The sequence below is a fragment of the Eutrema salsugineum genome, unplaced genomic scaffold, assembly GCF_000478725.1.
Source record: "Eutrema salsugineum unplaced genomic scaffold, Eutsalg1_0 scaffold_1, whole genome shotgun sequence".
Classification (NCBI taxonomy): Eukaryota; Viridiplantae; Streptophyta; class Magnoliopsida; order Brassicales; family Brassicaceae; genus Eutrema; species Eutrema salsugineum.
This window is the reverse complement of record NW_006256909.1, coordinates 4694215-4828309: the sequence shown is the minus strand read 5'-3', so window position 1 is coordinate 4828309 and position 134095 is coordinate 4694215. Positions and strand designations below refer to the sequence as shown.

Below are 134095 nucleotides of genomic sequence, written 5' to 3'. Positions count from 1 at the left end.
AATTGGTACTCATGCTTATCTATATGGTTTCTTCCTAGTTCCTACTATTTAAACTTTTATCTTATTTCTTAATTATTTGTTACTTCTCTTTTGCTTAATTCGTTCAGTTGATTATTTGCTTGCTTTTCATTTAAGTACTTCGTAACTTTTATCACTTTGTTTAATTGTCAGCTGGAATGCATCGACTAAAAACCCAACTACGAAACTTTGCCTTAATGTAATCTTAATTCTCGCATCTCTACATATGTAGCATAAGTTGGTTTTTGAAATTTGATATACTTTATACTACCATCACTTTTATCCTATATTAGCAACAACAACTCGATTAAATGAATATTTACTTTTCAGAACTTCTAATCAAACTGAAAATAACATATAATTAAGAAAAAGTAATTAAGGATTATTCGACAAATGGAACTTTATGTGTGATATTGGTTGTCAAGTTAGTAAGAGGATCAATGAGATTTGATTCGATCGGATTCATACTCTATAAAAAGGTATTTTACAAAATAATATGTCTATATAAAAAAGTATTTTACAAAATAATATGATAATAGACAATGTAATATAGTGTAGCAGAGGATGCATGTGCACAAAATCTACGGTAGATATTATTTCATGATTTTAAACTGATTTTGGTCTATACATTTGGTCCACTATGCTCGGTAAGCGCTGGTGCGATGGATTGGTGCTCATGACATATAATATAACGTCTAATTTATTAGTTTGGTCATTGTATTACTCTCTTAATTTTTAAATCTGCATGTTTTGTAACAACCGGATTTCAAAAGTTATGGTAGTAAATGAATAAATCAAACGTAAAATTTTATTTGATATATGTGCATTGTGTTTTTGGCATTCGATCCCGAAGAATGTTACAGCTAAATGTGATAGATATAATTTTTTTTTTTTTTGTAACAAGGATTAATAGATATAATTCTTTCGGAAATATATATAAACAAATTTACAAATATTACTTTTGAGCATCCTTAAAGAATATTCACAAGTAATATTCTAACTACTATAACAGAAGATAATTAAATCTGTATATATCTACTCTAAAAATCTTTAGTCATTACCGCTAATGAAGTGAAACTGATGAGATCAACGTCTGATTATCCGAAACATGCAACTCGTATGGAGAGAACTCGGTAGCTCTCTTTGTTCGCCGGTACGTAGATCGAGGCCGAAGGGGGTTTATCTCAATAATTCGATTCTAGGTAAAATATGATTACAACTCAATAATTCGTTTATATTAAGATTACTTACTACTAGTAATCGGACTGAAAGTGGCGTCATTACTAAGAAAGAATATTAATTCGTCAGCATCTGACCTACCAGGTGGCACACACCTGTTTGTTCCTTGTCTTTAAAAAAAAGGTGACCCTTTGCTGATTAGTTATACTATTATTTATTGAGTTATTCAGGCTAGGAGAGATGTTCGGGGGATCACATGATTCACGACATAAGTATACTGTAATTAATAATAATTATTATTATTGGGCTAATAATAAATTAGGATAATAGAGCATCGATAGTCTAATACTACAGCCGAAATCTCGTCCTCTTGTATTTATAATTATAAAGGAGCCACACCTGAACTGAAGACATTTTAAGAAGCTAGTATAAGAAAATGGTTGAATAAAGTATACACATTGTGATAATGTCATTAGAAACTGGAGTATCAAATAACTTAAGTTATTTATGTGAACTGTTAGATAATATTAATAATTTTTGTTGGATGACATTTCAGCTCTAGTTTTTTTCTTCTTTCTTAAATGACTTGCAAGAACATATATACTTAAATTATGAAAAACTTCTATTTAAAAAATGGAGTGAAAAAATCATTTAATCCTGTTAAAGAGAGTATCGACTTGACAGGGTGCTACGTATCTAACCTTTAATTTGGTTTGATAATCATACTAGAAATCAAACACGTTTTAAGAACATTTATATATTGGCTTGTGACTATTTAACTCTCTTATGAGAAAGGCAGCAGAGTTGTATACACACGTAACACATACAAATCTAGTACGATTGATTGATTTTAAATTATTTCTTCACCTTTTTAATAGTTTATTACGTTTTGTATACACTAAAAAAAACTATGAGAAAAAGTGATTAAATGAAATTTACATATTTTCTCTTATAGGATATGTTTAATAAAATGAATTATTTAATTGACTATATTATCATGTTTTTATAGTTTTTGGAAAATAATATCCCTAAATATCATGGAAGAGTTCAAAACATATTTAAAAAACTGAAATTTAGTAATTTACTAAAACCAATACCGTAATATTATATATTTTTATAATTTTTTTATAAAATAAACTATCCAGTTAATTTTTTTTCATTATTCAATCATTTTTCCGACCATAATTTTATACTATATATGTGACGATCTAGTCAACCCATATATGAACCGTGCTATCTATTGATTTTTATGGTTGATATTAAAAAAAAAAACTGTATGAAAAGAGGTTTTGAAAGAGTATCAAGAGAGAAACATTCAAAGAGTTGAGCTGTTGGAGTTTACATTATTATGTAATTTTTCTCAAAACCCCGCAGTTTACAAAATTATCAAAAAATGCATTAGTTTATCCTAAAGAGTATCTGAAAATACTATATTAACCCGTTATAAGCTATTCATTTATGTAATCATGTGGGTCAATATATATGAGAATAATATTGTGATAAGCTTCGATCTATATGTGCCTATTTAAATGTTTAAATGGTGAGTAATTAATTCGAACAGCATTTTAGTCTTTTGTGTTGGAAGTCATCCAAAACCGAGGACCCAAAAAATTAGAAAAAGAAAAATGATGATGATCAATCATGATTAAAATATTGCACAATCATTGTTATTTATAAAATGTTTTTCTTCTTGCCAGAATTAATTGTGGAATCAAAATAAGGGCATAAAATCTATGTAATATATATATATATATACATATGTTTGTACGTACGTATGTGTGAGAGATGTATCTAATAAAATCTGGACACAATCTGATCCAGCAATGCAGTAGTTACTGGTCTTAAAAACAAAACATAAAAAAGATTTTTGTTCCAAAAATAAAATAAAAAATCTTATAAAGGAGAGATCACCATTACAGATCTCTCAGATTCCTCAGCTCAAAGCTAACCAACCAACCCCACACATAAACGTATCGTTAGGATTTTCTCTCTCTAGCAAGACTTTCTCTCTCTCTAGTTCTAGATTATAATTTGTTAACAAGAAATGGGTAGTAGTTTCTTTGGGAGACCAAAAATGGGTGGATCTTCGTCACCAACATCATCTTCTTCTTCTCCGGCAAAGAGAGGGAAAAACAAGAACGGTTCTGATAAGCCTAAGCAGCCGCAGAGAGGTCTTGGCGTCGCGCAGTTAGAGAAGATTAGATTACACAGTGAATTTAACTGCAACAGTTTCAATACTTACACTTCTTATCATCAGGTACAAAATTTTACACACATACGTATACAGATCCGTGAAGAAGTAGTTTGGTAGCACTGGTCTTTTTTGAACACTTTTGAGAATTTTATCAAGGGAATTTTTGACCGGGACACAAAAGATGATTTTGATTGGATTACGCTTTTGATCATGATAGCTAATCGTATGAAATCAGTAAAGCATATTCGCATTTACAGCATAATAAACTCATGATCTTACGTAAGATCTAGATCGAATTTTAATTTGGAATGATATAAATTTAGATACAGATTCGTCATGTGTTTGCTTCATATTATTGATCAATATGGACTATATGAATGCTGATAATGTAGGAGGATGTGAGGATGCAAGGAGGATATCCATCCATGCCATCTTCATCATCACCATCATCCGATCATTATGGCTTTCATCCAAACATGATGGTAAATATTATGTATGCCACATTCAATGTTGTGTATATATGTGTATATATATTATGACTAATAGTATCAATGTTTTCACAAAGTAATGTTGCACATCACATAATTGCTCTTAAATGTATATCTTCTTAGATTTAGAAGAAATTTTAATCAGATATTGATTTGAGTTCGAAATCATTTTAATTTCAAATATCTTATTTTAATATGCAAAACCTTCTGGTTACTAATCGTAATTTATAGTCGTGACAAGAAAACAAATGGAATAAAATCCATTTAATTAAAGTCAATGTAAATAATAATTATAATAATAATGTTTTCACTACTTTCTCATAATTCTCTTTGTGATCTCACAGATAAATACAAGTAGTGATCAATACGAGAGAACAACCATAAGATACGGAGATTCTCAGCCTCACATAGCACCAAGGTCCGTAAACATTGTCATAGATCATATATAAAATTTTATTTATTATATATATTTATGCTGTTCAAATATATAAAAGTTATGTTGTTTATATCGTGTTTAGATGACTGTGATATAAAAATAATGTAAAGCTAATAATTTTTACAACACATGTACAGTTGGAACCCGAGCTACGGTATCTTGGAGAGCCAACATTTTGGGGAACCAAACATAACCAGACACTTCTTATATGAGGTTGGTACTTTATATATAAACCCATACCTATATATATAATTATGTGTCAAGAGATTGAATGATTAGTAGATAAGATTTGACATGATCATTTGTGTTAATTGTCTCAAAATTGTATCTTATAATGTTTAAGGATCTCTCTGAATGATTTTTCCCCATCAATATAGGATCCGAGAAATAAATCGTTGGGATCAGGTATTCAGAACTTCGAAACGAGTGACGCAACTGAGCCAGATTTGGAGTTGAGATTGTCACTTTGATATGAAGTCACATTATTGAAAGGAGACCATGGATTTCTTTTACATTCAAAGAAAATTAGGGGAAACAAATAATATATAGCTAGGTAAGGGTTTGATTTGATTTTGGGTATCGGATTTGATATCAAGAAATGTTTTTCTTTTCCTTTTGTCTTAAAGAGCATGCTTGTAAATCTACATGATTTTATATAAATCAAAGCAGTCATAAAGTCATCACCGTATATTCTTAAGCCATGCAAATGCAGTAGAAGGAATTTTGAATAAAAAGATAGATCATGAGCTGATGAGCGAGGGTAAGACTAATCTGCAGGAGGGTAACGGCTAAGTATATCGTATTTGGTAGATGTTCGAATAAATCAAGAATATATAAAAAACTATATTCGTAAAATTATCAGTGACAGTGAGTATACGTCTATCAGTATATATCCTAATCAAGAAAACAAAATCTAGGTATAAAGTAATTTCGGATCAATTTAAATGTTATTCCTACTTTCTTATGATTATATGTTGTGAGAAGAGCCAACAATGGTACGACATAAAAAAAAAGATGTTGACCGATTGCTTTTCTGATTAAGATTAAAATTAATATGTAAGAAACTAATTAAGAACCTATATTTTAATTGGTTGGCGTCTTCGGTCTAATGTGTATAAAATAAATATAAAGCGACGATGCAATAATTTGGACTGATGGTGACTGGTGGCATTGAATAAATAATAACAAGAAATGAAAAAAGGAAACTAAAAGTTTTGAATATATATCTAATTATGATTTCGGAACAAGACTAACAAAAACGCGATCAACATTATCTTTTACTCATTATGAAACTTTTTCTCGTACAATATTTGTCTATTAACCATTGATCGAGATTTATTCTGAATATAATAACATTACAATACTGTTCCAACACCCACCGAAAGTTATTCTTGACTGATCACTAGATTTGATTATTTATATCATAAAAACCCTGAAAACACGTTTTAATGATGTCTTAAACTTTGAGACCTTTATGAGTTTGATTACTCTTAAGTCTAAACCAATGCTATAATAAAAGTTAAGAGAATACACATACGGAACCAATGCTATAATTAAATACAGAACCAAAGCAATAAGAAAAGACAAACCAATGCTGTAAACAAAAAGTATATCGAAAATCCTATGAAACGAGGCAACAAATCTTGAGCTCCGATCATACATGATTGAAAGAACAAAAAATTATAGATATAGTTCATCGACACTATTAGTGTAGTCTCCCGCACGTTTATTCATCGGTGCTATCACAGCCGCGTGAGCTAACAACGTCCAAGTTCACATTTTTATTTTAATTTTTTTATAATATTGATCAAAATCTACATAGTGGTCATTAAAATTTAAGGGAAAAATGCAAATTCAGAGTACCTTTTTAGTCTATCATTTTCTTTATATAGAAGAGTTGATTATTTTAATCGTTGAGTTGTCTAATTCATGTATACATAGTTCATTCGCTGCACGTCAGAAATATTAATTATACTTATTCGAGTACGTCAAAATTAATTTCAAAATATTTAGAAGTTATATATAAGTAAAGCCTTCCCTCACAAACAGATGGTACGTGATCGAATAGAAACACAATCCAAAACGTTTCAAACACCAACCAAATTTGTAAAATGGCCCATCTCCGAGCGCAAACGCTATTCGTTCTGGTGGTCGGGTTAGCGATTTTAGATCGCACATTTGTGGTGGCAAACTTCGACAAGAATATGATTATTACATGGGGTAAGCATCATATTGGTATGAATGGTGGCAACCTTCGACTTGTCCTAGACAAATCTGCAGGTATTGTAATATTATAACACCTTAACTTCAAAACCAATCAATATATATAAATCTATAATTTATGAGAAAATTGATAAATAAACATGCATTTTATCCCAGGATCTGCTATTCGATCAAAGGTGGCTCATTTGTTCGGAAGTGTAGAAATGCTTATCAAACTTGTGCCAGGAAATTCTGCTGGAACCGTCGCAGCATATTACGTAAATTTTTATCTTTAACATAACAGAATAAGGCATTTTATATTTTTTGATTATGTTTAGTACTTTTTGTGATTTTGATGATGGATAATCTTTCTTTGGCTAGTTATCGTCTACGGGAAGTGCACACGATGAGATAGACTTCGAGTTCCTAGGGAATGCGACTGGTCAGCCTTACACGATCCACACCAACATATTTGCTCAAGGGAAAGGAAACCGTGAGGAACAATTCCGACCATGGTTCAACCCGACCAATGGTTTCCACAACTATACCATTCATTGGAATCCGTCTGAAGTTGTGTAAGTAATATGATTAGGGTCGTCTCTTAAGTTTAAACAAACGCTAAACAAAGCTAAGAAATGTTCCCTATCAATGAAGTACCTCATAAAAAGCATAACTAAGGTTTTAAAGAGACAAAAAAATAGATTGGTTTAATTTAAAAAAACATTATAGTACACACTTCTTGGGAAATTTTGTTTTCTTTTCAAGAACTTTTATGAACGTTAAAAACCAAACACTCTTAAGAATCCCAAACTGCTGCATGTTATGTTTTAGTATAATCTCAATGAGTTTATATTTTTTCTATATAAATATGCATACATGGTTAAAGAACGCTATAGATGTAGACCAAAGATTTATCCTCACGTACAACCTATAAAATCATTGTGAATATTTCACATATTCTCAAGACATAACAATCTAAAATGTTAACTTATTTGTTTGTTGCCACACAATAAACATGTGGTGGTCTTATAGGTGGTTCGTGGATGGAACTCCGATCAGAGTGTTTAGAAACTACGAGAAAGAAGGAATCGCATACCCGAACAAGCAAGGTATGAAAGTGTTCGCGAGTCTATGGAACGCAGACGACTGGGCGACACAAGGAGGTCGAGTGAAGACAAACTGGACACAAGCACCGTTTGTCGCCGAGGGTCGTAGGTACAAGGCACGAGCTTGCTTGTGGCAGGGACCGGTCAGCATCAAGCAATGCGCAGATCCAACCATAAAGTCTAATTGGTGGACTTCACCATCGTTTAGCCAGCTAACTCGTTCGCAACTAGCAAGGATGCAAAAGATACGAGCTGGTTTCATGATCTATGATTACTGCAAAGACACTAACAGGTTTAAAGGTGTTATGCCTTCTGAATGCTCAAAGAGGCAATTCTAATTAAAGTTTTTTTTTTTTGGGTACTCATTCCTTTTTCTGATTTCGATCGTAATTTGTTTCTCTTTGTGGGAAATATTGTGTATTTGATTCATCTATTATTTTTCAATAATTATCGTAAACAAAGAGAAGATTTCTCTTTTACTGTTAAACTTTAATGTAAAAGTTAAAACCCTCATAATACAGGAGACTAAATCTCCAAATCTAACGCATATACTTTTACATTTTGAGAGAAGTATCGTTATCATAGAAAAACTTCTGTAACAACGTATAATTTTACATAGATATTTTAAATTTATCTCTTTCAATTAGAAATTTTCTTATAATTTTTTGTTATGTCAAAACTTTTTTTTATAATTTTCAAAAATTAGAAATTGTAATATTTAAAATAGTTTAGATTTTTGATAATTTGCATTTTAATATCGAACTACATACACTAGTTTTGTTTATATAATACTTAAATTTATTATTTTATCTTTTTCTTGTTGAGCTTAAAATAAAATTACTATATATGTAGATATTACATTGCGTTGACTAAAGAGCAAATCATGACAATAATAGGTGTGTCCACGTCACCCAAAGACAAACCTCGTGTCTCGTCTATTCGCAAAATTCAATTGTCGAAGAAATTCAAAGCCCTAAATCTCCTCTATCTCTGTGCATGAATTGATCCAGATTCGGCTTTGATCGGAGCTTCCATGGAACGAACTATCGGCGGCAAGTACAAGCTCGGACGGAAGATCGGCGGTGGCTCTTTCGGAGAGATTTTCCTGGGTCTGTGTTATTGTTTCTCGATTTTTTTTTTTCTTTGGTTTCAAATTGATGCATATTGACATTCCCTTTTTTTTTTTGGCAGCTACACATGTTGATACATTCGAGATCGTTGCTGTTAAAATCGTAAGTTTCAGTTCATCAGCTATTCTGGGGATTTGATTTAAATATGTTCTGTTTTAATTCTTAATCAAGTTATTTGGCTCGTGTTTGACTCTGAATTGACATTCTCTGAATTGATTAAACTCTAATATTGATCATTCGGGCAAGCTTTAAGCTCCTTAAAATGGTACTCCTTAGCTAACAACTATTCTTGATTCGATCATTTTTGTTTTGCAGGAGAACAGTAAAACGAAGCATCCCCAACTTCTCTATGAAGCCAAGCTTTACAGAATTCTTGAAGGAGGAAGTATGCTTCTCATTCTCTTATCTTTCTTTTTCTCATTCCATTATTGTTGGTTGCATTGGTCATTAGACGGATTATCCACTTCTTCATGCAATTCATATCTAAAATGTTTTGTTCATAAGATGCATTAGTGAGTGAGATCAATCATGTCGAAGCTAATTTTTTGGGTTATGTTTTTGCGGTTTGCAGGTGGAATTCCGCGCATAAGATGGTTTGGAGTGGATGGAACAGAGAATGCTTTAGTGATGGATTTGCTAGGTCCAAGTCTCGAAGATCTATTTGTGTATTGTGGGAGGAAATTCTCACTAAAGACAGTTTTGATGTTGGCTGATCAGATGGTATGAGTCTTGTTCTTTATGCTATTTACATACTAAGCTGTTCTCTTGAGTGATGCATTGAACATTCTACTGTTACAGCTAACGAGAATAGAATATGTACACTCAAAAGGATATCTGCATAGAGACATAAAACCTGATAACTTCCTCATGGGCTTAGGCCGGAAAGCGAATCAGGTATGTTCCTGCAATTTCTCTTCTCCATCAGATTTTGTTTTTTGAAAAAGGATTGACATATGATAAGTTTCAGTTATCAGGTTTATGTAATTGATTTTGGACTCGCCAAAAGATATCGTGATGCCAACACCAACCGCCACATCCCTTACAGGTATATTTGTGAGTTGCATGGTCCATATATCGTTTCTACCTTGTGTTCTGTTATCTATCTTTATGAGTTTTTAAGGTCACACTATACAACTTAGTGACTTTATTTGGCTATATTCAGGGAAAAAAAGTATTTAACAGGAACTGCACGGTATGCAAGTTGCAATACACATCTTGGAATTGGTAAGGAGTTGTGTCATTTTTTCTCCTTTATGTGAAGTAGATCATCGTTGCTCATACATTTTGGTCTCTCTTACACAGAGCAGAGTCGACGGGATGACCTAGAATCTCTTGGATATGTGCTTCTGTATTTCCTAAGAGGAAGGTGTGTTGGCTTTTTGTAGAGGTTTACAACCTTTTTCTTGCTTTATACATTATGTCCTATTTTCCTGAACCTCTTTTTCTAGTCTTCCATGGCAGGGCCTTAAAGCTGTTGACAAGAAGCAAAAATATGACAGAATTTGTGAGAGGAAGATATCAACTCCGATTGAGGTCTCTTTCCCTCTAGTGTGCGTTGGAATTTTGCAATTTTTTTTTTAATCCTCAGACTAAATACCCAGATCCCGTTCTTTGCAGGTTCTTTGCAAAAATCACCCTGTGGAGTTTGGTTCCTATTTTCATTACTGCCACACACTGACATTTGATCAGCGCCCTGATTATGGATTCTTGAAGCGGCTTTTTCGTGATTTATTCTCACGGGAAGGTACTTGAAAAAAGAAAAACATCTCTCTATCATCTTTATGATTTCCTCACCTGATAGGACATCATCAATTACTTACCTCCCTCTGTTTTCTTCTTTGCAGGATGAGTTCGACTATATATTTGACTGGACTATAATAAAGGACCAGCAAGCACAGAAAACTAGAAATCAGTCTCAGGTATAGAGTGTATCATCAGCATTTGTTCTAGTTTCTTATATGTATGCATCATCATAGAGAAAGTTCCTTAACGATAGGCTTTACTTGGCTTTGCTGGTTTTACCTTTTGTATTACTTTTGGTGGTAAATGTAGATACGCATGTTTTCCTAACAAAAACAGGTAAATTGTCTTGTATACTGCAGGCTGTTCCTGGGTCTAGCAATGCTCGTGCAAATCCAATGGACACAGGCAATCGTGGAGGTCAGCTCTAGTTAACGATTTTGATTGTGTCACTTGCTGGTTAATACTAACATAGTATTTCGGGTGATGATGTGTTCTTTTCTCCACTTCCATACTTGAACTCGAACCAAGACTGAAATAAAGTCTGCCTGGCATAGATTGTTTTGCTGACTTAGTTTCTCTGTTGTGTTGATGCTAACTCTCTGTTTTGCAGGAGGACCAAATATTTCTTATGAAGCCGAGGTCTCTGAGCGTGTCAGATCGGCTAATGCCATTGGTCCAAGCCCACAGATAAATAAGAATACTGCTACAGGGAGGACTCTGGGTTTTGATCACCCCCACCAAAATAATGTATGTACTCACTCATGCCTTTACTTCTTCCAAATAACTGTCTTAAGTGTCTTGTCTTAGCATTTCACTGTGTTGGTTACAGAGTTCTTCATGGTTGTCTCACAAAAGATTTAACCTCGTTTGCAGATGATGAACATGCCATCCACTTCATTATCTCCTGCGGCAATCCCCAAAACCTCAAATTCTGGGAATGGGAACAGAACCGGTTGCTGGACTTCATCGTTCATGTCTCCGAGGAAATGATGCCCAAAAAAATATCTTGCGTAATTAATTTTTTTTATTTTTGGTGTGTAATTTGATTGTTTTTATTACTTGATTTATGAAATTAAACATGAATAATTTTTTTTCTATACAAATGCTAGAAAAGCCCTCGTGATTCATCTGTTCAACAGAAAAGATTGTTGGACCCATAATGGTGCAATGGTTTGGTGTACCATTTTTTTTTTTAATATACGATCACTATGGCTCCGGGTCCATGGCAAAGATGTAAATTAAAATAAAATAATAATATATTAATATACTACATCTGATTGCAAATTTTCAACCCTAAATCCTTATCTTTATCATCTATGCGCATGATCCAGATTCGGTTTTGATCGGAGCTGCCATGGAACGCATCATCGGCGGCAAGTACAAGCTCGGACGGAAGATCGGCGGTGGTTCTTTCGGAGAGATTTTCCTGGGTTCGTCTTCTCCTCCTAATAATCCTATTGTCCCTCGTCCTTTCCTCTTTGCTTTTATGATTTTTACGCCTCGTGTTTGTTTTCTTCGCAGCCACACACGTCGATTCTTTCGAGATCGTAGCGGTTAAGATCGTAAGTTTCAGCTCCTTGGTTATTATACAAATCCATTATCTGGGGATTTGATTTGGATCTCTCCTGTTTTTAGTCTTTTAATCATCTTTCTGGGTTCGTCTGAGTCTTCAATTAATGCTATCTGAATTGATTTTCTCCCAATTGATTAAACTCTAAATTGACTAGTTGGAAAAGCTTTTTTTAGCTGAGATATGTTCTTCGTCGAGCTGACAATTGTAATTAACCCGATCTTTTTTATTGTATTGCAGGAGAACAGTAAAACGAAGCATCCCCAACTTCTCTATGAAGCCAAGCTTTACAGAATTCTTGAAGGAGGAAGTATGCTTCTCATTCTCTATCTTTGTTTCTCATTCCATAATCGTTGGTTGCATTGGACATTGGATGGATTATCCACTTCTTTATCGATAAAAGGCTTTAGTGAGACCGATCATTTCGAAGAGTTAGATGATTACATCGTCTAAACTAATTTTTTGGGCTACGTGTTTGTGGTTTGCAGGTGGAATTCCGCGCATAAGATGGTTTGGAGTGGACGGAACAGAAAATGCTTTAGTGATGGATTTGCTAGGGCCAAGTCTCGAAGATCTGTTCGTGTATTGTGGGAGGAAATTCTCACCAAAGACGGTTTTGCTGCTGGCTGATCAGATGGTATGGATTTCCCAGGGTCAAGTCTTGTTCTTTATGCTATTTACATACTAAGCTGTTCTCTTGACGGCTACATTGATCATCTAATAATATTCTACTGTTACAGCTAACGAGGATAGAATATGTACACTCCAAAGGATATCTGCATAGAGATATAAAACCTGATAATTTCCTCATGGGCCTAGGTCGGAAAGCGAATCAGGTAACTTTCTGAAATTTCTTGTCTGCATCAAATGATAAGGGATGGTATCATTGATCAGTTTCAGTTATCAGGTCTATCTAATTGACTTTGGACTTGCCAAAAGATATCGTGATGCCAACACCAACCGCCACATCCCTTACAGGTATTTGTGGCCATGGTTCATAGATTGTTTCTACCTTGTGTTCGCTCTGCAGATGATAAAGTTTTAAGTTTAAGGTCACTTTATACAACTTATGGCCTTTACTTGACTATATTCAGGGAAAACAAAAATTTAACAGGGACTGCACGCTATGCAAGTTGCAACACACATCTTGGAATTGGTAAGGATTGCTGCCATTTATTCTCCTTATGTATAGTAGATCGTTTACGCTCATAAATTTTGGTTTCTCTTTCACAGAGCAAAGTCGACGGGATGACCTAGAATCACTTGGATATGTGCTTCTGTATTTCCTAAGAGGAAGGTGTGTTGTCTTTTTTAGAGGTTTACAACCTTTTTTCTTGCTTTATACATTGTGTCCTATTTTCATGAACCTCTTTTTCTAGTCTTCCATGGCAGGGTCTCAAGGCTGTTGACAAGAAGCAAAAATATGACAAAATTTGTGAGAAGAAGATATCAACTCCGATTGAGGTCTCTTTCCCTCTAGTGTGTGCGACGGATTTTTTTTGTTGTTGTTAATCCTCATTCGACTTAGTATCCATATCCCATCCATTGCAGGTTCTATGCAAAAATCACCCTGTGGAGTTTGCTTCCTATTTTCATTACTGCCACACACTGACGTTTGATCAGCGCCCTGATTATGGATTCTTGAAGCGGCTTTTTCGTGATTTGTTTTCGCGGGAAGGTACTTGAAGAAACACTATATATCTTCTTTATAGGCATTCACCAGCATAAGTTACAGACCTCCATCAACTAATGTTTTCCTCTGTGCAGGATATGAGTTCGACTATATATTTGACTGGACTATAATAAAGTATCAACAAGCACAGAAAACTAGAAATCAGTCTCAGGTATGGTTTATTAATCTAGTATAGAAAACGAGAAATCAGTCTTCAGTTTAGGAAATGGTTCCTTAACGATAAGGTTTGCTCCTGTGCCACATTTCGTTTTACTTTCTAACAAAAATATGTTCTTTGTACTGCAGGCAGTTCCTGGGTCTAGCAATGCTCGTGCAATGCCAGTGGACACAAGCAATCATCGGGGTCAGCTCCAGTTAATCGCTTGATTTGTTTCTTGTAGCAATTGTTTCAAAATCTCTGTTTTATTGATGCTCTGTTTTGCAGGAGGACCAAATATTTCTTATGAAGCCGAGGCCTCTGAGCGCGTCAGATCGGGTAATGCCATTGGTCCAAGCCCACAGATCAATAATAATACTGCTACAGGGAGGACACTGGGTTTTGATCACCCCGGCCACAAGAATGTACGTATTCATAAAGTTACCTTTTCCAAAGAACTATTGTTTTCTGCAACTCGCGGCTTGTGTTAGCTTGTCATGCCTGCAATTGTGTTGCGTCAGAACAATAGCTTTAGCACGTTTTGCATCGTCAATTTTCATGAACCATTGAATTATTCAAGCATGATACTGATTCTCATAATGACCCCTTATTTTTGATGAAAACCGCATTGCAGATGATGAACATGCCATCCACTTCACTATCTCCTGCGGGTACCTCAAAAAGAAATGATGGAAAGTCAGGTTTCCCTCCCGAAACCTCAAATTCTGGGTATGGGATTGGGAATAGACCCGGCGGCTGGACTTCGTCATTCATGTCTCCAGATAAATGATGCAAAGAAAATGTAGTTGAAATGGTGAGCTAGATTGTGCGCTATTAATGTGAGTCATGCCCTTTGGGAGGTGTTAGTGACACCAAGTTCTGATTTCTGCTGTAGTTGCAGAGGGAAAAAATGCAATGGTTCTATGTAAATTCTGCCAGATGTGTGTGTGCCCTCGAAGGCGTTCGTTGAAGCTGTAAAGGATGGAGTTTTTCCATGAAAGCATTTGTGTTACACACACAAGGCATGAAGTACTGTATGTTTGCTTTTACATTCAAGATTTTTCCCCAACTTTTTGTATAATTATTACACCGGATGTATAATCTTGTTATGTGATCCATCTATATATATCATTTCTTAGCTACTCACTCTGTGTAAGTTTCCCAAATAGGCATAACCTTGTGCTGCTGCTTGAATATATGTTAATGGATAGTAACATTCTTTGCAGATATCCAGAGCCAATCTTGACCTTGGAGATGTTCTTCAAAAGGCTTACGAGAGCGCACACTTTTCTATTCTTCTTTTGTTTCCCATAGGTTTCTGAGGAAAGATGTTGAGAGACAACATGGGATTGAAGAACCACAGAGCTAAGGACTGAGCCGTTTAACTGGAAAAGAACAAATACTAGAGAGCTCCTGAAGCCAGTCTAAAGTTCGAATCTTGTATCCGACAACTTCAATGGAAACAATATCTTTAGCGCATAAGAGAGGATCCCAACTGTGTAACGAAAAAAGTACTTTTGTTGTATGTTTCGTTCATGATGATTTGATTTTTATGAAACCAACTTTAAAAAAATTTGTAAAGTATTTACTATATGAACCAATTTCATGATGATTTGATTGCTATGAAACTCTTTCAAAATATATTCTTTGAACAAATATTTATACTTTTTGTATACATATGCTTAATCTAGACCGAACCACAAAAAATATTAAAACATAACTGAATTTACATGAACAATGTACATTAAGTCATTAGCAATGTACATTAAGTCATTAACCTAGTTGAATCAAGCTATACATTCTAAGTTACTTTTTTAGATGTTTATTTTTTAGATTTAAAAATCGAAAAACCTAGATTACACACTTCTACAAAAGAGAGGGGTAAAACTCTATTTTCCTAAATCCGAAGAATGGGTCCATATTCGACCTAATACAATTATAATATATAGAAATACGATTATATTTTATTATTTCGAAAGGTTCAATTGAATAATATATACAAAATTAATTGCATGTCCATTCATAATCGGCGTAAAATGGACCACATGATATGATGCAATGACTTCCTTTTTACATAACAGCAATCTTTGGCCTCATTTACCTATTTCGTATATATGCTCTTTGAATTGTTTCCATCTATATAATGTTCTCAAATCTCTTTTTTAATAATAAAAATAAAAAACGAGAATAGTCTCAATCATAATCAAAAATGTTTTACAAAAGTTATGGATAAATGAATTCCGTCAAAGGAATTTCAGATTAATTAGTCTTGAATTTTATAACGACCATATAAATATTTCGGTAGTCCAAGACTGAAGAGTATACATGTTTTTTTTTCTAATAAAGTTCAAGAGTGTGCTAAGGAACAAGCATGAAATAATAGACTAAATGAAATGTTTTGCAATATGCATCTACACATTGCAAACCCACTTGGCCAACATATATGTTCATGATTCTCAATGTCGAAATGAGATAACCACGTAATTATGTTGAATATACATATACCCCTATTATTTTATAAGATTTTAGATGAAATATCACATCATACAACATTAAAAAGGTTCCCGGATGGTGCTGCACTCAAGGCATCCCAGGTTCTTTGTGTCCCTCGTTACAATAGTTTAAACTTAAAAAGATATTAAAGTGAAAAGAAAAGGTTTTTCATTTATTATAAGGACTTTTAGATAGCATATTATGTGCATATATATGCAGGAAGAAATATACGTCTATTTTAAGTTTAGTGGCATATTTATAAAAGACAAAATCAGAGGAGTCAGATTCCTACATCAAATAATTATATATCATATATTGAATGGTGATATAATATTATAATTGGCAACTGGAAAAAGAAATAAGAGCAATTAAAAGGAAAATGCTTAAAAATGGGATTAGGTTTCATATTATTGGAAAGTGACAAACTAATTGCTTATTTATAACCTAGATGCAGGGTTTCTGTGCATTCAGTTTTAATAAAATAACATTATTAGCAGTTAGTTGACCTACTAATATGTATTTTGAAATCAAATACATGAGTTAGTAATGTTAGTCTAAACAGAAGAACACAATTATCAAGAGACAAAACCAAGGGTTTGATTATTTTAAGTTCGTGTTCTTATAAATAGACTTATAAGCAATGTGTGTGTGTATATTAGAGGTTATATCTATTTCTGACGCAGTCGTTGACAAAAAAAAAGTTTATGATGCAGGCCTATAAAATTTAAATCAGCGTGGTTGTTTCTGTAACCAGGCAAGCTGACATGTTCCATTTAATGGAAACAATTATTGTCATATATATTTTCTTTTAGTATAATACTAAAACAAAACTCTGCAGCAATAATTCAGTCAATTAGTATATTATGAGTCAAAACTTTGTTTATATATAAACCCATCTTATACAACAAATCATCTTCTTTTGACCTAACCAACCTGTGTAATTTTAATATAATCGTAACTCTGTAAAAAAATATTGTAATTCTTGAATAAAAAGAAAGAAACTATACATCGAAATGTTGGTGTGTAGTTTTAATTTGATTTCTTTTTTCTCTGTTAGCAAACCACTGAGCTGTTTTTCTAGCGATCGGCAGCCACAAACGCCGTCTTCTCTCCTCCGTCTCATTTCCTTCGTTTTCTAACGCAGACGCAGTCGCTGCGGTTGAACCGCTGCAATCTCCATGAACCGCAATACTGAGTCTAGGAACCGCAGTGATCTCAGAGACCGATCTTCTTCCTGGCTCGATCATAACGCTTCTAGATTTCGAACCAGAGTCTCTGTTTTCCGACAACAACATAGTATTCATCGAAGTCAACTTGTGCTCCAACATTCTCTTCCCATCCATCTCTTCCTTGATCCGCAAGATAACACTTTGATCCTCTTCATCCCCTCTCTTCACTCGATCCATCGACGAGAATCTCTCGGTAGAAATCGAATTAACCATCTCCGAATTCAAAAACATCAAATCCGACGAACTCACGTTGCTCCAACGATTCTTAAACACAACATCCGACACAACGATCCTGTGATTGAACTTACGCATCAGCTTCTTCTCTTCTTTTTCGATCCCGTGTCGATCAAGTAACGGTTTTTCTTTATCACCTAATCTCAGAATCTTACGGAAACTACCTCCGATGCTGAATCTCGACGACCCACCAATTTCCTCTCTCTCTCTTCTTCTTTCCTCTTCCTCCTCTTCTTCTCTCTCGATGTAAAGTTCCAAGCTTGAATCTTCTCTTATCTCAGATTGATTCAAGAACCGGAAACTGTTTCCATAAACAGAGGATTCGTCTTCGATTGAGACTCTGTCTCTGCAGAGAGGACAAGTTGCGTGTTGCTCAAGCCACTGATCGATACATCCGATGTGGAAAGCGTGACGACATTTAGGCAACAATCTTAGAATCTCGACGTTTTCGAATTTAGATAGACAAACAGAACACTCAAGCCCTTGTTTTGATCCTTTCAAAGCGCAGAATCTAAACAGAGGAAGTGACTCGATTGCTGTTTTGTCTAAACCGGAGAATCGATCCTCAGACGAGTTACTTGACCGGTTGAAGAATATTCCTTGTCGGAGCCGGCGATCTTGCCGTCTTCCTTCGACTGTACCTGATCGGAGATCGATGTGGCAACACTTAGCGTAGACGAGAAGGACGAAAGTGAGCATGAACATGATGGCGAGAACTCCGGTGACGACGGCTAAACTCGGCTCGAAATTCTCGACTATGCCGCCGTTTCTGAACGGAGGAGGAGGCTGAGCAGAGACATAGTTATAACTGTGGAAGATCGTAAGAGAGAAGAAAAAAAATTGATACATCGGAACAAGAAGATGAAGATCTTCAATTCGAGAGGAACTTTGTTCTTGCTTCTTGGTTTTCTGCAAATGTTTTTTTTTTTGTTTGAATTATTTTTATTGGAGAAGAAAATGGAGAAAAATGAAATTATGTTGAAGATATGGATCTTTCTTTTATGTAAATATAAATAAATAAATTTACGTCATCTACGTGACAACATTCTTTTATGCTATGGCTTTCTCATTGTCTTCTACTATTCTCTCCATTAACTAAAAAACAAATCACCTTTTGTTGAGCTGTTATTTTCTGACCTCATTTTTATCATATTTACGACTATATAATAATCGGAACTTGTTTGTCATTATAAATAAATAATTACAATTTGCATCCACACATTTGGTTCTTTAGACTGATCTTTTTGATTTGGTTCTCGAAATAGTTATGGTTCGATGACAAATTAAATGGTAATGAACTCAAAATAAATTGTAAATATTTTTACTGCACTAGCCGGAAGTATAATAAGTCAACGACCAGTTGCACATAATTCCGGTAGGAAAAAGAAAAGTCAAAGTTTGCATTTTTCATGATTGAGTGATGGCTTCGATGCAGTATTATTTTAGTCTTTCAATTATTTCACGAAGTAATCTTAAATTTGTTTCTATGAGTAAATTAATTGCTATTTCGGTCTCATGCATGATCAAGCATTTGCGTTGACAACAAAAGAAAAGATTAAGCATTTGTATAATGATACATTGATAGAGAGTTTGATGTATATAATAGAATCACTTTTTTAAAACTAATTAATATATGGACTTTCTTCTTTTCGGTCTGAATCGTATCTTCTCGACTAAATCAAATAGTAAATGAAGTTTTGTTGTTGTTTTATATAGTAGTCACATTTTATTTGACATTTGTTCTTGTGGTTTCGACTAGGCCTCTAGATATTAGGCCAATTTCTTAAAATATTAATCCAAATCGCAGACTAAATAAAGAAAGTGATCAAAATCATTATTTGCTTTCAACCAAAAAAAAAAGGAGCGGACTACAAAACTACTATTACACAAAAGCGAAGAGATATATAGAGTTGAAATGAGGAACAAAATAAGCAGAGAGATTACAACACAGTGGAAAAGCTCGCATTAAAAACTTTGGCTTGAGTTTGATCCGAGCAAGTAAACATAGAAAAAAAAAATGTATGTTCCCAAAAGAAACTCATTACAAACCCTTCCGTTTTGTTTACAAGATTTAACACCTTTTTTCTCCGAGCGACTTTTTCAGGTGTGAGCTGACGCGGCAGTCATTCCAATGGATGCTTCCGGGCTAACATACTCCTCACTTGCATGCCGGACAAACTCCTCCGGCGACATATGTGAGCCATGGCAAGCACATACGATTTTGATCTGGTTTGCGTTGTACCGGTATGTGACACCTGAGATTGTTCGACCATGCGGACCTGAACCAGTGGTTGAGACCCACGGTAGGTTTGGTCGTGCCCCAGATCCTCCAAACTTCACATCCGCCGCCATTCCAGGTTTTATGGCAGAAAAGTCGAAAGACAAAGCGTTACTGTTGTTGTTGTTGTTGTTGTTGTCTCCTGTTGGTCGTTCAGATGCATCCTCAGATGAGGCTTCTTCTGCAACAGGTTGTTTTCCCTCACCTTTCGTGGTAGCTTTTTAAGAGACATAAACAAGTTAACATCTTTGCAAGTAAGGAAGGATCCTACACCGTTTTTAAGGGAAAGGTTTGCTTACACGTGTTTGATGGGCCTCTTCCGGTGAATGGAGGTTGAGAAAAGGCGACAATGCCGCCTGAACCGTCCTTATCCAGCATAGGGAGCTGAACTGGTGAGTATCCGAACATAAGTGGGAGATTCCCAGCGTTAACAGTAGGCTGCATCAGACTTGTAGCTGCTGCGTGTTGTCCAGAGTCTTTTGCCGGTAAAGAGTAAGGTAAACTAGTGACGACATTTTGTGGATGAACTGTGAAAGGTACGGTGTAACTCATGCTGCGGATTGTAGTGAACTCTTCAGCGCCAGATCCGCCATGGCTGTTCTTTCTTTGACCGGCTAAGTTGTTTACAACGTTTGTATCAGTTGTAGGTCGAGTCACGTCGTCCTTTGCGAGGTTTAAAGAAGAAACTCCTCCTACTTCAGATTCCGCTACGTCTTCGTTTTCAGCTGTTGATCCTTCATCTGTGGCGGTTGAAACATGGGAAGCTTTTGTTTTTTTGTCCTGAAGATCAACATGTGACGAGTCCTTGTCTTTCTTCTTTTCATCGTTCATCCCTGGAAACCCAAACTTCCTTTTGTTTCCTGCTTCTTTCCGTGTCTCATCATCCACCCACAAAGGTTTCGTGGAAGCTTCGGCGTCAGTGGCAGGAGCTTTGGATAGGTCATTGAAGAAATTCTGTGGAGGTTGTTGAACCGAATCGCTTCTCTGAGAACCAGAACTCGGCTCAGCTGGTCTTTGAGAAGTAGGATGAAGGAAGTTCTTGAAGTCATCAATCACTTTAGCGCTTCTATCGCCTCCTTCTACCTTGTGGTTCTCCGAGGAGCTTCCACCATTATTGGGGTTGTTACCCTTAGCTTTTCCTGATGATCCTCCACAAGAAAGACCCAAGCTGAGCTCGAGCCCATTATCATCCTCCATTTTTGAAAAAAAATTAGGGTGTTTCAAAGCTGCTCAAAGGATCTGTACAATATCCTCAACAATCTTGTTCATCATCTGAGAATCATGGCACAAAAGGACCCGTTATCCAAAGCTAACAATGAGAATCACAGATGGCTACATAAACATCTGATCTTTATGTCAAAGCTACCAAAACACTCAGAAACATACCTAAGAAACCATTGAAAGAAGAGTGCAGCAATTCCACAGAACCACCTTCTTGCTTTCTACCAGTACGTTAGAGTTCTGTGACAGCAAAACAAAAGACAAAGCCATTTTTACAACTTAAGTTTTGAAACTCCCATTCATCATCATTTCCCTTTTGAAGATCAAAACTAAAAAGGAAACAAACCAAAAAGGAAAGGCCTTTTCGATTCGTTTATGGAAAAAGACACTCACTCTCAGCTAAAAATATTAAATTGCAGAACTAGAAGAAACCAGAGGAGAGACAGAGATCTAGCAACTCTAAACACACTCTACTAACGATTAATAAGAATACAATATGCAGATCTATCAGCTAACGAGCTTCAGAAATACTATCAGAAACCCCAAATTTCCAAACTCTAGAGATCGAAATCATCGATAATTTCATATCTAGATGCGATCAGATGAAACCCAGAACACTAACTACACAGCAGGAGCGCCAAATCAGCTGAAATTAGAGCGATGATTTCGATCACAAAGAAGCTGAAGAAAAGCTATTGCGCTAAAACAAACAAAACAGCCAAAAATCGAAATCAAAGCTGAGACCTGAAACCGGGAAAGAGACGATCAGAAGAAGAAAAAAAACCCTAGCTTCGCGGCGTGGCTCCTGAGGAGTTGCAGCGACTGGGACTCAGGCTAGGACAAGTACGGACCAATTCTTTTTCCATCATAATAATTTTTTTAATTATAATTTTTGGTTACGAGTTTGTCCATGTGAATCTTGTGTATTTTCCTATTTCTTATTTATTCAAGTTCATTTGAATCTTTACATACACATAGACTGTAAGCATGTACTATCATCGTAATAAGAATTTCATTCAATAATTATATTTAGACCGTAGATAAATGTGAATTTCTGAGGATAATGCATGAGTGTAAACTGGGCCCAAATTCTTTAAAATCCAACTATCATGTGGGCTTAAACTAGTCCATAACTATTCACATCTACCAACAGAATTTTCATAATTGCTTCAAGAAGTTTCAAGGAAACACATGTCTGTGCATTTATAAAGATGCAATAAGATGGGCGCCTGAATATTTTTAAATTTCCATTCAAACGAAGAAAAAAAACTTTTTATTAATCTTGTTTTGGTTCCAAAATGCTTGTGAGAAACTATGACATCATAGCAAATAATATAATTACTACTAAAAGCAAGAAATAAGAAGTTTTAAACAAGGGGTCATATGAGAGCTATACATAAGAGCATCATCCATCACATTGTGCTGCTTACTACTAGTGCTACTGTCAGCGATAAACCCCATTGCATCCTGGTGAAAGTTGATTAAGTTAACAAAAATAAACACATAATTGTAGCAGGACTTGAGGAAATATCTCCATTCAGTTGGATTTGTAAGTCAGACGGTCAATTTCTAGACAAATGTGTCTAGGCATCCCATCCATGGTTCTCCTTACAATCGCTTGGTACTCGATAGGGATACCCATCGGGTCACCATTGCCCTTGAAACTCATGTAGAAGATGGCATTGTTCGCCTTCAGCTTCATACGCGGCAACTCCTCTCCACTTTTTTCAGTTTGTATGATTACCTTCTTCATCTCCAGTGGCGGAAATTGCTTCAGTCGATTCTGAAAAACACAAAGTAAAGTTTGATAAGAAAAACACACAAAAATATGTATATTAAATCATAACCAATGAAGCCATTGGAGTAAAGATCATACCTCAGATCCAATCCTCTTCAAGTTAAAAGCAAACTTAGCAAACTCGGCATATAGATGAAGCCAATCATTTTCTTGCAAGTCTGCTTTTTGCTGCTGTGATAAATACAATTCCACAACGTGACATGAATCAGATACCATAACATATATCAAAAAACCAAAGTAAAACCAGATGAAGCAAATTCAAACACAAAAATACCTCGTAAAATTGACCTTTCTCGCCGGCTGCAGCCAGCTTATCATTTGTAATCCAGCTGGGCATTTTACCTTTGTAAAATGCATCTACTGCGTTGTCTTTCCATGCCCTCTCCAAGAAAACAGGAGTAGCCCAAGCGCAGCCAGTAGGAACTGATAACAAGAACTTCCAACGGGTTAAACAAAACAAAAAAAAAGTGTCTAGACTATAGCAAGTTAGAGGACAGCACAATACAAACTCTACTCACCTTTTAGTCTGGAAAGTTCGGTCTATACCATTAGGAATGCCTCTTCCGAAACCATATTTAGGGAAACACAAGTCTGAAAATTGTAAGGAAAATTGTTGGATGTGTCCATGGACTCCAACGTTATGTAATTCAGTGAAACCGCCCCAAGCATCTCAGTATTATTTTTGTTTATAGCAATCAATTTGAGGTTAGTTCCCTATAAGATGTACGTAAAATGTAAATATCAGATGTATAACAAAAGTTTCCATCAATTCAAAACATAAAAGAAAGATTAAATATTGGATTATATTAGATTACCTTCTGAATATTGTAACAGTGAAGTCCCAATCTACCAAGAAGGCCGATGTCGAATGGATAATCATACTTATCTTTGAATACACAGGGAAGCAACCCACCATATGGAAGAGGACAGTAATCAACATCGAAACCCTGTCACAATTGTAGAAGAAGATTGAGCAATAGAAGATGATTGTATTCAAAGATCAGTCAAAGCCAACCACAAAGTCTAAGAGAGCTAATTTATATATATAATCGAACTGAAAAGTAATTAAGATACCAATATTTGAAGATAAAAGAGAAGAGAGATGGAGAGATTACATCGGACTCTAGATATTACCGATAGTATTTCTCCTCGGCGGCAGGATCAACGTAATCGTCATCATGCTCAGGCTCTGGAACAACGGCAGACGAGCGTTTCCGTGGCGGTTCATTGCCATTCCTTCGAACCACGATCTCAGGCTTAAACATTCTCCCCCAATTTTGCCCTAAAACCTAATCTCTGGAAATTACTGAAAAACCGGCTAAAGAGCGATCATACAAAAAGAATTTGTATTAAGAGGGAAAAAAAGGAATTTTTTTCTTATTCAGGAATGGTAAATTGTATTGAAAAAAAAAAGGAATTTTCAGGGAAGTTTTAATTCAATTTTCCATTTTATAAAAAGCCTTTCAGATGAATAAGGCACACTATACTTTGCAATACAATTTGTCTGTATGTACACACATTGGCCTTATCTTTAATTCTTAAGACGCGAGAGAGCAATCTTTGCAATACAATTCGTCTGTATATATGTACACACATTGGCCTCTTGTCTTAAGACGTAAGAGAGAAAGAAAAGAAAGCAGACTTGCTTGCTATCCCAAACCCTGATCTTAAGTTTAATACTAGTATTTCTTTCTTGCTTCATCCTGGATCATCTTAACTTCAAAGACAATCTCTGTATATCCTTGGCACAACATTGATTGCAGAGCACATACGAGGTTCTTGGCCTTCTGTAGCAGGAGAAGCAGAATGTGGCATATATATCGACTCCTCTTCTTGATTGCACCTGATGCAGAGCCCGTCACTTTGACTACGTACCTCTTGTTCTCAACAACCTCTGTGTGATACAGGCACCTACGGAGGAAGCTTTGATAGTCTCCAGTTTCTTTATTTAAGAGATAACTTGCTTTGATTGTTATGATCAACAATTCTGGACCTCTTGCAAATGCATCCACCAACACCCTTATTTAACTGTATTTTCTCTCCATCATCAGTGAATATGCCAACCAATACGGCTCCAAATCATTCATTGCAATGCGGTCAAACGACATTGACATCTTCCTGCCTGATTGAATTCCTCATTAGAGACACATCCTATTGCTTTTTCTTGGACAGATTAGACTACTTGTTCACAAAAAACGGTGATATATTCTGTCTTGAACCAATAAGCATCCGTAGGCCATCATTGGACATAAGGTCTTCTCCTAGATAAATTGGAATTCTAACAAGAGCAATCATTTTGGCCTTAATACATTTTAGTTTTTTTTGTTAAACATTAATAAGTGTTATGATGTCTACTGTCTAGTAAATTATTGAAAGATGCAATAAAGATAGGCGCCTATATATTTTCTAGTCCCGACTACTTGAAAATAGTTGGATATAAGAGATAAAACTAGAATAGATGCCCAAAAATACTTAATAGTAACGTTATACTATTGGCATCATATGGTCCTAAATAAATGTGAATCGACAACATAAGATTGAGTTTATACAATTGAAATGATGTAATCAAAATTTCGTTTTGACAATTTCCTCTCTTTCTTTGTAGTGGTCTTCCAACAAACTTGATTTTTAAATTTCCATTCAAACGAAAAAAAGCTTTGTATTAATCATATATGCATGTGAAGAAACTATGACATCATAGCAAATAATATAATATATATATTAAAACAGAAGTATTTTTAGTACTTGCTTCTAAACACTCCTAAAGTTTTTAAAAAAATATATATTAGAAATAATTTTAAAATTATTTCAATTTATTCCAAAATTATTTAAAAATACAATTTATTTTATATATACATTTAATTCCAAAAATTAAGATTTTTATTTAGATAACTAAATATTTCCTTAAATATAGGTTGTATTTAATTTAAAATTTAAACTATTTAATTTTTTCTATCAATAACTTTAATTTCGAAAAATAAATTTTGATTTAAATTACTTTAGACTTCTTTAAATATATGTTAGATTTAGTTTGACATTTGAAATTTAAATAATATTTTCAGAATAATACATATCAATAATATGATTGATAAATATGTTATTATATTTATTTTTAATTATATTTAATCAAACTAAAATTACGTATATTAAAAATAATAAATATTAAAATTATATGGTAATTTGATGGGACATATTAGATTTTTTTAAATAATTTTGGTCTTATGCGGGTTGGATTATCAAAATATGCAAGATATCAAGATAAAAATTATTTTAAAATTAACAAATATTTATATAATATAGTGATATGAACGGACATGTTAGAATTATGGTTTTATAACCACGGTTATTTTTGGATTAATAGAATGAGTGAATTAGGAATATGTTTTTATAATAACAATTATTTTTTAATTAATAAAATGACCGGATTAAAATTACGTTTTTGTGATCATACTCATAATAATATTAGAAAAAATTAAAAAAAAAATATATCTAAATACAAAAATAAAATTTTGTCACTTATTACAAAAATTATATATCTAAAAAAAAATATAACTAATTTGACTAAAAGCAAGCATTCAGATAAGTTAATATTTTAAACAAGGTGTCATACTCGGAAGGAAAGCTACACATAAAAGCATCATCTATTGTGCTACTTACTATTAGTGCTACTGTGAAACAGCGATAAACCTCACTGCATTCTAAAATAAAGTTGATTAAGTTAACAGAGATAAACACATAATCGTAGTAGACCTTGAGGAAATATCTTTATTAAGTTGGATTTGTAGGTCCGAGAATCAACTTCTAGACAAATGTGTCCAGGCATCCCATCCATGGTTCTCCTACAATCATTTGGTACTCGACACGGATACCCATCGGGTCACCGTTGCCCTTAAAACTCATGTAGAAGATAGCATTGCTCGCCTTCAGCTTCATATGCGGCAACTCCTTTCTGTTCTTTTTAGTTTGTATGATTACCTTGTTCATTTCCAATTTTTTTTTTAAAAAGATTCTAGACTATAGCAAGTTAGGGGACAACACAATACAAATTCCACTCACCTTTTAGTCTGGAAAGTTCGGTCTGCATTATTAGGGATGCCTTATGTGGAACCATATCTTGGGAAACACAAGTTTGAAAATTGCAAGGAAAGTTGTTGGATGTATCCATGACCTCCAACGTTTTGTAATTTAGAGAAACCACCCCAACCATCTCAGAATTGTTTTTGTTTATAGCAATCACTTTGAGATTAGTTCCCTATAAGATGTAAAATGGTAAAATATAATATCATATGTAAAACAACAGTTCCCTCCATTCAAAACATAAAAGAAAGATTAAATATTGGATTAGATTAAATTATCTTTTGAATATTGTAATAGTGAAGTCCCAATATACCAAGAAGGCCGACGTTGTATGGATAATCATACTTATCTTTGAATAAGTAGGGAAACAATCCACCATATAGAATCGTATATGATCCTACAATTACATAGCCTTACAAAACTAAGTGCACAATTACTGACCAATGTAATTTTGATATACCTTATTTCATTTTCTTTTTGTAAGTACATGTTGGGCTATTGTAATATCTAACCTAATAATCACATTGAGGAGATGACACAAATTATACAAAGTATTCTTTCTTAGTTATAAAGGATTATGCTTGTCATATCATCTTAACATAGTTTTACATATTTAGCTTTGTATTGAAAAAACATGTGCATGGGATGTATGTAGGATACAAGTGCTTTGAGTTCTTTGTTTTTAAGTGATTTGGTGAGTTCTATGCTCTCTTTTATGGAGCAATTTGTGACAAGTCAAACTATACTCCCATCAAAGACGATAAAATAAAAAGATTGCTTTTAGAGAGAAAAAGTATTGCCTTTAGAAAGATATTAGTCATACGAAGGTTGCAGAATGCCGTCTCCACCAGATTATACACCATCACAACAAGAAGATCCTCACGTATACATTGCTTCGGGAAAGAGTCTGCGTACCTTAGACGAAGAAATTACAGTTTCATCATATTGGAGTTGGGAGCTGGGCTTGCCCTTTTTCACTCCAGATTATGAGACTATCAAAGTAAATAATATCTATCAAATTTTATTATAACATTAACTAAATTACTAATAATCAATGTGTTTTAATGTTTTTAATAGCGCATTTACTGAGGACTTATGTATTAAGAATCAGTATCCATGCAGTGTCCCGTTACCGTGTTAGTTAGCAAAACGGAAAAGCCATTGGATAGTGAAGACCATTCAATGTGGCATTTATACCTTTAAGTTTTATGTTAAACATACATTAATTAATGTTATGATGTCTACCATCTCCCCACGGCTTTTTCTTGATAAACATTAATTAATGTTATGATGTCTATTATAATACCATATTATAATATGGCCATAAAAATATTTCTTGATAATGTGTCCAACAACGGCTGTCCAACAACGGCTGTCCAACGACCCTCTTTTTATGATGTCTCCAGTCTCCCCACGGCTTAAAATTGGACCATAATATTCTTTATATGTTTTCCGTCAAATGAAGAATTTAGCTTGTGATTGTGGCTATTTCATTTTTGTCCTTCCAACGAACAATTTTATTTTTTTACGACGGCGCTTTTCAGTAAACTTTTTCTTTGGTCACCGTTAGCAGACGTATTAGATTGTCTTAATTTAATAAGTTTTTTTTTGTAATAAGGGTTCTTAATTTAATTAGTTTCGTACGTGTGTTTTACATGATTACATACATATATAACGTGTTCTAAATATAGTTTACGTTAACAGAATATATATATATATATATATATATATATATATATATGTATACTACATGAATAGTTTACACGCAAGGAGTCGATGCGATTATCCTCTTGTTTCATTTGAATTTTTTAAAAATGGATGTTACATGTTAGCATGATAATAAATCCGTAATTAATCACTTCTATATAAATAAACCTTGCTTGAGATTTTGTTTTCCTAATTACATATACTATTGTCTATAGTATATACAAGACGAAGTAGTAATTTAGAAAAAAAAAGATAAAGAAATTACTCCAACAAAGATATAGGGTGCAGCTGAAAATAGAGGGGAATGTAGATTAAAATAAAAACTAACTAGATTCTAACTCCGTGCATCGCACGGGAATATTTTTTATTGTTTAACGAATTTTGTAATATAATTTATGTTTTTTGAGTTTAGATATAATTATTTTTATAAATATATTTTTTAATAAGTGAAAATATTGATTTTTGTGTTTAGATATATTTTTATACTATTAAAATTAATTATGATTATAAAATATAATTTTAACCCGTCCACTAATATTAATTCAAAATGATTTATTATGAAAACATAATTCTAACTTTTCCGTTCATATTACCGTATAATATAAATATTTGTTAAAAGTTTGAGATGTATTAACAGTATTATTTAGCATTATAGTTTTCTAAAATTTAATCAACGAAGAGAGTGTACAACTGGTTTTTCAAACCACATTATAGTGTATGCAATAATTTTTAAAAATTTTTTATGTTTTTATTTTGTATGAAAAATATATTTTTGATATACGTGTATAATTCAAAATTAATGATTTTAGTTACTAAAATATTTTTAACCCAGTTTTTATATATATTTTTAGTTCTATGAATTTAAAAAAAAATATTTTTAATATTTAAATTATACATTTGAATTTTACCTATTATTTTATTATTAATTTGTAAATAAATCATAATCGTAAATATATTATATAAGCAACATAAATATCATATCATTTAAATCATTATAAATATTTTATATTTCAAATATGACCATTATTTTTCATATGTGAATTATATTTTTTTCAAAAATTTTAGATATTTTTGATAAAAATGTTTAATAGTATAGAAATTATTTAAATTAGAATCTTTAAATCAAATCTAAATTAAAATCTGATTTATTATTTTAATCAAATCAAATCTAAATTACCTATATTTAAGGAACTCTAAAAATATTTAAATTAATACTCCCTCTGTTTCATTATAGTTGATATTCTAGGTTTTTTTTCTTGTTTCATAATATTTGATTTCCTACATCTAATTAATCTATGTTTCTTCTTTAAATTGAATGAATAATATTAATGAAGAAAAAGTAATAATAAAAATAATGAAATCAGTTGTAAAAGTAACTTAATTAACAAAAATAAACAGTAAATAATTGAGCATTTATAGCTTTCTTAATCTGTGTGTAAATATTCAGAAAATCATCTATAATGAAACAGAGGGAGTAACTAATTTTCGAAATTAAATATAAATAATTATTAAAATTACTTTTAAACACTTAAAAAAAATTAAGAGTGTTTGGAAACAAGTACTAAATGTGCTTCTGTTTTAAGATAATAGATTACTGTGAGATTTTTCTTATAGTGCATCAATCAGGTGAAAAGAAGCAGAAAAAAGAAGAAGAAGACAATTTCCGACTAAAAAGGGGAAGGAAAGACTTATTATAGAGGGTATTTGTCCTCCACATAATACCGGAGGAAGAAACAATGTCCTTCTATTATCCAAAAAAAAAAATTAAAAAAATAATAATTATCCCTTAATTTTCCTCTCTCTTTCTCTCTTCTTTCTTATCTCCCCTATTTTTACTCTACTACACATACTAAATTACTAATCACATCACGTCTATAAATCTTTCACCGGCTCTAGGCCCACCCATAATAGTTGAGCATATAAAAATATCCACGTTTGTTATAACGTGCGTATACTATATACTAATATAATGCATTTGCATGTACATAAATAAAAGGAACCCAACGGGAAGATATGAAGGCTCACGAGAAGCATAAAAGAAATGGCAAGAGAGAAAAAGAGATAGAGAAGTTATGGGACACTTTTTGATTGGTCTTCTTGTGGTTATTTTGTTTATTGGAAATGTTATCCAAGAAGCAAATGGTGAAATATCTCGATCAGTTTTGAGCAAAATAGAGAGGATGAATAAGAGAGGTCCTTATTTGGGGATTGTAGCTCCAAACAACTTTGAGCTTAATCCTCTTCTCGCTTCTCAAGCCTATGTTCCATATCCCTCTTTGCCCTTCATCGATTTCGCTGGTAAAAATTGTTTTCATTGTTATTGAAAATGTACATGAATAACGTTTTTAAAATCAAAACTATAGATTCATCGAATCAATTAACAAAGTCAACTATTTCTTGTATAGGTCATTGATTACATCTATAAAATACATAGATAGGTACCTAAATTATTGATATGTTTTATATAAAAATCACGCAGGTAGAAGATTTAGATTTGGAAAAATATCAAACCAACGAGTGGTAATCGTGATGACGGGATTAGGAATGGTACGTTCATTTACCAAATACAACTCTTTCCCCTTTTTGTAAAAAAAAAAAGTTTGATCCGTTGATATAATTAAGTTTTATTAAACAATAATTAATATACATATGAACAGGTAAATGCAGGAGTAGCAACTCAATTACTAGTAAGCCTGTTTAGGCTGAAAGGAGTGTTGCATTATGGAATCGCTGGAAACGCAGATGTTAACCTAGAGATCGGTGACGTCACTATTCCTAAATCTTGGGCTCACACTGGTCTTTGGAATTGGCAGGTCGGGTCTATTAACTTACCAAATCTACTATAATATACATGTATGACCTTGCTTGCGAACGATATTTAACCAATAGCAGCTATTACTTTTTTTATTTTGTTGCTGTTGACATCAGTATACCAGCTGTTAAATATTGTCACCATTTTGGATGACTGATAATAACGATCTAGGCACAAATGTCAATGGCCTTATAGTTATATGTTTGCATAAATATTAGATGTTGAAAGTTAAAGCTATAGTACATGTTCAAAACCTACTATGATACATCAATTGAAACTATGTAGATCTAAATATAAGTATATATTACCGTGACATTCATATATTTTTGGTGGTATCATATGCATATCCTTAAATGCTTTACTCATTTTACAAATTCGAATACAGAGGTATGGAGATGGAATTGACGACGAGTTGGCTTTGGAAGCCGGCGGAGACTATACTCGGAATATTGGTTATCTCCAGTTTTCCAATTACAGTAACCAAACCGAGAACTTGCTCAATAGAATTTGGTACCAACCGGAAGAAATATTTCCGGTCACCGGAACTCCCGAAGTCCGGGAACACGTGTTCTGGATTCCCGTTGACAAGTCCTACTTGGATCTTGCACGCCAACTCGAGGTTTGACAAATACTCACATATTTAGATCTGTTTTGATTTTCATAATTTATTTTATAACCAAGTTGCGTTTTCGTATATATTTGCAAATATCTACAACACGTTAGTCCGTTAGGTGACGCCTATATTAGATATATAATATACATATTTGACTATATATATATTTAAACTTCCACGTTTCATGGTCACGCTCTATAAAAATCACTAATATCCAGCTATACATGTATAATGTAGTTCGAAAAAATAAGGCATCAAATGTACGTTAAATAGATTCGAACTGTACATATATGTGCTATATGTAGAATTTATTAGATTGTTACATTCTTATCAGTAAAAAATGTTCCACTCTTATGATATTGTTGCGTCTTCTATACGTGTTACATTTGACACATGAAACTATTGGATTGTACGTGTTACATTATATGATACGTGAAATGATTACATTCTTATATTCAAACCAAAAAAAAAACAGGGCACGAAACTACCACAGTGCGTGAACACCACGTGCCTTCCTCGAGCACCGAAGGTAACCATCGTTGACCGTGGGGTGAGTGCAAGCGTCTTCGTCGACAACGCAGCTTACCGGACTTTCCTCCGCTCCAAATTCAACGCCACCGCCGTCGAAATGGAAAGCGCCGCCGTAGCTCTCATCTGCCACCAGCAAAGCCTCCCTTTCGTCGTCATTCGTGCCCTCTCCGATCTCGCCGGCGGTGGCTCCGACGTTTCCAACGAGGCTGACTTGTTCGGCAGCCTCGCCGCGCAAAACTCCGTCGATGTTCTCGTCAAGTTCGTTGGTTTGTTGCCTCCACACAGAAGCCATAAGATTCAATCACAATAGTGTGGAATTGTGGATGTGTATTCTAAGTTCTAATAAAGAGTGTAACGTAAAAATAAGATGTATCGATCTGTTTTCTTTTTCTAATAATAAGAGCAGCTTTGTTTTGTTCATCTGTTTAAAACTTGAAGCTATATATTAGCAATTTACGTTTTGTTAATGTCGGGTTCTTTTTTAGGATCGGTTTTGGTTATTTCTATGTGTATATGATCATCGTAACATTACTCCTTCCGAGATTTGAATTTATTTCGGATAATGATAATTTATATTGTTAGGTGGAACACATGAATCTCGCATTCAATCACTAGTATCAAACCTTCATGACATGTAATATTTTTTTATGCTTGGGAAAAGCTTTCAGGAGTCATATATCTGGATTTACCGGATATATCATTATAAAAACATCACACTTCGTTTTTGTTTTGCAAAATACAATATCTTTTTTCTTCTTCTTTCTTAAACGCTTAGAAAACCTTCATAAAAGCTTATGCAATTAATGAAAGACTGTTTAGCCAAAAAAGAGCCATTATCAGCAATAAAAAGATAGTATAAATCGATAACAGAACATGAATATTGATGCCATGATAATGGATGGTACACTAGGATGTGATAGTATCGAATATTTATTCATGCCTATCAGCGTCTTGTTTTTTTGTAAGTTTTGTTTTAGGCAAATAATCTAATTGTTGTACACTTTACTAATTTTAAGCTTGTTAGCAAACATGTCTATATTATCATAATGCTATGATTCGGTGGACCAATCTTGTTACTTTGAACCAAATTTCATTTTCATCAGAATCATTATTTTTTTGGTAACAAGGGTTTGTCAGAATCATTATTATCATGTGTTATAGTGTAAGCGTACGCATTTACCCAAATTAGCGTAAGGGTAAAGCACACATGACATAACCAGAAAAAGAAAAAAAATATTCGCAATTACACAAGAGATCAATAATTTTTTGTTTTATTTTCTTCGTACGATTTTCAATTTTTTTTTTTTTTTTGAAAAACCTCATTATCCCGCTCCTATCGCAGTTTCAAAATTTGAAATTTGATTCGGTCAACTTTTTTATTTGAAACCGCTGTATCACTCTCACTCACTATTCTCTCTTTCATTTCGGCTTCTCCTTTTTCTCTCTAGTCTCTACTACCCAGAAACCTAATTCCATAACCATCTCCGAGATTTCGTTGATTCTCTCATTCATTCCTTCTGATTTCTCCGTCTAGGTCACGAGATCGACACAGTTTCCGTCTCAGAAACTCTCATTTGCCCCAACACCATGGCTACCAAACTCCCGCTGCAGAGCAGCAACAACGTCAATGTGGGGAAGAAGCCGGCGGCATCGCGAGCCGGCGGGAAGACGATCGAAGAGATGTACCAGAAGAAATCGCAGCTCGAGCACATCCTTCTCCGTCCAGATACTTACATCGGATCTATTGAAAAGCATACCCAGACTCTCTGGGTATACGAAAACGAAGAGATGGTGAATCGTCCTGTCACTTACGTCCCTGGCCTTTACAAGATCTTCGACGAGATCCTCGTGAACGCCGCCGACAACAAACAGAGGGATCCGTCGATGGATTCTGTCCAAGTTGTGATTGATGTTGAACAGAATCTGATCAGCGTCTGTAACAGCGGAGATGGAGTTCCCGTCGAGATTCATCAGGAGGAAGGCGTTTATGTGCCTGAGATGATTTTTGGTCATCTTCTGACTAGCAGCAACTACGATGACAATGTGAAGAAGACCACCGGTGGAAGAAACGGGTATGGTGCGAAGCTTACTAACATCTTCTCCACTGAATTCACCATAGAAACTGCCGATGGGAAGAGGCAGAAGAGATACAAGCAGGTACCAACAATGGATTTTGCTTCTGTGTCTTTTGTTTGCATTTACATTGATCTCGTTTGGTATTATGGTGCTTCTCTTGCTGATTAAGGGTATTATCGATTGATCACAGTAATTTTAGGAACTTGACATTATCTGGTGATATGTAGGTGTTTACAAACAATATGGGGAAGAAGTCTGAGCCGGTGATAAGCAAGTGCAATAAGAGTGATAACTGGACGAAGGTCACTTTCAAACCAGATTTGGGGAAATTCAGCATGACTCATTTAGAAGACGATGTGGTTGCTCTAATGAGTAAAAGAGTGTTTGATATTGCTGGATGTTTGGGAAAGACAGTGAAGGTGGAGCTGAATGGTAAACGAGTTCCAATCAAATCGTTCAGTGATTATGTTGATCTTTACCTTACCGCAGCCAATAAATCAAGGACTGACCCTCTCCCAAGGTTTGTTTGTTCTATGAACGTTTTTATTGATCACCTATATAAGTAGACTCTGTATTGGAATTGATTTTGATCTTCTGTTTTTTTTCTTGTGTGAGATTAGGATAACTGAGAAAGTTAGTGACAGATGGGAGGTGTGTGTGAGCCTAAGTGAGGGACAATTTCAGCAGGTATGTGTTTGAGTGATATTATCTTTCTCTCAACTCATCTCATGACGATTGAGTATAACTTTTAACAATGTTTTCTTCTGTTACCAGGTTAGCTTTGTCAACTCCATTGCCACAATCAAGGGTGGCACACATGTTGATTATGTGACCAGTCAGATCACAAACTACATAGTCAATATCGTGAACAAGAAGAACAAACACGCCAATGTTAAGGCTCATAACGTGAAGAACCACCTGTGGGTATTTGTCAATGCTCTGATTGACAATCCTGCTTTTGATTCTCAAACAAAAGAAACATTGACTCTTCGACAGAGCAGTTTCGGGTCTAAATGCGAACTTTCAGAAGATATTCTGAAGAAAGGTATGTTTTGCTTCATCTGTCTAGTTGGGTATCACTGATGTAACTGGTTTCTAGAAGACTGCTTAAATATGTTTTTTCATGTCATTTTTGTTCTAGTGGCTAAATCCGGAGTAGTAGAAAATTTGCTTTCATGGGCAACTTTCAAGCAGAGCAAAGACCTTAAGAAGAGTGATGGAGCTAAAATTGGGAGGGTTCAAGTTGAGAAGTTGGAGGATGCAAACGAAGCTGGAGGGAGGAACTCCCAAAAGTGTACACTGATATTAACTGAAGGAGATTCAGCTAAAGCTCTAGCTGTAAGTGGTTTTGATCTATTGTCAGCTAACTCTCTATTTTTACTTCAACATAGCTAATGCTCGTTATGTTCAGATGGCGGGGCTGGGTGAAGTGGGTCGGGACTATTACGGTGTGTTTCCACTTCGAGGAAAGTTATTGAATGTCAGGGAAGCCAGTACCACTCAGATCACTAACAATAAGGAAATTGAGAACATTAAGAAGATCCTTGGACTAAAGCAAAATATGGTGTACGAAAACGTTAACTCACTGAGATATGGCCATATGATGATCATGACCGATCAAGTATACTTCCTATCTTTACACTTAGTGCATTGTTCTACATATATGTGTGTTGTCTTTATATATGTTCATTTGATGAAATCTTTCTGTCCACCTTTTTCAGGATCACGATGGTTCCCATATAAAGGGGCTGTTAATCAATTTCATCCACTCTTTCTGGCCGACGTTACTTAAAGTTCCATCGTTCCTTGTTGAGTTTATAACACCGATTGTGAAGGTAAGTATAATACCTTCATCCTTGCATAATATTTTATCTTGCTTGACATAGTAGATACATGAATTTTAACAACTGCCCTAAACTTATCTTACTCAGGCTAGCAACAACAGGACTAAAACGGTTCTGTCATTTTACTCAATGCCCGAGTACGAAGAATGGAAAGAAAGTCTTAGGGGTAATGCAACCGGATGGACTATCAAATACTACAAGGTTTGCTTCCTAATGTAACTATTAAGACAGCAATTTTGGAAAGTGCTTATGTTCTCTGCTTAATTATAGTCCTTATGTCTTTCTAGGGGTTGGGTACAAGCACGTCTAAAGAGGGCAAAGAGTATTTTAAGAGACTTGATCTTCACAAAAAGGACTTTGTCTGGGAGGATGAACAAGATGGTGAAGCTATTGAGCTTGCATTCAGTAAAAAGAAAATCGAAGCCCGAAAGAATTGGCTTTCGAATTTTGAGGTATGCTGGACATCTGAATTTTCCGTAAAGATACCTGTTCTTTGCCCATTGTATCTGCCTGTTCTGATGTTAGTTTTCATTCAGGCTGGCACTCATCTTGACCAGAAGGAACAGAAAATTACGTACAGTGATTTTGTGAACAAAGAACTTATCTTGTTCTCAATGGCGGATCTCCAAAGGTCAATTCCCTCCATGGTTGATGGGCTAAAACCTGGTCAGCGAAAGGTTCTTTTTTGTTCGTTTAAGAGGAATTTCATCAAGGAAGCCAAGGTCGCCCAATTCGCTGGTTATGTATCGGAGCACTCAGCTTATCATCACGGCGAGCAGTCTCTTGCCAGCACCATCATCGGTATGGCGCAGGATTATGTTGGCAGCAACAACATCAACCTGCTGCAACCAATTGGTCAATATGGTACACGAACTGCGGTAAGTATAGCTGATAGAGCATTCATTACTCATCTTGTTTATCCATTCTCGTACTCATCTTGGTGGACATGATGGTGGTCGTAGGGTGGAAAAGATGCAGCCAGTGCAAGATACATTTTTACTAAGCTTTCTCCAGCAACAAGGGTCTTGTTTCCCAAGGATGACGATGTCCTCCTTAACTACTTGAATGAAGACGGTCAAAAGATAGAGCCAACATGGTAATCCTTTGCTCATCTAGTACATCTATTCCGACTTTTTCTTTTTTTGGCTAGTTAACTTGATACGTTAATGCTTTTTAGGTACATGCCCATCATTCCAACAGTATTAGTCAATGGCTGTGAAGGTATAGGAACTGGGTGGAGTACTTTCATACCAAACTATAACCCAAGAGAGATTGTTGCCAACGTAAGGCGTCTACTTAATGGTGAAAGTATGGTGCCTATGCATCCCTGGTATAGGGGTTTTAAAGGAACCATTGAGAAAACTGCGTCCAAAGAAGGCGGGTCAACCTACACAATCACTGGTGTGTGTGAGGAGATAGATGAAACGACTGTTCGTATTACGGAGTTACCAATCAGAAGGTGGACCGATGACTATAAGGAATTCTTGAACGCACTGAAGACAAATAATGTCCCTTTTTTTCTGGTAGAATGCCTAAAATCAGAAACTGTGATTGTATTCTCTTATACGTTTCTTTCTTATTTATTCTGCTTCTTTCTTTCAGGAAATCAGAGAGTATCATGACGAATCGTCAGTGCACTTTGAGCTTACAATGAGTGAAGAGAACATGGCGATAGCTCGGCAGGAGGGCTTTCTGAAAATGTTCAAACTCACCACGACAGTCGGTACAACCAATATGCATCTCTTTGATGAAAAGAGCGTGATAAAGAAATATGCGACTCCAGAGCAAAGTAAGAAAAGACCCAAATTGTTCAGTCTGTTTTTCTTCTCCATAATATACACTGATATCTAACACCACCTTGCAGTTCTTGAAGAGTTTTTCGACCTCAGGCTCCAATACTATGAGAAGAGAAAGGTTCGAAATCTCAAACAATGATTCAGTCTTTTAGAGGTTTATGATATTAAGGCAATGGTTTAACATCAACTGTGTGATATGTATACAGAAAATTATGCTGGAGAATATGGAACTGGAGCTACTGAAGATAGAAAACAAAGTGAAGTTCATTCTTGGAGTTGTCAGTGGAGAAATAATAGTGAACAATAGGAAGAAGGCTGATCTCGTCCAGGAATTGAGACAGAGAGGGTTTACACCATTCCCAAAAAAGGCCAAGCCCGTTGAAGCGGCAGTTGCTGGAGCAGTCGATGCAGATACAACTGAAGAAAACTCAGATGCTGCTCCTGCTTCAAGTTCAAGCTCCACGTTTATAACTGGCTCAGAGTATGACTACCTATTGGCACTGGCCATAGCAACGTTGACTCTAGAGAAAGTACAGGAGTTATGTGGAGATAGAGATAAAATGAAGGAAGAAGTTGAGGACCTGAAGAAAGCCACACCAAGATCCCTCTGGCTCAGAGACCTAGCGTCTCTTGATGTAGAACTAGATGTATGGATTCACCAAGCTATCCTTTTATAACGCTTTGCATAGCAGTCGATTAACAATTTGTCATTGATGCAATGTTTTTTCCTTACATTGCAGAAACTTGATCTGAGCGATGCCCAAGCTGAAGAAGAGAGAAAGGCAACACAAATCAGGCTCAGGGCCGGTAATGGAGCACCAGCAAAGGGTAGAAAACAGCAGGTGACAAAGAAACCAGCACCGAAGAAGACCACAAAGAAAGCCATTGAATCAGAAACCACAGAGACTTCCAGTTCAGCAATGGACACAGGTAAATCTAGTTCTCAAGTTTGGCATTTCTTTTTCATGTATAGATCTCTTATATACATTTCTTTACGTTTTTTAAAGAGAACACCGTTGTGGAAGTGGCGAAGCCAAAAGGTAGACAAGGAGCCAAAAAGAAGGCGCCTGCTGCTCCAGCTGCAAAGGTCGATGAAGATGAGGATGAGATGATGGATCTAGCTCAAAGGCTTGCTAAGTACAGTTTCGGCGCCACCTCTGAGAATTCAAGCAGTAAGATTTCTAATAGCAAAAAAAAAATGTCGTATTTTTGAGAAAGAATCCACAGATCATGAAGTTAATCTTGTATTTCCTGCGGGTTTATCAACAGAAACATCGACAGCAATAGCTTTGGATGACGATGATGACGACGTGGTGGTTGAGGTTACTGCAAAACCAGCAAAAGGAGGAAGAAAACCAGCGGCGAGTAAAGCAGCGAAGCCACCGGCAGCTCCGAGAAAACGCGGACCAGCGGCGAGCAAGAAGCAGCCAGCGGCGGAGGTTGTTAATGTGTCGCCGGATAAGAAAGTGAGGAAGATGAGATCGTCACCGTTTAACAAGAAGAGTGGTTCAGTGATGGGGAGGTTAGCTGTTAGTAACAACAATAAGGAAGAGGAGGAGAGTAGTGAGACTGTGGCGGCGTCGTCGGGAAACTCAGCGAGGCCTCAAAGAGCAAATAGGAAGCAAATGAGGTATGTGCTGAGTGATTCGGAGAGTGAGTCTGGTAATGATTCTGAGTTTGACGAGATCGAAGACGACGAAGATGAAGAGTAGATAGAACCAACTCGGTTCCTTTGGTTACTTCTTCCTTTGTATTTTCATGCTATCTCTCAAACTTTGAATTCTCGTGTCTCTCTTTATGTTCCCTTTTAAGACTTAGGTGTTTTAACGAGCCCAGGAGGCTTTTGTTTGGTGGTTCTTTATAACATTTTGGTACATTTGGAAAATAATCTTTAGCCTACACAACCCAAATTTTCTCTTCTAATTTGGTACACTTGCAATCTGATGTGGAAGTTTTTGACTGGGAGGAGCAACATGGACTTGGTTTAAGGTATCAGACCAATATTAATTTGATCTCACTTGTGGTAATTGTACTTTTAAATCCAAGCTGAAGTGAGGAAATTTTCAATTCGATTAATAGAAAAAATGTCACCCAATTTGAATGTATTGCGTATACAAAGGGTATTATTACGGCTCGAACATAAAATCCTTGAAGGGCTCAAGACATACTCGTGTATATCCAAATGAGAAGTAACGTGAAACTCCCAAGACAAAACACTACTAGCTGGATACCAAAAAGAAGACAAAAGTAGAAACGATGTCGTATTCCACAACGGTCGATACGTGTTTTAACCTAACCGTTGAAAAAATCAGACTTTTTAGATAGAAAGGATATATGGTTTCAAATGGTTTATGGTGTGTGTTTTCGTTTTGCCAAGTTTTTGAAATTTATTGAGAGGGACAATAAAGTTGCCCTTTTTGAGACTTTTTTTTTTTTTTTGAGACTTTGACTTTGACGAAACCTGAGAATCCGACACATTTACTCTCATCGCTGCTCTCTCTCTGTCTCGACTCTCTACAAAACACATTTCCCTCTTGAGAAATTAATTAGTATATCGAAATTCACACTCTTTTGTTCTGTACTTTCCGTGGTTGATTCTCACTGCAAGCGTCACTTGTAAGCTCATTTCTAGTCTTCTTCAGCACTCTTCTTCTTCCTTGTCTTTAACTGCTTCTGTATTTGTTCATATTTTCCTCAAGTCTTCTGGGTTTTCGATTCTTGTTCTTACAAAGAAGATGAGCGCTTCCAAGTTCATCAAATGTGTTACTGTCGGAGACGGAGCTGTCGGAAAGACATGTATGCTTATCTCCTACACTAGCAACAAGTTTCCCACTGTGAGTTTTCCTCAAATTCAGACTCTGTGGCTTTCATTTTCAGAGATTTCATCTGGGTTCTTGGTATTTCCAACTGGGTTTAGCTTGAAGAAGAACCAATGATTTCTCTTTTGGTTTATTCCGGTTAACAATTCTCAAAAATTTGATTTGATTTTTCTTTTAATTAGTTTCTCCACTTGGGTTTATGAGATTCTAGAGTTTGGGAAGAGATCTGGTTTCCTTGCTTCTTTATTCTCCATTTTTCAGTTTCTAAGGTTTCCTCTAATGCATGATGCGTGATTCTTGCTGTTTGTTCATGTTTGTCAGGATTATATACCGACTGTGTTCGATAATTTCAGTGCCAATGTCGCTGTGGATGGACAAATCGTGAATCTAGGGCTATGGGACACTGCAGGTAAAAACAAAATTTCTAATTTAGTTCTGAAACCAGTGAACCAATGATTTGAAACTGATGATTCAGAAGTCTTCTATGTGTCGGATCTTTCATACATTTGTTTGTTTTATTGGTGTCTTTAAGGTCAAGAAGATTACAGTAGGCTGAGGCCATTGAGTTACAGAGGAGCTGATATTTTTGTATTAGCCTTTTCGCTTATCAGCAAGGCGAGTTACGAGAATGTACTAAAGAAGGTAAATGTTTTGATTCCTCCTTGGTTTGGAATAGACTTGGATTGTGAATTATGTGAATGTTGATTTGTGTACATACAGTGGATGCCTGAACTTCGTCGGTTTGCACCAAATGTTCCCATAGTCCTTGTTGGTACAAAGCTAGGCAAGTCTTTTTTCCTTTCGGAGATTTTTGTTTTTTGTACTTTGTTTTGAATATCTATTGGCTGATACATTACGTCTTGGTCTTCTTAAGATCTCCGGGATGATAAGGGATACCTCGCGGATCACACAAATGTCATTACCTCTGCTCAGGTATATATTGCGTAATTGGTTTTGCTTTTGAAATGAATCTTTAGACATGAATGAAGCTTTCTCAAGCTTATGACTTTTGGTGGAGACAGGGAGAGGAATTGAGGAAGCAAATCGGTGCAGCCGCTTATATCGAGTGCAGTTCCAAGACTCAACAGGTAAGTTAAGTTCCCCTTCACAGAAAGAGGAATGTTTTGATGAAAAAGTCAGAATCTTTTTTATGATTCTTTTGCTTTTGATTTTTTTGTTAGAATGTGAAAGCAGTGTTTGACACAGCGATCAAAGTGGTTCTTCAGCCTCCAAGGAGGAAGGAGGTAACGAGGAGTAAGAAGAAACACAGAAGATCCGGTTGCTCTATTGCGTAAGCGCTTTAAAGATTGTATCTTTTCTTGTTTTACTCTATGAAGATGTTGCTGTAAAATTTTTACAAACAAGACTCTTATCAATCTCACCTCTCATATACCTGCGCAGGAGTATTGTCTGTGGAGGCTGCAACGCGGCTTAGGACACAGCATACAAATCTCGACAACTACATTGTGACTCTCTTTCTTCTCTGGTCGTTTTTTGTGGTTTCCTAGTTTGAAATTGGAATTGTGAAAGATAAGGGAACTGTTGGTTCTCTTATTTGTATGTGAAACTCCTTGTCTGTTTCAGCTTGTGTAGATTTGCAGACTCTGTCTTTTTGTCTTGTTAACAAGTTAGTGGATTCAAATTTGAAACTTTTGTTCTTTGAGGGACTTGTATATTGTATCACTAAAACCAGACTAAACCGAAATCGAACCAAAAACTATTATGAATCCAAATTGAAAGAAATCAAACTGAAAACCAGTTTACTAGTAAACAAACGAGGCAAAGTAACATTAATTAAAAAAACAGACTTCATGCAGTTCAACAGTATATATAATTTATATTCAATGAACTATGCAAATAGTATAGACAAAAATTTGTTCCAACTTCTAACCGGTAGTAAATTAGTTTGGTCAATTTTCTGCTAAAAGGAAAAAAATGGTGGAGGGTAATCTAGTCATTTACTATCTGAGAACGGGATCTTTTTTTTTTTTAACTGGGGAAATCGTTAGTGTAGTATAAATGTATCATCATCATCAAACCGGGAAAGGGAAGAACAATCTGTCCAAAACGACGCCGTAATAAAAGAGATGGATAAACAGCCGGCGAGTAGCTGGAGTATCCATACCCGGCCGGAGATAATCGCCAAGTATGAGATCTTCGAGCGAGTCGGATCCGGAGCCTACGCCGACGTCTACAGAGCTCGACGTATCTCGGACGGTCTCATCGTCGCGCTCAAAGAGATCTTCGATTACCAGTCGGCGTTCCGGGAGATTGATGCGCTCACCATCCTCAGTGGATCTCCTAATATCGTTGTTATGCACGAGTATTTCTGGCGAGAGGACGAGAACGCCGTGATTGTGCTCGAGTTCCTCAGGACGGATCTCGCGGCGGTGATCAGAGATGCCAAGAGGAGGAAGAAGGGATCATCAGGCGGGGAGGAAGGAGACGACGGGTTTACGGAGGGGGAGATCAAGAGATGGATGATTCAGATTCTTTCCGGCGTTGATGCGTGCCACAGGAATTTGATTGTCCACAGGGATTTGAAGCCTGGGAATATGTTGGTATCTGATGATGGAGTGCTTAAGCTTGCAGATTTTGGTCAGGTGATTATCATGATACTGATGTTTGTTGTTTCCATTGTTTGATGCACGAAATTGAAAAACCTCTAGATGATGAACCTATAAACCTTGATTAATTTCTGGATAGAAAAAAGAATGCTTCGTTTAGGAGATGAAGAGTTCTTTGATTTTGCCTATTTTCAGCTCCTCTTTATGTTTTTACCATATTTTGTGTGAAATTTTCTCTTGGGTTTGTAAAAAAGGTGTTTTGGCTTCATGGCTCGTTTACAGGCTAGGATACTCATGGAGCCTGATTTTGTCGCTTCAGATGAAAACCAACATGCTTACAAAGTGGAAGACAAAGATGGAGAAACCAGCAGAGAACCGCCTGAGGTGATTCCTGATTATGAGAACTCGTCTCAGCAAGGGTCTGATGGTCAGGAACGAGAAGTGATGAGTAAAGATGAATACTTTAGACAGGTGGAAGAGCTCAAGGCTAAAAAGGTTGTAAGAGATGATACCGATAAAGACTCGAATGTGCATGATGGAGACACATCTTGCCTTGCAACGTGCACTGTTAGTGAAATGGATGATGATCTCGGTAGGAACTCTTTTTCTTATGATGCTGATGAGGCATTGGATGGTGAACAGGGTTTGATGACATCTTGTGTGGGAACCCGATGGTTTAGGCCACCAGAACTGCTCTATGGATCTACAATGTATGGGTTAAAGGTTGATCTATGGTCGCTTGGTTGTGTGTTTGCAGAAATCTTGTCTCTTGAGCCTTTATTTCCAGGGATTTCAGATATTGATCAGATCAGCAGAGTAACCAACGTGCTCGGAAATTTAAACGAAGAGGTCTGGCCAGGTTGTGTCGATCTACCAGACTACAAGTCAATCTCATTTGCTAAAGTAGAATCTCCTCTTGGTATAGAAGGCTGCCTTCCCAACCATTCAGGGGATGTGATATCTCTGCTCAAGAAGCTTATATGTTATGATCCAGCTAGCAGAGCTACTGCTATGGAGATGTTGAATGACAAATATTTCAGTGAAGAGCCTCTTCCGGTTCCAGTTTCTGAGCTCTATGTGCCTCCGACAAGGAGTGGACCGGATGAGGATTCTCCGGGAAAGTGGAATGATTACAGAGAAATGGACTCAGATTCAGATTTTGACGGCTTTGGACCCGTGAATGTAAAGTCTACCAGTAGTGGATTTACAATAGAATTTCCCTGATCTTGAATGGCATTTAAGCACGGCCGTCTTATCTCATCACTCTGTTTTTTTTTTTTTTTGACGGCTTTGATCTCAGTTTTCATTTTTGTATTTTCCTCTCATGTCGGAGTTTGTTGAATACCATGATGAGGCATTGAGGCCATGAATAAAGCCAATCCTTGTTGTCATCGATATTTTGCTAATTCTATTTACCAAATTACATAATCAAATTCTTAGTCCCAGAAGTAGTCATTGGACTAAAACTGTAGTCAGCATTTCAATGAAATCCACTGTATAACCATAAATGTCTTTTTTGACATGGATTATTGAATTATTGAATATCTTCCATCGATTTCGTAAATTTCAGAAGTGTAATCATATTTTGTGCGTCTGATTCTTCCATAAACGTGAACGTTATATTGCCAAGAAAAGAAGAAGGAAAATCAGAACGGCCATTAGATTTTCGACTCCATGAATTAGCCTATAGTACTATCATGTTAAGTATTAAACTTGAGGGGCTATTTTGAAAATCTAACTAAAGTAGAGAGGCCAAAATATAAATTAACGACAGTTTCCAGCATCTATCGGGAAGTCTCCCTAGGTTTTTTTTTTTCCCTTTCCGAAACGGACATCGAGATTCCAGGAGTAGGGGTGCTTGACAATCGGAGAGAAATGGGGTCGAACGAAAGAGATCAGCATCACCCGCCTCACATCAGCAGTCTCGTCGTGCGGCCATCCGGAAGCAACGACGGAGAAAGCGATCGCCGCGCCGCCGCCGCCGGAGACTATGACCCCGGAGATTTCTCCCGTGACCGGCCCTCATTTGCTCGCTCGGATCGACACAAGGGTGAAAATGGTTCGTATCTCTTCCAACATTATTAAAGCCCAGTTCTCTTTTCTGCTCAGTTTCTTCTTCGTTGCAGCAACTGCTACTTGGAAAGATTCATTACGTGCGACTGTTCTACTCGATGTTTTCTTTCCGTTAACTTGTGAAACATGCTCATCTATCAATTTCTGAGTTAATCGATACTGTTATGTTTGGTTATTTCGCTAGCATTTGGTTCCTATGATGTCTGTAAGTTCTTCTGAAGTAGAAGAATCTCATTTGCTATAAATGCTTTAATGGATTGTATAGCTAAGAGTTCAATGACACTTAAAAGTTGTTGTACTATGAATATTGCACTGGTATAGATTCATATCAACAGTCCTTGTTCAGTGTAAAAATGTAAGAATCTTGAGCTGAGTCTTTCGGTAATGCAACCATCTGAGAATGCTATTAGGGAACCTACAGACTCATGGTCTTTGCTCCAGTGTTTTATCAGTGATGTGTAAACAAAATCTCTTTGATGATATTTTGGACTTTCTTGTCTGCTAATATATACGTTCGTGATTCTACTGTGAGGAGTACTTGCAACTTGCTGACTTGATAATAGTTTGAACCTTTAACTATACTGTAGTTGACCCAGCCTCTCTCCTGCTGGCTAATTTTTGTTTTTTTTAATTGGGGTGTAGGACATAGAACTCGTGCAAGTTCTAGCTCACCAGCCCGTCGTGCATATGAGGATCACCGACATTCTGATCATAATCATTCAGGCGCTCCGCCTCGTGGCCGTGACTTGAGCAGCAGAAGGGAAGCATCTGGGAGACACAGAGACTATTCACCACCTTATGCTAGAGGTGGAGCTGGTGCTCGTCCCCATGGAAGAGGTTTTGATGGGCCTGGACCTGCAGATAGCATGAGCAGAAACAATAATCCAAAGGTGCAACCAAGAGATGGAGATTGGTACTGTCTAGATCCATTGTAAGTAACCTTGGCTATATCTCAAAATCTACATAAGTTTCCCAATTCATATACTATATCTTTCTTTTGTTTTTGTTATGGATACAGATGCAGAAACTTGAACTTTGCGAGACGAGAATACTGCAACAAATGCAAGAGGCATCGCTATGTACCAGCCAACAGTCCTCCACCGCTTCGTCATCTTCCTCCTCCCATGAATTTCTCCCCGAGAAGAGACTTCAATGGCTACAGGTCTCCTCCACCACGTGGCTGGCCCAGAGACTACCCGCCACCTAGACAAGACCATCCCACATGGAGAGACAGAGAACGAGAACGAGACCGTTTGCATTACTCTGACAATGAGTACCCTCCTAGCAGAAGTTTAGCACCTGACTGGGTCCGTACTGAGCCGCTCCCGAGACCTCACTATGAGAGACGGCCACCTCCTCTCAGTCCACCGCTTCATCCACCTCGTGGTGGCAGATTAGGACGACTTTCAAGAGAGAGAAGCAGATCGCCGCCATTGAGACACGGTCCACCACCACCGCCATTAAGAGGCGGTCCACCACCACCGCCATTGAGAGGCGGTCCACCAGCACTCAGGGATTACCACCGTGACAGTTACTTTGATAGAAGAGGGCGAGACGATCGGCGTGGTGGCAGAGACAGAATGGGAAATTCTTACTGATACAAAAACTGTGTATGTCTTGAGAATGTTGGTTTAGACTTTAGACAAGTTGAAATTTTTGCCGGAAAAATCAAAATGTGACCTTGCAAATTTTGGTGCTCAACAAAATGAAAAAAAAAAAGCCAATCTTGATTTCTCTTTCGTAGTTGTAGAAATGGGCGCAATCACAAATACGCCTTCTTTCTTAAAGTGGCCTCTCTCTCTGCTTCCAATGTGATGCATCGGAGTCAGTCACGAGTGGGTCTGTGTACGTGTCGGTTCGCAATTGGGATATATCTAAATTACGCAAAATTTTTAAAGGGCTTTTTGGATACTTTGATCGGAGGAAATCGGACGGTCGAAAGACAACAAAACCTAAAGCTTTTATGAATTTAAATCGTTGGATCGTCGTATTTAACGTGATCCGTACGATGCGATTGCCACGCAAATCTAACCGTTCAATATAATCCAGAAAATTGAAATTTCAAAACATGTTAGAGAGAGGGAGGAGGAGAGATGCTGCGGAAGAAGAAGAACAAAACCGAAAGTATTTGCTTTTATTTTTTTTTGTTTTCCGCTGTTTTAAATTTCTACCAAATTTTTTCTTGAGGGCTTCTTCTTCTTCTCCTCCTTCATCGTCTTCTTCTAGAGCTAAAACCCAATAGAACCCTAATTCCCCATCTATCTCTCTCTAAGCTTATCCCTTTTTCTCTCTCTCTATACACGCGGATCAAATTCAAAGTCCCGTTTGAGCTCTAACAGCCGCCGAATCGGTTCTGATTTCTTTCCGCGCTCCGGCGGGATTCGGATCTGGATTTTTCGTGTGTGTTTCGTGAGCTGATTTGTGGAATTTCTCGTTTTTTCTCGCGGTGGTTTAAACTGTGTGATTTTCTCGGGGGAAAATAGAAAAGGAAATTTTCTGGGTTCCATCGAGATTCGAATTTTCGTTAGATGGATGAGGGCGGTGGAGGAGGCGAATTCCCGCCAAAAAAGGACGGTGTTGAAGAGTCTAGTTTTCCGGCGAAGACGCCAGCGAGGCAACTCGACTTCACTGGTGGCTCCGATGAACATTCAGTGTCTAAACCGGCTCCTACCGTCTTCGCTACGGCGGCAAATACCATCGCCACTCCCTCTGTTCCTTCACCAGCTGCGATAACGACGCCGACGACGACTCGTCCTCCTCCTCCGGCGGTGGGAATCGGTCAAGTACGACCGACGTTACCGGTGGCGACGCCAAATCCGCCGCCACAATCACAAATCCTTAACGCTTCAATCAGGCTTCCGTAAGTTTTATCTATTGAACCCTTTTTGCTTCGTCCTTGAATTAGTCTCGTTTCGATATTTTCTGAAGAACAAAATTCAAACTTTTTGTGTGTAGATATGCAGAAGTGTGATTTAGAATTATGAAAATGGTTTAACTTTTAACTTTTAAAATTAATTTAATGGCTTCTGTTCAAGGATTAAGCTTTGATATCACCGGAAAGGTTCAGAATTTTCAAAAATTTGCTTCTTTTTTCGCAGAAAGCCCGAGTCTCCAAAATCTAGACCAAGGCCAATAGTGGAAGCTAGAGATGGAACCCCTCAAAAGAAGAAACAGTGTAACTGCAAACACTCACGCTGCTTGAAGCTGTAAGTCTTCCCATTCATGTATCTGGATTGTGATTTTATCGAAAACTTTTAATGGTATAGTTTATCTATCAAGTGATCCCCTCTTAGTTCCGGGAGACATTTTGGTATGGTTATGGGATTATTGGAGCTGTTGCATGTTAATATCTTTTCCTTTCTCTGCTGCATTCCTAAGACTTGTGCATTACAGTTTCTGATTCGGCTTTACTTTTTTTAACCTCCATAAACTTACACTGTGCAATATCTTGTCAGGTATTGTGAATGCTTTGCATCCGGAACATATTGTGATGGTTGTAACTGTGTCAATTGTTTCAACAATGTTGAAAATGAACCTGCAAGACGAGAAGCTGTTGAAGCAACTCTGGAGCGGAATCCAAATGCGTTCAGGCCGAAAATTGCTAGCAGTCCGCATGGTGTACGGGATAAAAGGGTACGAGGTTTAAGGCATATCGATGTTACTGATAAAAGCCATTACATTTTCAGTTGTGGGAAGACTTTGGTGAACTTTTGGAAGTTCTTTAAGCTTCTAAGTTATTATGGGATGCTTAAACTGTTGATTTGTCTTTGCAGGAGGAGATTGGCGAAGTTGTGTTGTTAGGGAAACATAACAAAGGATGTCACTGCAAGAAATCTGGATGCCTTAAGAAGTATTGTGAGTGCTTTCAAGCAAACATTCTTTGTTCCGAGAATTGTAAATGCTTGGATTGCAAAAACTTTGACGGAAGTGAAGAGAGACAAGCTCTGTTTCATGGGGAACATGCCAACAACATGGCTTATCTCCAACAACAAGCAAATGCAGCCATTACCGGAGCTGTAGGTTCCTCTGGCTTTGCTCCTGCTCCAGCACCTAAGAGACGGAAAGGTCAAGATATTGTGTTCAACCAAGCAACCAAAGATTCATCTACGCATCGACTTGGACAGTTTCAACAGGTACCCAGTTACCATTTTAGGATATGCTTTCTTTTTGGTATCCTTTTTTCTTGCCTTTCTTAGTGAAATGAAATCTTATTATTTGTGTATAGGCAAATAGTGGAAGAACTAGTGGCCCAACCTCAGGCACATCTCCGTCACCTGTTTCTCGTGCTGGTGGCAATGTTCCATCGAAGTTTGTATATAGGTGAAAATTATGGTGTTCACAAGTTATTTAGCTGATCCAAGAGCTGCAACAAAACTGACTTATATGTTGAATTCGTTTGAAGGTCCCTCTTAGCAGATATAATCCAACCGCAGGATGTGAAAGCGCTTTGCTCTGTTTTGGTCGCTGTAGCTGGAGAAGCAGCAAAGACATTTACAGGTGCAACTTTTAGTTTAAACTCTTTATTACTGAGGTTGTAGCTCTATATGTATTATTCATTGATATTCATCAAAACTTGTCTCAGATCAAAGGAATGAAACAGAAAGTCGGGTGAAAGATCAAACAGAAACTTCTTTAGCTACTTCTGCACAAGATCAACCCCAAGGCAATAAAGATGCAGCTGATGTGGAGATGGTTGCAGCTGATGAAAATCAAGCTGATAAGTCAGTCACAGAGGATCCCAGTTCAAATGGCGCCGATCCCTCCAAAGCAAAGCCGCTATCTCCTGCAACTCTGGCTTTGATGTGTGATGAACAGGACACTATCTTCATGGTTGCAGCAGCTTCACCTAATGGTTCAGTGGACCCCGGTGGCTGCGGAACAAACTCACAGGGCCAATCAGAGGTTTACGCAGAGCAGGAGAGAGTGGTATTAACCAAATTCAGAGATTGCCTTAGCCGGCTTATCTCCTACGCAGAATTAAAAGGTACATTTGCTTCCTCGTGTTTCACACCCAACTCATCGAGAAACATTCTTCTCTAAAGTTTGTTAAGTTTGCAGAATCAAAGTGTTCATCTTTAGCAAGAAGGCATGTACAGTCACCTGCAGCAACCACGACCACAACCGTGACTGTGAAAACCGAGAATGGGATTCAGCAAATACCACCGGTTATGAATGGAGCTTCACGAACCACTACTCAACCTACAATCAACAAACCGCAGCCTTTGCAGCTGACGACGGCAACAAATACCTCAAACCCTCATCATCTTCATAAACCTCCACCTTTATCAGAGAAGAAAGACATCTGAATCAGAGGACCGTGTCTATGTTATGATTTAGAAACATTGGCCTAGGGCCTAATTTTAATAAAATACTCTTAAATTTTATTTTTTACAAAATATTTTACACTATAATTTGAAGCTCACATTTATATCTTTGAAGTTTAAAAGAGAGGTTTTTAGAAAAATAAACTTTTGTAGGATTTGAGAGTAACATATAGTAAATCAATTTCAGAAAAGATGTAAGTGTCTAGTACAATTAATAAGACTTTGGGTTGATATAATTAATTAAAATTATCATATTTCTACTCTCTTTGACCCCCCCCCAAAAAAAAGAATAAAGAAAAAGAAGGTATTTATGCAATTTTCTTATATTATTCGATAAGAGACGAAAATACATGAGAATTGTGAACGATGTCACTACAAACATTTATTTAGAACATAAAAGCTGTTTTATTTTTAACTGTTTTCAAGGAAACACCTTAATAGCACTTTATCTTGAAACAACAAGAGAAACTTGAATTATTCTGATTTAGTGACTAAACACCTGACGCCTCTCCTTCTGCGTAAACTTGTTCAAACGCATTTTTAGCTGATTACTATTAAACTCCCTTTTTGCATTCACAATCGAGACCTCGACGATTTCGGTTCGCTCTGCAGCCAAAAACCGGAGGTTTCATTATCAATTACAGTCCATAAGACCGGGAAAATGAATAAATCGATGATAGCTGGAATAGTACTGCATTCATAAGCTTGGAAATATTTCTTTCATAGAACTAAGTAGGCTATAACTACACTACATGATCATATTTTGTTTTCTTTGCAACCATAGCGTCTAAATTTTTTGTTCTAGCCAACTACAAAAGCAATCAACATGGTTCATGCTAAACTTGAACTCAATGGTATAGTCTCGAGATATTGATCATTCATCAAATGCTCTCTGCTAACTGGTCATTTGCAACAGATGAATGCATTTGATCATTCACCTTAAATTCTATTCTCATATTGTTTATCGATTATTCATAAAGGGAACTTGGTAGGTACTATGTTCTCCACATCTTAAAATTGTAAAGAAAGATGAGAGACTTTACCAAAAGCATTCCATTCATTGCCCTTTCCTCCAGATACCTCGACGGTTTGAAAAAGCCGCCATAAGTCTCCGACAATCTCTTGAGCCTTTCATATATGTACTTCGGTCCAACCGTGTCTGCCCAGAAAAGAAGTCCCCCGCTGCAACAAGGTAAAAAAAAATGCTTACCATAAGAAATGATATCACAAAGGAAAAAGTTTGTTGAAATAGTGACTTGTTAGTAAGTGACTAGAAGAGACTCAACAGAATAAGAAAGATGGATATTCATCATGAAGTGAAAATCAATAAGATCAGAGCAAAAGCAAGAGATTTTCTTTATGGGGATTATGCTATAGAATCCTAACCGGTAAGAAGGAAAACTCATTCCAAGGACAGACGCAACATCCAAGTCTGAGGCTCGGATCACAACTCCTTCATCTAGGACACGGCATGCCTCGTTAACCACAGGGAACAAGATCATCTCTACAATCTCCTTATCAGTTACTGATATAGGCTGCAGAAGAAGGACAAGACTGCATTAAACTTAGAAAAATAATACCAAAACAAGTACTGCTTATATTTAGTAAGACCTCTTTTTTTTTTTGGTCTTACCTTCCCACCGGGCATGATATTAGTAAGTTTCCTCGATTCCTCAACAACTGAAATCACTGATGGATCGGGTTTTGGTTTGCTCCCCTTTTCGTATATATAGTATCCTCTTCCGTTGATTTTGCCTGAAGCCGCAAATGTTAAAAGTCGGCAGATGAGGAAGTTGCAAAGGCAAGAGCAATGACATACCATTTCGTCCACTCTTAAGCAGAAGCTCGGTCAATGGAGAGCTAAACATGCGATCACCATAGGCCTTGGCATATATATCTTTAACTGCTATTCCAATCCCGTGTCCAGCCAAATCACCAAGCCTGAGAAGTGAGTCATCCCAAAAAAATTAACGTTTCTTTAAATGCTGAGAATAGCCATACAGTAACAAAACAAGGAGGAAGAGATTTACTGGAAAGGACCCAACGGCAAGCCAAAGGAGGTAATAACGTTGTCGATTCTGAACAAGTCAACACCTAGATTGACCAACATATGTGCACCTTGTGTATACGGAAAGAATGTCCTATTCACTGCAAAGCCTATGCAGTTTCCAACCACCACAGGAACTTTCTTTATGGCCTTACCAAGCGCCATTAGATCCAGAATCACCTGAGCAGAAGTACTCTCTGTACGAACAATCTCGAGAAGGGTCATCAGATGAGCCGGGCTAAAAAAAAAAAGACAAACCTTTGTAAAATTACATTGAAAAAACGAAAAGCATATAAATCTTCGAGACATTGGAAACACAGAATGACCTGAAGAAATGTGCGCCAACAATGCGATCATTTGAGTTAGTCTTTTCCCCAATTACGTTGAGGTCGATAGTAGATGTATTGCTCGCCAAAATGCAATGTGGTGGACAAACCTTTTCGATTTCTTTGAATATGTTTTGTTTCAACTGAATGTTTTCAATCACTGCCTGAAAAATGATACACGAGTTGACCCCCTCTTAGAACTAACTAGATATAATTGAAATAGCAAAGCAGACAGTAACTGCTAAAGAAGGCAGACCTCTATGACCATGTCCACATCTTTGAATTCTGTGTAATCGAGTACTCCCTTGAGCATAGAGAGGGCCTTGCCTGCTTTATCTTGCGTCAGTTTTCCCCTAGATACCAAGCCTTTGAGATTTGCTGTCACAAGAAAAAACGGAACTTTATTGCTATGGAATAGTAATAAACCATATTATCTATCATTTCATCATATGCTATGGATGCTTCTTTTGGCTCAAAACAACTCATTTAAGTGTCTATACACCTCTCTAATTCCTTAGAGCTGCATACTTTCATTTTAAACATTAAATCTAAGAAGACCACAGAAATGAACCTTTTTACAAAGCAACCAATCATTTTCAGTGAAGAAATAAATCTGGGCCGGCTCAACGTATTAAAATCTAGAATGTTGCTAAGACAGCATTTAGAATTTTCGGTTTGACCACGATAGGCACTTCTATTAAATAGCAACTGGATATGCTCTGGATGAGATAATAACCTTCAACTGATTTTATTCCTTTCTGAAGGTATTCTGAATTTATTTCTTTGAGCACAACTCTTATATTGCTTAGAAGTAGAGCAGTAGCGATGCCAGAACCCATCAGACCTCCACCAATAACTGCAACTTTTTTCATCGGTCTTGGTTTCAATCCAACGTCAGTTACATTAGGCACCTGAAATTTTGTTTAAAACGATGCTAAGGATGAACGTTGAATGTAGAAACTATAAGTACTAGGAGCAACAGATGCACTGCAATTAAATGTTAGTAAATTCCTGCATGTGGATACAGCTTTAGGAGAATTAAAAAGGTTTGGCCAATCTCACCTTTGATGTTGCACGCTGTGCGAAGAACACATGAACAAGTGACTTTGCGGTGTCTGATAGTACTAATTGCTTAAAAACTTCTGCTTCCTGCATAGTGAATCAAGGAATTTAGGTACGTAACCAACAAGGGAATTAGTGGATACATACTTGCGAAATAAAGCAGGGTTGCTTTCCTAAATTAACAACAAATAGGATGTCCGATGTGCACAAACTAGTAGTATATAAATTATGTCAGAGCTATTGAAGAGAGTAAGGAAACAAGAAAAATACAGGAAACGTCGAATCCTAATGAAAAATTTACCTTAAGAACCCCACTATATCCTCCATGGATGATTCCTTCTTCAATCACCTCAATGCAAGCATGGTGCTGAGGCATATTTGGGGCTATCTTCTTGGCTAGTTGTCTTGCATTCTTCAATATAGCACGAGCTTCAGATAAAGAACCAATTTTGTCGGTCCTGTGTAGTGAACGCAAAAAGGGTTTACGTCCAGCTGCAATGTCTAGAGCCCACTTTCTGGAGGTGCTCAACAAATCTCCAGGTGGCACCAAAGCATCAATGAGACCCAGTTTCTGCCCCTCCTCTGACGATATCGGCTTCGAAAGCTACAAAAGCACCAGAATATAGTTGAACAAAATTATCAGCCAAGTCAATAAGATTTTAGCAAACTTGGCAATGAAAATGTAGGTAAATGCGGACAAAAGCAATCCCCACCAGTATCATATCAGTTGCTTTTGCAAGGGCTACTAATCTTGGAAGACGTTGGGTTCCTTCATAGACACAATTAGCTTGATTATTTACCAACCACTATTGAAAGCTATCCATTGATCTAAAGAATAACTATCTAGAAGAAGACCAAGCTGAACAAACAAATCCATACCTCCAAAACCTGGAATAACTCCAAGTGTCAGTTCAGGTAAGCCTAGTTGAGCTTTTGGAGCAGCAACTCGAGCATGACACGCCTAAAGATTATTGGGAGACAGAAAAATAAACACTAATCAACACAACAATAAAAAAAAAAGATACTTTTAAAACTGCAAGGGGAAATAAACTTTAAAAATCCCACCATTGCCAATTCTAAACCACCACCAAGAGCTAATCCTTCAACTGCAGCAACAATCGGTTTCCTACAGTCTTTGATATCAGGAAAATAGCATCAACATCATGTCGTGCAATGGTTTCAGGCTACCTTATTGAGAAATATATCAGCCTTCAAAGATAAAGAAAAAAACTTTGAGATTAAGCTCAAGACCTTCCATAAGGTTGCACACAAGATCAACGGATACTTCAGGCATAAGCGATATATCCCCTGCCAAGAAATGAGGTTGTCAAAACACAGGAACCAACATGCTTCACTGTAAAACTTACATCAGAAGAAACTTTACCAGTCTTATGAACCTGCTGGAAGACATTGATGTCAAAACCACCCGAGAATCTTCCACCGTTCCCTGAAATCATCAATTATGCAAGCACCTTAAGCAGACAACAAACAAGAATAAGAAAAGGATTGAAATTTCAAACCCTCTAGCTTAAAAGAAAGAACAAACAAAACAAATTTACAGAAAACGACACAAACTCGCATGATTCTCTTGACAATATCGAAAGTCTCAGTGAGCGACACTAAAACCGATAATCAAACACAGTCGTAGAGATTAACGCTACAAATCAAATCGTTCAAAACAGGAGAAATCTAAACAAAAGTAACTCAATTTTGTTTACCGGTTAGCACGATCGCCTTAATATCACTCCTCTGATTCGCGTCTTGAAACTTCTCCTTCAACCCAGAAATAACTGTAGAATCCCACCAACCAAAGATAAAAAAAAGTCAGCTCAAAACAGAAAATTATTTTCAGATAAATCGTCAGTGATCCAAGTATTGAACTTTACTTGGACTAGCCAAAGAGTTAACAGGAGGGTTTGAAATGGTGATCACAGCAACACCATCTTCCCCTACTTCCATCGTCACTCCAATCTTCTTCGCCATAGCTTAACAACCCAAGTTTTGATTTTTCCTCCCAAGAGAGTATTTGATGAGATTGGAAAATGAAAAACTATCGACTATCGAGTTCGGTGCCCGAAATCGGATAAAGAAAGATCTGGGTTTTGATAAAGTTGGGCCCTTTGATGAATCAGGCGTTACGTGATTGAGAGATTTCTCTTTCCTAACTTGTTGTTTCGACTTTTTTGTCATATAAGCAACCAAATCTGGCTAGTAACAAGGCCTAATCAAATATTTAATCGGGGCCAGGTTCACCTAATTAGAAATATTGTACCCTATTAAAATAAACAGAATATTTTGCCGCCAATTTATTAAATAGAATTAGCTAATCTAAAAAGATTTACAAAAACAAAAACAAAAAAATTAACATTACAAGCTGAAAAAACTGAAAATTACAGGTTGATGGAATTGAAGAACTGCAGCTTACCGAGGAGGCAAGGACCTTCTTGCTCTTCTTATTTTCTTTATGTGATGGCTACATTTTCTGTAACACAATGGAAGTGGCTGAATATGTTCTAGCATGTATATACAAAAAAGGTTAGAAACACTATAAATTATATTTTTATCATTAACAGAAAATTTTGGGACTCTTTGAAAAATAATTGGGTAGGCCATCAAAAAATATTTTACAGGCTATACTTTATATTGATATTTTACCATCCAATATATCTTCTGCATTTTTACGGAAGTTCAATTCTCTTCATAAGAAGGGATGAAGAACTCCCAAACTTTTATTTAAATTGATTAAGGTCCAATAGTGTTTTAAAATTATAACAGCAGAAATAAATTTATTATCTTCTCTTAACAATTGTAAGCACAAACGCAGTTAGATGTTCCGGGAGTCTTGGGATCGTCAAGACATTTTCCAACTCCGTTTAACTGCGCAGAGCAGTGTAGTCGACAATCGCTAATCTCACAAAAATTGGCTGGATCAATAGTCTTCTTACATCGCTTTTGTCCCACAAAATTTTCTTCCATTGAAAAGGCTACAAGATATATCAAACAATAAATGTTATGATCGTAGTCAAATCGCGGTCGGATTCAAGTCATAGACGACTGTGTAATGTAGTGTCCATTTACGTCATTTTCAAAAGTTTTTTTTCAAGACTCGATAGTCTCTACAACATCATATATAGAGCTATTTACAAGCGCGTGTGTGAATGTGTTATTTCCTCCTTCTGACACATTTCACACAGATTAAGAAATTAATAAAATATACAAATATATTTCTAACTAATATATTTTTATAACATTTAATTACAAATATTATTATCTTTAAATGAGGGGTAAAACAAGAAATAAAAATAAAAAGTTACATTGAAAATGCAGAATGACACTCTTTTTAAAATAAAAAATGAAATCTAAAACGACACTTATTATGAAACGGAGGGAGTAGTAAACAGTACGTAGATTATTATCTTAAAACCTCTAATCTAACAAAAAGTGAGAAAATCTACATATATTTACCACTCCATTGGGTTAGTATCTCAGTTCTCGTTATCGAGGAGATTATATGATTCTAGGAACAGATAATTTTATCATTCCACTATTATTTACAATAAGTGGTTCCAAATTTAATGCGTTTCAAATCAAAACAAAATAAATAAAAAAATATGTTACCATAAAAATTCGTTGTAAAGAAAGATAAGAGAACACATGAAACAATCAACAAAGTAGCAGACTTCATCACTATTTTGTGTAAATAAAATTGAAGTTTCTGTTTATCTTTGAATGTCTTAGGCTGAGTTATTATATATACATAAAGACCAAAAAAAGTTTATGTGTTTACGTATAGAAAATTAACAGAACAAACAATGCATACGTAAAGTACATATACATGAACGCATAAGAAGTGTGTATTCAGTATTCGCAAAACACATAAAATTGGTGTGTTTATGTGTTACGTGTAGAATGAACGGGTCACTCGAGGAAGATCAAGGCTTACATCGGTTTTGAATGAAAATAAAGCAAGCCTTGGTCCTTGACGACAGAGATGAGCAGTGGCTTGACACAGATGATGCCCCAGACCCGGAAGAAAGATCTTTAAAAAAAAAAATAGCTTATGCAAAAAACAGACCCGGCCCAACGAGAATATTGGAGGTCTTTAGAGCATGTATACTGGTGAACCCCTCTTTGATGGAAGATAACATTGAAGATGCTGAATCAGTCATTCATCGATGGATTTCACCTCAACTTCTCGACTCCTCTTCATCATCTTCTTCTTTCTGCTGCATCTCCTCGTTTTTCTCCACCCCTCACCGTTTCAAATTCGCCGGCACACCCACCGCAAAGTTGAGAAGTTGAGGTATCGAGGATTTGAGAACCAGAAGCCGGATTGCAAAGAGACGTCGACATCAATGAGTAAGCAGCGCGAGAGGAAAGGAGAGATAGCGCCGACCTATCAGAATCGGCAAGAGAGGAGATCGAACTTCCGTCACCGTCCTCCGACTGATAAACCCCAGAGAGGAGAGAGGAATGCTTAGAGACTGATCCCGATCAGAGGAGATCCCTGAAACGACAGCGGCAGTTGCCGTGGGTGTGCCGGCGGATTTGAAACGGTGAGGGGTGGTTTCGAAGATTTGAATTTATCGCAGATGCAGAAACTGAATTGGGAGTATTGGAGAAGAAGATGAGAAAACAGCGATGTTAAAAAAAAATTTTGCCAAAAAAAAAAGTTGTCCCCAAACACAATTACTTTTTTTGATCAATGGCAAAGTTCCACGTGTCCAATGAACCCGTCTCTTGATGAACCCGTCTCTTTAATATTGGGCTTTTTTTCTTTTCTTTTAATTGTTTTTGTCTCAAAATCTGGGCCATGAACTCCTCTTAATACTCTAAGGACATAGTCACTTTTTAGGTAATTTCTTTTCTTTTTTTGACCAAATTTTCATTACTTAGGCCATTAAATGCGCATGAGCTAGACCATTGCAATATATCCTGTCTATCTATTTGGGTCGGACTTGACAATTTTTTTTTGTCGGTCGGACTTGACAATTAACCTTCACAAAATTATTTTCTTACGGATGTCACAGAAAAAAGCTATAAATACTATTGATCTTATGGATGATCTACTTAGGTAGGAAGAAGATGTCAAGAAAGAAAAAATCACAACAAAGAAGGGTAAAAAACTCCGAGCATTATACAATTTAGTTAAACACGATTTTGATCTTATACAACTGTTAATGTATTATTACAGGAACTCCAGAAAATCTAAAATTTGAACCAACCCAAGTATATATAAGTCTTTGGGGGTTTTTCCGAAGGCCATTGTAATGATTTATCCAATTGATAGATCCACTAAAAAATTTAAGGTTTAGGAATTTGATTTTTTTTGTATTCACTAATTAAGTAGCTAGTACTATAAACTACACTATGTTTTGTTTTTGTAATAAACGTTGTGTCCCAAATATTTTTGTTTTTGGTATAACGATGAGGGGATATCCGAATTTGATTTTGGCTCAAGTTCAACCGACTTGAATCGTCTGACTAACCCTAAGGATAGACAGATTCGTCGAGAAAGCCTTGTTTACCTAATTTTCTATGAGTGAAAATGTAAAGAGAAGAGAAAGGCCAGGCTATATAGTATATGAAACCCTTGTGATATGAGGACAAAATAGCATTAAAAGAGGTGAAATAACTGAACTATAAGTTAGGCCCAACGAACAACTATTTTACTGGATTCAGCTGTCATTCTTAATATTGCAGATCGATGCATGTTTATATAAGTTGGATAGAATAATATTGATACTGATCGAATCTCGTGATCATTTATATTTTTCAGTGACCATTAATATTCCACTTGTTTGGCTGTGTAGTTCAGAATCAGGCTGTGTAGTTCAGAATCAGTTATGAATTACTACTTAGATATCTCAACTCTTTCAACGGGACTTTTTGTCCATATGGATTGTAAATCCAAGTCCGTGTGCTTAAAAAAACGGGTCGATCGTTTGAAACCCTTCTAAAATATACAAAATCAAAGGGGTTTCGTTTCGTTTTTTCTTTGATTTTGTACCCAATGGTTTAGATTGTGAAGAAAAACAAATGCTCTAAAATTCTTAGGTATTATTATTTTATTTTTTTTGGGGTCGAATCTTAGATATTATCTTTACTGTGGTTTAATTTGTGATTTTTGGTTAAAAGAAATCTAGTTTTCTAGGAGTACTGAATATTTCGCACAGAAAAAATGTATATAATATTCATAATTCTTATAACCTTCTACTTTTGATAAGGGTTTCAGTTTCAGGATCTTTTTGATATAAATAAAACAAATTTTTTTGTTTGTTGAGATTAACATTTATGGTCTGTTTTGAAATATTGCTTCGTTTCATAAGGTTATAAATTCCCTTTGAAGGCTTGAAGCTTGTAGATTTGTAATATTAATATTACATCATCCTTTCTCGAGAGATATTAATTTACGGATTTCATTTTTTAATCACCATATATATGTGTATATATATATATATGTATCACTCCTTTTGTCTTCCAACCTGTCAATTCAATGCACATTTACATGCTCTATTAACTTTGGGCTTTGGGTGCAGCCACATGCTCTGCATGCTCCCATTTATTGCACTTGTATTCTATATATCTATATATCTTATAAGTACTATCAACATTTACATTTCTGTTTTTGACATCTATATTTTGAGTCCGAAATTTATTATTGTGGATTGTAAAAACGTTCGTTTATAGGAGACTGGTTATAAAGACTTTAATGTCAAGTCGTATCTTCGTACAAGTATAATAGTGACGCAACATACGTTCGTATATGGCAATTATATATCAATATGAAGAAACGAAATGCGAGTTATCTCTGGTGGTAAAACTAAGAGCGCCATTTTTTTCTACACAAAAAACAAACGAGCAACTTGAATTATAATTTTTTTTTTTGAGAAAATTGATTTAATATCTCTTAACTCTAGATTTTGACTCTAGAAAACTAATACGAAATATACAAGTACACAACTTATCTCCACGACTATATCTGTCACTTTATAATTTTACTGTATACATATAACATATAGAGTAGTTGAAACTTCAATTGAAAGTCACATTAGACGTGGAGGGATCTGCATCCAACAAATAAGAGATGAGATGGTCCAACATTCATTTACAACTTCTCTCCATCTGTCCCCTAATTTTTAACCCTTCATTGTCCTATATAAACCTCCTAATGTGTTATGCACTCTTCACTACTCTCCCCACTTAACAAACACACACGATAGAATAAAGTTATAAAAGATGGCAATTAGGTGTTTAGCCTTGTTCCTCGTTGCTCTCACGGTGGCTCAATCTGTCACTGCGACAAGACCGGCCCCGGCCAAGAATGTTGGAGCTGGTCTTGACGACCAAAAGAACTTTGTTGCGTTTGGTGGCGTCGGTGGAGCTGCTGGAGTTGGTGGTATTGGAACAGGTCTTGGTGGTGTAGCCGGTGGAGTTGGTGGTGTCGCCGGAGTTTTGCCTGTAGGTGGAGTAGGCGGAGTAGGAGGAGGAATCGGTGGTCTAGGCGGTGGTTCAGGTCTTGGTGGTGGTTCAGGTCTTGGTGGTGGAATAGGTGGTCTAGGCGGTGGCTCAGGTCTTGGTGGTGGTGTAGGTGGACTTGGCGGTGCAGGCGGTGTAGGTGGAGTTGGCGGTTTGGGTGGAATTGGCGGTGGAAGCGATTGTGGTGGCGTTCTTCCTCACCCTTAATGATAAAACGTTTTTTTTTTCATAATTATTAATATTTGTATCAGGTTTATCATGTTTTAAGTTTTTTTTTTTTCCGATGTTTATGTTTAAGTCCTTGTTTGTTTTCTACTCCATATATGCTTTTGTTTTTGTTTTCATGCTGTTTGTTATTAATTACTTGTGAGAAACCTTGTGCTATCAATAAATAGAGTATATTTTTCGTCTTGCAAAACAGTGTACTTACTTGTGTTCCAAGATATTAGTTTAGTTGCAATTTGCATACAGGTACATATCAAACGTAATCTCGTTTGCAAGGGTTGACAAAAAAAAAGTACAATTCGATCTATTGTAATAAGAAGAAAAATATTAGTTTTTAGGTTAAACAAATATCATTATGAACGAGATTTCGATTACAAAACTAAGCATATACGTCTCAGTGTTACATTTAAGCAGTTTATTACCTGTAGCCAACAATCTACATGCCTTTAACCAAAAAACAATAAAATAGTCGACAGATAATTAGAGAAACCCGAATATCATCGGTGTCGAGTATCGTATTATGTATGTGATGAATGGCGTATAATGCATTTCTTTAACTGTTTTGTAACAGGGTTATACGGTGGGAGCTCAAACAATTCATGGCCCATGAATCATGTGTTTAATTATTATAAATATTACAATTATTACCATTGGATTTATTTCCAACAAGGGATACAACTTATAACCACCAAGCACCAATTGGTAAATATGTATACCAAAAGAGAACCCTCTTTTAAAGCTGAAGTTAGTTCAAATCGAACGAAATAAATTTTCTAACATGTAGCTGAAGTTAATAGCTTAACAATTTAAAAGTTAAATAAAAGAAAACGATTATAAGTAACTTTCGACCAAAACAAACCTCCATGTGTTTTTTTCTTAAATTTTCATGTTTCTCTCCACGAAAGGATACCACAATTACAATTACCTACGTTTTTCATAAACTTTGACCACACTTCTTTGTAAAACAGGAGAGTATTCTACCTTTTGTTTCTTCTCTTCGGGCCTAATGCACCAATAGGTTAATGTTTTTTTGGGTTAAAATGCACCAAGGTTTTTATTACTTTATATCTTTGACAAAAAAATACATTAAAACCATATTTTCATCATGTAAATTCTAGAATAAAATTTAATTAAATGTTCGATCTCAACCGACGAAAAGTCATTTAATTATCAAAATACACACACTACCGAATTAAATGGATGGCTGTACAACAGCATCTACAAAACGATATCATTAGATTGGAATTATTTATTTCTTGGAAAAAAATCATCTTTCAGTCCGTGTTATTTGTAATGCATGAATCATCTTTTATCATCATTTTACGAAAGAAAACCGGGAAAAGATTTTAGGGTGTTTGACCGCTTTAAAAAAGAATAAAAGCTAGTTGAAAGCCTTAAAATAGTAGTTAAGAATCTCTAAAATCTTTATTTTGCCGTCTTAATATATCGTTAAAAAAATTAACAACATTGATTGACCGCTTAACACAGCCTTGGCGGAACGTTAGTTACCGCGTCACCACCAGTCACTTTCGTTCTGAACGTAAATAAACTTAAATTTGATATCAGAGCGTTTGGTTAAAGCATTTACATTGGCAATAACTATCTACACCGGTCATTTTTTTGAACGTGGTCTCTCGTCCTTTAAAAGGACACAACACAACCTATGAGGCAACAAACATAATTAACTCAAAATTTATCTTCTTACCTTCTCTTCTTTTAACCAAAATTACCGTTCTTGACCCCTTGAGTAAGGTTATGGCGAAGTCGTTTTTCACTCTCTTCTTGGTTCTTGCCCTAGCCTCAGCTATTGCCTGTGGTGCAAGAAACGTCCCAGGGGGACTCTCTGACCAGAAGAACTACCTCGGATACGGTGGGGGATACTCCGGCATCGGAGACAATGGTTTACCTTTTGGTGGCGTCGGTGGAGGTGTGTCTGGTCCTGGTGGTAATCTCGGTTTCGGTGGACTTGGCGGTGCTGCTGGTGGAGGATTAGGCGGTGCCTTGGGCGGTGGCTTAGGAAATGGGTTAGGCGGTGGAGTTGGTGCCGGAGCTGGTGGAGGAAGTACCGGAGGAGCTCATTTCCCTTGAGTTGTTACTTTGTGTTTAAGGTTTCGTACGGTCCTTGAGCTAGGTCTAGCTTAAGATAATGTCAGGGTAATAATAACATTCATGTCTTTTTTTCGGTTTTGGAGTTTGGAAATTTCATTAGCTGTTAAACGTGTGTCTTAAGTTACTATGGTGTTCTTAGATTTGGCCTCGTGTCCTTGTCGTGTCATGGCTTGGTCCATTTTCAAATTCTATTTTGACCATTTTCGAGTGTGTCACTTAATGAATTAATGTCAACATTTATGATTACTTTTCATTAAATACTTTATAGTATAATCTCTATCAATAAATATGTATGGAACGTACCTCGAGTTAGTTGAAGTTCGACTAAATAAATGAGAGAAACCAAAAAATAGACATTGTATTTAAGGAGATGAGGGTTTTAGTTTTATATGACATTGAATAGATCGATGTAACAAGTATTTATATAGGCAAGTAAAAAAAATTTATCCGAAATTTTTTTGTATAACAAGTAACCATAGAGTAAAGGTAAAGAAATAAGAATACGACATACTTATCAAACAACACCTACGTAAATAGATCTACGAAGTTTTACTTGAAATTATTGCAATAAATTTTCGTAAATATGAACAAGTGTTGGGGTAGTTTAGGTGATAACATATTAAAGTCGAAATAAGTGAGTTCCAAGGTAGAAGGGAACCTGACAGAAAAACAAACAGTCAAACTTATTATTGAATTGACATTGCAATTGAAAATACTGTTTGCGAGGTTGGTTTTGTGCATTTACTCCTCCTTCTCTCTCTTTTTTTACTTGCCTATATGTGTGGGGTAGGATATTAGACCATGATTATTGCAAAACTAAATAAAAAGGCTTAAAAGGAGAGGGATCGATTCCTATTTGTGCATCGATTCTACTTACTAGGTGGCACCATAGCATTCATTATCTTTATTTTAATTAAAAAATTATCAATTATTAATTTTTTTTTTAAAACCCAAAAGATAGTTAGCAATAATCATATAATAATCATGGTTTTTTACAAAGGTTATTTAACCCAAAATAAATCTTAAAATAATGCTAAGAAATCCAATACGGTAGTTAGCAATAATCACGCTCTTACATACTTTGCGCCAGGTGAAATTTAACTCATGATATATCAGGAGTATTTTTTATTTTTTTGTTCAAAACTCATCGAGAATTCATTTTATAATACTCTCAGAAATGTGATTTATAAATTGGAATAACATTTTATATCAGTCTTCGAACTTTGTACCGTTTTTCAATCCGAGACTATTCCAGCCGATTCTATCAAATACTTATTTTTGAAAATATTCCTTTTTAAGAAGTAACCGTTTTTTCACGAGTCATAAAGTCAGTTGAATTGGGAGTATGAAACCGGTCTGGTCATGTTAATCGAAGTAGTTTGTATTAAACAGATAATGCAGTGTTAGTCACAAAACCAAAGATGAGGATGAGGCAAGTGAACACGGGAAAAGAGTACATGTTCCATTTTTTGGGTCAAATACGTGTTTCATTTTACTTGGGTCAAAGCGAAGACAACATGGTCCTATCCATTTTTTTGGAACAATAGCAAATATTTCCTTCGATTTGTCTCTTGATCTCAATTGCTTATGGACCGTACGAGATAATGATCTACATGGGATGTTCACCATGATATAATGAATGTTTGGATTCGAGAGATCCTTTAGACTTAGTACGAGTTTAACCCAAATTAAAGAAAATCTAACCATGTAGAAGATTCATTATAATATGAAAGAAGGTTTGGTATTCTTTAATTTGGCCAGGTTAGGCAAACCCTCAAATGTTGTTATTAATTATAATAACGTAACGTAAAAGACATGGATAATACTTTATGATATAAATAGATAACCAAAAGTTTCCAAAATAAAAGTGTAATATATTATATAATGAGAGAGTTTTCTCTCCATCTAGACTATCCATCAGCAAACTCATAAAGCTTAACATTTAAGTATATTTAAAGTATGCATTTAATAAATATATTAATGTTTGTTAATATATTTAGTATAAATTAAATTAAATTAAAAAAATTATAGTATAAATAAAAAATCAGTGATAATTAGATATTAATAACTAAAAACATTGTAATACTAACTGGATTAAATATATATCTATTCTTAAAAATGATAAATTATTAAATTGAAAAAATGTTTTAAAATGATGATAATTAAAAAAAAGCAAAATCTATTATATAATGAGAGAGTTTTCTCTCCATCTAGACTATCCACATCAGCAAACTCATAAAGCTTAACATTTAAGTATATTTAAAGTATGTATTTAATAAATATATTAATGTTTGTTATTAATATATTTAGTATAAATTAAATTAAATTAAAAAAATTATAGTATAAATAAAAAATAAGTGATAATTAGATATTAATAACTAAAAACATTGTAATACTAACTGGATTAAATATATATCTATTCTTAAAAATGATAAATTATTAAATTGAAAAAAATGTTTTAAAATGATGATAATTAAAAAAAAGCAAAAATAATAAGAAAAATAATAAGAAAAATAGAAGGAAGAAGAAAAATCAAAATACAAAAATAGAAGATATTAAAAAGATGAAAAAGAATAGAAATTAAAGACCATGAAGAGGAATATGGATAATAAAAAAAAAAAGAACACAAAGCTGATGAAAATTTTTTTTGAAAAATATGAAAACAAAGAAAGAGAACAGAAGATAAAGATATCAAAATATGAAAATATGAAAATGGAGAAGAAGAAAAAAATTAACAAAAATGGATAAATATGATGTTTAAATTTCAAAAAAAGGTAAGAATAAATGATTAAAAATTATTACTGCGCAACGTGTAGAGCATTAACAAAAAAAAATAATTTTAATACTGTAATAAAAATCACACAATAGTGACAGACAAAATATAAAAGTACATGAAATAAAAAAAATTAACAGAAATTAATAACATAATTAAGAAAATTTGTTATTATATACAAACATTAATAATGATTGTACAATGCAAATATAGAAAAAAACTATTAAACTATAAAAAATTTATCCAACAGATTATTTTAAAAAAAAAACATATAAAAATATAAAACACATAAAAATATAAAATAAAATCCGCGCGAAGCGCGGACTCAACCCTATGAGAGTTTTCTCTCTATCTAGGGTGTCCACATCAGCACCAAAAATGAAAACTAAATTTAATATCTCAATTAATTCACACACATTAATAATTATTATTTTTCACTAAAAAATACTATTACTATTACTAAAATTAATAATTTAATTATGTATATACTATTTATAATTCTTATATTTTAATTAAGAAAAATAATAGTAAAAAATGAAAAAAAAATAAGGAAAAAAAGGATGATAAAAGAAAGTCCAAAGACGATGAAACAAATAAAAAAAAAAGGAGAAAGAAGGAAAAGTAAAATATAATTAAGACGACACAGAGGAATCCGAAGTAAAAAAAAAGAATACATATTCCAAACAAATAAAAATAAGAGACGCAAAATAAGAAAAAATGAATTTTTTTTAAAAAAAATTAGAAGTCGAAGATGATGAAAAAAAAAAGATAAAAGATAGAAAGAAGAAAACACAAAAATGATGAAAAGCAATTTTGAAAAATACATAAATAAAAACGTTGAAGATTAGAAAAGAGACGATAATATGAAGATAGAAAAAATTAAAATTCATGATTCAATTAATTCCCACATTTTAAAATAGTATTATTTTTTAAAATATAAAAATTAGTACTAAAATTAATGACTTAATTAATTCAGACATTTTTATAATAATTATTTTGTATCAAGAAAAAAAAAGTAAAAATTGGAAAAAAAATAATAAGTAGAAATAGTTAAAGAAAAAGACGATGATGAAAACAAATATCAAAGAAGATAAAAAAAATTTAAAAAAATAATAGCAAGAAGAAATAATCAAAATATAAAAAAAATTACGCAGATGAAGACAAAATAGACGAGGAATAATACATATACGAGATAAGTAAAAATAAAAGATAAACTAAAATCAGAAAAAGAAGATGAAGAAATACTGAAAGGAAAAAAAAAAAAATAGAAGTCGAAGAAGATGAAAAAAAAAAGGTAAAAAAAATGAGGAAGAAGAACACAAAGCTGATAAAGAGGACTTTTAAAAAAAAAAGAACAAAAATGTTAAAAATGAGAAAGAAGAACAAAAATGAAACTAACAAACTATAATAATATAAAAATGAATAAGGAGTCTAATAAAAAATGAAAAGACAAATATGATGAATTAACTGTTTAAAAAATAAAATTTTGCGCAACACGTATATCATAAATAAATCTAGAAGTTAATATATATATATATATATATATACATAGAAATATTAATAGAAGATAATAAAAACAATAATTAAGAGAAATTTGTTGTTATATAGAAACACTGAGAATGATAACTAACCGAACATATTGTGTTTTTTTATAAAATAATATATAAAACATATAAAAACACAAACATAAAATAAAATCCGCGCGGATTCAATCCTAGTATATACAGTTTAGAAACAAAAAAAAGTGTAATATATTGTTAGCCAGAAGTAATTTCATCCGTTCATGGTTGAGGTTTGTAAGTAATTTTCTTTTTAATCAGAAGTAATCTGTATTTATATGGGTTCGGTAAATTAGTCTAAATTTTGGTTTAAGATATGTTTGGTTTATTAAACAAAAATAAAAAATAGTTTCATGAAACACTATTTTTATTAGAGATAAATACCAGACAATGCTGATCATATCTTAACAAAAGTTACCTTAACATTTTTTTGACAGAAATATTCGAGTGTATAGATTTAAAATTCTAGATTAGCTTTTTTTATTCAATTGTAAATTTGAAATTACTTTGGATTGTAAACTTAATAAAAGAAATATTAGTCGACTATGTTTGTGTATCCAGCATAAATAATAAATTGATAACTAAAAAATTATATTATAACGTTCAAATTTTGTTCTTAATATATTAACTTGATCAGTATATGAGTCAAACCTTTCATCTTCAATTCTAATCAATGCACGATCACGTAAATAATTTAGAGCATGACTCATCATTAATGCAATGCAGTAACTTTAGAATTTAATTAATCGTGTACCGTTTCGCTATTCCATTATAAAAAGAAAGCAACAAGAACAAAAACTATTCACAAATGTTTACTATTATTATTTGAGACAAAAGTATGAACAACATCACACCATTTCTCTTGGCTATTTACATTTTTTCAGTCTTAACATGTCAAGATCGTATCTTAGCCGGCCGCTACAACGAGAGACGTCATAGTCCCGAAGATTTCCGAGTGGCAAGTCCAGGTGATCAATGGTTTAACCACTGGTGAAACTCTTTTCATCCATTGTAATTCTAAAGACAACGATTTAGGAGAACATAATCTGAATTTTGGAGAAATATTTTCTTGGAATTTTGGAGAAAATATGCTTCACTCAACTTTTTTTTGGTGTTATATGAGCAAAGATGATGGTCATATGAATGTACAAGTGTTTTGGGATGATGTAATCTTGTTCCATAGATGCGGTTGGAAAAACTGCGTTTGGACCACTAAAACAGATGGTGTTTATCTTTGGAATTCTGCGATCGGCGAAGATGTGTTGTCAGAAAAATGGGAAGTAGGATGTTGAAGACGTTTTTTTAGTAATTTTTTTATTAGATGAATATTATTGATTTACGCAAAAAAAAACAATTTAATAATAAAGTTTTGTTTCTTTGTAACAATAATAATAAGTTTTTGTTGTCAAATTTTTTGGCTACTATCCATCATTGATATAGTTTTGTTTTGTTGTTAAAGAAAAAATAATTGTTAATATACAACCCAATGTGTAGAGAGACTACACAAAATTACAAATTATCGCAAACTCATTAAGATTACTAAATTTTATATCTATTATTCAAAAATATAGCGATTTATTTTTTTGGGAATAATCATTGGTTCAACATTTCGGAATGAGATTAGTAAGCCATTCTTGATTAGTTGTTCTAAATTCGAAACTCGTATATTAGCCATTTTCATGAGTTTTATTACTATATTAAACTAATCATTTTCTTAGAAAATTTGAAAATTCTTTGATTTTCTATTATTATTATTTCTATTATTATCTCTGTTTTTCACTCCACTCAAAACTTATAAAACAATCAACTGAACCCAAAGCCTTTTGTTTTACCTGATTTTATTTAAAAAATGACAAAAAATATCTTTTAAAAGTAATACAAAACCAATTTGTAGATTTGTTGCTTTACTACAAAATATGTGATTTCCATTGATTATATAAACTCAATAATCGGTACTTTGAATTTATTTGTTTTTTATAAATAGAAGTTTGTGCTGACGAACAAGATAGCAGTCATAAACTCGATCGATTCAGTTTATATTAATGAGATACATAATATATAGTCATATAAATTATGGTTTTGAGAAAAACTATAAACTGAATGCATTTACATCAAAGAATTTGTTTTAGTTTTGTTGACATTTGCATAAATAATTTTATCTTGGAAAAAATATCTTTATTTCAAACATATTTTGGTAATATTTTATTTAATAAATATTAATATTATGGTACTCATGTGCAATATCTTAAAAAACTTATATAAGATTATCCAAAACAAACACACAACAAATAGGTGGCATCCGGAGACGGTTTGACGCATTTTCCACCTATAAATGGTACTTCAATGCAATGTTGATTGCAGTCTGGAAACTTCTCGCATGGACCCTGCACAATGAGTCTACTTCTGTCGTGATCCGCTTTTGTAGATTCTGAAATTTATTTTGTTTTCGAAAAATTAGTATTAGATTCAAAAACATAAATATTATTTGATATATATGGATCTTTTTCCATTGTTACGATGCCATATCTAATATGTTTTCAAAACCTTAAACTTTAAATTGCTGGATTCTACTGTTTTAATTGTATTATAATAAATTATAAAACAACCAGATTTATTACAAGAAATCCACAAACTAGAAAAAGAACACTGGCTTCATCACCTAACAAAATCTAGACTATCTATCTAAGAATTTGTCTGTTGTAGAAAAAAAAGCTCACCGTAAACAAAAAAAAAAGACACAATCAACTAGTAAAACAACATAAAAACAAGCTGAAAAATTATAGCTCCTGCACTACGGAGGTGTTGACCAAAAAAAATTCTTCCAACTTTTTAAGTGGCCCATGTATAAATGGACATTATAATAATAATTAAAAAGAAAATATAATCAACACAAAAGCATAATATATAATCCTTTTGGCATACCTAGGGTAAGTAGAACAACCAGACATAAGAACACAAGGAAGAAGCATTTGCTCGATGAAGCCATTTTGTATTTAGTTTTATAATATATGCCGATGAAATTGAATAGTTCTCAAAAGCCTTCCCAATACATATATATATATATATATTATATGATGGATTCCTGTAAATATTTTTCTATATAAAACTGGATTCACTAAAATTTATATTCTCTAGAATTAAAGATATGTTACTTTATAAAATTGGATTCACTAATATTTATAGTCTCTACAATTAAAGATATGTTACTTTATAAAGTTGGATTCACTAATATTTATAATCTCTACAATTAAAAATATTTATTCAATAAAATTGGATTCAATCTAAAGTAGATATGTTACTCTAACAGATTCTCGTTTTTACTATATGCATATTTGTTGAATTACAGGATGGATGTAATGCTGATTTGTTTCTAAAACCAAATATCGTTAATTTGAGTGGAAAAAAATCAAGGATGAAGTTTACAATCGTACATTTGAATAGTATTTGGAACATAACCATATTATATGCTTTGATTTCGAATTTGGGGTTGTCCAAACATCGACTCAGGACTTTATAACTATAAAAAAAAAATTCAAAATTTTATTCCAAATTACAATTATCAAATGAGTGTTGTCTTCCCTTCTAAAGTACAATTAATCATTGCAAATGTTAGGGTTAATAACAGGAGTTGTGGTTAAAATTTTATTAATCGTTAGAATCAAGATTTTAAGGTATAGGATTATGTGATCATGCATATCATTGAAGTCTATTTATATAGTTTTCAAAATTAGGTATAGCATTCTACTTTTTATAGCATAGATTTATGGTCATTTATAAACTAATGCTCCTTCATTTTTTTATATATTCCATATAATAAGCATGCTGTAGATATATCAAAGTAGCTCTCTGAAAAGTTAGTTTTTTTTTTCACGAGTATTAGATCTTCTGGTCTGGTGGTTATAATAACCAAACTGTTTTAATGTTCTTCACAAAAAATTAAACGATGAGGACGACTAGACGAGGCTAGTGAACATATGAGAGAAGAGTACACGTTTTTGACGACTCAATAAACGAAGGAAATATTGTCCCATTTCATTTGGGGTAAAACGAACAACACAACACGGCTCGCTCCATTTTGGAACATCAATAAAGAGTTTCTTATATATCTTGTCTTGATCTCAATTGTTTGTGGACTGTACAAGAAATTGTTTTGTCTGGTTTGTCTCTTTTACTCTTTATAACCCGTGTCATAGGGGTTTTAGACTGATCTAAAAATGAGATTCACCGTGATCTAATTCATTGTTGGAATCGAAAAATCCTTTACAGTTGTTCGACAACAACCAGAATTATGAAAAAATAATCATGTTTTGTTCGGCTAGATCCTTTGAATTTTATACAAGTAAAAATCTAATTAGAATATATTTTATTTTGCTACAAGAAAATTTGTTATCTATGGTAAACACCCATTTGCATCTAACCAGATTGTAGGAAAGGTATTGTGGTACGAGGTTCCAAATCTGATACCACAGCAAGACATTGAATTCTTCACTCATAGTATATCTCCATCAGAAAACTTTAAGTGCATGGTTTGTTGTGTTATTGACAATTGATTATTATAGTTATAATTATAAAGTGATCATATATATATATAATATATCACGTCAAATATATTTGTTTTAACACGTCAAAAATAATATATATGTGTTACCATAACGATATATGCCGGTATATAATAATACGTGTATGTAAGTTCTGCATTTGATATTAAACTATAAATCGGACTGCATTTGCATCAAATATATTTTTTTTGTTGAAGGATCTGCATTATATTTTTGGAACCTTTTTTATTTGAAATATTAGAACACTACTGCAATATCTTGAACAAATTATATATAATATTTTGGATAACAAACACATACAAAATCAAGGGCAGGTGGAGCCAGTTGGATGCATTTTCCACTAGCATAATGTGATTCAATGCAAGTCTGATTGCACTTTGGAAATTGTGTGCATGTACCTATCAGAATGGGTTTCCCTTCAGCTTTTGTAGCTTCTGAAATTTATATTGTTCTAAAAGAGATTAGTGTCGTATTCAAAGCATAAAGAGTCCTTAGACATGAATCTCTTCTCTTCCATTACTGTATTGTAGCAATAAAAACGTATATAGTATGTTTAAGGGAGATACTACAATATCAAATAGAAAATACAAACTCGTAATTTAATTTTGCATACCTGAGATGAAGAAAACAGCGAGACATAAGAACACAAGAAAAAGACATTTTCTCGATACAGCCATTTAGACCCTTTTATTTTTATTTGTTCTGTGTGTTGTGTGTGCGTGTTTTCCTTTTCTTTTTAGCTAACAAAATTATATAGTTCAAAACCTTTGATATATATATATATATATATATATAGAATGTTTGAATTCACAATTTTATTTATATGATATATATACACGGTAAGGTATGTTTTTGACTGAGACTATTAGCATTGAATACTTGTTACATTACATACCTTTGGTTTTAGGATTTTAATTTGACTTTTGTTGTCCTTTCTAGGAAACTAATTTATATATGAAGAGACCAAACCCGAATGTAGCACATAGATTATGGTAATACCTCATATGAATGTAAACGTGCCTTGGGGTGGGTGATGTAATCTTGTACCATAGGTGCTGTTAGAAAAACTGTGTTTGGACCCCTAAAACTGATTGCGTTATGCGACAAGTGAAAATGTGTTGTCCGAAAAATAGAAAGTTAGATACTGAATACTTATATTTGGTAATTGTTTTCTTATTTATGAATCTCATCGATTTAGGCAGAAAAAAAAAACAAAGTTATTCATGCAAAATTTTTTTTCGAGAATTGATATCCTATAGAAAAGATTGAAACGATTGTCGCATCAAAACGGTGAAAAGTGCAACAAGATACGATGGAAGGTTGTTAGACTATGTTCAATGGAGGTGCTTATGAAGAGTGCTTAAGCAATTTTTTTTTTTTTTAAAACCTAAACAATACATAAATATAAATGTCGACGCTTAAACAAGCGTGAAAAACACCAATACTCATCTCTTAACTTCAAATTAATAATTAAATAATATTTAAACACCTTTTTAGAGTTGCTACCATTAAAATACTCTTAGAGTTATTCCTGCGCTCGTCGCAACAACCAACATGTCAAAATGAGATTAGTATATTAGTAAACCATATTTTATTAGTTGTTATTTAAATACCAAAGTCATAGATAAACTTGAGTATTAATTCTATATAATTGGTTCATTAATGTTTATGCTTTCTAAGACGTTCAAAAACTTTTAGAACGACCAATTAAAACCAAATATCTGTTTTCCTAGCTACTGCAAAACAAATGGAAATTCGTAAAAATTAGTATATGCAAAGCGTTTTGTTACTTTTGTATATGGACTTAGTTTATAAATTGAATTGCCTTATAAATTGAATTACTCATAAATTAAGTATTATTAAATTGCCATATAACATAGTCAAAGTATTTAATATATGGAATATAGCCGTTCGAATTTTGTGTATATATATACCCATATGGGTACGGTAACACGTATTTATTTCCGTACTGGTTACAAAAAATTATTACATCTCAGATAAAAATGGGAAAATATTTACTGAGTGTTTTTCTAATTATCATCCTTTCCTTTGATTCTATAAACTCTCGTTTGTTGCCTCCTCTCTTCAGAAAATTCAACGTGGAAATTGTAAACCAGCTTAGGTTTCACAAAAAAATGGAGGTTCACTGCAAGAGCAAAACTCATGATTTTCCAATTACGTATCTTAATATCGGCGAAAGTTTTCAATTTAAATTTACTATCAATCCAAAGACTCAATATTGGTGCAATTTATGGCAGGTTAGAAATACATTTTAAGTTTCCAGATATATTTTCTATTCATAAATAGTACCAAGTATATGTATTACGGATGACTGATGATCGTTTCTTTGTTTTCTTATTGAATAACTTAATCGTATGAAGCTAAATTTTATATGATTGTTAGATTTGATTCAGAAATTTGTTTGAGGTTGATTTTGAGGTTTTAGCAAAGAACACAGACAAATGTATGATATGTAAAATTATGAGACATTTTTATTTGACTTTTTTTTAATGGGATTTTACAACTTGACTGGATTTTTTCGACTAAATTTAGTTTCGGTTTAATTTATTGCATTTCTTGTTATATAATCTGCTCGGTTTATAGAATCTTTTGGTTCATTCATATATTTTGATTCAGTTTAATTCAAATGTTCACTCTAATATTTATTCGATCAAATTTGTATCTTACCTTCAGGGACCAAATTACAAACACCATGTAGTATTTGATGCGTTTCTTCCGGATAAAGATTTTATAGATGGCACATGTACTGGAATGGATCCTAATGTATGTAGGTGGATCGCAAAAGAAGAGGGAGTTTATGTTCTCAACAAAAAATTTAAAGGAGAATATTTTATGTATACATGGGATGCTCCAACAAAATATGGAGAAATCTCTCCAGTGAACGGACCCTCAAGTGAATCTGAATTTGATTTATAAAAAAATTAATAAAGCCTATAACTAATTAAAATCAGATATATACATATATGATCTTGGTAATGTGTAGAAGAGAAAAATAATAAAGATTATAATTTGCTGGTTCCAATTTACTTAAATTTCATATCCACATTTTGGTTTCAGCCCATCGATTAGGACCGTGTTTTCTAAGAACGTAGCCGAATCAGGCCCAATAGTTATATTTATCAGTTATGAACTTGCCTTCTATTTGGGTCCAAATTGGCCCACATTCTGATATACCAAAAAATGTAAAAGCTAATTAAAAAGATTTCTTCCTCCCAAAGCCAAAAATCTCAAGTACATAGAGAAACAAACAAAGCTCTCTCGGAAGAAATCGAGAGAAGAAATCATGGGTCAAGGACCGTCCGGAGGTTTGAATCGGCAAGGAGATCGGAAGCCTGATGGTGGCGACAAGAAAGAGAAGAAGTTCGAGCCGGCGGCACCACCGGCTCGTGTAGGGAGGAAGCAGCGTAAGCAGAAAGGGCCTGAGGCGGCGGCGCGACTCCCGACGGTGACTCCGTCTACTAAGTGCAAACTCCGGCTGCTGAAATTGGAGCGGATCAAGGATTACTTGCTGATGGAGGAAGAGTTTGTGGCGAACCAGGAGCGGCTGAAACCTCAGGAGGAGAAGGCCGAAGAAGACAGATCTAAGGTTGATGATCTTCGTGGTACACCGATGAGTGTTGGAAATCTGGAAGAGTTGATTGATGAGAATCACGCAATCGTTTCTTCTTCTGTTGGGCCTGAGTACTATGTTGGGATACTGTCATTCGTTGATAAAGATCAACTTGAACCTGGTTGCTCGATTCTGATGCACAATAAGGTATGTGAATTTAGGTTATTTTTTACTAGGTTAAGGTCCTATTTGCTTGGTTGATGGTTCGGAAACTTGAATGTTGCTGTTTTTGCGGTTTAGAATTCCTCTTCTTGTTCTTGGGTACTAATTTCGTCTTTGTTTCTGAGTTGGGAATTTTTTTAGGAACTTGTGAAATGTTTTTGATTCGGACGTAAGAATAGTTCAAAGAGTGACTTGACGAACTATGTTGCCTCTTAATTAAACCAATTCTTCCGTGTGAAAGTAGTCCCAGTACTGAGATGTTCCTATTGGTTTTGTGCTAGGTTCTCTCTGTTGTTGGTATTCTCCAAGATGAAGTGGATCCGATGGTGTCTGTGATGAAAGTCGAGAAGGCTCCTTTGGAGTCGTATGCTGACATTGGAGGTTTAGAAGCTCAGATTCAGGAGATTAAGGAAGCAGTTGAGCTCCCTCTAACTCATCCTGAGCTGTATGAAGACATTGGTATCAAGCCGCCCAAGGGTGTGATTTTGTATGGTGAGCCAGGAACTGGGAAGACACTGCTTGCTAAGGTTTGTCTTTCTACCTTTAATCTAATGATTATTGGTGCCTATACGAAGTATAGCTTAGTTCACTATTTGCAGTCTCATTTACGTTCACTGGGTTGTTCAGTTGAATCTAGAGTAAGTGAGTAACAGAGGCCTTCCTTGTATCTAGCTGAAAAAACCTTGTGGAGGCGTTACTGTAAGCAGAAAGATTTTAAAGGCCAGACCATTGTTAAACTGGTTACCTGGATTTCAGAAATTAGATCAGCGAGAAGATTTTTCTCATGGACAAGAATCTTTTGAACTACTAATGTCTTCTTTTCCTTTTGTCTCCGCTACAAGCATGAGATTGTCGCATTTTGGTGGTTGATTTTATGTTTCATGCTTGTTATTACTTTACTTTTGAACACTGTCGGAGTGAGCTCTTCTATCTTTGTTTTCTTTCAGGCGGTGGCTAACTCTACATCAGCTACTTTCTTGAGGGTTGTTGGTAGTGAGCTGATTCAGAAGTATTTGGGAGATGGTCCTAAGCTTGTAAGGGAGCTTTTCAGAGTTGCTGATGACCTTTCACCATCAATCGTCTTCATAGACGAGATTGATGCTGTTGGTACTAAACGGTAGGTCAAAACTAAGAACACAAACCTGATCCATACCCCATTGATAAATGGCATCTGATTAGTCAGTTTTTTTTTGAACAAACAGGTACGACGCTCACTCAGGAGGTGAACGTGAGATCCAAAGAACTATGTTGGAACTTCTGAACCAGCTTGATGGATTTGATTCAAGAGGAGACGTTAAGGTCATCCTCGCGACAAACAGAATCGAGAGTCTTGACCCGGCACTTCTTCGACCTGGACGGATTGATAGGAAAATCGAGTTCCCTCTTCCAGATATAAAAACAAGAAGACGCATCTTCCAGGTAAACTAATTCTGCTGAGATAACTAATCAATGGCTTGTTCAACAGTTTCTTGTTCATCGAGTTTATGGGGGTTTTTTTTTGTTTTTTTATATAAAATAGATACACACATCGAAGATGACTCTCTCGGAAGATGTAAACCTGGAAGAGTTTGTGATGACAAAAGACGAGTTCTCAGGAGCTGATATAAAGGCTATATGCACTGAGGCTGGTTTGCTTGCTCTCAGGGAGCGTCGTATGAAGGTAAAGACTCTGAGCCATTCAGTTCGATCACACACACACACACCTCTTGGGAAATCACTAGCCACTGAATCTAATGTTTGGGTTTTTGTTTGATTATGTCCGTTTAGGTGACGCATCCAGATTTCAAGAAAGCCAAGGAAAAGGTTATGTTCAAGAAGAAAGAAGGCGTCCCTGAAGGCCTTTACATGTAAAATCATCATAATTTTCGCCATTACTGGCTTCCTCCACACTCGTAATACATTTGCTTTCTGGTTTCTTTTATAACAGTCAGTCAGTTATTAGACTCTTTTTTATCTTTGTGATAGAATCATCTTTTAAGTGATTGTTTTTGTGAAATCCTTGCGTTTGTAAAATCTCGATATGAACTCATCTTATCTGGAGAAGAATCGGATGAAACAAAAGGCATCTTCTTTTCAAGGATTTTTAACATTCGGATTTTGTTTTGAAAAGAAAGATTAAAAACATGAATTTCCAATAATTTTGTAAACTAAAAAAAGAAAAACTACAAAATCGTTATGCAATAAACAAATCGAAACTTACTTTAAATATTTCTATAGCAACCGAACTGGGCGCGCAAGTGACTCAGCTAAAGCAATGTTGAACGTGAGAAGAACAATTCTTAAAAAAAGGAAAACATTAAACAAAAAGGAAATACAGCAACATTGAACGTTAGAAATATTCTTAACATCTCCTACGTTTGGAACAATTCTTGTCACAATCTCAATCTCTCTTGGACTCACATCTCTGCGACAATGGAAACAGTACATGTCACTACACATGCAACGGCCCAAGATCCCTCGTCGCTAGGTTTCTTAAGCACGGTTTTTATTAGTATAAGTCGAGAAGTTGATCGGTGTACTTGCAGATGGTGATAATATCTCGAGTCTTGGATCTTACTAGAATTCTTCTTTTCGTCATCCACTAGTTTTGATCACACTCAAAGATTTCAGGCAATGAAAAACTCCACGATGATGTCTTGTCTTAATGCGTAACTGATCGGATTGTTGCTCAAAGCCAACGGATAGACAGACTTGCAACAAATACCCTTGCTCGTTACAGTATTCGTCAAGTCAAGTTGACTCATAAAGGGAACATCGTCTTGCCTACGGATTAGGACTCAGAAATATGTCCAATATGTTTGGTTAAGGTGGAATCGATATCAGAGAGTACTGGACCCAGAACCGAGCTTAGCAATATGGAGTTCCGAAGCGGTATAAAAATAAATAAACCACAATTCACAAAAAATTAAAAACATCATCGCTCAAATTTCATACAAAACTACTAATAACTATATCATTCAAAATAAATAAAAATGATAGTAAACGATAAAAAGTTTCATTTTAAAACACAAATTTTCTCTCATTTTTTTTGACAAATTCACTAACCAAACTTTCAAAACCAAATTTTTAAAACTAAAATTTTCAACCATATTTTTTAATGTCTTAGATAGTCAAATCACTCAATAACTCTTATTAGATGCTTGAATGAAGATAAGACTTTATCAATTTCAACCAAAACTCATTTAATCGTTTTCAAATTCACAAAATAACAGTACATATCTAAAATTTTAAATCATACTTCCTAAAACTTAATAAATTAGCCAATTATTTGAAATTTGTTTATAATTTACTCTAAATAATAAAAAATCTAATATTAGATGAAATAAATTGATAACTAATATAAATATTTAACAAAATTAGCAAATGCCAATTATAGTTGTTATGGCAAAAAGTGCAAATTTTTTAAAACTTCAGCGATGAAGAAAAATATAGTTGAAAAAAGGGAATTTAATAATTTTAAAGCATAATTTATTTAATTGATTGAATTGCAGCAGTAGAAGAAGCACTAGTACAAACATATTCATCGGTTTGCAAGAAAAAAAGCTTTTCCTGATGAATGATCTCCTTTATAGCAAAAAAAAAAAAAAAAAAAAAATAGTCGTCGTCTGGCCCCTCGACAGTCACTGGTACGCGTTTTGAATATTTCTGGGTCTAATTTTCGTAACTTTATGGGCCTTAGCATTAAGCCCATTTTAAACATAATCGACTCAGCTGATTGACGCCGAAGAGAGAGAGAGAAAAAGACAATAATCTGGTATGTATGTAATCTTTGAAGTCTCTTATCTCTCTATCCACGAAACAATAGAGGAAAAAAATAAAAACACAAAGAGCAGAGGAGACAGACAAAATGAGATAAGGATTTGAAGCCTCTCACCTCTTTCTTTCTTCGTTTCTCTCTGGGCTTATTTTTCATGCAAGAAAATTTTCACTGAACTTAGCGGTTTTCTCGCCTTAGTTTCTCTGGCAGAATTTTCGCAGAGCAAGGCGAACTAAAGGTAGCTCCTTTAATCAGTTTTACTCAAATGGGTTTCTTTCAATGTAATTCTGCAATCATTCTACGACTCTTCGCTTGTTATCGTGATAAAAATAGTCCCAAATTTACTGACTTTCTTTTCCTTCAGTTGTGGAGATTTGTTTAGTTAGACTGCAATGATATTTCGATTCGAATTGAGAAAAGAGTAGTATTTTCCTCAGTTGGTTTCTTTATTCATTATTTGTTCTTACAGTGTGTCATGCTCTATGTGTAGTAAAGTGACAGTTTTTAGGCACAGTGAAGATGGCTACGATTACTTCTTCTTCTATCAGCAAAGCCTGGCTCATTCCTGGAGCCGCTTTTACCGTAAAGAAGAACGATTGTTCCATCAAATGCTGCTTCTCGCGTAAAGCTTGCAAACAGATACCATCATCAACGCAGAGACTCGTCTTGCCTCTTTCGACTTCACTTGGATTGTTTCCTACTCATGGAAGGCAGTTTGTGTTGCATCCTCATCGTAGTAGAGCCACGGGGACTGATGTTGTGGCAGTAGAGGAACAAGATTCTCCTCCTGTTGCTGACGAGAATTCAAAAGGAGCAACCGATGCAAATGACAAGTCAGATGCTGCTCCTGCTACTACTACAACGTCTCAGTCAAGGGGAGCACCAAGACCAGGGAGGAAGAGCGAAATGCCGGCAGTTAAAAACGAGGAGCTTGTTGCTGGTGCTACTTTCACTGGGAAAGTACGAGCGATCCAGCCCTTTGGTGCTTTCGTCGATTTTGGTGCCTTCACAGATGGATTAGTCCATGTGTCTCAATTGAGTGACAACTTTGTTAAGGATGTTGCGAGTGTTGTCTCTGTTGGGCAAGAAGTGAAAGTAAGGCTAGTGGAAGCTGACATTGAGGGAAAACGTATTTCTCTTAGTATGCGTGAGAATGACGATCCTCCCAAACGCAATTCCGGTGGTGGTGATAAGCCGAGAGCCGGAGGGAAAAGGAATGCTTTAAAAGGAGGGCAGAAGAAAGAAGATGGGTTTAGCTCAAAGTTTGCGAAAGGGCAGATGTTGGATGGAACGGTGAAGAATCTAACGAGGTCAGGAGCGTTTATAACGATAGGAGAAGGTGAAGAAGGGTTTCTACCTACGAATGAGGAAGCAGATGATGGGATTGGAAGCATGATGATGGGTGGTGGCTCTTCGTTAACAGCTGGACAAGAGGTTAAGGTCCGTGTGTTGCGGATAGCAAGGGGACGTGTTACTTTAACGATGAAAGAGGAAGATGACGGTAAGTTTGATGAAACACTCACTCAAGGGGTTGTGCATACAGCCACGAATCCATTTATGCTTGCTTTCCGTAAGAACGAAGAGATTGCTGCGTTTCTTGACAAGAGGGAGGAAGAGGCAGAGAAGCAAACTGCTGAGAAACCAGTAGAAGCTGAAGCCTCTATCACCTCTGATAAAGTCGAGGAATCGTTATCTGAAACATCTGAAGAAACAGATAAAGAGGTTCTCTCATCAGAGACTCCCAAGGTAGAAGAAGAAGTAGTGACAGAGGCCAAAGCTGAAGTTGATTCACAGGAAAAAGAAGAGCCAACGGAAACACTAGCTGCAGCAGCTGAAGCTGAAGAGGTGGAAAAGATTCCAGAAGAAAATGCCAATGTGATGAGTTCTGAGACAGTAACCGATGTTCCTCCAATTCCAGATACCAAAAGTAGGCTGCGTTGCCTTCTTGTACATTGACTTGGTTCATTGTTTTAATGTGTAATAGCATTGACGCTTTTCTTCTACTGGTGACCAGGTGAAGAGGAAATCTCTGAGAACTCTATTCCTCCAAATTCAGTCACAGATGAAGTTTCATCTTCAGAAGCTTTACCCAGTGAAGAGGTTCAGAAGGAGGAAGTGGTGGCTGAAGTACCTGTTGCTGAAGCCGAGACTCCTACCTCTGTAGTCACAGGAGCTTCTTCTGAGGAAAGTGGCAACAGTGCTACTGCAGATGAAAGCATCAAAGGTCTCTATTTCACTTATCTTTTGCTTGTTTTACATTCAGCTTCATGGCCAGATGATTTAATTGGAAAGTTCAATCTATTGTACAAAAAATACAGGGGGCATTTCACCAGCTCTTGTGAAGCAGCTGAGAGAAGAAACAGGGGCGGGAATGATGGACTGCAAGAACGCTCTCTTGGAGAGCGAGGGTGATATGGTCAAAGCTCAGGAGTATCTCCGCAAGAAGGGGCTAGCGAGCGCAGATAAGAAAGCTAGCAGAGCCACAGCCGAGGGAAGAATCGGTTCATATATCCACGACAGCAGAATTGGTGTCCTCTTGGAGGTTAATTGTGAGACGGATTTTGTCTCACGTGGCGACATTTTCAAGGAACTTGTTGATGATCTGGCGATGCAGGTAACTCCAAGATTCTAGCTAAACCATTTTCTTCATTTTGGTGTAACTGAGAACATAAATTGACATGACATTGTAGGTGGCTGCGTGCCCTCAAGTAGAATATCTTGTCACAGAAGATGTTTCCGAAGAAATTGTGAAGAAGGAAAAAGAGATAGAGATGCAAAAGGAAGACCTTTTATCCAAGCCGGAGCAGATAAGGGAGAAGATAGTGGAAGGTCGGATAAAGAAGAGGCTAGATGCACTTGCATTGCTCGAGCAACCATACATTAAAGACGATAAGGTGATAGTGAAGGATCTTGTTAAGCAGAGGATTGCAACCATTGGAGAAAACATCAAAGTAAAGAGATTCATCAGGTACACTCTCGGAGAAGGCCTTGAGAAGAAAAGCCAGGACTTTGCTGCTGAGGTTGCTGCTCAAACTGCAGCTAAACCAAAAACTGAACAAGAGAAAGAACAGCCAAAAGCTGAAGAGCCCAAGGAAGCTGTTGCAAGGTGAGAATTTTTTTAATCTTTGCTCTTCTTGACAAAAGCTCTTAAAAGTTTTGGCTATAGAAAGGTTAAAACTTTTTGCAATACGGTACTGCAGTCCAGCAACTGCAGTGGTTTCAGCTGGTCTTGTTAAGCAGCTGCGCGAAGAAACAGGAGCCGGTATGATGGATTGCAAGAAGGCATTGGCGGAGACAGGAGGAGATCTTGAGAAAGCACAAGAATACCTCAGAAAGAAGGGTCTTTCAACGGCTGATAAAAAATCAAGCAGGCTTGCAGCAGAAGGGAGAATCGGCTCGTACATCCACGATGCTCGGATTGGAGTTCTGATAGAAGTGAACTGTGAGACTGATTTTGTTGGAAGAAGCGAAAAATTCAAGGAGTTGGTTGATGATCTTGCAATGCAAGCAGTGGCTAATCCACAGGTAAGAAAATTTCTCAGCTGAAACAACGGCTTAAACCGGTTGGTAGTATCTGACCTGAAATGTGTTCACGCAGGTGCAATATGTATCAATTGAGGATATTCCAGAGGAGATTAAGAAGAAAGAAAAAGAGATAGAGATGCAAAGAGAGGATCTTTTGTCGAAACCTGAAAACATTAAAGAGAAGATTGTTGAAGGAAGGATCTCAAAGAGGCTTGGAGAAATGGCATTGCTTGAGCAGCCTTACATTAAAGATGATAGTGTTCTGGTTAAGGATCTTGTGAAGCAAACGGTGGCTACTCTTGGTGAAAACATCAAAGTCAGGAGGTTTGTGAAGTTTACTCTTGGAGAAGACAACTGAGAGAGAGAAAATTCAATTTTTTTAAATAAGGGAGCTCTCTTTTGTCGTGAGTTTTAAAGCAAAGTCTTCCTTTTTTTTGTTTTGTAGACAAAATCTTCAGTATTTCACCTTTGATTAGTTTTTAATCAAAAAGCTGTAATTTTTTTGTTCATGAAATGATGAGATTGTGCATTTTTTGCGTCCTCTACAATTTACATTTTACAATATCGGATTATGAAACAATGGCAGCACTAGACGGTACGAAACGAATAAAATAATAATAATAATTAAACGAAATCAAGTAATTATCGGATTATGTTTTTATTTAGCTAAAAAAGTCGAAACAAAAAACGAATTAAGGGATCTCTAATGCATTAGACTACAGCTTAACTCGGAGCTAAGCATTTACTATTATTTGTGATAATTTAATTTCTATCTGGGCTAAAAGCTAGGCCCACCAATGTTTTTAGCCCAATAAATTAAAAGGATGGATAATAAAGTTTGTGATTTGTGAAGGAAAACGAAAAATCTGTGTCTTAGCGTCTCTGTTGATTGTCTGCGCAGGTTCGGGAATTTCTTTCTCAATGCATGTTCTTTGATTTAAGTCATTCTGATTTCTTTTTTTTAGTTTCTGTGCCTTTTCGAGATCCGATTCAATGTTCTTTACTAGTGAATTCTAGGTTTTATGATTTTGAGAGGTCTTCTTTAACAATTTGGAAATTTTCTTCGAATGTGTGGTCGAAATTCTATATTTCAAATTTCTTCTCGTTTGGATTCTGTTTTATTTGGCGGATTTTTTCTGGTTTCATTCATAAATTTGTGTTCACCATCCATTAAATTGGGTTTGAATGTCAGTGTATTGAGATTTGAGATCAACTTGTTTTAAAAATTGCTCTCTTTGCATTATCATGAAATTTGGAAACTTGAAATCCCAAACACTCTCGTCTTACACAGATCAAAGTTTTTTCCTTTCAAATAAAGCAATACGGATTTTGAAAAAGTAAAACATGTTTTGTGTCTGGGATCACTCCACTAGCTTTCTTCTTATCTCCAAGGAACTTGGTCATTTCAAGAAGCAAAAGTTTTCTACCACTTGATTAGAATTTAGTTTACTGAATGATTTGACATAGTGAACTGCATAGTGCTTACTAATTCAATTGATATTAAGTTTACTGAACGAAATTTGGTCTCTTTACAACACTAGAAAGGTCGGTTACTTAAGGAGTTGCAGAAACAAAATCTTGTTTTTCTTATTACTTTTACATGATATTCATAGTGATGACAGATCTTATGATACTTGATTGCTGAAGTCATTGTATGTACTGTGTTGTTTACAGATGAACTTTGGGTTGCCGAGTATTTCCTGGTTTAATAACAACAGCTCGAAGAAGGATGTAGCCATGGTAGAAACCGTGACATCGACAACTTCTCTCCTGGAGCAGCCAGATCGAGGGAAAGGCTTATTCGATATAAAGATATGGACTTGGTCACTTAGTTCTGTTGTTCCTTGGGCTGCAACTTCCGGTAATGGGAAGCAGAAACCCACTACTATAAATAGAGGGTTAAAAAGGCATGCCGCGTCTCGCAGGTCCTCAAGATCAGATAGTGTGACTACTGTTTATCGGTTTAGACCCTATGTCTCCAAGGTTCCGTGGCACACAGGACCGAGGGCGTTTCTTTCTCAGCTTTTCCCGCGGTACGGACATTATTGTGGACCCAACTGGTCTAGTGGGAAAGATGGTGGTTCACTGGTCTGGGATCAGAGACCTATTGATTGGTTAGACCATTGCTGCTATTGCCATGATATCGGTTATGATACTCATGACCAGGCAGAAATGCTAAAAGCTGACATGGCGTTTCTTGAGTGTTTGGAATCGAACAAGCGTGTTGTTACAAGAGGAGATGCTCAAGTTGCTCACTTTTACAAGACAATGTGCATAACAGGTAACTACAATGTCTTTACGTTTCTCTCTGTGACATGCCGCTTAGGATCTATGTCCTAGGTTGATTGAAACCAGAGCTGTCTGTCTTTGTTGGTACTCGTTGTGATATCTGGTAATGGCCGTCTTCAGTTAATGATATATCCTGAAACCTTCTGTATCGATTGCTCTCAGGTCTCAAGAACATTCTGATACCCTACAGAAGCTACCTTGTGAAGATACAATATGGGCAAAATCTACTCGACTTTGGCTGGATAATGAGCAACCTTAGCAAGAGAAGCTGGAGTTTTCAAAAGAATTGAGACATAACGAAGCAAATCGGAGATGCTTTGCGATCCCTGTAAGCCGTTGGTGTCTTCACTTTCGTTTTGTACATAGAAGTCGTAAAGAGGAGGAAACTGAGGATTAGGTACTGTAATATAGATAAATACGTTTTAATATGAAAATGTGGAAACGCTAGTAAGTCGTGTGCATCTTTTATCTTTAAAACCCTTTGTACATGTTTAGTAATGATTCGTATGATTTTGTTTGAGTCCAATAGTTCTAACAAAGGTTCTATATCACTTAAACGTAAACTCTGTGAACTACAATCATTTGGTCTAATGAGGTTTGCTTCCAGAATTTTTGAAGATGTTGCACTTTTGTACAATCATTTGGTTCCGCTCTGGTGTACCAAAACCAAAACTGGAGCGTGTTACATAGATATAAAAATAAAACCGTTTACACACTACCAACCTTTTTATACATACGAATTATGAAGTCTTCCTTGGCAAACACACATACACAAACCCATATGATCCTTTTGATTGATTAGAGACACGAGTAAGAGGAAGAGGCCTTATTAGAGCTTAGAGCTTAGTAGAGGCTGTTTAAAGAAAGATCGAACATTACTCTTAGCACACCAACACACCAAAATACTTGAAAACAAAATGGCTATTACATTTCTTAAAAACATCTCTTTTTCCAAATCATATACTATCACACGTAAGGGCATTTTACTAGTTCCGGCTTCTGCACTTCTCCATCACCCTTGGAGCTGCAAACAAACAAGATTTTTGTGTAAGCGATAGTTCTTCATTTCGTGCAGTATTAAATTGCTAGTGTTTAGGAGCTCTTCAAGGGGCGTCTTTTTCGAGCTCTTCCCCATTGATTATGTCTCTTTTCTCTGCAAAGTGTTTATAGACATCTTGCAAGAAGCTTAAGAATCATGAAAGTATTAGAAGGCAGTCTTGGTTCAAAAAGAAGACCACCTTCTAATACATCTTAAAACGGAGCAGACGAGTGTGGAACAGGTTGACTCTGCGAAAACAAGGGTGTAGAAAATAAAAACTAACCTAGGCCAATAGCCTCAGAGCTCTTCATGATTCTCAGCTTCTTGCAGGAGCATATAAACATTCTGCAGAGGAAAAGGCAGGAAAAACTTCAACGATCAGGATTCTTCAGCTAAGCTAGAATTTTGTCCTTAAAGATAGACATACAAATGACCAAGACTAAGATACTATTAGATGTAAGGATACAACAATTAAGCTGCTGATTGATCTCAGAGGTTTCTTAACATTAGCAATCAAAGACTTACTCCCAAGGGACATCACCAACCAGCATCCAGTCACTATCTTTATCTTCATAGGTGACAACATACTCAGAACCACGCAAGAGATCGGTCAAGCGACTCTCGTTTAACCCATCTCGGCCACACCCTTTATGAGAGCCAAACTGACCTGAAAATACCCAAAAAAATAAAACAGTTTACTAACTTAGTCATATGTCTTTTCTCAACGAAGGAAGCTAGAAAACGTTACCAATAGTGAAGCAACTGAACATCTTTTCAAGAGCAGAAGAGAGTTCGACGTAGCTCTTGTAAGTCTTGAGATCGATTTTCCTCAAGTAAGGGGCACCTTCCATGCTCACTTTGACATACAAGCAAGGCTCTGGTCCAGACTTAGCTTCTGCTTCAGTCTCTGAGTTATTATTATTATCACCACCTTGTTTCTGAGATTGAGAAGAAGCCATTGTGTTCTTCCTGAATGATCTAATTGGTGGCCAACCCACCACTTGTGCCCTGCTCACTCAAAACACATAAAAAAAAATCATAAAAGATCTAAAACAGAGATGTATCTGTGACAGAGATTTTCCGGCCAAAAAGGAGACAGCTTTTATCTTACTTTGAAGCTGGAGCTACTGCAGAGCTCTTCTTCTCCTTCACTGAAACGGCCGGTTTAGCGTCTTTCACGGCTGAGCTACCGGGACCCGTAACCGACCCGACATCAGTAATTGATCCAGGAGAGAAGACCCATTTGTTAGACCCATTAATGGCGTCGGAAAATACCCTTTTGGCCCCTGACACAGGACATGAGCTCTTGAGAGACAAGAATCTTGGGTCGACTCGCTCCGGTGACCCGGAACCGGGTAAACCGAGTCTCAACTCGGTGGCCTTGAAGAAATTCAGACCGTCTTCGTCATCGTTGTTGTTGTTGTTGTCTCTGGTTTTGGTTTTGTCAGACATTGATGTTGCTTCCATGGTTGGAAACTCTGACAAAACTATGTAATCATGCTCTGCTGCTACAGATTCAGGCATTTTTCTGATAATAATGTGGAGAAACTTTTGAAGCAGTTTAGTGAGTAGAAAAACAGTAAAACACTTTCTGCGAGAGTGGGGAAAACAAAAACAAAAAACATGAGCTGAGATCAATTGTGATTTTTTTGGGGAGATGATGGATGTTTCAGAGAAATGATAAAAAGGTGAGAGCTTTTATTTTTGTTTTAACTTTTTAGAAATTTGGCTCCAAGTCGTATTTACAAAATTATACAAAAAAGGTAATTTATATATATATATATTTATAATCAATATAATTAGAAGTAAGTTCTTTCCTCTTTGGGGTTTAACAGACAAATCATCACAGATTAGATTTTCTTAAATGTACTACTGTCTTTAGATTAATAAATTGTTTATACACGACAAAAAAAAAATTGTTTATACATGTATGAATCTATATATACGTAACACGTACACATCTACTTCCCGACAGGTCACTGAAAGCGTCCAGGAATCTTTCCAATTCTACCCTTGTCCCTCTCATTCTACTTTTTTATATTTTATTTTTACTTTTGTAAAAAACGACTTGCTTTTTCTTGTAGGCCCATGTTATATGCTACCCTGCATATTAGTAGCTAAAATACGCTTTTATTCAATTCACCTTGATGTATGCATCCAAATGTTGAAATGAGTCATTAGGTTTTCTTTTTTGGGTTAACCGAAAAGTTCCCTAGGCTGGAAATACTTGTGAGAAGTCTACAAGTGTAGGACCTATTTCGAACTTGGATCCGAGAGTGTGTATAATGAGTCATTGATTATTTCATGAACTCATTCATTTCAAGTCTTTTTTTTGGATGAACGAGAGTTATCTTCTTTTGGATTTATTAAAATCAGTGCCTTATATGCATTCGTTTAGCCAGTGAGTTATATAAACAACTAATGAGTTGTGAAGTTTTTTGTCACTGCAATATCATTTCATACAAACATTATAACACTACATATGATTTCTCTAACAACGGCGATCCATCCAATCTTCACAACCTATTGTATAAACACTAACACTTTTAGCTAACTACGCGTTTCACAATCGAATAGAGATTATTAAGTCGCCAATAATTGCAATGGAAGATGATTAGACTTGAGGATGAGGGTAAGTAGAGAATCTCGAAAAGTTTTTGGGCCCATGGGCTTCTCATTATTGGGTCCACCAGAAGCATGAAAAGGGGAAAGAAACAGTAGGGGTAGGTCTTTGCCACTTAGCCGCAGTAGCAATATTGAGCAGTGTTCCCAAAAAGAATTGTGGTCTCCACACACCACTTTTTATTTTACTGAGAGTTGGATTAAAGTCTTAAATAGGTGAAATTCAAAAAATAAACGATCAAGGTTAGTTTTAGTGTGTTTGATACTGTTGCTTATCAGCTTATACATCAAATTTCTATCGGATTTAATGTATTTTTGTTTCATGTACTACATATTTACATCTTTACATTCATGAAAAGTTCATAGTAAAATTTGTATATTTCTATCTTCATATTTTATAGATATATAGTTGTATGCTCCGGATTCTAAGCCAGTTTTTATTAGAAGGAAAGTTCAGAGATTCGTGGGGATAAAACGAGAACGTGATATATGATATATTACCATTTTCACCAACTAGTACTAATTCCCTCTTTATTAAATCATTTGTAACGACGATATATATTATACTTATGTAAGAAAAAGACGTGTAATCTGCAGTGTTACACCATGCATAGTAATTTGGTTAAAGCTTCTAAGGTGAATTCATCTTTGGATCTTATCCTATACCTTTTTAGATTTGTGTTTTAGTGTAAGTTCGAGGGTCTTAATCATAAGGTGCCTTTCTTTTCCTTTTCCTTTGTATCTCTCTTTTTCTGGGCAAGTTTTTTTGTCGTTTTAAAAATATCGCATCTTAAATTGCACCTTAACTCGCCATCCAGTCCTACCATTAGTTAATTACAAAGTTACGTACATAGATAAGTAAGGATAAGAATATTTCTTGAAATTTTTATCACTATAGAAATCATATCAAATCGATAAGCACTAAAGATTTGTTGGAGTTGAGCCCAGCGTATTAACTTAACTCTGATATGTATGGATCATTGTTGCTTCGGTGTGGCGATTATTTTTCAGGAGTAAAAATACATTTAGATTGATTATTTCTTCAGTATATATACTAACAAAAAATCAAGATGACATTACTAATGAAAGTTATGCTATTAATTTCCCATTTTCAATATGTAAATCTGCTACTTTGAAAAGTATGTTTATTCAAGCGGTATGTTTGTAACATAAGTCCAGTAAAAACACCATCATTTCACCCGAGTGACTGAATGACACAAGTACAAAATATAGTGTTTTATTTGAAAAACGTGTAAATATGAAAATTTAATAAATACTTTAAGTAGTAGAACAAAAAATATTTTTAACAATTCATAACTATCCCTCACAAATTTTACTCTATCAACTCTGATATTTCCTTTATTCAATGCATGTTTCACTATCATTGTTATCACTTATCAATCATCAAAGGTTTTTTTTTTTTGGTTAATGCTTATCATCAAAAAATTTGGTATACATAAAAATAATATTTGATTGAGTAGTAGTAATATAGGCATGAACGATTTTATTTGTTTTTCTAGCTTCTTAATGTAGTTCCGCTATATACATATTTATATTCTTCCTTTGATAAATGTATTCAATTGTTTTACGTCCGCAAGAAATATATATCTTGTTAAAACAGTTACTCAGGGGATAAGGTTATAATATATCATTAAAAACGTTATTCAGGGCTAGTGTCTTCTTTTTCGTTATATTCGTAGTGTAAATTTGTATGATTATATATTCCTTCAAAAAGGTTATTCAGTTATAGTCTTCTAATTGTTATATTCGATTTTAATATTCTATTTTATATATGACATGGAAATTATGACTAATTGAAAACTATGAATTAGTTGGGGATCGAGTGGAACTACACTAAACTTAAAAATGTTAAATCAGTGGACGATCGTACAATAACAGCGGTAGTGAAAGATCGATTTATGTCGTAATCGAAAAAAAAAAGAACAAAGGGACAGTGTGAATCTTTAGACAAAGCAGCCACTTAGCCCCTTGATTTAACGTCGATATAGAATCTCATGCTCCATTATATTTCATAACCTATATTGCGAATTTATCCGACGACTATAAAATGATTAGAATGCTACATTTTACGGCTTTCTATTTGTCGTCAAAATTGGCTCTCCTCAATTAACTATATGTGATAATATATGTAATAATATATTCAAATATACATATTATATTAGATCTTCGATATCGCTAAGTATTGTCTCTAAACTTACCATGCGTTCATGACTTCATGTTAAACTTTTTTTTTTGTTTTGAAAAACAGACTTCATGTTAAACTTGAATGATATGATCGTATATGATTCCAAGTATAAAATTATTATTATCAGTGACTAAAGCTATTACCATGCGTTGTATTTGTTATTATCAAATACTGCAATCATAAGATTCATTAAACTAGCATGTATATATGGTCTACATTTTAGAAAGTGCTTGATATTGGGAGATTGACTTTGTCAACCAGAGTCGACGTTTCTAAGTCATAAGCCTCAATGATAAATGCTCCATATGCATATTACGTTCCACTATCAAGATCATGGGGGAAAAAGCTCTTACCATATGAATACATGATGCTTATTCTATTTAACGACTTCGTATATATTAATTTATCCTTTGTATAAAATAAATTTGATTTGAAATCTATAATCTATTAATATTTAATCTATAAGTTCGAGTGAGTTTGGTTTAATACAATTGCGAAGAACCAAAACCGGTTTTTTTTAGAGCATTTTCAATGAATAACTCTATATTTTACTTCATTTTAAAATAGAGTTATGTTTTACTTTGTTCTATATTTAGATTAATTCCTTTTTTACTGAATATTGATTGACCTCTGATGATCTCTAGATTCCAATTATTGGAAAAAAAAACAAGTCAATGAGGCTTGGTGCTGACAATCTTTTGTTAAACCATTTTTTAAAATCAGTCGGTTATTAGTGAATTTTTCAATTGAGTTTTTTACCCAAATAATCACGGAACTGATGTAATCAAAAACAAACAAACAAAAATTTCACGGATATATTGTCTCGTGAATCGTTATAAACCGAATTTGAAACTTATATGTTAGGATTTGATATAAGGATTCACTTATGTTTATTACTCCTTATAATTTTAAAACTTTTAACATTAGACTTTGTACAAGGCCCAAGCTTCTGGTATGTAAAATAAGTAACCCAAATAAGCTATTATGGCCTAGTAATAAAATCAATCGCAAAAATATATTTATCTTTAATATCTAAAGTATATATACAATTATATATGTGTCAATTAGTTATTCAATAAATGATATTTTTACTTGTAATATTTTATTTTCTATGAAAACAATATATATATTTTTTAAACAAATAATTAATTGAAACTATTTTTGCGTAATCTCCTTTAAAAACAATATTTTACGTTATTTAATTTATTTATCGGTGGATTCTAACAATAATTTTTCATGAATTTTATCAAAATTTATAAGGAACTTAATGAAAATAAAATCATTGTAATGAAACAAAGAGGTATATAAAGGTTTTCTGTATTCTAGCACATAGTCACACACACATATATATATATATACACACTAAATTATATGCAAATAAAGTTCACATTCTGCAACTAAAACAAGAACTGCCTACAGCAATCTTGCTAATATAGAAATCTATCTAACTAATAATAAGAAAATTGTGGACACACTTTTTTTTCCTACGGGCCTATGGCAAAATGTGGACACTGTGTAAGGGTCCTTGATGTGTAATCGCGTAATAAAAAACTAATCAATGAGTTGAATAACTATTAATTAGCAATATTTATTAACACAAGTTGTCATTGCTCCTCCTAATGATTTAAATCCCTTTTTTTAGGCCTCCATGATTTAACTCCATATGTAATCACTAATTATGCTGACTTTATTCCAATACATATATATATATATATAATATATACATAAATAATATATATACTATTGTTTTAAAATGTGTCCTGTTAAATTCTCTAAAATCGATATTGCAAATAAGCTCAAAAGAAATGCATATCTTATTGGTTCGTCCTCACAGCAAGAACAAACTATCTTTTACAATTACTATAAGATTTTCATTTTTTCTTACCTGAGATATATAGATAAATAATACAAGGACCTGTCGTTTTGTGTGTGTGTATAAACACAAGGACCTTTCGTTTGTGTACGCCTATCTACATAATGGAAGATAGAATCATGCGTAGAAATTAGCTTACTAAATATGGAAGAAAAACCAAACAATAGCTATGAGAGATAGCGAGAAAACAAAGAAAACAATAAGGTTATTGAAGATGCAAGTTTCTTCAGAAGAACTAGCTGAGATATCAGAAGAGTTATCAGGAGAAGGGAGTTGACTAAGGTGCGAAATGCTTACATGTCAGGACTTTCCAAAAATCAGTTAAACGAAGATCTTGGAAATACTTGCAGATTACAAAAGCAAGAGAATACTTGGAAATCTCATTATAAAAGGAGATTGATGGCTCAAAATTTTGGTTAACACTTTTAAGCCATATTTTTCCTTTTATCAAAAGATCTCGACACTCTCAAACAAAAACAGACACTAAGTGAGTTGGATAGGCTAGGAATAGGGTTGGGATCAATCTAGCTACTTAGTAGAATTGAGTAAATCCAAATAGATTGTGATCGGATATGATTAGCTTTTTAGCTTATAATAATATCCTGTGTTTGGCTTGGCTATTTTCAAGTCGTTAAATTCTGTGTTGCTTTGATTTTTCCACTCTTAACAGATTTAAGGTTATTGGATCGAATACGCTGAAGACTCTTTTGTGACACAGAGGGTCTTCAAAATGTTTGAGATGAAGAACTCGTTGAAGAGTTATATTCAAAACAAATATATATGAAAAGATCATGGGATTATGCAAGTTTTGCAATCCTTTGTCAAGTGAAAAAGGAAGTGGATGATATCAAATCTACCGTTTGACCCCACTAACCAAGGAAGTGAATTTTTTTTTTTTAATTAAGATCAATATTTTGACCCTAAAACTCTATCTTTCACCAGCTCATAATCATTTTTTTTTCCTAGGCTCATGATTTTTAACAATTTCCATATGCTACATCTGTCATTGGTTTCATTGTCTTTAGTTAAAGCAAAGTTGTAGACATAGGATTTCAAACAAAATATATTAGCCAAACAAGTCACGTGCTCGACTCTGTTTTATATTACGAAGTACATTTAGGAATTAGGATCTTTGTACGGACTACAGAGGAGACAAGCTTTTTAAGTCTGAAATGCGTCGTCTCTCATATAAGTTAATAAACATTGCGGTAAGGAGAAAAGCAAACAAGTGGCGGTTAAGCTTTGCTTAATCTCTAAGTTCTTGCGATGTAATCTTGGTGTTCATTGAGAGAGTATGTGAAATAAGAAAAATAGAGACATTGTGTAAAGGTTTGAGGCTCGATTTGATCAACCTTTTTTTTACCAATTAAATTTGATCAACTTTCTTAGTAAAATTTACGAGATATTTTCGCGGCGAGACTTGGGTTCTAAGTTCACAGTTTGACTTCACAAATTTTTGATGATTTATTTATACACACGAGTGAAAGAGAGAATGGGTTGAAATATAACAAAAGTTTGAACCTTTCTTGACTTCTTGTGTAAATATTAAGTCGATACAAATCTTAAAAGCTTATCATAGAAATCTAAGATTTGCAATAATTCTCGAAAGCGGATTATGTTAGTAATGGGAAAACCTAATTTCTAGCGATAATATCATAATACAAATTATTTGTTTGTTGAATTGTTTCTTCTTCTTTTTGAAATATTCTTTGGATGATTACTTTGGTTGACATAAGAGGCCTTATTTATCAAAAATATAATACCATTTGGCTTTCACCACCATAGGTCAACCGCATATCTTCTCCATAAATATAAATATTACTAATTCACAAAATTGTTATTGACAAGAAAATCAAGAAATTGTCCTCCTTCCCTATTTTATTTATTTATATATCAAAAGTTTAGTTTATATTGTTAACTTGTGGGAAATGACGCATACATAACGAAATAAATATAAACTATATACATGCGACTTATCTAAAATTATCTGGGCTAGAGTATCTTTAACTATATTAATCGTGAACGTTTAAAATGTTAACAAAATGTCGGTTTTCCTCTGAATTTGGAGATTAGTTTGGATACTAACTTATAATTTTCTGATTATGTAAGGAAAACTCAAATTAAAATTAATTCAAAAAAACGAATATATAGAATTTAAGTCATTTACATTTAATCACTAAACGGACTGTGTTATACATGGGTTGACTACTTGACTTCGTTTGACAATTGACACTCACTACTTACGATAGACTGACGTCATGCTATAATATTAAATTATAATATTCTTTCAAATAAAATCTCCATTTGTAAGAAAGAAAAAAAACGACCTTAAACAACATCAGTGAAAAGACGGCCTTAGATGAACAAGAAACTGCAATGTTTTGAGCAAATATACTTAAAATCAAAACTGCGCCCCTTTTTGTCGTAAGTTACGTCCCTTTAAATTTGTTAATTCCATTAAAAAAAATTACTAATTAAAAATAAATATTTCCCAAATCATTTGTTAGTATTCAAAAAATAGAAGTCTATAATGTCATAGGGTATGAAAGTGGAGAGTTTACGGCGTAACAATAAGGGGAAAAGACGAAGGCTATGACTAGGAGCATCACTAGCCCGTGTAGCTGAATGGTGTGATCAACACGAGTTTTCTTTAACTTATTCGAATTTTATACAACAAAAATGTTCAAATTTTCTTTTTCTTCTGGAATGTGTTATCTTAAAAAAAAATCGAACGTTTTTCTATGGGAAAAAACTTTTAAAATACCTGAAATAAATAACATTTACTAGAAAAATACCTGAACTATTTAGGCTCCCTATAAAATACCTATCATATTTTGAAGTTCTATTTTAATACACAAACATTCAAAATTTGAAAGTTTAACACCATAATTTTGACACCGTTTAATTGTTTAACGGAAACTATAAAACGACGTTTAAATTTTAATCCCACGTGTTTTTACTAATCCAAACAGACATTATTGCCCCTAATAAATCGATTTAAATATATATCAGTTTTTCTCCCAATCGAAGAACTCTAATTTCTATCTTCTCTATTTCATTTTTCTTTTCTTTCGATTTTCTCAGATAATTTGGGTTGATGACTATTTTATTTTAATAGTAATTGTATATGTGAACATGTTGGCTTTCTGCTAAAATTACTCTTCCAAAATGGAAATTTACGTTAAAAATAATTGTATCACTGGAAAATATCATGCAATCCAAAACCAATTGATTCGACAATTGGTGCTTGGAAATTGAAAATCAATTTTAAGATTTCTTTCGATTTGGGGCTAAATAGATTTGGGAAAAACAAGAGATGAGTAAGAGAGGGAAAGTGAAGAGATGATGGGTAAGAGAGGAAGAGAAGATCTGATGAATAAGAGAGTGGAAGAAAGAGAGATTCTCATGTCTGTGAAGACATCGAGAAAAAAGAGAAGAAGAAGTGAAGAGAGAAGAGTGAAATTAGAATTTGTCGATTTAGGCAAAATTAATTTAGGGGTAATAATGTCTTTTTAAATATATCGTGTAAAAAAATTAAACGGCTTTCTACGGTTTTCGGCTTACAATTAAACGGAGTCAAAATTGTGGTGTTAAACTTTCAAATTTTGAAAGTCTGTGTATTAAAATAGAATTTTGAAATATGTTAGGTATTTTTTGGAGAGCCTAAATAATTCAGATATTTTTTTAGCAAATGTTAATAACTTGAGGTATTTTTAAAATTTTTTCCCTTTTTCTATCTATTTAGCAAGCCAGTAGAAATATTTAACTCCATTTGCATCGGACGTAATGACGGATATATATACATTTGACTTTTGCTTTGTCACTTGAGAAGAGAGGTGGTAACTGGTAAGTAGGGGTAAAATCGACAATTCAAGCAGTCAGGCAAGAGACTGAAACAGAAGGGATAATCAAATGTGGGCGCGCGCGCGTTACAAGTGGTTCGACATGTGGGCCCAATGGTGTCGTAAAAAACATGATACGGTCACTTTCACGTGCAAAAAGCCCAACGTGTGAACAGAGTTTTTGTTTTAAGTTAATCGTAAGCCCATAGAATATGGGGCCCCACACCGTCTCCGAATATTTTTCACCTATTTATTTTTATATATATTGTTATTACGAGTAAATTATAAACGGAAACTTGAAAGTTAATGGAGTTAAATGATATGATTTTTGGGGTGTTCCTATTTTTTTTTTGTCAACAGGGGTGTTCCTATTTTTCAATCAGCTTCTAGTCTTCTACATACTAAAAGTATCCCACTGGACAAGCTAACGATAAATATAGTGATCTGATTTTGATAAAAAAATTAAAAGAAGAATTAACAGACACAACAACAAAAATACAAACATCAAGTCTAAAAGATTTCATACATAGACAAATATAAAGAATAACAAGGATAAAAATAAATAAAAAATACAAATGAATTATTAATTTATTTGTTCAACTGAACGCATTTAAATGAATCTTATAACATATAGCTCTTCAAAACCCTCAAATTTGCTTTTATAAGATAAAGATAAAATCATAATATCTTACAACGTAATGATATAATTATATATTATAATATATAGAAACACTAATAATAATGTGAAGTTGAAGCTTATACGTTACACCAACTTGAAAGCTAGAATTATTAAGCTTTTATTTCATTATACAAAAGCAGATTGCATTTGAAAGCAATACAAAGTAAATTTTAGTCAGCTCCACCAAAAGTCGGTTGCATTCAATCTGGACCAGTTAGTCTCTTAATAGACCTTATCGAAGTTTAATTTGATTATTTGACTAATTTTTTATCATGATGATGACTACATAAATCTAAGCATCTTTATCCAAATGCAACAACTAATTTTAGCTGAATGAGTAATTAACCTCATTCTTATTTGGATATACAGTAAAACCTCTATAAATTAATAATGTTGGAACCATGATATTTTATTAATTTATCGTGATATTAATTTATCTATAAATTAATAATTATTAATTTATAGAGAAAATTAGTTTTCTGCATATAATTTTCTAAAAATTATTTTGGAATAATGTTAGATTTTAAAGTTTTAACAAATATCATAATATAAATTATGATTAAGAATCATAACTATCACAATAAAATAGTTTTCTCCATATTGGATTATCCATATAAAAATATACATATTCGTAAGTTTAAAATTTATAAAAAAAAACTATGGCTACTATCAGTATTATTGATGATAAAATTGAAGATAACATTACAATATATTTAAAAACATTTATATGTAAGAAAATCAATTATCATATCAAAAAATCATCATAAATTTTGAATGTATATAGTAAAACTGCAATAAGAGCTACTGATATAATAATTAGAGAGATGAGAACCAATGAGATTTCAAATTTAATTAAAAACGAACACATTAGTCATATTTTAGAATATTAAATTTATATATATTTTCATAAATTTATATCATTATTAATTTATATTTTTGTTGGGACCATATATTTACATAAAGGTTTCAAAAAAAATTATTATCTTATTATCTTATCGAATTTGATGGATTTTTACATTGGTCTGACTTGGACCAACAAAATTTATTAATTTATAGTGATTATTAATTTATCGAGTATTAGTTTATAGAGGTTTTACTGTACGTTTTAATTACAAAATCATAAGTAATTATCATATATTCTCTTCTCCTTGGTTGAAAGAATAAAACATTTTGAAGTTTCGAACATACATGGTGATTCTTCAAAAATGGCCATTTCAATTGTGCCACAAACAAAGAATAACATCTGATCTATTATTTTTGTATCTAGCCATGATCGATTTTTCGTTCACTAGTGGCATATAAATTCTATATCTTGGTGAGATGGCCAAATCAGCAATTAATTATTTTTCGTTCACTAGTGGCATATAAATTCTATATCTTTGTGAGATGGCCAAATCAGCAATTAATTGGTTTTGTAAAATGTAAACTACAGTGAGTTTTCTAAACATGTCTACAAATGTTAAGTACGCTAATATTATCCAAAAAAAAAAAGTTGAATTTCACCATGTATATGGTTTGATATTCCTTCGTGGAACTCATTCATGCTTATTACTCAATATACCTAATTCTACTTGCAAAAGGTATTGGAAAAAAAAACTCAGTCATGGTCTAATACAGTCACTACTTTTATAATCTTAAATCCGATGTAAATTTCAAAAGATAGATCTAAGTTTTCATATTGCCTTGTTTCTAATCATCTAAAAACTTTATAATCTTTTCTTGATATACATTCGATTTTGTAAGATTTTTTTTTTTAATAAGAATTGAGACTTGTAAATTATCTCTAGAACATTTTACATATCTACAGCAAAAGGTTCATCGTTTACCTTCCTATCACCAAGATCTCCAAGGCTTAGAAATTAGAAGAATGAACCATATTTGGCTGAAGCATCCGACTAATTTCAGAGATGAGTAAAATCTTTGATAAATAATTTTTTTACAAGTCCACGATGAGTAAAACATGTGAAGTCCACATAACCAAATGACATACACGAAGTGTTTCTAAATGGTAGTAAAACACCCAAAAAATTACATTGTATGTACGATTAGTCTCAAAATAAGCTTATGGTAGATACAAATATAGATCCATTTTTTAAAGTCAATCTAGAACTGACATGATCCGACTTAATCGATCATCGTATGTCGATAAGTCTATGCCACTATGGCATTAAAAAGTCTATAAGGCAGAACACAAGACATTCCTTTTCTTTTCCAGTAATCATTGTCTAATGAAAATGGAAGTTGCTCTTTTCCAAATATAAATAGAAAAAAGAAGAAATTTTCAACTTACAAATCAAGTTTTTTTTTTTCTTTCTTTAAATCAAGTTTGTTTAAAGAAGCAGGAAAGTTAGTGGACAAGTTGATTCGATGTAAGATTCAATAAGAGAAATTATTCCTAACAATTGGTTATTACGTACATGAAATTTTTAAGGTTGACTCTATACCGCGCTTTGTCTTCTCCCCTTTGTAGCTTCTAATCAAATTCATTTCCACGTGAGGCCAGTCGGCGAATCTTAATTTCTCAATTCTAAGATCCAAATATTTTTAATTGATTTGCTAGAAAATGTCCTATAATGGTTTCTTATAAATAATTAACTGTGCTAGTCAAGAAACAAAATTGCATGTGAACTTTACAAACGGTCGGACACCCTAATATTAATATGTAATGTAAATCGATACATGTCTCAAGAAACATTTTCTTTGCATGTTTCCTTTCTCATGAAGAACTTGATATGCAGATATGCAGATCTTTCAACCGTACAAGATGTATAGGGAGAGAGAGAGAGAAAAATAGACTTTTGCACGTGCAGGCCATGTGGGCCATCGACCCAAATCAGATTTGCATACCGTTTTGTCTTGTAGTATAAAACAGTTGGGCTTTTATCATGGCCTCTTCCAAATACCATTTCGATCCACGTCAAAAAGAGTGCATGGAGTTTTTTTGGGATGAAGTTTTTTTTTATTAGATAAAATTTGCTCAATGTCTAGAAAAACTGCTAATAGCTATGGATTTGGTTGGGATTTTTTTTTTTTTTTAAGTTATCGAGCATATATGTAAGAGTTTTAGACGACAATACAAATGACTCTATTTTCATATTATTAACTATAAAAAAATCAAAGATACCAAAACAAAAAACTAGAAAAAATCATTTATTGTTGTTTCAACCTTTTTTCTCTTAGTATTGTGATTGTCTATTACAGACTATCATTCACAATGGCCGAACGATTCATAAAATTTCATAAACACGACAAATGGTTTCAAATATGATCATACAACGGCATTTTTGTTTGCACTACAAATAGATGCATCACGCTTCATAACAAACATTTTCACTCTTAACATATGAAATCACCACAAATGGTTTGCAGACACTAAACCATATAGACTTCCATATCATATATAAATGCTACAACATACAAAATATGGGTGGTTAGCATAAACATTCCAATTAAGCTTATATATGGTGGGTTCATCTAGCTTGTAGGTTTAATTAGACTTTAGGTTTATATTAATGAGCTAGCTACAAAATCATTTGTAATAACCATAATCAGAAAGTATTGTTGTATTAGACGCATAAATGGATAATAATATTATATATACTCTAATTACAAATACAAGGATATTGTTCTCTCATCATCCACAAAAGTGGTTGTCTTGCTTTATAGGCGAGAAAAGTAATTAGACTTCAATGAGTGGAGAAAAAACTGCAAAAGAAGACATTTTATATTTAATTAAGTATACCTTATAATATATATTTATATATAAGAAGACAAAACAGTAATGAAAAAAAAACACAAAAGGCATGATTTAGGGGTTTTGGGATCTGTAGTTTAATCACACTTATTCTTTAATTTATATGTTAATTGTTGAGAGTGATTGATGATTTTTTAAATAATCATATCGTCACTGAGATATGGTTTACCAATACTATTCTTTACATATAAATATATATTATATATATAAAGTTATTACTAACATATACATATTGCATCCGGACATATGCTTTATTGTATCATGGATTTTCAAATATAAAGCTTACATTTATCAACCAAGTAAAACTTGGTAACAACACACCATCCATAAATTCTGTTCCTATTTATTTTCTCGAATTATACATAAATTATATAACTGATGTTATGATATGGATCACAAATCTAACTCTCAGGAAAACTATCAAAGCAATTAATAAGAAGATATACATTATATTTAGCAAAATAAAAAAAAGAGGATACACATTATCATCTCTACTGGATCACTTTCAATATGAAGTTTACGTCAACTTTCCATCCCCGATTGAATTTGGAGTTTACCCTCTAGCCTTCATATCCCCCAACTTGACCATTTATATCAATAAACGCAGAGTCGTGCCCAAATTATTTAAGGTCCTAAACAATTTTCCAAAAAAAATAAAAAAAAAAAAAGAGGGCAAAATTTACAAATATTATTCAATAAAGATTTAACATCTTTTACTAATGTTGTTTTAATATTTTAATTTTATTTTTGTATTTTAATTTTGTTTTTAAATATTTTGTATATGATAAAATTGTAAAAACTATGTTGGAATATGAAAAATATCTATTTTAAACTTTAAAAGTATATATACCATTGAAATTCTAATATATTATATCTTTTAATAAAAAGAAATAAATTTTTAAAATGTTAAAAACAAAAATTTAGATTTAGGCCAATGTTTCAAATTTTACCACATAGGCACGACCTTGAATAAACGTCTGTTTTTGTTGTTTGTTTTAGTTATCGTAGTGCATAGAATCAAAAATTTAAGTTTCACAACTCATCAACTAACCAATATGGCGATATATTCAAATTTCATTAAGATTGCCACGTGCACCATTTAATTTATTATTATTTTAATATCATTGTATTAGAAAGATTTTCGTCAGATTTAGAATATTGTAAATCATTTTATATTTTGGATATTGATATATTTTGAAGATAACATCTGATATACAACGACTATATATATATATAATATGTAAATCTTTTTAAAAGACACATTTGATACTGTACACTGTTTGGGATAAATAGAAATAACGTGTGCGTTGAAGAATCCAATGATCGAACTAAGCATGAACATAATAAAGGGAGCACATCAAGCTTTGCCTTGTGTGAATTTGAAGAAGTAGAAACGGTCCATTTTCATGTAGAAATTTACACATCTGAAAACAAATTGACGAACGGCAACTTATATTTAATGGGGATAATTAGTAACTTTCACAGATCGTGCCAATACGACAATTGTGTCGGCTTCGCTCCTTTTAAAAATGGTAATCTTTTCCTTTTATTTTATTTTTTATTAAGATTTCTTCGTCTTTTTTCAAAGAACATTTATTCGTCCTTTATACAAAAAAAAAGTCGAAACTACATTTTGCTGAGATTTATAAATACAAAGTTGATATATATTCCCTCTGTTCAGAATTATTTGATGTTTTATGAGGTTTTTTTTGTTCAGAATTATTTGATGTTCTCACTTTTCAATGTAAAATTTAATGAATTTTTATTGTTTTTGACTTTTTATATTCTGCAAATTGTTTTCTTATTGGCTAAATAATATTTAAATGAATTATAGATAAATTTTTTAGTGTAGAAAAAATAAATATTAAATGCATCTTTAATCTATGTGCAAAAACCTTAAACATCAACTAATTCTGAACAGAGGGAGTAGTATTTTTAGAAATATAATGGTGCATGGAGAAAGGTTTTTTTAGTTATTTGATTACTTAGAGGCGTTTGATTTTCCAATAATATATTTTAAAAAATTCCATGATTGACTGGTATAAATTAACCCTAGTAATTTATTTGAAAGTAATTTTACGAAACACAAAAATATCTATGTGATGGATCCAGTGATTGAGAATGATCGTATTTAACATTTCTCTAGATTGATATACTAATACATTTCTATTTACGTACATTTTTGTAATATTTATAGATATTATCTTCTATTCCAAAACTATAGTATTGCTTACTTTTCATAAGAGAAAAGAAGCTAGTTTTGAACTTCTTGCAGATTGTGATTGTTCAATTATATGCATAACTAAATAGACATACGGATACATATATCCCACAAAACGTCTGGAAAATCTCTTACGTAAGTAAATGATTTTATCCATAATATACACACATATTATATATATATATATATATTGTTTTGTTTTTTAGCTACTTTTTCAATATTCACTTTGTGGTACATAAGTATTACACAACCATAGCTAAAAGTGAGTCTAAGAGTTATTACTACCAATACATTTGGTTTGATACCCAATCGGTCCATGTAATTTATCCGAATTAGATTCTGTTATCCACCAGTTTTAGTCTTCTTATATAAATGAATAAAAGTACTATATCAATAATTTGAGTTACGAATTTTGAAAAAAAAAAATAGTGATAATGGAGGAAGACAAGAAAGACTGAAAGAGGGATTTGGTGCTTGGTGTTTGTTTGTAAGCATTTAAATGATAAAAGAAGAAGAAGTAAAAAACATTAAATTAGGAAGAGAATAAATATGGGAAGAAACGACACATCCTCTCCGACAAAGATTTTGGCAGCGTGTTAGAATCAAAACTCAACCTATTGAATCGGAAGGACCAATTTGACTGTGGACCAATTAATATGGTTCGAATCAGATTGTTCCATATAAAACTTCAAATTCATTATACTCCGTGGATTTTTGTAGACTAATATTTTTAAATTAGATTATCGATTTAAGATTTCAATAGGTTATAAAACATAAGAGAATTTAATTACATTACGTCAAAAAAAAAGAGATTTCCCATTGTAAATTTTGTAAATACATACAAAAAAAAAATTAATACTAAAAAATATGAAAACGAAACTAAACTGAAACAAACGAAGAAGATTTTAGTTAAATTTTAATCATGTGAAATTAATTTCAAAAAGTTAAACCCCTGCATAGAACAATACAAATATGTTTAGTTTAACTATACCTTAATTTCTATACTTAATACATACAAGATAACAATTTATTTTACACGACTATACAACCTTTCGTAAATATGGATATATAAGTTTTTTTGTTGATATATCATCATTAAATTCACATAATATATTGACATACTATCGCCCATATATAATAAGCATTTTTGACTGTTGTAGTATATCTAATGAACATGAGCACGACAAATGACTTAAAATGCAAAATGGTGTAATTTCTGAAAAGTTTGCATTCGTATTCGATATTATTTTTTCTTAGGCATTAAATTGGAAATTTTGTATGACGGATCATCAACCATCAAATGAAAGATTTTTCTATGGTTTACTCTTACATAGTCTTACATAAGAATTGAAATCTTCCTTTACATTCGATAGAAGTAAAGAGTATTATTATTTACAATTCAATAAAATTTATAAGAAACCTGAACTTAAACAAAATAAAAAATAAATTCAGATGTCCAATAAAAAGTGGGTTTGTTTTAGATATTTTATTTTGAGATTTCTCGGTTTCAATGTTCTTTTGGTATTCTATTTTATGGGTCAAAAAAACTTGGAATGGTAAAAAAAAAAACTTGGAATGGTGATTTTTTTTATCTCGATAGTTAGTTTTTTTTTTTCGTTTTCTTGCTGCAACATCAAGATTTGGGTCAATTCCATGGCTTATATAAAGCACGATATGCACAATTATGTCATCATGAGAGTTTATCCAAATCTTACTATTTTAGTTTATAAAACTTACAAGTATAACTTTAGTCCGTTAACCAAAAAAAAAGCCTATGGTTTATTTTAGGATAAACGAACTCATTACCTCCAAGTGAATTTTAAGATTAAAATTAGCTAACGGCGGCTTTATCCAAGTTATATTCTTATGTATAGTCACTTTTTAAATCTCTTAAGTAATTTTCATATTGGCCGTAGTATATGTATCAAATTGGAAAGATAGGTTTTGTCTGCGAGATTGTTCATGTAGTAGAATAAGCAATAGATCAACGGTATGAGTTCTTTACACGCATCAATTAATCTAGGTGTAAACTACACATATAATATATTCTTTACACGCATCAATTAATCTAGGTGTAAACTACGCATATAGTAACATATTAGATACATATCAAAAGACGTATAATTAAGTATATTGTATTTTAATCTGACTCGTATATAGTATGTTTTACAAGTAGATGTAAGAATTTCTTGGAAATTGAAATCACTGGGAAACAGAATATTAGGGATCTCCAAACCCTAGGACATTGACTCCTTCGAGATATTGGTCTTTTTCCTTCTTGGCAAGCCAAAAAAAAAAAACACCCATCATTTTTTTGCGACTTTATTGCTTTGTATTTCATAACTCCTTCACGCTTGAAATACGATTTCTATTTGTGTACGTCATATGACACAATGTTCTCGTCATCTTATATGTGAGTGGCAAACTTTTTTTTATTACATCTATTTGTTCAACTTTTATTACATTCAATATTCCTAAAAAATAAACATTTTGTCCTCGATTTAATTAAACTAGTGGTGCATATATATATATATATAGCCAGCCACATTTAAATATGCCAGCTTTTAATTGCCCCACTGTAACAGGTTTGAATAAAGAACGAACAATTGTTTATGTAAACATAAAATATCATTACAAGTAAAACTAAAAATATACCATCACATCAATATGTGCACAAAGTTAATCACGCTCTTTATTAAAAAAAAAATTTTATAGAAATTTTGTAAACACATAAATATTTATTTATCGTCTATAAATAAATAACTACATGACTCCGAAAATACAATATAATAAAAAATAATAGACACAAAAAATACATAAAATGATTTATTAGAGAATGAACATTAAAAAAACATGAAAAACTCTTAAATTTGATTATTTGTTATATATACATTCGCCAATAATTGTTTATTTTTATTACTTTGAAGATACAGTTTAGTTGATTTGAGAATTTTTCTTATCTATTCATTAAATCAAATACAATTTATAAAAATCATCACAGTAACTTTATAGTGAATATCCTTGGAACATCAATTTATATTTATATATTTGTTGGAAAACATTATTTTATTTTTGTATTTTGTTTCACAATTTTCATAAGTTTTATCATCAATTTGTTTTTCATAAAAAAAAATTCTTATTTTATACTTATTGACTTCTTCCATACGGTAAATGTTTTTTAGGAATACTATTCAATATAAAAGATATAACATATAGAAATTTATAGAGAGTTTAGTCCACAATGAAATAATATCAAGACGTACATGTGCTGACGATAACTTACCTTACCTTTCAACGAAAAATGAGGAAGAAAAATAGTAACACTTTAAAGAAAAATGTTGAGAGTACTTTGATCAACTGATGTAATTAAAACGCATACGAACTTTACGAATCGTTTTTACGTATCCGATTAGTTAAATACAGAGTTTGTTAAATGTATTTCCATTGTTACGAATACGTATCAGTTTTAAATTAGTATAGTAGGAGATAATGAGGGGAGAAAAAATTGTTAGCTTGGATAGTACATACAAATTCAAACCCTAGTATTGGTCCGGAATATAAACACTGCGTGTTAATTAATTAATTGCCGTTAGATCAATCATCAAAGAAGAAATATTACTAATTAAAAATGAAATCAATAAGTTTCAAGAATGGTTAAAGATGGGGAATAGGATAAGTAAATTTACATTCGACGAAAAAGGCGGATGCATAGACCATAGATGTAAGACACTTGTGATATACCCAAAACATTGTTTAATAATATATATATTGAAAATGTTATACACCGTATATAAAATATTCGAATAATCCTTTTTCCTTGATTTAAAAAGAATTATCTTTCTTCAAAAGAAAAAGAAAAAAATCTTGCTTGTTTTCTCAACTCATGTATTAATTTTAATAATAAAAGTAGCTACTACCTTTCTCTGCCCCACTTTAAGATAAAGCTAAAGCATGGAAAAAAGCATGGGAAAAAAGTAAATAGTATATGATATAGAATAAAATAAATCTAAAGAAAAGAAGATCAAAGGAAGAAGAAAAAAAGAGCGAGAAAAAAAGACAAAATTAAAAAATAAACACTTTAAGAAAATAATATCACATGATAACAAATGAGATCAAAATATAAGTTTTTCTTTATGAATGAGATCAAAAATATAAGTTAGTTTTGAGTTTTTCTTTCTCTCTCTCTTCCTCTTTCTCCTCTTAAAGAAAACTAAAACTACTTAAGCTAAAGAATCTAACACTTCTCAAAGTTTCTCCAAAGCCCTTGATTAGCAAACACATAAAGAGATCAAGAGAGAGAGAGAGAGAAAGTGTGTGTGTGTGTAGAGAGAAGGTGATGAATAGAGGTGTGCTGGAGAGTTCGCCGGTTCAACAGCTGATGACGGCCGGAAACCCTAATTGGTGGAACGTAAGCGGCGGCATGAGGCCTCCACCACCGTTAATAGGTCATCAGCAGGGGCCGTTGCCGCCACAAATGACTCCTAACAACAATTATCTCCGACCACGAATGATGCCGACTCTCTTGCCACACTTCTTGCCATCTCCGGCAACTTCTTCTTCGTCTTCTTCTTCACCGTCTGTGCCTAATAACCCTAATCTCTCTTCTTGGCTTGAAAGCAATGATCTCCCTCCTGAGTCGTGGAGCCTTAGCCAACTTCTTTTGTAACTCTCCCTCTCCCCCTCTATATATATATATATATATATAAATATATTCCGAAACGAATTTTTTTTTTTTTCTAATGATCTTGAGTTCTCGTATTAACTCATGGCTTTGTTGGGTCATGTGTTGTAACCTAATTTTGATATCTTCGTTTTACTGACATATACTTATAATTTATCAGTTTTATAAAGCCCAAGCGTTGTGTGTGTGTTTCTATAATTTTCAGTATCAAATAAGTAAATCTAATATGGATATTTTATTTGTGAACTAAGGGGTGGATTGATGATGGGCGAGGAAGAGAGATTGGAGATGATGAATCATCATAATCATCATGATGAACAACACCACCACCATAGTTTCCAAGGGAAAATGAGGTTGGAGAATTGGGAAGAACAAGTGCTAAGTCCCCAACAAATTTCCATGGGGGTTGTTGAGATCAAACAAGAGAATAACGTTAACAACAACAATGGCTATCTAATATCTTCTCCAAACTCACCTCCTAATAAATCTTGTGTCACAACTACAACAACAACAAGCCTTAATAGCAACGACGAGAATAACAACAATATGCTGGACTTCTCGAGCAATCACAATGGTCTTAATTTGTCTGAGGGTAGACACACTCCTCCGGATCGAACCTCTGAGGTAATTCGCTTTCCGCATCTCTGATAATTTTATAGAATACATAATTTTTTTAGAAAAAAAAAGAATGCGAAATTAATAGACTAAAAATTGATAGAGAGAGAGAGAGAGAGAAAATTCGGAAATGAGATCTAATAATTTACATATAAATTGGTAAACACATCATCTCCTATGACAAAGGTTAAATCTAAAACGTCATTTAGAAAAGAACAGGACAAACGATGTCTTATTTCAAGGTTTGGATCTAGATTCAACACTCAACCAAAATAGGTTTTGCTACGATTTTTATTGATTAATGACTAATTGATCTTTGCTTTGTTTTCTTTTCTATATACGTGATGAAGTGTAACAGCTTAGAGATTGGTGGGTCTACTAATAAGAAGCCAAGGCTTCAACCTTCTCCTTCGTCACAATCAACCCTCAAGGTACCTAATTGATTATATATCAATGAAACTTTAATTAACTTATATAACGTTTTCTATATAAAAAAAACTCTCCCTGACATCATAATAACAAAACAAAAACACAAACACAAAGGAGAACAGAAGAAGCAAACAAAACAGAATGGGCACAGAATAAGCTGTGTGGTTTTTGTGTTTTGTAACTATTTTGTTCTTTTTTGTTTTGTCTTCTTCTTCCTTCTTCATTATTCCATTTTCTCTCTTTCTTTCATAAAAATACGTCTCAACAATATTCCTTAGATATTATATTTGGATTTTAGCTTTCGAAGTTCGTTTAAACTGGAACTTTTTGATACGTAGATATGGAGAGAACTGTATTAGAATTCGAACTCAATGATATAATGCTGTTAATTATATGTGAAAATACAAATTTATAAACCACTTCTACTTACACTAAGTAAGCACGTTTTCTCTATGCATGGTTATTAGTTAAAAGAATATATATATATATATATAACCAGACATGCATATATATATATATAGCTTTTACTTTATGCTATTAAATGTTAATTAACTTTTGGTGATAATTGAAGGTGAGAAAGGAGAAACTAGGAGGCCGGATCGCAGCACTTCATCAGCTAGTCTCTCCATTTGGCAAGGTAAGATCGATTTAATTAACAAATCATATTCATAAATGTCATCTAATATTCGCCTATATGATAGATAAAACCTTTTAACATTAAAATTGGAGGTATTTTTAGATTTATTTTTGTTACTCTAAATCATTCCTCTTCCTTTTTTACCCATCTTTTGCAGACTGACACAGCCTCTGTCCTGTCGGAAGCTATTGGATACATTAGATTCCTTCAGAGTCAAATTGAGGTGTGACTCGTCTTTTCCAAACTCTCAATATTCTCAGTTTCCTTTCAGTTATAGAAAAACAATGCTAAACTTATCTTCTAGAGTTGAAAAAAAACAATACTTAACTTCTAGAAAACAAACTATATATTCGTCAGAGGAATCCAAGTGATTACTGTGAAAGAAATTATTAATACTTTCATCTAATTCCCCTTCCATTGCAAAACTATTTGTTTTAATTCTCTATTAAATAAACTTCTGAATAAAAATCTTTAACCTCTATAAAAAATTGGTATTAGTTCTCCGACTATACATTTCCTGATTAGTGGAAATCCATCTCAGTTGACATTTTTTAGCATTTATAATCATGATCGACGAAAATTATTTCACTGATTTCAAATGATGATGAAAAGAGAGAGAGAGGGAGAATAAAGACAGTACAAAGTTTTGTTCTCTCCATGATAAGTAATATTTGATTGATGTGATAAAGTATTTATGTTTTAAACTGTTGCAGGCCCTGAGTCATCCATACTTCGGTACGAATGCTTCCGGGAATATGAGACACCAACAACATGTAAGCACCAATTTTCTTTATACATATTGGATTTATGCACATATAGATACACTGATATAGATGCACATCATCATAGTTATTAATTGTAATTAATTCCAAATGTAAATTCCGCGTTGCTGAATTGTCAAATGGAAAGTTAAAAAAAAAACAGTTAAATGGATCTCTCTTAACTATGGTTTTCATGAATAGTTTCAAGGAGACGGGAGTTGCATATTTCCTGAGGACCCTGGTCAAGTACGTCCATTTTTTAAGCTTATGTTTTTTATTTACAATTATAGTTTATACACTATACTTTTTATTGGATCAATTGAATCCAAATCTAAAAATATGAACAGCTTTAGTTTCAAAAATTTATCCCTTTTTGCCCTTTTCTACTGTTTTCTTTAAAGATAAAGTTGAATTAATATTAAAAGATGGAGTCGCCAGCTTTTTTTTTCTTACCTCACATTATTATAAGTTTATAACCAATAAAGTTCGTTAAAATCAACAAAGCCATGGAATTTATATATTCTCCTTATTTGGTTTTCTTCTTCACTAAAGTGCATTTCAAACTCCTTTGGCGGTCTTTTATGTACGCTTATCTCTGAAGAAAATTCATTTTTTCCTGCCAAAATATCATGAATCTCATATTTAAAGTACAGTTTATGTGTCTTTCTGTCTTATTGTAAGTGTTGATTAGTAATTTTCACACATAAAAATTATATTTAATTGGAGGATTTATGATTTTGATAAAATTATAGTATCATTCGTCTGAGGATTCATTTCTTCTATTTAATGGAGTATAATTTTTTTCAAAGATATAACTTAAAAACAAGTATAAACTATTACGTATTAAAGATTTCAAAAAGATGGTATTACATTATTAGTTTCCTCGTTATATACGTGGTAGATTGTGTTGGTTTGTTGGTTATCAATTTATCAAGCTTAAGTTATTTCTTATTTTATCATATGGTTTTATAGCTCGTAAATGATCAGTGCATGAAGAGAAGAGGAGCCTCGTCTTCGTCTACGGACAATCAAAATGCAAATGAAGAACCTAAGAAAGATCTGAGAAGTCGAGGTTTATGTCTTGTTCCAGTTTCCTGCACACTCCAAGTCGGCAGCGACAACGGCGCCGACTATTGGGCTCCGGCACTCGGCTCCGCCGGTTTTCATTGAGCCAATGAAATTACGCCATGTGTTATTCCAACATTAGGGAGAATGATATAACATCACGAGCAGTCAGTCTACTGAGAAAACAGCAAATTGAGTTTCCAAGGCTGATTGCTCATGATGCTATACAAAGTACTCAATTAAAAACTTTGCTAGAGAAATTACGTATGGCGTTTGATGAATATGCGTTTAGCCTTTCATCATTTGATGTATTATCAGATGATATGACCAAGTGATCAAACACTATGTCCTTGCTTTAGGAAACTGTTTGTTATTTTTTGTTTTTACCAGTTAATTGTAATTTGTGGTTAAGTACTTATTTTAATTACTTCCACGTGGTTTGTATCGTTTTTAATTTACTATTATTATTTTTATTTAGTCTATTGTGTAGAAGATATATATATATATATAAATCACATATATAAATATATAATTTTCCATAAATAGGAAAAATAATGATTCTACGTACGAGGTTTTCTTCAATCGCCGTTTTCTAATGCGATTCGTAGTTACGTGATATGAATGATAATAGTTAAAAACCTAAATAGAATAAAAGCATTCCATTAAGAATCTATACGAAAAATAAAGAGCGTAAAGTTAAATTTCAAAAAAGAAAATTGATATCATAAATTTCGAATCTTATTTATTATTTGTGATAATTATTGAACTTCACTCCATTAGCTGAACTAGAGGAAGAAGTAACAGAGCAGAAATTAAGAAACTAAATTACTATTTTTATTCTTCACTTAGAAGACGATTCACTTCTTCTCTTTGTTGTGAAGATCATCAAAAAACTTCTTAGGATTGCTCTCAAAAGCATCCCTCGAAATGTGAACATCTCCCCCAGACCCAGGTGCAACCATAGTTTTACCAGCATCGGAAACGCTACCAGAACCAACGCTTCCACCGGCCACATCTGCAGGATTCTTGGTTGCAACATCCTTGGTGATCTTGGCATCCATCTTTAGATTTTGGATTGAGAACGATTGAAAATAAGAAGAAGATTTAATTAATGTGTGAGTCTAGTGATTAGTGAATATGGCTGTTGGATGAGGGATATGTGTATTTATATACACATAGTGTAACAACACAAAATCGTGGTCAAACAAACTGGCATGGAATGCAATTACCGATGTTATCTCTGTTTCCATGAAAAATTGGTAACACTTTTCTCGTAAACGTGCCGTGGTTATTAATTAAACAAATTAGACTACAATTAACTAGAACGTGTTTTGACTTTGAATATTTTCGTCTTTGGACAAAAAGACTCTTAATAATTAAGACTGTATTAAGTTAACATTTGCGTCAAAAATATTTAAGTTAACATTGTTCAAAACCACAATTAATTAAAAAGTAAAAATCAAGCCCAATAAAACAGTGCCAGCCCATTGCTCAACCCTAACAAATCAGTTTTCAGCCCAACAAACCTTTAAAAAGGCAATTTTGCGCAAAACTAGCAAAAATAAATTTTACCATATATGAGAAATTGATCAACTATATTTACACCGACGACAAAAAAAAAATATTTACACCAATTTTTTAATAAAAATGACAAGAAAAAATTATTTCCATTTTAAAGAAGGTTCACGTTAGACTATAATAATATATTAATTTTGAATTCAATAAAGCACTTTCCATTATATGGTAGACCAATGTTTTTTTTTGTTTTTGTTACGGCAAAATTGGTCTCTTTGTGAATATAACTATAAATTCATAATGGTATTATAAGCTAATTTGATGTTATTTTTATATGTGTTTTTGCTTTGTTAAATTTTATTTTTGATATGCTAGATAAATTGTGCTTAACCATCAAAACTTTAGGATGCCGATGTCAACGTATCTTAGAATTTTCGTTGCAATGTATTTGTGTCACCAATGGTTTGTATAGCGGATATATATATATATATATACATCCCAAAAAAAACCATATACTATGTATAATCATTGTTGTAATTCAGGTCCAAGTTAAGAGTTACACTATTTTGTAATGCTATATACTGCTCTTAGGCGGAGAATTCAACGAAGTGCAGTGGCATCACGCGAAACGTGGTGAATTTAAACTCACTAAATATTATTGTCTCATGGATTTAGATATCTAGGTGTAGACAATTCCTATACATATGTGAAGTCCATCGATGAAGAGTGGGCTTGAGGTCGAATAGTTCATGTACTTATGTTACTAAGCAAAAACAATATATCCTTGTGGGATAACTATCCTACCACTTTCTTTGCAATGTATTTTTGTTTCCATTTGTGTATTCAACTGTTAATAGATAGTATCGTTTTATTTTATGAATATAAAAGATCTTAAGTACTTCGGAATTTGATGGATGATACAGTCCTCATTAGTATATTTTCTCTTTTTCAGTGGATCAGATTATTGAGGAGCATAATATAGTGGATTTAGGGATTTATCCATAACACCCGATCCAATCACAAATTATTATATTGATCAAAATAGAAAACATACTATGTAGAAAATGACAAAAAAAAGAGCTCCATTGCTTCCTTTTCTTTATTCCAGGCCAGAAACTACAGAATCTTCCCACCCAATAAAAGCAGACCAATAATAAAAGAAGACAAATTAAAGGAACTCAAAGTTTAATTAAATACTACAATATCGACAAAAGAAAATACTATATATAAGATGGTATATTATACATAAATAAGTTATGGAATTCCCATATTAATTTATTAGTAAATGGAGACAGGTGGCAATGATTAGTTTAGATGCCTTCACGTCTAAGCTCTAAGGGTCATGGCCCATTTAGAAAGCCGCTTTAAATAAACCCCAAAAATGAAACATAATTAAAATAGTACAACATAATTGAGCTGAAAAGGATTTAATTGAAATAATGAAATTGAAAAAAAATACTAGTTTTTAAAAACAAGGGTTATATGAAGATTAAAGTAACAAACAAACAAACAAAAAATTAATCTCGACGGAAGTTTTTTTTTGTTTTTTTATAGAACTTCTATTCATTATTGGGTGTATTGGCCGCATATTTGGGTGTAACAACCATGTAATTAGATGATATGTAACTATTGGAATGGTTTTGTGAATGAAATGGAAAAGGTGTGTCATTTTCGCCAATTATAAGTTCTAGTTGATACCGCATGTCGTTTCCACGTATTGTTCCTTCTTCACGGCGTACACGTGCTGTCCCTTTCGATTCAGTTTTGTGGCTACCGGCTACTAAAATAGTAGTACTACCTAAAGAAAAATTCATAAGTCTAAATATAATTTCATCAAAAGATAACAGAAAAACGCATAGAAGATAATTCGATATGACATCGTATGACTTGTTTTTTTGGTTAATGAGATACTTTTTTTTTGTTTATACTTTTTACTTTTTGGCTAATTCGAAATGAATTCGAATAAAAAGATCGGAGCACAATTTATCGATATCGCTATAAACAAGATATAACACATCATAATTGGAATGATATACAATCAGGACACTCTTGACAATTATAACTATCAACATTACTTTTTTTTGGTTAATGAGATACTTTTTTTTTCACTATCAAAATTCAGCTTTCCTCTGTCATTTCTTTCATTCATTCAAGGTCATCGACTTGGTTAATACTCAACAATCAAGTTTAATTTTTAAATAAATAATGAAGGCTTTCATTTAACTATATAAATTAAGAAGGTTATGATCTTTTTTTAAAAAAAAATTGTTACTCGTTTTAATTAGATAATCCACGAAAGGTTTATATACCTCATACAACAGCTAAAATATAGATATAGATTGATAAATATAAAATATTGGATTAAAATTGTGGATCTAATTATACAAAAGATGCACTATCTTATAAGTTTTAATTCAGTCCGAGCCTCTATAGACTTAAACAATTACATGGATCACAAACTCCAAACTCTTTGGATGTTCGACGAACGTTAGTAAATGACCATACTATGGACTAAAAACCATTTTGCTGAGAGCTTGTGGTTATTACTAGTATAGATTCCATTTGAAGGTATACATATTAATTATAATTGTTAAATTGTGAAAGGTTCCATTTGTGAAGCAACACGTATGAAGAAGTTTCTATCGACAACAAAGTAAATGTTAATCGCCACGTACGAAGAGGTCCTTTCCTTTAATTTGTTGGATCGCCTTAGCGCCTACGGCAACGGCCTAAATTTGCCATCAACTTTTAAGACATGACTCAACTAATATATCCTATTAAATAGAGAAAGCTTTGGAGGACATATACGCTTGACTTAGGGAAAATCTAAACATAATTAATGTTGAACCATCTAATCATAGTTAATGTTGCATTTGATTGGATAGTGCCAGGGTCCCATAGTGCCAGTATCATACTGGGCATGATGTTTCAAACGCAGTATCGTTAAAATGTGTGATATTTTATTGAAAAAGATATCACTTTAGATTTCTCCTTTTATAAATTTTAGAAATGGTAAACGTAATTACAAAGAACATCTACTGATATTTTTTCGCTTCATCTAAAACTCTTCAAAAAACTCGCTACGTATGACAAGCTCACGAATGATAGTTGGTTTACTTAATTCATACTCTCTGATCATTATCATTATTTTACATAACTCACTTTTGAAACATCATAACCACCATAGCTACAGTTCGGTTGCCTAGTCTAGAGTTCTAGATCATTTTACCCTCTAACGGTTAGATATGTATGTGTTATGATTTGTGGATAACTAAGCTCTAATAAAAAACAAATATTAAATATATGAACTAAAGCAATTAATTCATACAAAGAAGACTTCTTTATTGGCGACTACTCCAACCTCTTAATGAGAAAGAAAAATCTTTTCATTAAAGTTGTGGTTTTAGGCTATTCCTCTTTCTTATTACGTCTTTTTCTCGGTTATATTATTATTTTATATTATTTTCCTTATCCTTTAAATACTCTCTACTTCTTCCCTCCAATAACAATCCAACCTTACAAGATAGTACAAGCAAAAGAACGAGAAACAAAAAAAATTCTCTCAAAGAAAATATTAAAATGGAAGCTTCTGCACCAAAGAGAGGCTTATACACAGAAATGGAACAAAACGCTCATGTCGCAGCCAAGAGGCTTTGGAAAATCGTGCGGATAGTCTTCTGCGTTCTGAAAACCGGTATCAAAAGTAAGCTCATGCTTGACTTAAACCTAATGCTCAAGAGAGGCAACAAAGCCATCACTAACCTCCGTCGCCGCCGATCTAACTTCACCGGCGGCAGCGCTGACGTCAGCTCCTCTCCACGCGTCCGTGGCTACGAGTTCACCTGCAGCAATACCCCAACAAACGACCCTTTTACCTATATGTGCAAACGCAAACGCCGCGTCCACAGCGGTTATGACAAGGAAGACGCGGTGGCGGAGGCCGTTAAGAAGGTTTTTGAGTTGCTAGGAGAGAATGATACGAAGGCCGTGGAGATGGAGGCTGGAGAGCCTCCATTGATGGCGTTTCCGGCGGTGAGGCAGCTTAGAGTGACGGATTCGCCGTTTCCGTTAGAAGACGGCGGAGATCATGATCATGTGGTGGATAAAGCGGCGGAGGAGTTTATAAAGAAGTTTTATAAGAACCTTAAGTTGCAAAAGAAGATGGCAAACTCGTTAGAGTCGCCGTACCACGAGGTCCACGACGGATGGGTTAGGTGATACGAAGTACAAACGTTTAGAGACCAACGCAATTGTTTACTTTGTGGGGGTTGAATCACATATGAAAAAAATATAACGGAAATACTATAAACAGATGTATAAATATGGGGGTGTAAAGGTGATTTACAAGTTTTCTCAGATATATTTCCCTTCGAGTTGTTGTATACATGAATTTGACTTATGTTTATCTCTTTGAAAGTTTGGTAAAGACATGGCTATGTAAATAATTTCCTATCTTAGTGAAAATACGTAATATAGGCGAGTCTATCATATCTATAATTAGCGTCATATATATATAACTCGAAATTTCTTGACCAACAAAAATAATTCGAGATATTTCGTTGCAATTAGTAAAAAATGAAACGTCAACAATCTACCAACCAGTTTTTAGTGTTTTATGATCATTATGCGGAAATTCTATTAAGGTAGAGACGTAGAGTATTACCATGATTCGATAATTTTGTAATTCCACTTTATATTTATCATACAAACCATTATATATATGCTCATTGTCCCAATACACATCGCTAACTATATTTTTCCGAATACCAATTTTCATGGACTTAACAGCTACGGGTTTCGCCTTCCTTAGTCCTAACCATAGTAATCAATGTCAATAGTTTTTTCCTCAGAGGCTCGTATGTTTAGAAGATACATATAAATTTTAGGCTGAAGTAATTCATGTCAGCTCATCAACTGAATCACCAACGGTCACTTGAGGCTGAAGTGGCTCTTAAAATGGCTCAATTGCTTTGGAAGATACATATAAATTTTATAACAAACATCGAAAAATTCATAAACAAAACGTTATGTCCACATTACATCCTTTTTGGGCCAGTCCATAATATTACCAGTTCCTTTGATCAAGAACATACTGTTTGTTACCTATTGCTGCAATACTTGGGCCTTATTTCAAATATTCGAATGTTAGCCCATGCACTCAATTAAATTTTTAAAGAAAATAAGTCCATTTCAACTAGGACATTTTAGTTGGAGTAAATTTGTCAAATTTGCTATAAAAAAGGCCGTCAGGATTTTTGATAGGTTTTCATTTTCACTATATGGCATATTCATCTTGAAAATGCAATTAAAATATTTTCTTCGTCGTCTTAAGAATCCCAAAATTTCACATTTTAATAATTCTGCTCTAAACGGGTTGAAATATGACCGTGTGGAAGCTAGCAATTTTAGCATCATTAGATTCTCCATTATCTCATTATTAAAATTATGGAGTTATAATATAAATGCCTTACAAGTCAACTCTCAATTATAACTATGAAAATTGTGTATTATAATTGTAGTTTTTATTAATAGTATTTGTCAGATCTTAATGAATATGTTGATTATTTTCAATTCACCAGTGGTCCCAATTCAATTGACCAATGTTGATTTGATTTGGTTAACCTTTGATTAATTAAGATCGTTTAATAAATTTAGATACTTTAGATATCATAAAAAAATATCATATTTAAATATACAATTTAAAAGCATGTATCATTACATGAGAGAAAAATTATTCATTACCCCACACATCTGGCTTTTGACCGAAATATAGGTGGGCAGGAAAAATAATAGGAGCGCATGTCTTGATTAATTACCACATGTTCTTTTATTTCTTGTTAAAGACTACCACATGTTCGATATTTTACGACATCATAAAAAATGCATTTTCTGTAACAAATGATACAGATTTTTTTATTAAAAAATTAAAACATGATGTCTTTGTTTTTTACGTTGGCAAATCAATCCGAAGAACCAAAAGTATATTTTTTTAAATCTCATCAATTTCAGGTTATTTTAATTAAACATTAATTAATTTAGTGTTTCGTTATATATTTATATATATATATTTATGTAGATATATATACATATATAAGTATAATGTGCTATCATAAATTCATAAATCATAATGCTACTATGTATACATTTCAATTAACTATATGTACAAGCGTCGAGCATTAATTTTCGAACAAAGATTAGATGAGACTAATAGGAGCATCATCGACCCCTCCAAATCTTATCCAAATCTTATTTTCATCATTAACAATGATCAAATCTTTGTATGAAGATGTTTGATTAATTTATTTAATTAATTACATAATTTTTTGTCCGTCTAGAATTACTGTCTTTATGTTATTAAAAACAATATATTTATATATATATGTATATACATATGGTTTGCCAATCCACATTGCATTAACTGCTATTGCGGACGAATTTTACGAGCTTGAAAATTTTTAATAACTGTAATCGAATTATGAAATTTTGCACACACGACCAAAAAAAAGGACTTTTTCGGATAAGTTAACACTACAATAAAACATCTTGTATTCCTACAAAAATTTTGATGAAATATTTGGTATGAAATTTTTATAACCAATTTTCTATGCAATTTTGACGAAAAGTAAAAGTGATGGGAAATTGGTAGAAAATTTTCTACCAAATTTCAAAGAATATTTCCTACCAATAACCTATCACGCGGTCAAAATTTGAAAGGAAAGTGGTAGGGCCAATGGCTGGTAAATATTTCGTAGGAAATTTCCTACCAATTTTTGACAAAAAATTATGTGTAAGAATATCGTAGGAATTTGATAGGAAAATTTTAACTTTTGATTTGTTCCACATCGATGATCTGAGATAATTTACATGAGAAAGCTACTCTATAAATAAGAGCTTCATCTTCCTTTTAATTACTTTGTTTTTTTCTATATATAATATCTTTATATATAGTATATATAATATCTTTATATATAGTATCTCTATATATAGTAATAATTGAATTAATAATTAATTCATCTTTTAGTTTAAATTTAATTTAATTTTTAATTTTAAAACATAATTTTTTTTTTTACAAAATCTGGCAAATGGTAGGAAAATTGTAGGAATATTTGAAATTAGAAAGAATGAAACTGAAGGAAGATGGAAGTAATTTGGTAGGTACTTTCCTACGAATATCCTACCGCGAAAATTTTGGTACCTTTTAAAATTTCCGACGGCATAGAACCTACAAAAATATTTGGTAGGAAATTGATAGGAAAAGCCGGTTTCCTACGATTTTCTGATGAAATATATGGTATGAATATATGATGTTTTCTTGTAGTGTAAAGAGTATTAAGTATACTGGATCGGAGGGAAGAGGTTTTCTTTACGTTGCTTGTAAACTTGTCAACTAGACATAATATTAGTTACCAAACTACATAATTTAGACTATACATTATGATACGTGATTGATTATAGATGCACAAAATGGGATACAACACATCATAAATAAATTTTACAAAATAAATATAGTATATTTATCTGGTGCCAATGTGTGTTTACACAAACTCATGTTGTATTATACAAAAACTAATCTTCACACTATGAACGTGGCCTATAGTGTACATATATGTGATTAACGTGGTTTTAACATGAAAAACGGGTACAAAGAACCTGTTATTTAGTTGCACAAAAAAAGAACCTGTTATTTATGTGATAATGTGATTCATCAAGATTAAAATCTAATACATTTCAGTCTGTATACTACTCAGATGGAAAACAATAACGAAGATCTGACTAGCATTCCAAAGTAGTTTCGAATTCGCGTCAAACAACACTGAAGCATGCAGATTTAAAAGACAATTGCGTTATACATTTTTTTCAACATGCCTTCTCGTTCACCTCACTGTTATAGCTCACAGGTTACCAATTGCGTAAATTATATATATATATATTATTCCCGAACTATGAAATATATCATAAATCAAAAGCAAAAAAATATCAAGCTGCTTTAGATGTTTGCTCATCTGAAGACCGAAGAGGCACCACATACGATTCCCACTAAGGCACTGTCAGAAGGAAGAGAAAAAGAGAGGAAAAATTTTAGTTTTAATCTGTTTATAATTTGATTGCAAAAAAAAAAAAAAAAGCGACGATATCCATTGCCAGGTAGGTAGGACCGGACATTTTGTTATTGAATCGTCGCTCCACACTGATAAATGATGCGTTTATTCATATAATTTGATTAACGAGTCAAACTTTATGGCTTTAAACTCATTGCTGAGTCATCTTTGAAAATAAAAAGAAAATACCAAAAAGACACCCCTCTAGACCTTGTCCACATTTCGTTGAATGTCTGTTTTAAAACATTGAGTGTATATTTGATGCAAGTTTAATGGTTAGGATTCCGTAGTCAGATGGTAATTATTTTTTATTTTAATTCTACACTTAATCTTTTAACATTGGATTCAGTATTGTTGTTTTCCTTGATCATGGGCTTTCTTAAATTGAAAGAAAGAAAAAAGGTCACAAGAAGAAAGCAAGATCCCTCAAAGCCAAAAAAAAAAGAAAAAGAAAGAGGGACCAACAACTGATACAGCAGTGGGAGAAGAGAAGGAAGAGATTTAGCTGTAGCACTAGATACAAACCAGACCACAAACTAAGGAGAATAAGACCAACAATCAAGGAGAGAACTACCCGACTTGGATCCCAATTGGCACATTTCCGTGCATTTCATTTTCAGAGTTGAAAAAATGAGCTTCACCACTTTCAGAGGAGTTAGGCCATTATGACGTCTACGGTTTATTTCCCGCCATACCTCATAGATAGTTCCTTGCCAACCTTGTAAGAGAGCAATTTTGATAATCTTGTTAGGAGAAGCATTTGGGAGCCAAAGTAGTAATTGCTGCCACTTAAAAGGAGGGTTTTGTATGTGAAGTTTGATTATAACACTCCTCCAAGTATCATCCGAGAAGGGACACTGAAAATACGAATGAATTGTGATCATAGGATTCGTCTGCGGCACCACACAGCATACAGTATTTTTTTTTTTTTTTAATTCCGCTAACCTTTGAAAGGCATCCTTTGAAACATACAAGTTAAACCACGGAGTAGAATAAAGAAAATTACAAGCATTGTGATGTTTATTTTACTTCCTTTGTCTTAAAATAATTGATATTTTAACATTAACAAATCTGTTTCATTTTAATTGATGTTTTACATTGTAAATGCAAATTTTATTATTATTATGTTTTATGATTATTTATTTTATCATTGGTCAAACTGTGTTTAGTTAAATTTATAAAAAGGTAAAATAATAGATGTTGTTTTTCGTTCTGTATACCAAACCATAAACACTATTTTGAAACATATAGAGTATGATTCAATTGAATTGTACAGCTTAGATTTTAGGACAGAACATTTATCTTAAAATCTTTCTTTTTCTGAAAAAATACATGTCATTGTCTCAACAAAATATTTGTTAATATTAACAGTAGATATTTAAAAAAAATGCAACTTACAAATAATACATATATGAATAAAATCCTTAATGATACATTGCAAAATGAATTCTGGGTCGTAAAGAAATAAATGAATTGCGGTTTTACAAAAAGATCATTGCAAATTCAAATATTATTGAAAAAAGCAAAGGAGTTATTCTGTAAAGAATCTCTGATAGCCAATCTCTCCCAGCCGATACTTTCTAGAGCCGTCAAAATTAAGACACGTGTGGATAGTAGCGTCACGTGTCATATAGTCAACGGTAAGTAGCTTAAATAAACAGCAAAGCTAATAATCTAATTAAGGCATGTGCGGTCCTCATGCGAAGTTAATTAATTACTATTTAAGAATAATGTTTGCGAAAAAGCTTGATTAGTGGTGACCGGAAAGAACAGACGAGCGCGGGACGCACGTGTGAGATGCCGAGTGTGTGGGTTCCATTCTTTCATTTTGTGCAGATATTTTTCTTTTACCATTTATATCTCTTTTCCTCTCCAAATGCTTCTATTTATGGAATCATATGATGTGTACTTTTTCCTTATCAAAATGTCTATATATGGTGGCCACTGGACAGAAAAAAGGTATACATATATGTTTCCCATGTATTAGATATACATGTGTCAGTGTCCGCATGTGTACATATATGATTTAACTTGAAGATTTGATCAAATCTAGATCGAAAATAAACAAATATTAAGTAGATTATTTGTTACAATATCATGGTTGAAACTCGAAAAAGTCATGGTTGAAACTCGAATCATATTTCTTTAGAAAACTCGTTAAGTTTCTCGTTTCAGTCAAAACCTCTGTACGATAATTGACTATTAAAAAAAATAGAATATGCTTGACTCTTTTTTTAAAATGTGCTAGAGCCTAGATTTATTAAATCCAGTTATAGTTTTGAATTAGTATTTTGATATCCAAATAAATGCTCCCCACGCGCGTAAATTCTGCGTGTATGGCTTAACACAAACTCTAGCAATTAGGTTTTGTTAGAACATCAGTTAATAATTAAAAACTAGTGGAAAATACTAAATTTATTAGAGCATCTCCATCCTTCGTATTTATGGAATTTTTAAACTTTTTTTAATAATAAATTTTGTGTGTCTAGTGGAACTCCTTTTTAACCCAAATTTTTGTCTTCTTCTCCAAACCAATAAAAAACTAACATATGTCTTACAAACTCATAAGGATCGACCTTTATATTAGAACTTTATCATCCAGCTTTTAAGTGTTTTAATGATTTTGATTTCTTTTTAATGGTACTTTAAACTTAAAAACCTCATAGGATATGAAAGATGGAGATGGTCTTATAACCTATTTTCGTCCTTGATACTATAGGAATTAGCGTACAAAAAATTATATTTTGAATGGTTGGATTGGATTCATGTGGATGATGAGGTGTCTGTACAATGAGGTAGCTGGCTACTTACGTGTACCAACAATTCTTGATTTTTTTTTTCTTTTTCACTTTTTACTTTTATGTTAAACCCATGCATCACGTGCTTCATGACTCGATATTGTTCCTCTTTCTTTCCAATTTGGTCTATCACTCTTTTTTTTACGTTATACTGCAATCATGGATATACTTTTATTTTGTTAATGTAATATACAATTGTTTTTACCACAAAAAAAAGTAATATACAATTGTTGAGGAAAAATACAGACTAAAATGAGATTCAAAAGTTAAGTTGTGCACATCCGATTAAAATCGATTTCAAATGGTATTTACTAAAAAAATATAACGTACCTAAACATTACAAATTACAAAACTGTAATTTTTTTGTATTGATAATTAGGAGTTAATCTAAGGTTTTGTCATCCAACTATTTTTTCTAAGATGTGTAATTATCAAGTAGTCCACTCATTGACCAAATATAAGTGGTTAGATAATTTTACGTTCGAAAACAAAATCTTATAAATTTGTGTATAATTATATATTTTTTAGTTAAGGATGCAACAATACATATCTAGAGTACTCTTTTTTTAGGTAGGACGTCCTCTATTTAAATTTTAATAGAAGTAAAACTTAAACAAATTCAAAAAGAAACTCTACCAAACTTACTTGCTTTGATTACATTTTCCCAAAAAGGTCGTTTAATTTTCTACTTCGATTGGGTAACGATTATACATCCAATAGGTTTGAGCTTTCGTAAAGGTAAACTTAATACTAGTACATATTAGTTTCTCTCTTGAATTGTTCATTTGAATAACCGATCACCGAATGTATAGTTAAATAATAGATTGTCATTTTTTGAATGAGGTTGCTTTATGTATAAATGCATCGTATATACAAGTATTCTTGATTCAAATAGACATGTCTATACGTATATCTTTGTAATTATAAATATATAGAAAAGCAGCTTTTGCGACCAACCAAACACATGTTGTTAACTGCTGGTACTTTTCAAAAGTACAGTTCTTTAACTGATCTGTCAAGTTCAACTGAAAATTATACAACTAAATAATAATTAATTCATTTTTAGCCAAACAACTTCAAATAGTTTACAATCCCTTATGATTATTCCTTTGTTAACCTTCACATTATATACTCGTTATATTTTAATACAAAATTATTTCTTCCTTTTTCAAATCTGTCTTTCTTTTCCGGATTTGGAAAACTTTTGTTCGAATGGTTGAGACCAAAACTGGTGTTAAGTCGAGTCAGTACTGTCCAAATTCTTTTTAGTCATTTATTCATCACCGACCGAACTAATATTCATTAATTTGTTAGTAATTTTTATTCTATTTATATTAACTAAAATTAACCAGTTCATATAATTCTTACCCTCTCATGTAGGTAACGGTTGGATTTATCAAGATATATTATTTGCCATTTTGTATATAAATTCAACATATTTTTCCGAGACATTCAATTAGTTTACAGTTAAAAATGTTATGGCTCTGATAAAATGAAATTATATGTAACTTTTACGGGAATAAAAAATATAATAAACAACCAATTATGTTAAAAAAATAGTATATGGCAAGGAAATTATGGTCCAGTTATAGCATCCTTTTAAAATATAACGCATGGAGGTCTCGTCTCTTGTTATTTGAAGTCAAGATTGATATTTACAACAACAACAACAACAAAAAAAACCATTTACTTGACAGAAAGGAGTATAAATTAAGCATCTAGTGGTTTTAATCCATTGGTTTCTCATCGATCCAAGTACAGTTCAATATCATTTTGTGCATCTTTGGTCGCTTTATTGTTCACATGGTAGATTTTGGGTTGTAGCATGGGTTATATATATATAAAGGATCCAAAAGCACAACGAAATTACATATGAACTTAATTTAGTTTATCATCAGAATTGAAGCCCATCTGTTATATACACACAAATGGTGCATATATACATAAACAAACCGGATTTATGTACATATATACTAATTTTTTTATATATTCCCATGAAACCATATATAAAATCTTATGAACAGTGATGTTCCATCTGCTCCATGTTTTGTAAAGTGTGAAATAAGATAGGTATATATGATCTTGAGATGTGTTATATTTTATGTTATCTCCTAAAGACTAGAAGTGTCTAAAAATGGAATAATGGGCACATGCATAAGTTGTGTCATAAGTTGTGGAGATCGAAAAGGATCCACTACATACTTTACTTTATCATTTAATTCGATCTATATAAACGTATACAAAAATCATACATTATTGTTATACGAAGGTGCTCGCTGCAAAATTTTAACCTGTAAAGCGATACAAATATCGTGTTTCCGTGTGTATATCCACATATATACATACGCGGTGGTGAGGCAAAAAGATGGACTTTCAACGAGTGAAGTTGTCACCACAGCATAATTGTTTGTTGATGCCCTTGAGGGTCAAATTATTTTTGTAATTTTGCTGAATAGAGATTATACTGTTCTTTGGTTTTGTTTTTTCTTCTTTTTTCTTCCCCCTATTATCTCTTTCATTTTTAAATTATTTTAAAATAATGATTTATTTTATATATATATATATAAAATAAATAAATATATATATATATATATGCTGACTTTTTAGCCTTCCATAATTTGTTACAACCAGATAATACATGTTTTAAAACTCAACTACGAATTATATATATATATATAATATATTCCAAATAAATAATACAATTTCTAGTTTGAATTTATATCAACATGTAAAATTAATGTAGTTAAGATCTTAACTATAGAGTGCATGATTTGTATATATATATATATATTATTTTATTCCGTTTTTTTTAATTATTCTGGTAACTATATGAGAAAACTCCATATATCTTTTGCACAAATATGAAAAAAAAAATTTATCAAACATACGAACTGTAAATCTATTATATAGACATGCAACAAAAACAAAAACTTAGATGAACATATATATATTATAGATTCAGAGATTTAATCGCACGGTATTGTTTTCAATAAATTACTATTTTTATCATTTTAGTTAAGCCAATAGTTGATACTTGATACCACAAAATTTACGCGTTAACCATCAATAAAAAGTAGGATAAGCATCAGCTTAAAAGACTCGATTATAAAAATTCCATGGACATATAAAAATAAAAACATTTGATTTGTTTCCCACTTGTGTCTTAAAAACTCTTCGATTAGGCCCGTTTCAAAAAAAAAAAAAACTCTTCGATCCGTAGTAGTTGAATACTGTATAGAGAGTTTTCAACTTGTGTCTACAACTAGTACCTTTCCCTTTCTACTATCAATGAAAAAGCCAACCACTGAAGACAATATTTTTATGGAATTGTATCGTCTAGCACTATTGATTAATGGTCATCAAGTAAAGCTCTTTATAATTCATCATTGCCTAAAAAGTATTTACGGTGAGTTTTGCTTTTACGAATGTGAAGACCCGCGTATACACGCGGATTTATTATATTATTTATATTTTTTAATTTGTGTTTAGTAAAATAAAATTTTTTCTATCAGTCTATGAGAGTTAACTTTTTATCTCTAAGAAAATTATCCTAACAAATACAATCTAATTTGTGATAGAAGACATTTGAAGAATTTGTTTAATGTTCTCTAAACTAACTTAAACCCAAAAAAAAAGTGGTTTGTAATTTTGTGATGAAACCATATGTATTTATTAATAAATCTGTCATACTTTCATATTCTTGTAAGCTCTTTGCCTTCTTTTCTAAGGTTGTCATCCATCTCCCACAAGCCTCGAAGTCATTCACCATGTGTTACCACCATTTTCTGATGGGATCGTTGATTTGACAAAATTAATAAGAAAACCGAACAAACCAATGATAACTGAAATATAGATTGATTCTTGCCCAATATATATCCAAAATTATCCCCCAACAAAGAGTAAAACCTTTATCTTCTCGATTAAACAGATAATGATCATGACTTTATCCTTCTACTACTCAGGAGCCTATAATATGATGATAATAAAGTTTTTTCAAAAGAGATACAATCTCAACCAAGTTTTTATGAAATCAAAACTCTTCGCCTGAATAAATTGGTATGTATAGATAACATGTGAGCTAACTTAAATAATTTCCAATTTGTCAAAATACAAGCAAGCTCTGTTTACAATATTATGTGATTATATTGACTTGCTATTTCAGAAGTGTTTTTTTTTGTTTTTCAGAATTGTCTATTTTATTTAAAAATATATTCATGTCACGATAACCACACAAAATCTTGTGACCAATGGAAGGTAGTATCTAGATGCAACTTTGATAATATGAAGCATCTCTATAGATATATCAACCAAAAAATATGGGTAGATGATAAGGAAGTACCTTAAGGTGATATGTGCATTCTGGTGATGTACCATGTGCATTGACCAACTTCCATTTTCACAATATTATGAGCAAGCGGCTAATATCATAGCATAGACTTCTAAAATATATCTATAATAACTAATTGACTATAAGGCACAAGTAAGATAATGTCAACCATAAAGAACATTAGATAGCTTTTAAATTATATCAGGAAGCTTAGAGAGAAAATATCAAACAACAAAATTGTTAGTGCGCATCTTACCGAGAAAATATATGTTTTTACGAGGATTCTTAGCGATGAAACGTTTTTTAAGAGAAAAGGAAGACGAAGAATTTAGAAATCGATTATAATACATAAATTAGAGATGACCGGTGGCTGATTTTAATTTGATTTTTTAAGCTGATGTGTCTTAAGAAGAGAAGCTTATGTGTCAAGCTTGTGAGACTTAACTGATTCTTTATATAATAGATAATCTATATATATATTATATATATATCATTTATATGACCAAAGTAAATGTCGGAATCTCACGTACATCATATTTTTGTCAACTTTCACATATCAACTATCAACAGACAAACAAACAAAAAGTAAAAAAAAAAACAGACAAATTAAACATGGAGATTTAGATATATGGTCATTTGGTCTGTTGTCAATCGTAGGATAAACCATTGTATTGTTTTGCACAATGCATCCTGAAAGATTGTAAAGTTTTGACCATATATATCTGTTTTTTTTAACATCACAATATATATATCTGTTTAGCTTCAAAAACTCAGTTCCAAATTAAACATCACACAAACATCCACTCGTTCTTTAAAAAAAAAAATTCCACGAAAATGCTTGGCATACAAAATATATGTCAAATGACTCAAATCTTTGCAGATTAATAATAAAAATTTAACGACCTAAAATCACATTAAATTTTATAGACTGCATCGTTATTACGTTGTTGATTGTAACGTCAAAACCACAAAGCTAAAAATGTTATAATTATCCTTGATTACGTAGATCACGTGATCTCCATCTTTTTAATCTATCAACAGGATATATTGTTTACCTGTATTTTGATATATGTTAAACTAATAGAACTCCTGCCATTGTCATGTCTCTTTCAAACCAAATGATATACGATCTAACAATTTATCTATTTCAACTCAATAATGGCATATTCCAAAAATAGTGCCGTTGAAAATTTATCGAACCACATATTATGTATACGTTTTCAATTCCCTCTTGTTCGAAAGATATGCATTAGATACTAGATACCAAAACTTTACATATTTGTACAACAATTGTCATTTTATTTTATCGAGTAACAAAGTATTTTACACAGTATTATGTTAGTTCACAGTATCACACGCGAAAACGCTTTTTTAACAGTTTGGCTACGGTGTATTTTGTTGTCTAAATTTGACCAGAAAATTGGCTATAAACCCCAAATAAAAAAGTTCCATAGACCTTTTAACTTAACTAGTCATAGTGGAGAAACGCAGCTTAAAAGTCAGATGAAAATATCCAAATAGTTGTAGAAAAACCTGATGTAACTATAACATAGCATATAATTATGAATGACATCATTTGAAGAAAAGAAAAAAAATAGGAAAGCGTAATGATGTAAATACATTAATTGAAAGATACTTAAACCCAAATGCATCGACATTCATGAACAATGCTCCGTGGAGGACCCACAAGAGAAGAAATGTGGTGGTTCGTATTATAGGGATAATAACCGTAGGATCTCGTACAACAATACAAGATCGTACGGCTATTAGGAGAAGGAAGAACATGTGAGATATCCAAAGTGGGACCCAGAGATAATCGAAACGGCGCCGTACAGAGGGACTAAAACGGAGAGAGGACGTTCTCCGTAATAGAAACACACAGTCTCTGAGTGTGTGTGGTCCCGACATAGAGATCTGACACAATTAGTCACTTGTCAGTTCACAGTCGTCAGTTGTCAGAAGTGACCCTAATTTCAGCAAAAGCTCCGTTTATCGCTAAACCACCAATTTTAAGTTTTTTTTTTTGTTTTTTTTCTTATAGCGATTTGTTTACGTAACCATTGTTAGTTTACGGTAACAAAGCTCTAAGTGTAGTAAACTTTTTCGAATCTGTTTTACAGGCTGCGCTTATGCTTGTTTTATAGAAGTAGAAATCAAATTAGAAATCGTCAATATATCAACCATTTAAATTTCAAATGAGAGAATCGTAGAAAAAAAAATCATATTTCTAGATGTTTCTCTGTATTGTTTCAGGAATTTCAGACAAGAGATGCAAGCGGACAATGTGCATTACAATGGTTAAATTATAATTAATGTGTTTCTCAAAAACAAATTTGAATATTAATAAACATATCAACTTATTGTATTGGTTTTCATAATCTTTGTAGAACTCTATCTTTACATTATACATTTTAGAACCAAATCAATTTTGGAGGTACACGTTAACGCTAAAATTGTCTACTTATGTATGTTAACTATAAAACTGCTTCTGAAAATTGATATGGACAATCCCCCCCCCCCCCCCACAACTATCAATAGAGTCAATTCTAACAAATTACACACACATACTCCACATATATTCATCAATTAAGTTTATATTAATTGTAATTTTTGTGACTAAGTGTATAGTCTACCTAGTCGTCTTACTGCCTTGTGGAAGTTGTTAGTTGTTACGTTCTGCATTATAGTTCAAACCTTACTGAGATGGGAAATATTTATCACAGTTTTTTCCAATCGACGAAAATTAGAGACTAAAAAATTAAGATATTCCATAAAAATCAAAAATAATAATCATAACTTTTTCTTTTATCACAAAATTTAGATTTAAAATGTGAGTTCGGAGACTATTCTCTTTAAAAATAATCTCCACTCCAAATGGACTCGAACTAGAGTTATCTCCTATTAAGAGACCACCAGACTAAAAATTCACTTGAAATAATCATTTTTTTTGTGAACAAACAAATTATAAGACGACAAATAAAAAAGAAAAAAAATATACAGTAGACGGAAATCCGAAAACACTGCTGTTCAAGATATGAATGTTTGAATTAAGAGGAGTCGGTCCATAGACTGAAGCACTATAGTCTAAGGAGCCAGCTTATCTTATCTCATGACTCATATAAGAAAATGGATATACAAAATTTGGAAAGAAAATCTAGAAAGAAAAGTCGAAAGGATAAATGTAAAAGAAATTTGCATGAGAGAGAGGGCACATGTCCCCTTTTAGCCTTCCGTTCTTGAAAGGGAGGCCAAAATAGTTTCACGTCTGTATTTTCTCAGCCACTGGCTGTGCTCTTATTTGGGACCTCCCTTCAAATAAGTAAATTTTTATATTTTGTATCAATCTCTTTTATTTCCTTCTCATTTTATTTGTTGGTCGAATATATATAGATATATATAGATATAAAATTAATAAAGAATTTCCAGATTCCAGCTGTGAATTTTAACCCTTTCTCGATCGAAAGTATATTTTGGCGTTTGTTCTGTGACCATCCTCTCGCGACGTCACCGTTTTCATGTCCATGCAAAATAGTTTGAAGATAATATATCCCTATCCCCACTTTTCATTGATTATATCTACCTTCTTCTACCCTATACATATACATATACGCATCACCATTTTATGATTTGAATGAATAAAATACAAACGAATATTCAGTTATAATGGGTCATAACGGGTCAATTCTACGAATAAAGCTTTTTATGTGATAAAATACGAATTTACTTTCTTCATCATGCACGATTAAAAGCTTACAAATAGTTGTCAATTACTTTGATTTGACATATTTTGATAACTAGACTGACGTATATTACGCAGATGTATCGAATGTGTTTTATTTAATGGAAAAACACGTACAGACCATGCCTATATATAATTTTTTGTAGGTGCATTATACAAATTTTTTTTAGCATACATGTGTTGTAGTAGTCGGTAGGACTTACCATTAGCTTATATTCATTCCATATATGTGGTATAATTTCGAAAATCATCCAAAAACAAAATTAGGTTTATGTTAGAAAAAACGTTAACACGCACAATATC

At 33.6% G+C, this 134095-nt stretch overlaps 26 protein-coding genes and 1 pseudogene across 32 annotated transcripts; 19 read left to right on the top strand and 8 right to left on the bottom strand.

The window, feature by feature from the left end:
- Positions 1-3131: 3131 nt before the first annotated feature.
- LOC18028780 (protein SPEAR3) lies at positions 3132-4785 on the top strand. Of its 3 annotated transcripts, none has more exons than XM_006412842.2 (5): positions 3132-3454; positions 3784-3873; positions 4224-4297; positions 4453-4528; positions 4693-4785. In XM_006412842.2, exons 1-5 carry the CDS (start codon positions 3242-3244, stop codon positions 4783-4785), a joined length of 546 nt encoding a protein of 181 aa, XP_006412905.1. In that variant the 5' UTR covers positions 3132-3241. The 3 variants fall into 3 exon arrangements, with proteins under 3 accessions (XP_006412905.1, XP_024005420.1, XP_024005421.1); XM_024149652.1 differs by having other exon boundaries at positions 3784-3884; positions 4235-4259; positions 4445-4528; XM_024149653.1 differs by lacking the exon at positions 3784-3873 and having other exon boundaries at positions 4224-4259; positions 4445-4528.
- Positions 4786-6366: 1581 nt separating this feature from the next.
- Positions 6367-7961, top strand: LOC18028779 (probable xyloglucan endotransglucosylase/hydrolase protein 26). Its single transcript, XM_006412840.2, has 4 exons — positions 6367-6595; positions 6695-6795; positions 6899-7092; positions 7550-7961. The coding sequence occupies exons 1-4, from the start codon at positions 6427-6429 to the stop codon at positions 7959-7961; spliced, it is 876 nt and encodes a 291-aa protein (XP_006412903.1). The 5' UTR covers positions 6367-6426.
- Positions 7962-8588: 627 nt separating this feature from the next.
- On the top strand, positions 8589-11756 carry LOC18028778 (casein kinase 1-like protein 3). Of its 2 annotated transcripts, none has more exons than XR_002896929.1 (14): positions 8589-8732; positions 8815-8855; positions 9069-9138; positions 9325-9473; positions 9552-9647; positions 9728-9798; positions 9916-9977; positions 10056-10119; positions 10202-10286; positions 10371-10497; positions 10598-10672; positions 10856-10913; positions 11107-11243; positions 11370-11480. XR_002896929.1 is itself a non-coding variant. In XM_024149884.1 (14 exons), exons 1-14 carry the CDS (start codon positions 8657-8659, stop codon positions 11484-11486), a joined length of 1230 nt encoding a protein of 409 aa, XP_024005652.1. In that variant the 5' UTR covers positions 8589-8656; the 3' UTR covers positions 11487-11756. The 2 variants fall into 2 exon arrangements, 1 of the variants encoding a protein (XP_024005652.1); XM_024149884.1 differs by having other exon boundaries at positions 10371-10500; positions 10599-10672; positions 11370-11756.
- Positions 11757-11772: 16 nt separating this feature from the next.
- On the top strand, positions 11773-15041 carry LOC18028777 (casein kinase 1-like protein 3). Its single transcript, XM_006412838.2, has 14 exons — positions 11773-11926; positions 12018-12058; positions 12307-12376; positions 12555-12703; positions 12807-12902; positions 12974-13044; positions 13161-13222; positions 13300-13363; positions 13446-13530; positions 13618-13744; positions 13834-13910; positions 14045-14102; positions 14184-14320; positions 14530-15041. Exons 1-14 carry the CDS (start codon positions 11851-11853, stop codon positions 14683-14685), a joined length of 1269 nt encoding a protein of 422 aa, XP_006412901.1. The 5' UTR covers positions 11773-11850; the 3' UTR covers positions 14686-15041.
- A 2348-nt stretch (positions 15042-17389) lies between these two features.
- Positions 17390-18700, bottom strand: LOC18028776 (E3 ubiquitin-protein ligase ATL42). The gene has a single exon (XM_006412836.2). It carries the CDS (start codon positions 18698-18700, stop codon positions 17390-17392), a length of 1311 nt encoding a protein of 436 aa, XP_006412899.1.
- A 1039-nt stretch (positions 18701-19739) lies between these two features.
- Positions 19740-22254, bottom strand: LOC18028775 (AFP homolog 2). The gene is made up of 4 exons (XM_006412835.2): positions 22095-22254; positions 21516-21590; positions 20429-21401; positions 19740-20346 (listed from the first exon to the last, which is right to left on the bottom strand). Exons 3-4 carry the CDS (start codon positions 21324-21326, stop codon positions 19952-19954), a joined length of 1293 nt encoding a protein of 430 aa, XP_006412898.1. The 5' UTR covers positions 21327-21401; positions 21516-21590; positions 22095-22254; the 3' UTR covers positions 19740-19951.
- Positions 22255-22646: 392 nt separating this feature from the next.
- On the bottom strand, positions 22647-24802 carry LOC18028774 (UPF0725 protein At4g28920). Its single transcript, XM_024149828.1, is given in 6 exon segments — positions 22647-23133; positions 23227-23319; positions 23423-23571; positions 23667-23862; positions 23964-24095; positions 24264-24802. Coding segments are annotated over 6 exon segments (966 nt in total). The 5' UTR covers positions 24414-24802; the 3' UTR covers positions 22647-22887.
- A 2011-nt stretch (positions 24803-26813) lies between these two features.
- LOC112081879 lies at positions 26814-28088 on the bottom strand (annotated as a pseudogene).
- A 2859-nt stretch (positions 28089-30947) lies between these two features.
- On the top strand, positions 30948-33306 carry LOC18028773 (bark storage protein A). Its single transcript, XM_006412833.2, has 5 exons — positions 30948-31230; positions 31412-31479; positions 31590-31745; positions 32130-32363; positions 32833-33306. Exons 1-5 carry the CDS (start codon positions 31005-31007, stop codon positions 33196-33198), a joined length of 1050 nt encoding a protein of 349 aa, XP_006412896.1. The 5' UTR covers positions 30948-31004; the 3' UTR covers positions 33199-33306.
- A 1169-nt stretch (positions 33307-34475) lies between these two features.
- LOC18028772 (DNA topoisomerase 2) lies at positions 34476-40510 on the top strand. Its single transcript, XM_024148715.1, has 18 exons — positions 34476-35045; positions 35192-35484; positions 35585-35651; positions 35739-36009; positions 36106-36302; positions 36376-36585; positions 36686-36799; positions 36896-37009; positions 37096-37260; positions 37345-37686; positions 37771-37904; positions 37986-38331; positions 38411-38597; positions 38673-38722; positions 38811-39251; positions 39345-39534; positions 39612-39776; positions 39874-40510. The coding sequence occupies exons 1-18, from the start codon at positions 34476-34478 to the stop codon at positions 40314-40316; spliced, it is 4299 nt and encodes a 1432-aa protein (XP_024004483.1). The 3' UTR covers positions 40317-40510.
- Positions 40511-41077: 567 nt separating this feature from the next.
- LOC18028771 (rac-like GTP-binding protein ARAC7) lies at positions 41078-43057 on the top strand. Of its 3 annotated transcripts, none has more exons than XM_024148717.1 (9): positions 41078-41220; positions 41304-41438; positions 41745-41832; positions 41956-42065; positions 42144-42207; positions 42298-42356; positions 42446-42511; positions 42605-42714; positions 42825-43057. In XM_024148717.1, the coding sequence occupies exons 2-9, from the start codon at positions 41340-41342 to the stop codon at positions 42856-42858; spliced, it is 630 nt and encodes a 209-aa protein (XP_024004485.1). In that variant the 5' UTR covers positions 41078-41220; positions 41304-41339; the 3' UTR covers positions 42859-43057. The 3 variants fall into 3 exon arrangements, with proteins under 3 accessions (XP_024004485.1, XP_024004486.1, XP_006412894.1); XM_024148718.1 differs by having other exon boundaries at positions 41098-41220; positions 41337-41438; XM_006412831.2 differs by lacking the exon at positions 41078-41220 and having other exon boundaries at positions 41238-41438.
- Positions 43058-43468: 411 nt separating this feature from the next.
- LOC18028770 (cyclin-dependent kinase F-1) lies at positions 43469-45423 on the top strand. Its single transcript, XM_006412830.2, has 2 exons — positions 43469-44026; positions 44273-45423. The coding sequence occupies exons 1-2, from the start codon at positions 43511-43513 to the stop codon at positions 45212-45214; spliced, it is 1458 nt and encodes a 485-aa protein (XP_006412893.1). The 5' UTR covers positions 43469-43510; the 3' UTR covers positions 45215-45423.
- A 372-nt stretch (positions 45424-45795) lies between these two features.
- Positions 45796-47773, top strand: LOC18028769 (serine/arginine repetitive matrix protein 1). The gene is made up of 3 exons (XM_006412829.2): positions 45796-46049; positions 46706-46994; positions 47082-47773. The coding sequence occupies exons 1-3, from the start codon at positions 45866-45868 to the stop codon at positions 47659-47661; spliced, it is 1053 nt and encodes a 350-aa protein (XP_006412892.1). The 5' UTR covers positions 45796-45865; the 3' UTR covers positions 47662-47773.
- Positions 47774-48190: 417 nt separating this feature from the next.
- LOC18028768 (protein tesmin/TSO1-like CXC 5) lies at positions 48191-51529 on the top strand. Its single transcript, XM_006412828.2, has 8 exons — positions 48191-48923; positions 49162-49269; positions 49519-49696; positions 49837-50196; positions 50289-50383; positions 50466-50560; positions 50646-51047; positions 51122-51529. Exons 1-8 carry the CDS (start codon positions 48592-48594, stop codon positions 51367-51369), a joined length of 1818 nt encoding a protein of 605 aa, XP_006412891.1. The 5' UTR covers positions 48191-48591; the 3' UTR covers positions 51370-51529.
- A 148-nt stretch (positions 51530-51677) lies between these two features.
- On the bottom strand, positions 51678-56979 carry LOC18028767 (peroxisomal fatty acid beta-oxidation multifunctional protein AIM1). Its single transcript, XM_006412827.2, has 18 exons — positions 56709-56979; positions 56541-56612; positions 56207-56269; positions 56074-56130; positions 55888-55955; positions 55702-55783; positions 55536-55591; positions 55124-55426; positions 54823-54909; positions 54497-54671; positions 54017-54138; positions 53761-53924; positions 53418-53672; positions 53207-53328; positions 53021-53142; positions 52774-52922; positions 52431-52569; positions 51678-51993 (listed from the first exon to the last, which is right to left on the bottom strand). Exons 1-18 carry the CDS (start codon positions 56803-56805, stop codon positions 51961-51963), a joined length of 2166 nt encoding a protein of 721 aa, XP_006412890.1. The 5' UTR covers positions 56806-56979; the 3' UTR covers positions 51678-51960.
- A 5038-nt stretch (positions 56980-62017) lies between these two features.
- Positions 62018-62713, top strand: LOC112082208 (glycine-rich protein 5). Its single transcript, XM_024149592.1, has one exon. The coding sequence runs from the start codon at positions 62062-62064 to the stop codon at positions 62506-62508; it is 447 nt and encodes a 148-aa protein (XP_024005360.1). The 5' UTR covers positions 62018-62061; the 3' UTR covers positions 62509-62713.
- Positions 62714-64199: 1486 nt separating this feature from the next.
- LOC18028766 (acanthoscurrin-1) lies at positions 64200-64873 on the top strand. Its single transcript, XM_006412826.2, has one exon. It carries the CDS (start codon positions 64282-64284, stop codon positions 64612-64614), a length of 333 nt encoding a protein of 110 aa, XP_006412889.1. The 5' UTR covers positions 64200-64281; the 3' UTR covers positions 64615-64873.
- Positions 64874-69805: 4932 nt separating this feature from the next.
- Positions 69806-70259, top strand: LOC18028765 (S-protein homolog 1). The gene is given in 2 exon segments (XM_006412825.2): positions 69806-69882; positions 69884-70259. Coding segments are annotated over 2 exon segments (453 nt in total).
- Positions 70260-71199: 940 nt separating this feature from the next.
- Positions 71200-71976, bottom strand: LOC18028764 (putative defensin-like protein 31). The gene is made up of 2 exons (XM_006412824.2): positions 71890-71976; positions 71200-71395 (listed from the first exon to the last, which is right to left on the bottom strand). Exons 1-2 carry the CDS (start codon positions 71951-71953, stop codon positions 71232-71234), a joined length of 228 nt encoding a protein of 75 aa, XP_006412887.1. The 5' UTR covers positions 71954-71976; the 3' UTR covers positions 71200-71231.
- Positions 71977-73793: 1817 nt separating this feature from the next.
- LOC18028763 (defensin-like protein 32) lies at positions 73794-74203 on the bottom strand. Its single transcript, XM_024148558.1, has 2 exons — positions 74140-74203; positions 73794-73960 (listed from the first exon to the last, which is right to left on the bottom strand). The coding sequence occupies exons 1-2, from the start codon at positions 74201-74203 to the stop codon at positions 73794-73796; spliced, it is 231 nt and encodes a 76-aa protein (XP_024004326.1).
- A 1326-nt stretch (positions 74204-75529) lies between these two features.
- LOC112081878 (S-protein homolog 21) lies at positions 75530-76463 on the top strand. Its single transcript, XM_024148710.1, has 2 exons — positions 75530-75784; positions 76221-76463. Exons 1-2 carry the CDS (start codon positions 75530-75532, stop codon positions 76461-76463), a joined length of 498 nt encoding a protein of 165 aa, XP_024004478.1.
- Positions 76464-76770: 307 nt separating this feature from the next.
- LOC18028762 (26S proteasome regulatory subunit 4 homolog A) lies at positions 76771-79396 on the top strand. The gene is made up of 6 exons (XM_024149437.1): positions 76771-77304; positions 77601-77846; positions 78267-78436; positions 78522-78738; positions 78839-78979; positions 79087-79396. Exons 1-6 carry the CDS (start codon positions 76831-76833, stop codon positions 79168-79170), a joined length of 1332 nt encoding a protein of 443 aa, XP_024005205.1. The 5' UTR covers positions 76771-76830; the 3' UTR covers positions 79171-79396.
- Positions 79397-81091: 1695 nt separating this feature from the next.
- Positions 81092-85132, top strand: LOC18028761. 2 transcript variants are annotated; one of them, XM_006412819.2, is made up of 7 exons: positions 81092-81314; positions 81567-83003; positions 83091-83300; positions 83395-83690; positions 83767-84182; positions 84277-84601; positions 84675-85132. In XM_006412819.2, exons 2-7 carry the CDS (start codon positions 81596-81598, stop codon positions 84957-84959), a joined length of 2940 nt encoding a protein of 979 aa, XP_006412882.1. In that variant the 5' UTR covers positions 81092-81314; positions 81567-81595; the 3' UTR covers positions 84960-85132. The 2 variants fall into 2 exon arrangements, with proteins under 2 accessions (XP_006412882.1, XP_006412884.1); XM_006412821.2 differs by having other exon boundaries at positions 81107-81314; positions 81572-83003.
- Positions 85133-85443: 311 nt separating this feature from the next.
- On the top strand, positions 85444-87416 carry LOC18028760. Its single transcript, XM_006412818.2, has 3 exons — positions 85444-85502; positions 86276-86882; positions 87053-87416. Exons 2-3 carry the CDS (start codon positions 86276-86278, stop codon positions 87178-87180), a joined length of 735 nt encoding a protein of 244 aa, XP_006412881.1. The 5' UTR covers positions 85444-85502; the 3' UTR covers positions 87181-87416.
- Positions 87417-87583: 167 nt separating this feature from the next.
- On the bottom strand, positions 87584-89602 carry LOC18028525 (auxin-responsive protein IAA27). Its single transcript, XM_024148892.1, has 5 exons — positions 89041-89602; positions 88678-88937; positions 88455-88596; positions 88213-88274; positions 87584-87914 (listed from the first exon to the last, which is right to left on the bottom strand). The coding sequence occupies exons 1-5, from the start codon at positions 89451-89453 to the stop codon at positions 87877-87879; spliced, it is 915 nt and encodes a 304-aa protein (XP_024004660.1). The 5' UTR covers positions 89454-89602; the 3' UTR covers positions 87584-87876.
- Positions 89603-109279: 19677 nt separating this feature from the next.
- On the top strand, positions 109280-113747 carry LOC18028524 (transcription factor bHLH68). The gene is made up of 8 exons (XM_006412816.2): positions 109280-109788; positions 110059-110431; positions 110773-110853; positions 111423-111488; positions 111646-111711; positions 112202-112261; positions 112451-112495; positions 113222-113747. The coding sequence occupies exons 1-8, from the start codon at positions 109463-109465 to the stop codon at positions 113417-113419; spliced, it is 1215 nt and encodes a 404-aa protein (XP_006412879.1). The 5' UTR covers positions 109280-109462; the 3' UTR covers positions 113420-113747.
- Positions 113748-118340: 4593 nt separating this feature from the next.
- Positions 118341-119324, top strand: LOC18028522. Its single transcript, XM_006412814.2, has one exon. The coding sequence runs from the start codon at positions 118409-118411 to the stop codon at positions 119045-119047; it is 639 nt and encodes a 212-aa protein (XP_006412877.1). The 5' UTR covers positions 118341-118408; the 3' UTR covers positions 119048-119324.
- Positions 119325-134095: the final 14771 nt, after the last annotated feature.

Coding starts and splice junctions, on each gene's coding strand:
- LOC18028768 (XM_006412828.2), top strand. CDS start 48,592: ATGGATGAGGGCGGTGGAGGAGGCGAATTCCCGCCAAAAAAGGACGGT. Junction 50,561..50,645: donor AGCAGCAAAGACATTTACAG/GTGCAACTTTTA, acceptor AACTTGTCTCAG/ATCAAAGGAATGAAACAGAA. Junction 51,048..51,121: donor CTCCTACGCAGAATTAAAAG/GTACATTTGCTT, acceptor TTAAGTTTGCAG/AATCAAAGTGTTCATCTTTA.
- LOC18028525 (XM_024148892.1), bottom strand. CDS start 89,453: ATGCCTGAATCTGTAGCAGCAGAGCATGATTACATAGTTTTGTCAGAG. Junction 88,938..89,040: donor GCAGTAGCTCCAGCTTCAAA/GTAAGATAAAAG, acceptor TTGAGTGAGCAG/GGCACAAGTGGTGGGTTGGC. Junction 88,597..88,677: donor GTTCAGTTGCTTCACTATTG/GTAACGTTTTCT, acceptor GGGTATTTTCAG/GTCAGTTTGGCTCTCATAAA.
- LOC18028522 (XM_006412814.2), top strand. CDS start 118,409: ATGGAAGCTTCTGCACCAAAGAGAGGCTTATACACAGAAATGGAACAA.
- LOC18028772 (XM_024148715.1), top strand. CDS start 34,476: ATGGCTACCAAACTCCCGCTGCAGAGCAGCAACAACGTCAATGTGGGG. Junction 35,046..35,191: donor GGCAGAAGAGATACAAGCAG/GTACCAACAATG, acceptor GGTGATATGTAG/GTGTTTACAAACAATATGGG. Junction 38,332..38,410: donor ATAATGTCCCTTTTTTTCTG/GTAGAATGCCTA, acceptor TCTTTCTTTCAG/GAAATCAGAGAGTATCATGA.
- LOC18028778 (XM_024149884.1), top strand. CDS start 8,657: ATGGAACGAACTATCGGCGGCAAGTACAAGCTCGGACGGAAGATCGGC. Junction 8,733..8,814: donor TTTCGGAGAGATTTTCCTGG/GTCTGTGTTATT, acceptor TTTTTTTGGCAG/CTACACATGTTGATACATTC. Junction 11,244..11,369: donor ATCACCCCCACCAAAATAAT/GTATGTACTCAC, acceptor CCTCGTTTGCAG/ATGATGAACATGCCATCCAC.
- LOC18028760 (XM_006412818.2), top strand. CDS start 86,276: ATGAACTTTGGGTTGCCGAGTATTTCCTGGTTTAATAACAACAGCTCG. Junction 86,883..87,052: donor CAAGACAATGTGCATAACAG/GTAACTACAATG, acceptor GATTGCTCTCAG/GTCTCAAGAACATTCTGATA.
- LOC18028763 (XM_024148558.1), bottom strand. CDS start 74,203: ATGGCTGTATCGAGAAAATGTCTTTTTCTTGTGTTCTTATGTCTCGCT. Junction 73,961..74,139: donor CGCTGTTTTCTTCATCTCAG/GTATGCAAAATT, acceptor TATAAATTTCAG/AAGCTACAAAAGCTGAAGGG.
- LOC18028769 (XM_006412829.2), top strand. CDS start 45,866: ATGGGGTCGAACGAAAGAGATCAGCATCACCCGCCTCACATCAGCAGT. Junction 46,050..46,705: donor TCGACACAAGGGTGAAAATG/GTTCGTATCTCT, acceptor ATTGGGGTGTAG/GACATAGAACTCGTGCAAGT. Junction 46,995..47,081: donor TGGTACTGTCTAGATCCATT/GTAAGTAACCTT, acceptor TTATGGATACAG/ATGCAGAAACTTGAACTTTG.
- LOC18028524 (XM_006412816.2), top strand. CDS start 109,463: ATGAATAGAGGTGTGCTGGAGAGTTCGCCGGTTCAACAGCTGATGACG. Junction 111,489..111,645: donor TAGTCTCTCCATTTGGCAAG/GTAAGATCGATT, acceptor CATCTTTTGCAG/ACTGACACAGCCTCTGTCCT. Junction 112,262..112,450: donor ATATGAGACACCAACAACAT/GTAAGCACCAAT, acceptor TTTCATGAATAG/TTTCAAGGAGACGGGAGTTG.
- LOC18028777 (XM_006412838.2), top strand. CDS start 11,851: ATGGAACGCATCATCGGCGGCAAGTACAAGCTCGGACGGAAGATCGGC. Junction 13,223..13,299: donor CAACACACATCTTGGAATTG/GTAAGGATTGCT, acceptor TCTCTTTCACAG/AGCAAAGTCGACGGGATGAC. Junction 14,321..14,529: donor ATCACCCCGGCCACAAGAAT/GTACGTATTCAT, acceptor ACCGCATTGCAG/ATGATGAACATGCCATCCAC.
- LOC18028771 (XM_024148717.1), top strand. CDS start 41,340: ATGAGCGCTTCCAAGTTCATCAAATGTGTTACTGTCGGAGACGGAGCT. Junction 41,833..41,955: donor AGGGCTATGGGACACTGCAG/GTAAAAACAAAA, acceptor GGTGTCTTTAAG/GTCAAGAAGATTACAGTAGG. Junction 42,357..42,445: donor ATGTCATTACCTCTGCTCAG/GTATATATTGCG, acceptor TGGTGGAGACAG/GGAGAGGAATTGAGGAAGCA.
- LOC18028764 (XM_006412824.2), bottom strand. CDS start 71,953: ATGGCTTCATCGAGCAAATGCTTCTTCCTTGTGTTCTTATGTCTGGTT. Junction 71,396..71,889: donor GGTTGTTCTACTTACCCTAG/GTATGCCAAAAG, acceptor AATAAATTTCAG/AATCTACAAAAGCGGATCAC.
- LOC18028766 (XM_006412826.2), top strand. CDS start 64,282: ATGGCGAAGTCGTTTTTCACTCTCTTCTTGGTTCTTGCCCTAGCCTCA.
- LOC18028761 (XM_006412819.2), top strand. CDS start 81,596: ATGGCTACGATTACTTCTTCTTCTATCAGCAAAGCCTGGCTCATTCCT. Junction 83,004..83,090: donor TCCAATTCCAGATACCAAAA/GTAGGCTGCGTT, acceptor ACTGGTGACCAG/GTGAAGAGGAAATCTCTGAG. Junction 84,183..84,276: donor CCCAAGGAAGCTGTTGCAAG/GTGAGAATTTTT, acceptor ACGGTACTGCAG/TCCAGCAACTGCAGTGGTTT.
- LOC18028773 (XM_006412833.2), top strand. CDS start 31,005: ATGGGACACTTTTTGATTGGTCTTCTTGTGGTTATTTTGTTTATTGGA. Junction 31,480..31,589: donor TGATGACGGGATTAGGAATG/GTACGTTCATTT, acceptor ACATATGAACAG/GTAAATGCAGGAGTAGCAAC. Junction 31,746..32,129: donor CTGGTCTTTGGAATTGGCAG/GTCGGGTCTATT, acceptor ATTCGAATACAG/AGGTATGGAGATGGAATTGA.
- LOC18028770 (XM_006412830.2), top strand. CDS start 43,511: ATGGATAAACAGCCGGCGAGTAGCTGGAGTATCCATACCCGGCCGGAG. Junction 44,027..44,272: donor AGCTTGCAGATTTTGGTCAG/GTGATTATCATG, acceptor GCTCGTTTACAG/GCTAGGATACTCATGGAGCC.
- LOC112082208 (XM_024149592.1), top strand. CDS start 62,062: ATGGCAATTAGGTGTTTAGCCTTGTTCCTCGTTGCTCTCACGGTGGCT.
- LOC18028779 (XM_006412840.2), top strand. CDS start 6,427: ATGGCCCATCTCCGAGCGCAAACGCTATTCGTTCTGGTGGTCGGGTTA. Junction 6,796..6,898: donor GAACCGTCGCAGCATATTAC/GTAAATTTTTAT, acceptor TTCTTTGGCTAG/TTATCGTCTACGGGAAGTGC. Junction 7,093..7,549: donor TGGAATCCGTCTGAAGTTGT/GTAAGTAATATG, acceptor GTGGTCTTATAG/GTGGTTCGTGGATGGAACTC.
- LOC18028767 (XM_006412827.2), bottom strand. CDS start 56,805: ATGGCGAAGAAGATTGGAGTGACGATGGAAGTAGGGGAAGATGGTGTT. Junction 54,910..55,123: donor GATATAGTGGGGTTCTTAAG/GTAAATTTTTCA, acceptor TTCACTATGCAG/GAAGCAGAAGTTTTTAAGCA. Junction 52,570..52,773: donor ATGAGTTTTCCTTCTTACCG/GTTAGGATTCTA, acceptor ACCTTGTTGCAG/CGGGGGACTTCTTTTCTGGG.
- LOC112081878 (XM_024148710.1), top strand. CDS start 75,530: ATGGGAAAATATTTACTGAGTGTTTTTCTAATTATCATCCTTTCCTTT. Junction 75,785..76,220: donor ATTGGTGCAATTTATGGCAG/GTTAGAAATACA, acceptor TCTTACCTTCAG/GGACCAAATTACAAACACCA.
- LOC18028780 (XM_006412842.2), top strand. CDS start 3,242: ATGGGTAGTAGTTTCTTTGGGAGACCAAAAATGGGTGGATCTTCGTCA. Junction 3,455..3,783: donor CTTACACTTCTTATCATCAG/GTACAAAATTTT, acceptor CTGATAATGTAG/GAGGATGTGAGGATGCAAGG. Junction 4,298..4,452: donor CAGCCTCACATAGCACCAAG/GTCCGTAAACAT, acceptor ACACATGTACAG/TTGGAACCCGAGCTACGGTA.
- LOC18028775 (XM_006412835.2), bottom strand. CDS start 21,326: ATGGAGGATGATAATGGGCTCGAGCTCAGCTTGGGTCTTTCTTGTGGA. Junction 20,347..20,428: donor AAGAGGCCCATCAAACACGT/GTAAGCAAACCT, acceptor TCTCTTAAAAAG/CTACCACGAAAGGTGAGGGA.
- LOC18028776 (XM_006412836.2), bottom strand. CDS start 18,700: ATGTATCAATTTTTTTTCTTCTCTCTTACGATCTTCCACAGTTATAAC.
- LOC18028762 (XM_024149437.1), top strand. CDS start 76,831: ATGGGTCAAGGACCGTCCGGAGGTTTGAATCGGCAAGGAGATCGGAAG. Junction 78,739..78,838: donor CAAGAAGACGCATCTTCCAG/GTAAACTAATTC, acceptor TATATAAAATAG/ATACACACATCGAAGATGAC. Junction 78,980..79,086: donor TCAGGGAGCGTCGTATGAAG/GTAAAGACTCTG, acceptor ATGTCCGTTTAG/GTGACGCATCCAGATTTCAA.